The 130,778-nt window shown below is 55.1% G+C and overlaps 2 protein-coding genes across 2 annotated transcripts; both read right to left on the minus strand.

The window, feature by feature from the left end:
- Positions 1–7,456: 7,456 nt before the first annotated feature.
- Positions 7,457–61,126, minus strand: LOC137143300 (cullin-9-like). The gene is made up of 43 exons (XM_067533027.1): positions 61,078–61,126; positions 56,870–57,476; positions 53,284–53,438; positions 52,478–53,011; positions 47,986–48,124; positions 44,433–44,617; positions 42,906–43,272; positions 42,460–42,652; positions 40,991–41,198; positions 40,602–40,795; positions 40,234–40,460; positions 39,661–39,895; positions 39,339–39,441; positions 38,663–38,890; positions 38,140–38,230; positions 37,868–38,039; positions 37,308–37,413; positions 35,571–35,666; positions 35,230–35,405; positions 34,973–35,106; positions 34,727–34,887; positions 34,651–34,664; positions 34,283–34,311; positions 34,062–34,168; positions 33,515–33,697; positions 32,983–33,131; positions 32,491–32,704; positions 32,020–32,188; positions 31,346–31,494; positions 30,844–30,961; positions 30,379–30,575; positions 30,018–30,292; positions 29,568–29,931; positions 29,088–29,228; positions 23,125–23,289; positions 22,867–23,030; positions 15,508–15,601; positions 15,215–15,289; positions 14,304–14,414; positions 11,338–11,455; positions 10,608–10,741; positions 10,318–10,409; positions 7,457–8,893 (listed from the first exon to the last, which is right to left on the minus strand). The coding sequence occupies exons 2-43, from the start codon at positions 57,462–57,464 to the stop codon at positions 8,680–8,682; spliced, it is 7,575 nt and encodes a 2,524-aa protein (XP_067389128.1). The 5' UTR covers positions 57,465–57,476; positions 61,078–61,126; the 3' UTR covers positions 7,457–8,679.
- Positions 61,127–78,014: 16,888 nt separating this feature from the next.
- Positions 78,015–111,314, minus strand: SRF (serum response factor). Its single transcript, XM_067532816.1, has 8 exons — positions 110,644–111,314; positions 103,429–103,695; positions 91,547–91,808; positions 91,160–91,339; positions 87,781–87,900; positions 82,803–82,994; positions 82,083–82,159; positions 78,015–81,348 (listed from the first exon to the last, which is right to left on the minus strand). The coding sequence occupies exons 1-8, from the start codon at positions 111,169–111,171 to the stop codon at positions 81,253–81,255; spliced, it is 1,722 nt and encodes a 573-aa protein (XP_067388917.1). The 5' UTR covers positions 111,172–111,314; the 3' UTR covers positions 78,015–81,252.
- Positions 111,315–130,778: the final 19,464 nt, after the last annotated feature.

Raw genomic sequence — 130,778 nt, forward strand, 5'->3', positions numbered from 1 at the left:
TCCAGGCAGGAGAGAGATCTTAGCAGCCCAAGACCTTTCTTCCTCCAGGCTCTGCCAGCCTACCCCTGCTGTACTGCTTTCCTGTGCTTTTCACTAGCCCCCCAGCTGAGCGCTTTACTCAACAACCCCCCCTGTCTGCTTAAGTACTCTCCTCCCCCAGCAGCCCTCTCCCGATGGAGCTAGTTAAGGCTGAAGTGATCAGAGTGCTGGGTCTGCTACCGGCTCTCCGCGCTGTCACGGGCACAGGCACAAAACTTCAAAATATTCCTCTTTGCCAAGGCATTCATCCAGCTATTAGAACCTCTCTCTCGAGTCGGGCCCTTCATTACAGCACTAGGGGAGCTGCAGTCACAGAGGAGCACATCAGTCACATCGGACATAGCGGGAAGCACGGAAACAAGAACAGATGGATATAAACTGGCCATCAGGAAGTTTAGACTTGAAATTAGATGCAGGTTTCTAACCACCAGAGAAGTGAAGTTCTGGAACAGCCTGCCAAGGGGAGCAGTGGGGGCAAAAAACCTAGCCGGCTTCAAAACTGAGCTTGATAAATTTCTGAAGGGGATGGTGTGATAGGACAGCCTAGTTTGGCAACTGACTGATCTTTGACTACTAGCAGTAAATATGCCAATGGTCTGTGAAGGGATGTTAGATGAGGTGGGTTCTGTGTTATTACAGAGAATTATTTCTGGGTGTCTGGCTGGTGAGTCTTGCCCACATGGTCAAGGTTTAACTGATCACCATATTTGGGGTTGTGAAGGAATTTTCCCCCAGGGCAGATTGGCAGAGGCCCTAGGGCGTTTTTCGCCTTCCTCTGCAGCATGGGGCACAGCTCTCTTGCTGGTAGATTCTCTCTACCTTGATCTTAAAAGACCTTGGTCTTTAAACCACGATTTGAGGACTTCAGTAACTCAGACAGAGGTGAGGGGTCTATTAGAGCAGGTGGGTGAGGTTCTGTGGCCTGCGTTGTGCAGGGGGTCAGACTGGGTGATCATAGTGGTCTCTTCTGACCTTGGAGTGTGTGAGTCGAGTTCTGGAAAACGAGAGACATATCTGTGCCCAGAACTGTGTTGTTTCTCCTTTCAGCAATGATGAAAGAGCCCAGCTACAAAGGGAAATGTGGTGATCTAAGAGTGCAGGACCCGCCTCTCTAAGGCTGCGTCTCCACATGGAACAGCAAGGTACCAATTCCAGCTCCAGGAGACGTCCCCACACTAGCTCTGCCTCAATGCAGCTCACTAAAGAAAGCAGTGGAGTTGTGGCCGTGCAAGTTGTGGAAGGGGCCGGCCCACCCACATCCATCCCTAGGATCTCGGGTGGGATCGGATTCAGGGCAGCTAGGCCCTGCTGCCGCTCGCAGCCACGCTTCCCATTGTCATGAGCTAGTTCAATCAGCTACGGTTGGTAGGTCTCCTCATGCTGGGAATCGCAATCCCCGCTCCACGTGCAGACGCACCCGTGGTCAGTAGGACTATTTCCCTTGAATGATACAAGCAAAATGTGCTACCCCAATCACAGGAAGGAGACCAGCCTGAAAAGGGACAAAGATAATCCTTCAGTCCTCCTGGCAAGAACACAAACTGGAGGGGGAGCGGAAGGGGACCTGCTTCAGCAGTGTGCCAGTCCAGACCAATGAGCTGCTAGGGCACCCCTGCCCTGCACCCTTGGGTGCCTTACAATGCCTTGCTGGAGTAGCTCCCATCTAGGCCACTCACAAAGAACCTTCCAGCATGCAAGCAGCACGCGGAGCGTCCATTTGTAACTGCAGCTCACCAGCCACCCTGGGGTTACACTCGGGCTCTCGCCAGTGCAGGGTGACCCCAACACACCCCCAGTGATGCCCAGGCCTCTCCTGGACAAGACTAATTTATATAAAGTCCATTATTCCTTTAGGAGAATCACATGCACATAGTTCGTCACCCCCAGTGGAGTTACCCAGACACTTCCATTTAAAAAACACCCTGGATTAGATAAAACAATAAAATGAGTTTCTCAGCTACCAAGAGCTAGATTTGAAGTGAGTACAAGTAATGGGACATAAAAGTCAGAAATGGCTGCAAGAAAAATAAAGGTAAGATGTGTACTAGTCCTTAACTTAAACTGTATCAGATTCAGGCAAAGTTTCTCACCACGTTTTCAGGAGCCTTGCTGATCAAACCCCTCCCTCAGAGTCCAATGAATGCTTTCTTCATCACTTTAGGTGCAGTGAATGCGATTTTGGGGGTGGGGACGACACGGACGACAGGATGCCTTGGGTGTTTGTCCCTCATTTTTAGAGTTTCAGTCCCTCTCTTGAAAAACATTTGCAGCTGAGCAGTAGGAGCCAAAGGGTCTAGGTGGAAGGATGCTCCCTGCAGGCTTTTTGTCACCTGTTTGAGCATCCTTCGTTTCCCTTCCTGCTTGATGACTGTGTTTACTGCTTAAATGCAAATTAAGCAGAGCACACATTCCTTTGCTTAGGACAGACCTGTTTGCCACCCTCCTTTTGGGCAGGGCTGTGGGGTTTGGAACATGTGTTTATAATCAATGTTGCCACATATTTTATCAGGACCAACGAATTGTGAGTTTTCTAATGGTACCTTCCAAGACATGCTTTGTACAAAAATTATTACAAAAGTGTGTAGGGTGGGAATGCCAGGGTCCAGTCTGTCACAGGAAGCAACATCTCAATCGCTTTCAGCTGAAACTGAAACACGCATCCACTTTCCGTTTCAGATCCAACGGTGGGACACTATTGTTCGTACCAGATAAAAGCTGCTTCTCATGAGTTAGCAGCGGATAAGTCTTGGAGAGACGTATTCTACATGCCTGAAAAGGATTCTTTTCTAATCCCCTGGTTGCTTCTGCATGAGTGTGTACCACAAAGGAGCAAGCTATTATAAAAGACAGAGGTAATCAGTATTTTCATCTTCAGCTATTCAGGCTGTTGTACAATCAATACATCATCCTTAGGGTTCCATTAACTCACATGCACCGTGTTGACTATTGCTTTCAATTACAGAGATGTGTTAATAGGTCATTTTGCCAGATAATGCCTTCAGAGCTGATGACTAGATGTCTGCCAATAATAGTATTAATGTTGGAAGCCAAAAGGAGGTAGACAGTTGATAAACATCAAGAAGAGTTGCCCTGCCAGCCAGCCATCTGTCATAGCTCACGTGTCTCTCCCTCTGAAATTGCTATTTTGTCATTGTAATGAATGAGCTTCTTCTACACAGTTATTTCTTCTGGATTTGAGAAATCTACCGCCCTGGGTGACAGGATTTGTCTGTACAACTGTTCTGCTCACAAATCTGATTTAAGGGGCATTGTCTGTTTCCTCCTGAATTTCCAGCGTTTGTTCTGCTAAGCCCGCAGCAGGTATTTCCCTCTCCTTCCCCCCCCCCATTCAGAACAGCGAGTTATTTTGAGTTCTGCAGAACAACTTCAGTATTTCTCAGCTTCACTATTCCAGCGCCATCATAGCCGTCCAATGCACGTGGGGAGGGAGGAGTGACAGAAGTCAGTCTCTACATGAAGGCAGAGGGGAACGCAATCAAAGATGCCGTCCATGCCAACTGAAAGCTGAAAGCACCAGGAACAGGGGAGACTGGTGTCACTTGATTGTGCCTGCTGGGAGCGCAAGGATTCGACTCTGTACTTCTTGAGAACCAAGGAAGTGGGGTGCTCCTCCAAGCAGCCAGGCGTCTGAGCTGCATTTGACCGGAGATTGAAAAACTGGCAGTGGGGTGGGGGTGCAGAAGCAGGCTACAAAGTTGGCCTACATCCCCGTCCCCTACGCTAGCAGGCCTGCCACCCAGCACTCCGGAGATATAGCCCATCAGATGCCAGCCTGACACAAGTCCCATCACCAATCCTGCATGCAGCGCCTCTTCCCAACGGCTAGGGGCATGGTCAGCCAAGAGGGAGCAGGAAGCTCTGAACAGACAGCTTCCTAGAGTCGCTGCTAAGCCAGGGCACCAGCACATCTCTGAGAAAGCCCACTAGGCCCAGCCCCTGGCTCCCCTATGCAGCCCTGGGGGAGGCAGGTACAAGCCCTAGCCAGGTCCAGACAAACCCTTCATCATTACAAGGGGTGCCAAGGGGGTGGGAGTGTCACATGGTCCCTTCTCCAACCACAGCCTGATGCACTGAGCCCCCAGCACCTGGACGCACACTCTCTGCCCCAACGACAGCTCCCCCCACCCAGCCCCGCCAGGCTCTCCGTCCCCGGACACCTCCTGCTCTGGTGTTGGCGTCTGGAGGGGGCACAGGCTCGAGGGTCAGGGCCAGGCTAGGCTGCGCTGGCTGGCGTCTCTCGCTAGGGGCCCCGAGCAGGCCAGAGCTCCCCTGCTGGTCTGGGCTGTTCTCCCAGCCTGGATGGAACTGAGCCCCTGAGACCAGGGCCGGGCTGCGTTCCAGCAGCACCTAGGCAGGGCTCAGCTGCCCAGGTGTGTCCCTCCCCAGCCCCGCCCCCTGGCAGAGCAGCTGGGCTGCAGCCAATCTCCCTGGCCCCACCTGGTCAGGGCTGAGCCCCTGCATGGAATGACAGCCCCCTCCCTCCAGGGTAGGGCAGGTGGGCAGCAGGCAGGTGGGAGTGCGGGGGGGATTTTCCCTCTGCTGAGTGCCCCACCTACAACCCCCAGCCAACAAGGGCGTTGGGGCCAGCTCCCCTCTGCGACCCACCTACTCAAACCAACCAGGGTGCTGGGACCAGCTCAGGGCTAGGGTTGAACCCAGGCAGACAGAGAACAGAGATGCGCACAGAAATAAACACTGGCCCGGAGGAATCACACCAAGATCTAGAAGAGGAAGATGTCACAAGAAGACTCAGAGCAGCCTCTGAAGGTTTCCCAAAAGCCGAGAGCCAACTTACACCCCAGTGGAGCTGGGAGCCCGGCTGGAGCAGATAAAATGACCTGTTTGATCTGTAAAACAAGGGACTTTAGCACTAGGACCAAGATTAATGGCAGCAATTCAGTTACATGCTGGTTCTGGGGAAAAATGGGCCCTAAAAAGAGGGACTGTTATAAATGAGGCTGGCCTGGACAGAGCGAATGACAATGTCAAATGAAAACCCCTCACCCCTGCTGGATAAGAGGGCGACCCCCAGCAGGCGGGGCCGAGCGTGACAGCACAAGGATCAGCCCTGCATTTGTGTGTTTCAATCTGGGCCATTAAACAACAGTGGGAGCTTGGTCGTAGAATGAGGAAGGGGCGCCGTGAAATGCGTGGGAACAGTCGACACGGACTCTCACGCCACAGATCAACCATGCTAAAAAGCCCGGAAAGAGGGGATCCTGGGTGACTGCCTGGGGCCCGGGCCCCCACCCCGAACGTGGGCTTGGCTGGAACTGGAGCGAGATGCATGGGAGACCAACATAGCAGAGGAACAAGTTTAATTGACTAACAACTGCGATCCATGCCGAGAACAGCACCTGACAAACCAGCCCGTGGAAACGCCCGTTAAAGACGTGGCCCAGCCAAAATGATTTTTTCCCCTGCCGCTCAGCTTCTGTTTGGTGTTATGCTGTGGCGGGGGGAATAGGTACAAGCAGTGGGGGGGAGGGCAAGAGGAGTGGTCGCTGGGTGGACGTGGTGTTGCCAGGACACACCGTGCCTTGTCTCTCTGTACACTCAACAAGCTTCTGATGAGAAGCAGTGATTGGTGCCACGTTTCCCCCTGCAACTTGGTTGGCATTCCGCGCAGTGGGTGGGGAGTAGCTGAAATAGAAAAGGAGCACTGGTCCCACCTGTCGTGGGACTGGGTGCCATGCAATGGGTGACGGGTGCAGGGGTGGGGGAGGGACAGAAATATCATGGAGGAGAGGAATGAGCGAGGAAAACGGCAACTGAGTGGGGCAGCAAAGTCACTGCCCAGAGACAGACACTTCCACCCTCACCTTTCCCCACATCTGCCACACGCACCCCTCCTCGGCCATTCGCTCTCAGCCAGCCCCGCTGGGTGCACGGGGCAGAGGGCAGCCACGTCATTGTGACAGGCCCAGGAGAACTCAGTCAGTCTTTGGAGGAGCCAAGCCACGCAGTGAAAAGTGGCCAGGGCTCTCCTCTTCCCCAGGAGACCAGGACATTCATGTCTAGCCTGCCTATGCACATGCTTTTCAGAGCACTCCATAGACCACCATCTTTCAGCAGAAATTGCAATGCCACCTTAACCGGGCTATGGCGACTTCTGCCCCAGATTCAGCTGCGTGAGGGCCCGTGGAGTCTTGTGCTGCTTCCAGGGTGGTGAGGGAGCCACAAGCATGCCCGTTGCTAGCTGTTAGCACAGCTGGCCCCCTCGTTAGTTTGTCACACGCCTGTTCCAGATTGTTTTCAGTAGCCTGAAAACTCTTCCACGCCTGACTGGGAGCGCTGGCCCCCGTCACTAAGTGTGGGCCTCATTCTCTCTGCTGGAAAATCCCTCCCAAAAAAAACTCTCCGTTGTTTCTTGTGCTCCTGGCTCTTGCTTTGGCTTGGTTACTTGCTCTTCAGACCAGTCATTAACCCAGCATCTGCTTGTTGTTGGGCTCACCCACCAAGCCTGGCATTGAGGAAGCCGCAGCAGTTGTTCCCATGCAACCACCTCTCAGGTAAGCACCAGCAGCTGCCTCGCCCCTGCTGGAGCAGCAAGAGACTCTGGGCACTGGGAGTGCCCTTCCCGCAGGGGACACTGGCCCTCAGGGCCTCTGCACAGTCCACGCTTCCTAGCAGCTGCCTCGCTCAGGTGGGATGTCCACGCCCCTCGCAGCCTGGTGAAACGAGCAGCAGCAAAGCTCGCATGCTCCACCTAGAACTCAGTTAGAAACACTGCCCAGGGGAGGATGGGCAGGGCCAGTGTTGACAGCTCGCTCGCTCGCTCGCACGCACGCACGAGAACAAGGCGGCAGGGCTCTAGGGTCTCTGTTCCCAGAACAACTAGAGTGCAGAGCAGAGAGTGGGACTGGCACTGACCGCTCTAACCAGGGCAGGCCTCTGGCCCCACGGGAAGAGATCATGGCCCCAGACCCATGGCCCAGACAGACTGAAGAGTGCAGTAGGCTTGACAGGGAGATCAGCTAGAGCACAAGCCAAAGGACCAGGGATACCTAGAGCGAGCTGGTGCATTTCATGGGCCAAGGAGCAGATCCCTACAGAGAAGTGGTTTCTTTTCCACAAAGGCCAGGGGCAGGTGGGGATCCTTTACCACACCCTGACAAATCCCCAACCGGCCAGAGGCCAGCTCTGATCCTGTACGGCCCAGCACCACTGCAGAGCAGGCAGTGTGGTCCAGGTCATGGAGACAAGACAGAGTCAGGAGAGCTGGGATCTCTTATCAGCTCCTCCTCTGACTCCCTAGATGGCTGCGGCCAGCCCACTGCCTCTTCATAAAATGGGGCACCTTTGTGAAGTATCAGCTTATTCTGAGTGACGCACAGGACTCTTCCGGAGTTCCCAACCACCCCCTGGCCCCAGAGGAGGACACGGAGGCCGGTGCTAGAAGAAAAGCCGTTTATTTCATAAACGGAAGTTATATGTCTCGGGTTTTTCTTTTTCAGAAAGATAAAGCATAATCTGTGAACAACTGCGTCTGCATATATATATATATATTTATACTATATATACGTCCCAGCTAGCTGCCTGCTTTCGTGCAGGCCCCCCCCTCACATGAGAGACGGAGACAGCTCCAATGGCAAACGAGCAAAGATGCAGTTACAGACAATGCGCTCCTCCGTGCCAAGACACACGAGCCATGTCCAGTCCCAGAACCGGGGTGTCCACACCCAGTCCCCAGGCAGCTCCAGGCAGGCACTTTGGCTCAAGTTTGGACATTTAGTTTGAGAATCATCTCCACACATGCCTGCCACAGTGTGCACTGCCCTGCCTGCCAGGCTCCCACCGTTCTGAAAGACGCTCCTACGTGCCGCCGGAGAGCACCTGACACCCGTCTGCAGGCACTGCAGTAGGGTGAGAGTAGCCCTGAATTCTGAAACGTGGATTGCAGGTTTCTAACTCACCAAGTGTGAACGAGGAGTTCACTGAGGGACAGAGGCAACAGGACAGGTCTCTGGCAGACACTTTACTTCCAGAGTCACTGCTGGAACCAGGAGTTGGTGTTGGGGAACTGGTGGCCCCAGTAGATGCCATTTCCCAGCGTGCCATCCCGTCAAGTCAAAGCAGATAATCCCCGAGCAACACTCTCTCTGCCAGGGCTGAGACTGCAGGAGCATGGCAGGTGGGAAGACGCCATTACTGGGAAAGGGATAGGGTGCTGCACAAAGCACATCCCTTCACAAGACCTCGTTGGGTCTGTCCACCCTCCCCAGGGGCCGTGCGCCTTCAAGGAAGAACCGCCCCCATTTCCAGGCTGCCAGGCACTGCTCTGCTCAGACCCACTGGGGCCTGCCTTATGCCTTGAGGGTAGGCGTTGGAAAAGGAGCATAGGTAACTGGTAACCCCTTCTTGCCAGGGCTGGTGAGGTCATGGTGGGACCTGGACCCAGGGACAGTGCCCACGTTCAAGAGAGTCATGGAGCAACCAACCCTAAAAGGAAAATTTCCTTTTATTGGAAACGAACAAACAGCCCTTCCCGGCCTTTGAGGGGGGCATGGACATGGCTGGGGCAGAGCAGGGAGCGGTGGTGCATGTCAGTGCTGGTTGGCTGGGTGCCGGATGAGGAGGTGTCACTTTGGGCTCTCAGATGGGGGCAGGGGCCCACCTCTAGTCATAAGCTTCATCCTCGTCATCGAAGAAGAAGGAATCTAGCTCTAGATTCTCCGACTCGTCGTCGTAGGAAAAGTTGTCATCATCCAGGTCTTCATCATCATACTCCTCCTGCCACTCAGGGACATACTCTTCATCTTCATCCTCATCCTCCTCATCTTTGCCACCCTCGTCTGTGTCAGGGGAGTCCGATGCCCCATCAAATTTCAGCCTGTGCAGGAGCAATGAAGAGTCAGCACCCATCAAACGCTTCCTGCCCGAGGCAGCTCTCAGCCCAGCAGGTAGGTCCGGGATGCAGAATTTAACTTGGTGACAGACCACACATCTTCCTCCTCCCCCGCACTCACAGGCCGTAGGGGTTGTCGTCTGGTTCCCCAGCCACGGCCCGAATAGCGAGCCTGGCAGAGAAGCGCTCTGGTCAGAGGCTGCAATGATTAGTCAGTCCCCTAGGAGACAGTGAGCAGGGCCCTCTGCGTCAGCTCAGTGCAGACGGTCAGATACACGGACAGGAGCTGCTCCAGTCAGGCCCTGGTTTGCCCCCTCCTGAGACATCCTGGCCCCTCCTAGTCCTAATCAGGCCAAGTCACAAAGTCTGACGCTCTAGCTCTGGCCTCTGAGGAAAGAATTCAAAATCCTGCCCTCGGGAAGTGGGGTGACCCCCCCTTTTGGTTACCTTTTCACTTAGCCCAGAGATCCTACAAGCCACCAGCTTGGTTCGGCTCCCTAGGATCATAGCAATGACCAGACTGGATCAGACCTGTGTTCCAGTTTCCTGTCTCTGATATCGGGGCCAGCCTCAGATGCCCCAGGAAAAAGGGATAAAACCCTTGCAGTAGACAGATGTGGGATAACTGGCCCCCTGTATCTGGTGATCTCCTAATCCCTACAGGTTAGACACAGTCTTAAACCCTGAAGCAGGAGGTTTACTATCCCTTTCAAATGTTGTTACCTTCAGCTACTACAGCTCAAGATATTCTTATCAGCCATATAAAATGTCCAGTCCCTTGCTGAATCTTGCTGTATTTTTGGCCTTACACCCCGATGGCAGTAAGTTCTGCAGTCTAATCACAGATCTGAAGAAGTATTTCCTTTGCTCACTTTTGAAGGATCTGAATTTCCCTTGTCATGTAATGAGACAGGGAGAACAGAAGTGCTCGATCTCCCTTCTCTGTCCCAGTCACCCTTTTATCATCTCCCCTCTTCTTATTGGTCTCTTCTCTAAAGTGAACAATCCCCAAACCTTCAATCTCTTCTTTCCAGGCCCCCGGAACCCCTCTACTTCTGCCATTTCCAGTCTGAGATGGGGTGACCGGTACTGCACACGGTATCCAGGGCAGGCCACCCCAGGGATTTATACAGTGGCATTATCAGAGCTTTGTGTTATTCTCCACCCCATTCTTTATGCATCTGAACATCTTACTTGCTTTTGATCACAGCTGTGCACTGACTGGAGGTGCATGGCACGGTCTGCTGGGATGGCCAGGTCACTCTCCCAGGCTGATAGTTTAGACCCCAGCAAGGTGTGGCAGTGCTAGGCCGTCATCACTGACACGTCTGCCCCTCGCCGACCACAGTAAGGAAACTGCTCCTCCCCTTCCTTCCCAGCTCAGGGCCCCCACCAAGAAGGAAACTCACTCTTTATAAGGAGGGGCGGAATTAGGCACATTTGACAACTTCATCTCCCTCTGGTCAGAGTCTGGCCGGGCCTGGAACCCCACGCGGAAATCCTGCCGGATGGAAGAGCAGTTAGAACGAGAGATGGAGGTGGGGCACTTCTCTGCTCCATGCACACCCCCATCCCTCCACACACCCCCTCCAAGGCACAGCCTATGGGGACAAAACCTGCCCTTGGCCTTCGTAGTGTCCTTCCCCCATCCCACCCACTGCAGCCTGCGATGGAAACAAGCTGGCAAGGCTCCCGGTACCTGAGTGGAGTGCTGCAGAATTGCTAGGAGCCGCTCTTGGATCCTGCGCACCAGCTCCAGGCCAGTGCTAAAATGCTCGGCTTTAAGCAACCGAATAGTGGAGGCCAGGTCTTGACACTGCAACAGAGTCTCCTCTGGAACACAAGAACGGCAGCATTACACAGCATCCTGAGTCGGGGACCCGTCACTGGCAGCGAGAGAGGATGCCAGCCAAATCAGCTGGTCCATCCTCCCAAATTGCAGTCCCAGCACATTCGCCAGGAGGCCTGTTCGCAGGGGCGGGGAGGAGGGAGTGGGGGAGGCTCCCTCTTGCTCTGCCTTAATCTAATCTGGCTGCAGGCAAGCTATCCGATTCCAAGGCTTGAAGGACCCGCTGTGATCCAGGGAACTTCCCTGAACTAATTCCTGTTGGAACTAGCACAGATCTCTCAGGAGCACAGCCAACCATGGTTTGAAGCTCCCCAGTGATGGAGAATCCACGGCAATGCTTGGTAAATTGTCCCAATGGTTAATGAGCCTCACGGTTAAAATTTTTTGACTGGATCCAGTCCGATACGCTAAGCAGAACCAGGCCAGATCAGCTCTGTGATGGGAGTCCTCCAACACATCACCAGGCTAGAGCTAATGAGCAGGTGGGAACTTTTCCCTCACTGTGTAGCTGCCCCCTGTCCCCAGACAACAGTGGCTCCCTCTCCAGGCAGTGACTGCCATCCTCTCACTCACAACTCACCCAGAAGGATTTGCAGAGTGCTGGTGTGGAGCTCCAGGTTCTCAGTCTGCTGCTCCATGACATCCATCTTCTCGGTGTCCTGGTTATAGTAGCTGTACACAGCGGAGTAAGCCAGCACCTGGAACGGCACAGACCCTGCTGTCAGCACCCAGAGCCACGCTGGCAGAACAGCCAGGGGCTCTGAGCTGGAACTGCATTTCTAGTTTCAAATGGCAGGAAGGGGAACAGCTGCAGCAGCGTGCTGGCTGGTCTCTGCAGGTCACAGCTCTGACCTGGGGTAACTAGCCAATGTCAAAGTGCAGACAGATCATCATCTGGCCTCAGAGGGTGAGTAAACAGCGACCGGCCGACAAAACAAGGGATGGCACAAATGGTGCAGAACAAGGCCTGTGTACAGGCAGGAAGTCCAAACAAGAAGTGAGCACAATCATGATATTCATGGACGCACCAAATTACAGCAAAGTAGGACTTAGCTGGGGTGCGAGTGTAAAGAAGACTCGGCCTAGCAGCAAACAGCAGATAGCAAGTAGGGTTTCGTAGGGCTGCAGAGCATCTCAGCACAAACATGTTCCCACAGGCGATGGCATCTTCCTGTCACAAACGCCTCCGGCAGGTTCCCCAGCCATCCCCAGGGGAACCCGATCAGTGCTCCTCCTTAAGAACGGAGGCCAGGAGGGCTACATGTGTGTGAAAGGCAGAGACTGGTTTCTATGGTGATTGCAAAGACTACAGTGATGGCAGAGGGACAGGCACTGGAAATAGAACAGAACGATGAAGGGGCTTGAATGGCAGCAGATATGTCGGACCCAAAGGTAGCCAAGCCAGATGGAGAGCAACAGCTGCAGAAGCACTCAGATTCCATCACACGAGGAAGGGCAGCTTGCCAGACAAAGACCAGTCCAGACGCCCACACAGCTCACACCATCTAGAAATAGTTCTCCAACGGCGGACGTGCTCTCCTCACTGAGGGCTGGCTGCATGTACCATCAAGGCAGCGAGCTGCTTAGCCCCAGACTCTGGCCATGTCTAGCTAAGAATGGCAGGAACACTATAGAACTCCTCTATCCATGGAAGACGTTGGATCAAAGTGGTAGCTCTTGCAGGGAGTTTGTGGTTTACTAGGACTGTCAGGCAGCCAGGTTTCCAATCCACTTGCTGCAGCATTCAGCTGCCCTTTGTGAACTTTATTGCTTAGCGTTGTGGGTGTTTCCCAGGGCCGAGGGCGGGGTATTGCCCACATGCTGGGCTCTGTTCAGAAGCCCAGGGGAGGCCAGTTTCCAACCACTAACCAAGAGGCAGGGCCAGAAGAAGCCACTCTCCAATTGTTACGCACAGATAAATGACAGCGTGAAGCAAGATTCAATACACTCAAGGGAGAGGTTAGGAACTTGAGAAAAAACTGAAGACAGGCACAGCAGTAGAGAGAGGACTAAGAGGACCATTAATAACAAAGGAGGGGGACAATCCATTGCAACTAAAATGACAGATACACTCAGCTGACATTTACACGTGACAGACCAGTATACAAGTGCTCAGATGCCAAGCAAAAACTCCAGGTAGATAGAGACGGCAATTAGGAAAATAGAACACAGACATAGCAGCCAGTTTAGATCGAACTATTTTTGGAGCAGGGAAGAAAATAGCTAACAAACCTAACCAACCACTGAAATATTTCTGAAAAATCATGGGGATCCTGGGTGGCCCCAGGAGAGTGGAGAAAACACATAAGGTACTGACTTTTAAAAGAGAAACAAAAGTGAATGGAAGACACGCACAGAAGAGCTGCCACTGGGCCTATGACCTTTCCTAAGAGCTCAGGGCAGGGATGCACAGAAATGTTCTGGTGGCAGCAGACTAGGGTTGTGACACTTCCCAGACTGCCACAGGGTGAGCAAGCTGGCACCAAGAGCTTTGACAATCAGCTGCCGCTGGACTTGTGGGCATGGCTCACCTGGAAGTTACTCCCCCAAATAGAGAGAATTCTCTCTGAGGAATCGCAGCTAACCTCTAGGGAAAGTATCCAAAACCCAGACACTCCACGGAACAGGAAACCTGGGGAGCATGAAAAGCTGAGAAACACCCAAGGGTGATGGAGGAAAGCCTATTACATACAAATGTGCAGGCTGATGTGACAGCAAGACGGGGCATCACATCATGGAGCAGGGAAGAAAGTGTCCTGCTCTTGGCAGCTCGGGGTAACCACATCTGGAATGCTGCATTTTCCTGGGCACATTACCTGGAGGACAGAGACTAGCTGGAGGCAGTTCAGAGGGAGCAACGGAAATGATCTGGGGGCTACAGAGATTACATGGCGAAATTAAAAGGGCTCCAAATGTCTGGCATAGCAAAACAATGCCTAACTGGAGAACATGGCACCAGTCTACAAATATTGGAGAGGTGGAAATAGCCAGGAGGGAGTGGATTTAGGCTGCAGCATCTAGGAGATGAGAGACGGAATGAAGCAAGGAAAACGATAAGACTAAACGTCAGGAGAAATGTCCTGACAGCAAGGTGTTAGCCTCTAGAAAGGTCTCCCAAGGGAGGCTGGGCAAGTCCTGGTGAAGACTGCACTGGCTCCAGGGGATGGGCTGAGTAATTCAACAGGATTTTTCTCCATCTCCAATGTCTATGGTTCAATTACAGGTGAGACTGAAGAGGCAGCATTGTCTAGTGGTCAAGGCACCAACCGAGACTCAGGACACCTGGGTTCTAGTCCCAGGCCTGCCACTGATTGCCGCGTGATCCTGGATCAATCGCTCCCTTCTCTGTGTCTCTGCTCCCTCTCCAATCCTTTGTGCATTTTCTCTATTTAGCCTACAAGCTCTTCGGGGCAGGGACTGTCTCTTAGTATGTGCTTGGACGGTGCCCAGCAACGCTGGGCCATCCTCCCTTCTGGGGTCAATGAACACTGCTGTAACACCACAAAAGAAAACAACAGCTCACCCTCCCGTTCCTCATGCACTTACCTTCCGGGCCTGTTCCAGGACTTTGCAGGCATCAACGACAAAGGTCAAGGTCCGAATCTGCGGCATCTCGCTGATGGCAGAAACTCTGTTTCTCAGATTCATGGCAAATTCCTACAACCACCAAGAGCAAAGTCATCTCCCGGCTTCACACTCCCTCTGCTTCCAGATCAGTCCCCTCGCCAGATGGGGTCAACCTCTCCTCCTCCCCACCTCTTTATGAAGGACTGAGATCCCCCACTCAGGGAGGTTTCTGCCCTGGTCCTGTGTGGCGATCACACTACCAGCCCAGCTGGTCTGTTCAATGAGCTGGCTGAACAATCCCGCATCTTCTGCCCAGCACACAGAGCTTGTGACTGACTGTGCCTTGCTGAGATGGAGGTGCCTCGAGCAGCATGAGCGACATCACCCAGCTGCCTCTCACCTGCCACGATGGAATCTGCACCTAGAAGCAAGCAGCAGCCCGGCCAATCCTGCGGACAGCACGGACCCTGCCCTGCCCTATTTCTTACCTCCTTTTTCTTGGCAAGGCTTTGAGAAGCAGTGGCAGTAAAGCTCCAGTGACTTCTATCCCCTGCCAGTGACCTGGGTCCTTCACAAGTTTCACACTAGGACACAGCACAGACATCTACAAGTCCTTATAGGACCTGACTTGCTCACCACCCTCAGTGTGGGAAATGCAGAAGCCTACGCTATGCTCCCAAACAGCATCAGCAGAGAGGCACATACGGAGAGAGAATTTTATGACAGGCCATGGGCGAGGGTGACACGATCATCTCCACCACACAGATCTGCTGCCCAGTTCTCAGCGCCAGCCACTCTGGATGCTAAGAGGGCAGAACCACCCTGCCCTGGGAGCCTGGGGTAGGAGGTAGGGCCTGCGCCAAGGAGACCCAAGGAGGAGGAGTTCTTACCCTTGCCTGATGGTGAAAAGTGCACCTCTCGTTGTAGTCCTGGAAACGCTTCTCCTGCCGAGCTGCTTTGCTCACCTGAGAGGAAAGGCGGCAGTTACCTGGTGTGTGAGATCTCTCCATGTGGCTCAACACAAGCCACAACGTCGTGTGGCACAATGACGTCTGACCCACAGCCACCAAATGCCCCGGCCCGCTCCCCGACAAGGCCTAGCACGAGAGGAGATCCCCAGAATCCCCAAGTTTGTCCTGAACTAAGTGAGTACCCGAACCGCAGGTGCACAGCAAACACTCACCATGGCAGAGCAATTGTAATAATCCTTGTGTGTTGGCTTCCAGGGTTTGAGACAACGCCAGCAAAATCCATGGTTGCATTTGGCACAGGTCATACTGCACAGGAAGAAGAGAGACGGGGAGCTGGAGTGGGTCTGACACACGGAGAAGTAGCGAACAGTCGCACCCACCCCAGTCCTTGGGGATGGGAATGTGACTGCAGTGCTGGTGCATGAGAGCTGCTGAGTCTCCTGTGCTCAGTGCGGCAAGCTTCCCACACGCCCTGCTATAATTTTTATTCTATCACGGTTGATCAGAGCCCCCCCCAATTAAGATCAGGGGACACAGGGTGCTGTACAAAACCAGAGGCAGACCCCGTCCCAAAGAGCGTGCAGTTTAGGCTAAGACGAGTGAATGAGTGTAACAAATAAGTGCATGCTGAGGAGGGAAAGGAGGACGAGGAATTGGAAGATTTCTTAACGACAGTTTCCTTTCTGCTAGCCAAGTGTCTCACAACTCTAAGACACTTCGGCTGCTCCTTTCCACAATGCCGTTCACAGAGGCAGTCCAAAGTTGCAGCATCACAAGCACTGGCCACCCCACTGCTCTTGCTTGCTGCCAGATGAGTCGCTCCAAAGCAGTACAGAACTCGTAGAAAGAGACCAGTAACTTCAATGGGAACACAACTGCTCTGCCTAATCGGCATATGGCCTGCATTATGATGATCCAGTACAAAGAAAATACCTGACCCCTTGGCATAACGCCATCCAGGGTGGGTGGAACTGTGGGAGACGCTGCCGGCAGAAAGGACATGATCAGTAAATAAAAGAAAATTTTCCATTCTGCAGCCCACCATTTCCCACAATTCTGAGGGGTCTGGGAAATAGCAAGCAGTGATCAGAGGTTGGGAGGGTAAGGAAAGAAATCCAGCAATAAGAGAGAAAAGGAAAAAAAGGGGACCACCCTTTTTCGTAAGAATCGCTCAAAGGGCAACATCATTTTTGGGCCATCACCTGCAGTACTTGTTCGCCAAAGGGGGCCTCCTGCTGATGACAGAAATACCACCTTATAGTGATTGAGGAAGGTGTTGGCTCCCAATCAGGTGGCTGCTCTGCAGATCTTTGCTGTGGAAGCTCTTGCTCATTCCACCCATGAGTCAGCTAAAGATCTAATGGGGTGCACCTGGATACCCTCCAGAACAGGGTCTCTGACGCCTGGTAGGCCTCAATAATTCAGAACCTAATCCTTCTCGGGATGGACAACTTGGAGACTGAGTCCTTGACCATTTAGGCGGGAAGGACACGAACAGGGCACATGACTTCGCTGTGGATTCTGTGAGCTGGATGTAGATTTTCAATACTCTCGACATCTAAGATGTGCCGCTTCTATGCCAGATGTTGCGACTTCGGACAGAACGAAGGATGGATAACTTCTTGGGAAGTATGGATGGGAGAATTTACTTTCTGAAGGAAGGACTCTAGTTCTCAGTGCCACCCTGCCATCATGGAACACACAATCAAATTCCTGCACAGACAGTAACACCAGCTCCGATACCCATTGAGCAGGGGTGATAGCAACCAGAAATTAGGTTTTTACGAACATTGAAGTCAGGAGCTCAAAGGGATGATCTGTCAAAGACTTCAAAACCGGCAGTAGATCACACGGTGGAAAGACTGGCCTGACCGCTCTGAGGAACCTGGAGGCTAGGAGGTTCTCTGCCAATGATCCCGCAGACTCCACACAAAAAAGATGCTCCTAAGAACAGAAACTTGGCAAGCAACGTTGCTGGATTGAAGGCCCTTGTCTACACCTTCCTGGAGAATGTCCAAATGGCTGGAATCCCCCGTTTCCTGGAGTCCAATACCATGCTCTTGGCATCAAACACCGAGCCTGGGCCAGATAAAAGAGTATGCCTTTTGAATTGAGGCTCTCCTGGGAGACTCTGGAAGATGGACCACGTGGTGCTGAGGCTTTCCTTTCAGTAACCCGGCTGTCAGCTGAAGCCAGCCTGCACCCGGATGAAGAAATTGGCCTTGGGGCAACATCCAGTCTCCACAGTAACTGTAGTAGAAGTTCCACTGTCAGGTCAGAAAACCAGGGTCTCCTTGGCCAATAGAGTGTTGTCAATATGACTTTCACTTGTTCCCTTTTGATTTTCTGAATTGCCTTCCCCAAGAGAAAAAAAGCAGGAACACATGACGCAGGCCCTGTGGTGAACGGGGCGAAAGAGTGTCTGTTCCCATGGATTCAGCATCTGTCTGAAGTACCTTGGCTCTTCCTGTTCTTGTGGCTCGCAAACAAATGGGCTGATGGAAGACCGATCGTCCTCTAGATCAGACTGAAGACCTCTTAATTCACTGCCAAGCTGCTGAAATTTGACCCAGGGAGGAAGAGAAAGGGTTAGGCAGAAGATCCTGCTTGCTGCTGCTGAAATAACAGGAGAGAAAACCAAAGAAAGCAAGAGCAGCTAAAACCACTACCTGACAGCATTCACGGAGGCAGAGAATCTGGCAGCAAGCAGAAGCAGGGGGACACGGCCAGCACATGTGGGGCTGCAACTTCGGACTGTCTCCAGGAGCTGCAGTGTGGTGAGGAATAGCCCGGATGTCTAAGAACTGTGGGATGTGCCAGGCTGCAGAAAGGAACATGTGGTTGTGTAAATGGGCCACATGTACCATTTGCAAGGTGTTTTAAAGTACAATCAGCCGACATTAACAATATGAGTAACACACTGAGGGAACCACCTCTAGGTTTGTGTCCACAGCCCTCTGAATCCTCCGCCTCTCTGCTGAGCCTGCTAATGAGGGGCCACAGTTCAAACAAACAGATAATTACATAAAAAAACCTACAGTTAAAAGCATTCTTGAGGTGGCAGAGCCAAGCACTTGTTTTCTCCTCTTGTGCATCAGCTGTGCACCTAGTCAGGAAGGGGCCCAAGGCTAAATTAATTCTGGCATTTCCTAGTCTTGGAGGGCTTGACTTCGCAAACTTAATGTCTTTAAGGTGGTTCTTGTGCCCCTTATGCATGATACTGGTGAGGAGCAGATGCCTCTGTGCGGTAGGCTGCCCTCAGAACCAGCGACAAGCCCACTGGAGTCAGGCCATAGGCACTGAGAAGCCACAGCCCCACGTCTATCCCTGTCTGATGCCGGGAGTGAAGGATGGCAACCACACGAGGTTACTGAACGGGTCCCCCATGGTGCAGATGGCACCTGACGTGAGTGCCAGTCTCCGATAGATCACTGGGCAAAAGGCACAGTCCAATTTCCTCTGATTCTCAAGGCAGACAAGTGTGCTTGTGAGCTCCTGAGGCAAGCACGTCCAGCTAGGAAGCAGTGATGGCACGCTAATGACGCACCCCTTGGGGTGCGATTGCTCCTGTCTTGGACCCTGCTCCTGGGGACCTGAGCCAAGCAGCTGAGGTCTAGCAGCTGAAGGCAAGATCACAGCTCAGCGCTCTGCGTGCAGCATTCACTCCTCCCCCAGACCCACAGCTACATGGACAATTTTAGCAGTATTTCTGATCTCGTTCTTCCAGCCTCCCATCTGAACCATGCGTGCCTAACACAGGTTACCCTTTGAAGGCCATGACCCTTTTATAGGAAAGACTGATGGGACCATGGAGAATTAAAAGCAACTGGGTTACAGTCCACACTGGCTCTTTCTGTGTCTCTGTTCAGCTTCCCTGCTGAGAGGTGGGAGGGAAACCTCCTTCCTCTGGGTCCCTGTTTGCTAGGTGGCAAGGTTTTGGTCACTAAGGCTTTTGTTTTCTGCACTGATTGGGGTTGCTTTCAGCGGGTTCCAGTCAGTTCCTTAACAACCCTATTCACTGCAGCCCAGACAGCAAGGTGACACCCACACCTCATGTCCTGCACTGAGCCCCCGCCATGCCCCGAGAGCAGACAACAGTTCTTCCCTCCACTGGCAAACATATGGAGGGAAACTGAGGCAGGCATAAGAGTCAAAAAAGAATACAGAAAATTCCCATGCCATCACACCATTGAACGGGAACTCCTGTTCTGGAGGACTCAGTGAGGGCTCTGGGCTAAAGGCCAACAGATGAACTAGAAAAGCAAGACTGCTATATGAAGGCTGAGTTCTGGGCTTAGCCCAGCTGACCGTATATACAGACTGCAAGCCGGTGAAACCATTAACAATTGTGGTGCCAGAGAGGACTGTGGAACTGGTTCTGAGCTTCCCAGCACAGGTCCAGATGGCTCTTCCAGAGATCAGTACTGGTGTTTCTTCTTAGTTTTGGGAACTTCGTCACAAATGGGAAAACGCTCCCTCTTTTCCTGCCTCTTCAAAAGCAGTACTAAAGTTCCTCTAATGCTAGAGCCCGGTTCTCATGCAGTATGATGTCGGAGCCGAGGAAGTTTGATGGTGCTGGCTGGTGCTGACTGAGTTGAGGAGCTAGAAAATCCCACACTGGACTCTCCCCCCCGCTTTATAGACTCAGACTATAAGGTCAGAAGGGACCATTATGATCAGGTAGTCTTCTGAGTACAGAGGCAATGTCAGAGGTGATAGCTTTGCCTAACTTGGTCACTGGGGCTTCGGCCTTATTGTACTAACAAGGTACTGAAAGGTCTGGGCTCTGAACAATACCTGGAACAACCCTCATCAACTCCTAGACCCACTAGGACTATCTCCCGGAGCTCCGGGAGCGAATGCTCAGCAGACAGAGCATGCCAGAGAGTGCACTTCCCTCAGGCATATCAGGCACCGAACACATGTGTCCGGCTCCAAGTGCTCGACAAATAGCTTGCCCTCTGGCTCCCCTACAGGGCTCAGTTCTGGCTCTTCAGTGTGGAACCACAGCAAAGCCACTGAAAGCTACCCTCTGGCCAGGGGCCTGGCAGATTTATTTATTTTAAACTAACTAAAACGAAGGGGCTAATCTGGTACGGGAGTTCTGAGCTCTCTGCAGCAGCTGCCAATGAACTGAGGCAGCTGAGGGCAGCAGATGCTCAAGTAATCTTGAGCGTTGAATGTTCAGTGCCACTGAAGAGAGCGTGCAGCCAATGGACAGTTTGAAATGGGTTCTGCAAACTCAAGGAACCAGGGCACCATTCTTGTAATTCTTGAGGCTCAAAGAACAGCTTCACCCACTGACTCATGACAGAGCTAGAGCAGGTCTTCTCGAAAACATCAGATCCTGATTTAATGCTGCCAAGTGACGGGGAATCCATCCCTTGGTCCCAAAAATTAATTGCCTACTACAAAAAAAAAAAAAAAAAAGCTTTATTTCCCAATTGAATTTTTTGCTTTGAACCTCAATGTCCAGCCACCAAATCCTTGTGCCTTTTTCGGCTGAACTAAAGAACCTCTATCATTAGAAATCTTCTCCGCAGGTGGGTGCTTGTAGACTATGATCACGGTTCCTTAATTTCCTGTCCAATAAACCACCACACACACATCGAGCTGCTTTAGTCTCTCACCGTGAGGCAAGTTTTCCAGACCTTCCAGAAACTGTTCTTTCAGCTCTTTTCCAATTTGCCAACATCCTTTTCAAGTATGGACACCAGAAATGGGCAATGGACAGTTTCCAGTAACGGTCTCATCAGCACCTAATTCCTGGGTGACACCACCTCCGTATTCCTTCTCGGCGTTCCCATTTATACATGAAAGGGTCTTGCAGACTTTTTGTCACAGCATCACTCTGGGGGCTTGTGTACAGTTGGTTTCCTCCATGACCCTCCAGTCCTTTCCAGACTCACTACTTTACAGCAGACAGGCCCCCATGCTGTAAGGGGATCCACATTCTTTGTTCATAGACCTATGGTCTTGCATTAAACTCTATGGGTTTATTATGGACGTTTTGTCCCCACAAGAAAAACGGTCCTTAAACCGGGATTCTTCCTTCTTTGTCACAAGAGCAAAAAAACCCAGAACTACCTCAAAGAGGCTAGAGAGGGCGGTTGAGTCCAAATCAAGGAACACTGAACTCCAAAAAACATACACAACACACACACTAGTTCTAACTATCACTGTGCTAACATAACTGTTTACACTACAGCCAGCTCCTAATTGAGGAGCAAATATAAGAAGTGTCCAACGAGTAGCAAGTTGAAGCACCAGAGGAAGTTTCAATTTGCTGGTTTACTGTCAGGAAGGAATGGTGGGGGGGGGCAGGAACAAACCCCTTTCCATAGCTTACTCTGATGCATTCCACAGCTCACAGCAAAGTCCACATGGCGCCCAACGGTCAAAGCTCTGCAAAGGGCTCCACGCATGGGGTGGCAGGGAGCACCAAGCAGGGATCTGCACTGACAGTACTTGAAGGAGAACTACTGTCACCCCTGTGCCTAGCAGTGCAGATTTCCGTCTGTTTCCCATTTGGAGCAGAAACTGGCAACGTGAAGTTGAGTGTTTTCATTGAGTAATTTCTTCGTTCACAGGACGCAGATGAACACAGAGCTTTGGACGGGACGGTAAAAAAAGTCACAAGTCAGCATCCTACAGCACCGCAAAGCACTGCCCTGTCCACAGAGGCAGCTCTCATGGGCCTTTGTCTCTCACACATCTCACAGAACAGTCTCTTCGTACTCCCATAACACTCTGCCTTGCAAACCCCTCTTCCAAGGCTGCTCGCGCGAGACTGCCTGGCCTGGAAAGGCGAGTCGGGGCATCTACTTTCCTTTCGGGCAGTTGGTCTGCAGCATAAAAACGCTCAGAACATCAGCTGTCAGACAGAGCGCTTTAGCCCCTCAACACCTTCCATGGGTGCAGTTACTGCATTGCATCTTTAGCACTCTCCAGGGGAAGTCTCACCCTCTCTGCTCCTACACCAATGACCCTACCATATAAGCCACTTGCACCTCTTGCCACAACACTAGTCTACCATTCAGAGGACAAGCAAGCACAGGCAACTGGGGTGATTTGGGGCAAGTCACTTGAACAGAACAGTGGCAGAGTTGAGAATCTCGTGTGCCACTTTGCAGACCAGGCCCTCTCCCAGTTGTAGTGGTGATGTGGGCCACTGTCCACTGAAAAACGGACCAAGATCCACCAACTTATTTCACATACGCCACTGCAGAGCCATTTGGGGGATTTAATCTGGACATTACGGACTGGGGGATCAGCAAAGGCTTCCACGAACCAGCCAGACCCTGGTTCGCCTAGACGCGTAGGCTGACCTGGCACCCTCCACGCCTGTGATCCCACGCCAGCTCCCAGCAGATGAGGACAGCATAGTCAGGCTACAACGGACAGTCTTACAGAAAGACAGGGCAGAGCAGCTCCAACAGGGTAACAAGACAACAGCACAGAAGCTCATCGCCTGGAAGTCAAGCCAGGACGAGAAGAACAGACTCAAGAAACCTGCCTGCAACCCTCCCCTCTCCTCATGTCCCAGCTGTGAAATGCAGATGGATACTCACTGTAGACAACCCTCGTTTTTCTCTATCTGAGCCTGGCAGCTTGGGCAGCGCTTGGAAATGAGTTTGGCCAGGTGTTTGCTTTGGGCTTCCACGGTCATCCCTTCATAGTACCCACCGTCATCCATCCACTGGGACATGTGGCTGCAGCTGGCTGGGTAATGAGCCTGCAAGAGACAGCGCCTGAGTCAGAGGGGAGCGGGAAGACGGTAGCAAGCTGGCATGAAGACAGGCCCACTGCTGAGTGCACCTCAGCCGTACCTCTGGGAAGTTGCAGTTGAAGCAGGATATCCAGCTGCACTTAGAGCAGGCCTCTCCGCAGCCGAGCCCCTCCTTGCAAAGGATCTGATCACAGCCCTGGGGATTGGTGCACCAGGTCAGGTTGGCACAGCACTCCACGTAGCCTCGGAGGAGAGCTTTCTCATACTGCAGAGAGAGAAATGAAGGCAGTGATTCACAATGAGGAAGGATGAACACATGGTTAGGGCACTGGACTGGGACTCAGGAGCTCTGGCTTCAATCCCCACCTTTGCCACCAATTCACTGTGACACCACGGGCACATCACTCCCCTCCTCTGCGGCTCAGCTCCCATGTGTAAAACAGGAACAATTCCTTCCTTTCTCCCACCCTGCGTGCCTGTCAGGTCTATTTAGATAGTTGGAAGCTCTTCAGGACATTCCTGCCTCACAGTAGGCTCAGCACAACGGGGCCCAATTTTGGCTGACACTCCCATTGGACAAATAGAAAGCAACGAGTTGCCTGATAAAGGCCCTAGGACTGCTGGCTGGGCAGCCATGGAGCACACAGCAGTTCTGTTCTCATTCTGCATCTATAGGTCAGTTTCCCTGGCCATGGGGAGGACTAGGTTAACCAGGGTGGGAAATGAGATAGCCCCAAGGGATCTTGCCACATTCACAAACCTACTACAGATACATCAGGAGGATTAAACATATGTAGCGACACTGCCTGAGAGTCAGCTGTAGAGGAAAGGGCAACGGGTCCGAGTGGAGGATGGAGTGTAACAATGGCAGTGAGCAAAAGGCTTTGACGTAACTGAACAGGCAAGTCAAACCGGGAGAAAAACAAGCAAAAGATTCCAGAAGAGCCACTAAGGGTGGGCTGGCTCAGGAGAAAGGGCCAGGGGGTTTCCCCTCTAGGGCAGCCCAGTGTAGAAGGAACTGGCTCAATATTGCCATCAGTTAGTGCCCTATGAGACAGGCACGGGAGTTTCAGGGCACATCACCAAAACCATCTGCCCAGCTGATGCAGCCTGGCCATCTGAGCGGAGGAGCCAAGGGTTGAATGAGCCATGCTCTCGCTGCTAAGGGCAAGTGGAGGCACAGTGGTGAAGAGCAGAGCGTGCAGAAAACTTGGCATGTCACCATCCATGCTTTTGGGAACAGAAGACTTGATTCTCTAGAGCTTTTAAGCCAGTACCTTTCCCCAGCACCAAAGATTTTTTAATGATACCCTCATAGAAAGAAGCCGTCTGACTTGAGAACAGGGATGGCCTTGTCAAATTCTCACAATTACAGGGGAAAGAAAAAAAATGGAGCTGGCAAGCTGGAGAGGAGACTGGGCAAAGGCTGAGGGGCTTATTGAGCTTTTGACTTTGCAAAGCAGGCACAGCAGGTTGCAGTGCAGAGAAGACAGTCACAGGAATGCAGAGCCAACACAACCCAAAGCACCAAGATATAGGACAGATGAAATAGACATTCATCAGCAGCCATTCTTTACCCACAGGCTAAGGATGGGACAGACGCATTGGCCTGGGGAATTGGTTCAATGCCCAGGCAGAGAGGAATCTGGATACAAAAGCTGAAAGCTAGTGGCACTTATTCCTGGACTGTGTTCTGCTTCTATAAATGAGGAGAGACCTCTTTGTGCATTGACAGGCCTAGAGTGAATCAAGTTCATGAAGGAATGTTATTTCCCTTACGGTAACAGAGTAATCTTCGGCCAGCAGTGTTTGCTGGACCTCGCGTCCTCTCACCCAAGGGCATAAAGAGGTGAGTTGGCCTTCGGTTCCTTCGCCCATACAGAATCCTAGAGGAGTGCAACTTAGTTTAGGAGGGAGTCTATTTCCTGCTTCAGAAGGTGTTCGTGAAAGGGTCCCTGAAGAGGGACAGGGAAGGGAAGTAAAGCAGATGAAGCAGCCTGCTATAATCTCCAAAACCCACTTGTTAGCAGCGATATGCTCCCGAGTGTGTCATAAGTGAGAAAGGCATATCCCCCAAGTAAGGAAGGCACGTGAACTGCTGGCACTGGTATGAAGAAAGGGAGAGGTGTTTTGATGATGAGGGTGGCCAGGGTGAGGTCTGTGTAGCCAACGATCTCTTCTTCTGTGACCTCTGCCTCTTTCAGTGGGGTTCACACCATCTCTGGGAGCCAGAGAATTAAACAGGATGAGATCTCTGCACTGCCTGCGACTTACTCAACTTCCTTTTTTGCGCAGGTATGTAAAATCTCAGAGAATACAGAGTGGTCCCAGAATCTTTTAAAATATGCAAAGACTCATTGGTATTCTCCACAAACAATTTTAAGCCATCTAAGGGAAAGTCCAACTGTATTGTGGGCCTCCCCCAGAAATCCTGAGAACTGAAGCCAGGGCATCCTTCTCACAACTACCACCATAAAAACAGAGCAAGTAGCTGTGTCAGTAGCATCCAAAAAGGCCTGCAGAAATGTTGTGGCAAGAAGCTGACTCTCTGTAATTGGTCCCTCTGCTCTGGTGGTAAATGCTTAATAAATTTGAGTAGTTATTATGATTATATTTCGCCATCTACCCACCTGATAGTTGTGATCCTAAACTGCAGAGAGAGATGATGTGCAGTCAAATAAATCCTGTTCAAAGTCACTTTATAGAAGCACAGCACTGGTAGAAAAAGGTGGTGACTTTTTTGGGACCGGCTGAATGTCCAGGGACCTAGAGGCCCTCAGTACAGAGAACAGAATGGTGCTAAGCAAAGGAGAGTCAGACATCTGTGTTACCACAAAGTCTCAGGAATATCCAAACTCCTGCGGTACCAGCTTGGTGATTGTTACTCAGGTGGCAGCCTGGGCAGATGTTACGGTGCAGAGGGAGCAGACGTTGCCGTAGGCTTTGGTGCTCTGAGGAGTGTCTGTTAGATAACAGTCTGGTCTACAGTGGTACTGAAATGGTACGTACCGCAGGTTTGGCTGATTCTACTGGTACCAACTTAGAAGTAGTCTGCTACTTGTCACCTCAATCCCTGATGGTACCTATCATCTTCCAGAGGTGGAACCCTTCCATTCTTTGGGTATAATGGTGTTTGCAGTACCTGAGAAACATGCAGCCTTGTGGCTATCGAGTCAGGAACCAGTGGGTGCTGAAGTCGTTGTCTCAGTTGGTGATCAGGGTTTCTTTGAGGTCGATTCCCTACCTGGGAAACCCCAGCTCCCTTTCTTAGAGTCTTTTTGAAAGGATTCCTGAGCCTTCCTCTTAGAAGCTCTAGGGGATTGTTGCACTGAAGTGGTTGAGGTGGCTGACTTGCTTGGACGTAGCCTGGGTCAGAAGCTGGACAGAGGAGGCACTCCATCGTGAGGCAGTGCAATTTAATCTCCTGGTTCTTTCTGTCTCTCAGTTTTACGGCCAAGCCAAAGTGATATGGGGAGAGAGGGTGACTCCCCAATGCAACAAACACACCAGGAGTGCCTGTCGCTCACCGGGATAGCATCCTGGCACCAAAGGCAGCATTTAAAACCTGGAAAGCCAGGCATACCTCCCTGCAATCTAAAGATCCCCTCAGGGAAAAAACTGAAAGGACGATGGGCCTTACAACAAACGTTTTGGTTTTTGTAATGATTTAACTACTACTGCTGTAGCTAACTACACCAAGTAAAACTATGAGGACAAAAAACTACAGTTGAGGTAAACAACTTGGACACTGCTGAGGCTCAGTCTCAGGCTGGGGTGACTGAGAAGGAACTGAGGGTGATTCGCCCGGGCAGTTCTACATAGCCCTGCTGCAGAGCACGAGGTGGAGCAGAGCATCTGTGTGGACCAAACAGCACTGCTACTGAAAATCTCATGTGTGATTGCATGTGCACCTGAAATGGAGCACCCCTTGGGACACTACTTGAGGAAGAAGGTATAGCTGCTTCTAGAACCACTGTGCCAAGACATGAGCTGAGGAGACTTGGACCAAGGTGTAACATCTCATGAATGTGTTGGAGGAGGAGCATGCAGCTTTGGGAAAATCACAGGTAAGCAAAGTGACAAGTTCACATGAAACTCTGAAATTAGCTCAGGAGTTAATTTTGGTGTAGTCGTAGCGAGATTTTGTCCTTATGAAATACTGTGTATGGCGGGTTCCGGCAGCAGGAATGGAACGCTGCCACATACTTTCTGATGATCTATCCACCACTTTCGAGACTGAAGCAGGTACGCAAACCAGCATGTCCAGGGAATGTCAGCCTGGGTGATATACTGAGTTAAGGCAGGTTTGCAGACATCTCAAGTGAAGCAAGGCATACCAAGTGATGTACGTGCATGAGGCCATGTGTCCCAATAGCTGCAGACTTACACACACTGTTGTTCACAGAGAGGACATGAGACTCTCGGACAGACAGACTATGCCCTGGAACCTGTCTACTGGAAGGTAAGCCAGGGCAGACGTGTTGTCAAGGTCTATCCCTATGAAATTTATTCTCTGTGTAGGTTGTAAAAGTGAATTTTCTACATTCAGTTTTAGACCCGACCAGAGAAGAGATATCTGATGACAAGACAGCTGTTCTGGATACGTGACCTCGATCTCCCTTGAACTAGCCAATCATCCAGGTAAGGAAATATCTGAATTCCATAACCACCTTCATGCACTTTGTGAATACCCCTGGGGCTGATGATAGGCCAAAGGGCAGGATTGTATACTAGTAGTACATACCGTGTACTATGAATTGAAGAAACTTTCTGCGGGCAGGCTGTATTGCCACATGAAAGTTGGTACACTGCCCCCAACCTGAAGGATGCCTAACTCCCATCTCCAGGCCAGGGTTAATAGAAGCAAGGCTGATCATCCTGCACTTCATTTTCTTGACAAATCTGTTGAACACTCACGGCCAGAATGGGTCAAAGACCCACCTCTCTTTTTGGGAATCGGGAAGCAGCAGGAACAGAAGCCCCTCCCTCTGTGTAGATAAGACACTTCCTCTACTGCTCCCAATCACAAAGACAGTATTCACACTCACAGAGAGCCAGCCAGCCAGCATGGAGGGCAACATCTGGGCACCAGTTGGGCCACCAACAGCAGCTGCCTGGATGGCAAAGGAAATCTGAGCAAGAAATGCCTCCCCAAGGGCTGAGTTAGCAGATCCCACATTTCTCCAGCCAAGGCTCAAACAGCCAGCATTACCTTAGTCACCCCTCTCCGCTCCAGGTCCAGTGATTGTTGCCGCCAGGAACTCCCACAGAAATGAAAATAGCTCCCCAGAAATCTAGCCATGTCATACTGCCTGTGGCAAGAGGGACACTGCCAAGTGTTTTATAATTCCATAGATGGGGAGGGGGAGAGGGGTCCCCCCCAGCCCAGTTCCGAGGAGATGCTAGCCTCGCCATTGCTAATATTGAGACAAGCCTTCCTTTGGGGAGTCTGACCGTGACTCCTTCCTCTTTGCCAGTCAGAAGCCAGCCCGCACTGGTATTGCCTGTTGACGGCCTCGTCCCAGGGGGGAATGACTCTCTGAGGTAGGGTGGAGGAAACTGGGCAGATGGCACCTGAGAATTAGGGGCTCATGTTCATAACACAGGAACATGCTAGCCACTTACAGCTGGACGGATGTGCCTTGGGGAAAAGGAGAGCTCTTTTCATTCCTGCAGAGGGGGCTGCAGATGGCCTGTCAGTGCCATCGTTCTCTCTTGGTTGGTTTGTTTTGGGATTAGATACATGGAGAGGCAGGGACAGAGAGGGTGGGGTGCAGAAGGAGGGAGGAGAGCAGCTGGAGCAAGGCTAATGTGAAGAGCATGAGGGAGGGCACAGGAGCAAAGCCAGTTGGCACAGGGGACAGAATCACTGCAGGAGAGACTTCACCCATCCAAAGGCACAAGGCCTCTCATGGGCTGCTCACCACGGCAGCTTTCAGCAGTGCTGGTCTCCAAGGCAGGCAGGGAGAAAGGTGGTGGCCTAGAAACAAAGTGCATCCCACCTGGCACACACCCTCAGGGCAGACTAGACATGGCCGCACGCCCGGGCATGACCTCACCCACCTTGGCAATGACCTCCTTGGAGGAGATGATGGAACGGATGAAGTCTGTGGTGGGCTGCGCAGGACAGTCGGAGATGGGACAGGTGCAGTTCAGAACCAGGTTCTGCTCGATGCGAGTCGTCAGATATTCATTCCAGCAGGACTGGGGAGAGGGACAAGATCAGATCTAGAGAGTACATCTGACACCCGCCCCAGGGGACAGACCCCTCCCGAGGAACCCTCCCTTAGTCAGGGGCAGTGGCCATCTCCCGGCTCCAGACAAACTCATGAAATTGTCTGAGTGGCTCGAGGACCACTCCCACACCTGAAAACGGGGAGTGAACAGACCCCAGGAATATGAGGAAGCAGGGAAAGAGGGGCGATGAGGTATGCCCCCAAGACCCTCCCCTGACAGCTGTGCAGGGATGGAAGCTGCCCACCCTGCTGGGACCAGGGCCCATCCCTCTCAGCTGTAGAAGCTGCCAGCCCCCAGGCCTCTCACCTTGCAGCAGTAGTGCATGCAGCATAGGGTGGGAGGTTTGTCATCCAGGCATAGCTGGCCCACGCACACCGGACAGTGGGTGATGGGGCTCGGTGGTGGCTGGGGGTTCTGTACTTGCAGCCCTGAGGAAATAAGCAGCAGCTCCGGGTCCTCGGTGTAGTGCTGGATCAGCAGGTCTGCGTTCCACTTGCAGTGAATGAGCAGGTGCTGGGCTACATCAGCTGAGACACTCAGGGTGTCCAGGACCTGCTGCACGGTCTGATTCATGAGCACCTCCACCTCCTCCTGACTCATGGTGCGCCCCACAGGCAGCAGCAGGGTCTCCATCAGGACCTCCTCAGCGCCGACTCCACCAGCGTCCAACCTGGCAGAGAGCAAATGCCCATCACCTACCTGGAGAGAAACCCTGGTGACAGCCCCCTTCCAGACCCACCTGGGAGGCTGCCTTACCTGAATGGGGAGAACTTGCTGCCCTCGTCCTGTCCCTTGGCAAGCTGCTGCCTCCTGCACTCCGTGCTCTTGAAAACTATCTGGGCCTGGCCCCGGAGAGGCGTCGTGGGCTCCGTGGAGACATACTCCAGAAGCTGGGGGCTGTCCTCCTGGCGCCGGACGTAGCCCTGGGTCAGCAGGTGCAGGACGCAGGAGAGCACATCTGTGCTGCTGCAGAAGAAGCTCAGGAACTTGCGGGCAGGGCCAGACTCACACTTTTGACAGGCATCCATCACCTGGGAGGGGTGGAGAGGGCAGAGTTAACCCTTATGCTGCCAGGGAACCGAGCAGCGGGGCTGGGCACCTGCTGGGACCCCCGTACCCTGAACACCAGGTTATCGATGTGCAGCGCCTTCTCCCCTTTCAGGATCCGGATGATGAGGCAGCAGATGATGTTTCTCTTCCTCTCCAGGGTGCTGCCCTCGTCATCCTCCACGTTCAGGTACGTCTGTTTGGGGAGCAGCCACAGGCGCTGGCCAGCCACCCGTGACAGGGCTGCCTCGTTCAGCCGCAGGATGCCTGGGACCAACACACAGCCCCAGATCAATGGTGCTCAGGGACCAGCCCCTTCCCCCAAGTCCCCCCACACCAGCCTGCTGGGGGACTGGCCGCTCCATACACAAACCCCCTTCCAGCTCAGAGCCCAGCCCCATGGACCCGCCCTGGCACCTGCTCTGGGCCCAGCCCTCCCCTGATCTCCCTCCACCCCATCCCACACCCCAGACCCAGCTCAGGGTCTCCATCTCCATCTGTGCTCCCCCACACCCTCCAGTCCTCCCATACCCACCCGCCTGAGGCAGGCTCTGGGTCAGGATCCCGTCCTCTCCCGTGAGAGGTTTCAGCGCATGGCTCAGCAGGACCATAGGCAGCCCCGTGGCCTGGGACAGCATCTCCACAGCAACTTCCTGGGGAGAAAGGAGACAGGACGTGACCGTGCAGGGCAGGGCCATGGCGACGCTGGGGTGGGGAGGGGATGTGGCGATGGGCCGGGGGCGTGAGGGGCAAAGGGGAGAGACAACAAACACCCATTCCTCTGGCATGAGCCACACAGGGAGAGCCTGGGGCCCAAGCTGGGGTCTCTGCCTCTTGGGGGGAGGGGCAGAGGGGTGTCTGCCCCATACAGACCAGGCAGGGGGAGGATTCTCCCTGCCCTGTTAGGACAGGAGGGGTCTGTGCTCACACACGCCTGGTGGGGGTCTCCCCCCCCCGGGAGGGAGCAGAGAAGCTCCTGCGAGGACAGGAGAGGTCTGCACGCCAGGTGAGGGTCTCTCCTGGGTGAGGGGCCCCACCTGGGCGCTGTTGAAGCAGAGCAGGATGTACATCTGCAGGGTGGAGACATGCAGCACAGTGCTGCCCGCGAACCAGAGCTCAGCATGGCCCAGCCATGTCCACTGCAAGCGCCGCGGCTTCGAGTGCTCCAGGCCAAAGTGGCTCTGACCTGCAAGAGACAGGGCCAGTCCAGAAACGCCAGAGCCATGGGACCCCCACGCCTGCCCCAGCCACGTGCCCCCAGGTAGGGCTGGAGCTCACCCTTGGCTCGCCCGCCTGGCCCCCCACCTGCCAGAACAGCACAGGAGCCGCGGCCAGCGCCAGGGCTGGGAGCTGATGAGTCTGAGGCCCCTATGCCCAGCCCAGCAACCCAACCCACCCCGCCCCTGCCCTGGCGACCCCACCACCTCGGCCCCGCCCCGGCGACCTCTCCCATCAGACTCCGCCCCAGCCCCGCAACCCAACCACCCCTCCCTGGCCCAATGACTGCTCCTGATACACAATGCACCCCACCCCCGCCCCGCCCAGCAACCCTACCCCACCCCGGCGACGCGACCCCCACCCCACCCCCGGCCAAGCGACCCCTCCCCTGCCACACTGCTCCCCACCCACACACAGTGCACGGAGATCCTAGCAGCCCCCGAGCCCCTCCCCCGGCTCAGCCCAGACACCCCGCCCCTGCACCCGGACTCACTCTTGGTGTAGAAGTCGGCGAACCGAGCCGTGTAGCCCCCGAGGGGCTCCGGGAAACACCTGCCGGGGTCCTCCAGGTAGCAGAGTGGGGAGATGGTCCAGCAGCGCGGGGACAGGGCCAGCACCTTCACCTCCGGCTCCTCCAGCGCAGCCGGTGCCTCCTCCATTGCCTGGGGACAGGCAAGGTGCACCGGGCTCAGCCTCCCACCGGGGGCTCCTCTGTGGCCCCTGGCCGGAATGGGGGGCACTGCGCAGACGCTGCCCCACCCAAGGTGTTCACAGCATCCACCCAGGGAACAGAGGGGACCCCACACAGACCCTGCCCTGCCCGGGGGCTCACCATATCTGTCCCAACCTACCCGGGAACAGAGGGGGCCCTCCCCAGATCCAGCCCTGCCCAGGGGAAAGGGGGGGCTTAAAGCATCCCCCCCAGCCTTTCCGGGAACAAAGGGGGCCCTGCCAGGGGGCTCACCTCATCCTCCTGGCCTGCGTCCAGCTCCAGCAGACGCTCGTCAAGTTGCTGCAGCTGGAAGAGCTGGAATTGCTGCTGCAGCTCCTCTGACTCGCTCAGGTTCTTCAGCATCTGCTGGGGGAAGCGATTGGGGAAGCAGAGCCCGATCTGCTCAATGACAGCCCCTTCCAGCCACACGTTCCCCTGGGCCAGGAGCCGGTCGCCCAGGTAATACCTGCAACAGCAGCCAGCGTCAGGCACCCCCCCCACCAGCCCCACCTGCCCCCAGACCTGGAACCCCTCCCCCCTGGCGCCCTCCACTTCTTCGCTATGGTCTGGAACAGGGCATCCCGGGCGGCTGGCACCAGGCACGCACTAGCCCACGGCCCTGAGCTGAGCCGCTCTCCCTGCAGCCGCCAGAGCCCCCCATCATAAGCCAGGCACCAGCCCCCATTGACACGAGCGACCCCAGGCCGGGCGTGGGGCTCAGCCCCCGTGTGGGGTCCCTCTCACCGGTAGAAGTGTTCGAAGGTGTTGGCGAGCTCCAGGCCGGAGAGGAAGAGGATGGGCTCCAGGCTGCGCTGCAGCGTCTCCACATTGGCCACGTCCGTCTGGCTCTCCTGGATCTGCTGGTCAATGTAGCGAGCGAACCTCTCGCTCACCTGCGGGGCAGAGCGCCAGCTGCCAGGGGCCTTCTCGGGCAGCTCCCCATGGCAGGGAGTCCCCAAGGCAGCAGCTGTGACACGGGGATGGAGGGGGACGCTCCCCTGGGGGGCTCTGTGGGAAGGGAACAGAGGAGGAGGCACCCACGAGCTACACGGCCAGGGTGCTGCAGGGTTAACAGCAGAGACCCCACACAGCTGGGACTCGTAGACCCCCGCCCCCCAGGGCAGCCAGGAGGGGGGGGGGGGAGAGACCCACACAAAGGGGTGAGGCCTCAGGCAGCCTCTGTCACCTTCAGCCCAGGGGGTTGGCCCCAGGCCGATCAGCTGGAGGCCCCAGGTAGGGCCAGCCCCCCCTCGCCCCGGAGACGACCCCCACTCACGTGTGTGGCCGTCAGGAAGGAGAGCTGCAGCAGCGCCCCCGAGAAGCCCTGCCGCAGGGCCAGCGCGAAGGCCGTCTGCTGCCCGAACAGCTCCTCCATGGCGCCGCGCAGGCCCCGGTAGACGCAGCAGTATCGCTCCACGAAGTCCGGCCCCTGCCACGCTGACTCCAGGAACCGCTGCACCTGGGCAGGGGCAGGCAGCGCAGGGTTATGGGGGGCACCAGGGGCACGGGGCAGGTGAGGGGAGGACCTAAGGGAGGCAGGTGTGGGATGAGAGGCATGGGGCAGGCTCTGGGGGAACAGGACAGGACCCAGTAGGCATGGGGAGGGCCCTGGGACGATGGACTGGGGGCGGGACAGGCCAGAGGAAGGCATGGCGGGGGCTGGGCTCCCCATCTGGCATCCCATGGGCTTGAGGCAGAAGGCCCAGGGATACGGGGGGATGGGGGCTTGCTACCCCACGGAGCAAGGGGAGGAGGAACAGGGAGAAAAAAAATACACTGGCACAAACACCGCGCCCCCATCCCCCCCCCCCCCACACACACACCTGCTGCTGCACGACATCCCTCCAGCACTGGGCGATCCCCGTCATGCCGCTGGGCTTCTTCCCCGACACCTTGGCAGCCCCGGAGCTCTGCTCCTTGTTCTTCCCACCTGCCAAGGGGGGGCCAGCGTGAGAGCAGCGCCAGGGGGCCAGGATTGGGGGCGTCACGGGCTCCAGCAGCCTCCAGGCCCCAAAGCCGCCTGTGGGACGAGGGCTGGGGCCACCCCTCCCAGCGCTCCTACTGGGAGGGCGGCTCACTGGCAACTGCAGGGGTGGGCGAGAGCCACAGTCCGACACCCCCTGCCCGGCTGGGACCAGGCTCAGCCCCACACACTCACCAGGGAGTGCAGGGGCCAAGCCTGGAGGCCGCGGCGCATTGGAGCCAGCCCCAGCAATCCCTCCTGCGACCTCTGCACCAGGCCCACGATCCCAAGTGCAGGGCAAGGCCTTCATGTCTCCACTTCCTACAGCCTGTGCCAGCTGCACACAGTCAGCCTCTGCCGTGCCAGGGGCGGCTCCATCCCCGCACAGCGTGCTGCCCACTGCCCCCGCCCGCGGCTGTCAGGGGTGCAGAGGGGTCACGTCCATCTGCAGCTCAACGGGCTCCTTACCCCAGCTCAGCCCTGGGACCCGTCCCACTCCCTGCCCTGCCCCAGGGAAGCCCTCACTGGCTCTGACGGGGGTCTCAGCTCCACGTGCACCAGCAGGCGGCTCAGACGACGCACGCGGGAGTTGAAGATGGTGGCGCGGCTCTTGGTGCGTCGGGCCGGCTCCAGGTTCTGCAGATACTCGCTCAGCAGCCAGGCCAGGGAGCTGACGCCGCTGGGATCTGAAAGGCCGGAGGGAGAGGATGAGCCGGGGCCAGGCGGGCTGGCGGCAGCTGGGAACCGGGCAGGGGAGGAGCCGGGCAGCACCTGGGCTGGTGATGCTCTGCACCAAGGGATTGATCAGCGCCTCCCAGCAGGTCCTGCCCAGAGCCTGGGCCGCATCGTCATCAGGCAGGAAGCGATCGGCGAACAGCTGCTCATGGCGCAGGGCGCTGTTCAGCCTGCAAGAGCGGAGATGCCAGTGCCAGTCACTGCCCGTGGCCTGGGGGCCCTGGCCAGTGCTGGGCGGGGAGGAGACCCGGGTGCAGACACACGGGGCAGGGCCCTGCCAGGGGAGGCCTCACCTGCTGAAGAGCTGCAGCAGCTGCATCCGATCGTCTGCGATCTCCTGGCACCACGCCTGCGCCTTGGTGGTGTAGAAGAGGCACGTGCGCCGGCACAGCTGCTCCTTGAAGACCGGCCAGAAGGTGGGCTGGGGGCCCAGGATCTCGATGCCTCGCACACGCGTGTCAATGCCACCCTGCAACAGGACACCACCCGCCACGCTCAGACACGGGCCGGCCAGGCTGCTCCCCGCGGGGCGCTCCTGGCCCAGGCCAATCGCTGCCAGCACAGCCCCGGGGGGTGAGGGAGGCCAGGGATCGGCCTGGCCACACATGGGGACGGGGCCCCCCCGCGCACCTACCTGCTGGCAGCGCTTGATCTTGATCTGTATGATGGGCCAGAAGCGGGTCAGGTTCTCCAGGAGGAGCACTCTGCTGGCCGAGGGCAGGACGTTCACCTGGGGGAGCCACAAAGCCACCGTGATACTGGGATGGCGAGGCCCCGAGCGACGCCACCTGCAGCGGCAGGTCCCGCCCCTACCCCGCTTGACTGTCGTGCCAGGGCCCAGCCCCAGAGCTACGCCAGCGGGAACACGGGTCCTGGCGGGGCAGGGAGAGGAGAGCAGCAGCAGCAGGGATGTAAGTGGGGACTGGCCAGCGAAGCCTCTGCCTGTCCAGCAGCCCCAGGGTGCCTACCAGCCAACACCAGGGAGATGAGAGAACCAAGCACCCAGCCGGCAGGGCCACTGAGAGCAGCCCCCGGGGAGATGCACCCTCGCTCAGGAGCTGCCGTCAGCCCAGCAGGAGCGGCCGAGACCATAACTGGCCGGGATGCAGGGTGCCGCCAGGCCACGGGGACTGGCCTTGAGACACTCAACAAGCCCTGTGTGCCCCCAGCACCTAGTGAGACGCAATCTCCTATCGCACCCTCGGGTGCCAAGCCCTGCTGACGCTGCTGAGCCAGCATCAAGCCCCAGCTCCCGGCCAGCGCACAGGGCTGTACCTCTGCTCCTGCTCCCCCAGCACCTGACGTCCCAGCGGATTCCCAGCCCCCAGCTCAGATCAGAACAATCCCCAGGAGCTCTTTGCCCCCCGGCTTTGGAGTCGTGGGGGGCCCAGTGTCAAGCTCGGGGGTGGGCACCTCACTCAGCCGGTGACAGCTGTGATGCTGACAGATTCCCCTGCCTCCAGGAGCCGGGGCTTTAAAGACCAGCCCAAACACACGGGAGCTGGCGCCAGCGCTGTTCACGCAGGATCAGGGCCAGGCCCGGCAGACCCGGATGCCGCCTGCCCAGATGTAGGTGCTGCTCCGATAGGAATGTGCAGGGCTGCCTGTGCACCGCCTGCCCCTCTGCCCGCTCCAGCGACGTCCTGAGGATGGGCGCTGCCCAGTGGGGCAGAAGGCGACTCCCTGGCTCATCTTAGTCCATCTTCCACCCTCAGGCCTGGGTGCAGCGGAGACCCTGGCATGCCCAAGGGCAGGCAGACGGTCCAGCTCAGACAGCACCGGTAGCAGCGTGGGTTGCAGCGGCCAGACTGGTTCTTGTCTAAAGCTTTGCCAGGGCAGCTCGCTCACTCCGGCTGGGCTAGGGGCAGCCGAGGGTGGGGGCGGGTGGCAGAGCCCAGCAGCAGAAAGGGGAGCAGCCTAGGACAGGGCCTGCAGGGGGAGGACGAGGGGCAGGACAGGAGGGGAAGCCGGGACGGGCTCTTCTGGAATTGTCCAAGGGGGTTGCTTGTCCCTCCCTCTGGAGCACGGGTCCTGGCAAGCGGTGGAGACGGTGCCCCTGCCTGCTCTGGCGGGGCGAGTGCTGGTGATGTGCCCCACCCGCACAGGGACTGCAGGTCTGGGGCTGGAGACTCCGAGGTCCGGCTGCCCCCCAATTGCACGTCAGTCGTGCCCCACAGGCTCCTCCCAACGCCAGCCTGGACCGGGCTGCCCCAGTTCCACACTGAACAGCAGAGGTGGGCGCTGGCAGGGGCCAAGCTCTCACCCTGCCGCCCGCCATGCAGGGCAGCCCCCATGGCCCAGGACCCCCACGCCTGGCCACATCCCCTCTCGGCGCCAGGGCTCCTCTCTGGGGCAGCTGGGTCAGACTCACCGTATTGAGCTCAGTGCTGATGCTGGCCGGGTTCTCTCCTCCCATGACCACGATCCGGGCTGGCATGTAGCTGGAATCCTCGCTGGCCACCAGCAGGCTCATCTGCCTGCCGCCGGGGAGAGCCGCAGTGTTGGCACCACGCCATCCCAGGGCTCTGCTCCAGTGCCAGCCGGGCCCAGCGCCAGCCCTGAGTGGGGGGCACCTGGTGCTGCACTGCTCTGAGCCCCAGTTCCTACAGCCACCCCAGCAGGGCACCTGGCACCAAGGGGCACAGCCGAGGCCCCTGCATGGCTGGTGACTGGCAAGGGAACCCATCCCAGCCTGGGGCAGGGAACCAGCATGTGCAGCCCAAGCGCCCCAGGACTCCCTGTCACCCCCACCCAACCCTCACCCACCCAACCCCCCACGATCCCTCCCCCACCCCCGGAAACACCCTCTCTGCCACCCAGGGCTTCCTGTCACCCCGCCCAATCCTCAGCCCCCAGCCCTCCCCATGCCCACCTGTCCCCCCCAACCGGGAACACACCCAGGGCACCAGGCGCACACGGCCCCCGCCCCACCTGACCACCACGCCGCGGTGCATGAAGACATTGATGTAGTGGGAGCCGGTGCTGCCGTTGGACTCCCAGTAGCTCTTGGGGTTCCTGTCCGTCAGCTTACTGGCGCGGTGCGGGTTCGAGGAAACCTCCAGCTTCTTCCAGCACTTGTCCTCCCTCACCTCCACGCTACAGCCTGCAGGGAGACAGGACAGAGCTGCAGGGAGTTGGACGGCCACTGGGGAAAGCAGCCCAGCCCCGCCCCGCCCCCCCACCGGCGACCCCCGCACACTGACCCTGGCAGAAGTGACGCAGCAAGACGTCGAAGAAGGGGATGTTGATGGGCTGGTGGCTGCGTCTGTGCTCCTCGATCTGCCCCAGCACCATCTGCAAGAGAGGGGCACAAAGCATCACTTGGGGGAGCTACCCGGCGCTGCCCCCGGCGCCAGCTGGCCCCCGAGCAACGCAGCCCCACAGGTGGGGGGGAGCGACCTCCCCGTGAGCAAACTGTGCCCAGAGAGAGCCTCTGCCCCACGGCCACTGCCCCGCTACACACAGCCCCCCTGCAGAAACCACCAGCCCGTTTCCCCCGCTCCCTGCCCCCCCAGAGACTACCAGCCCCTCTCCCACCTGAGATGCCCCAGGTCAGTGCCTAGCAGGCGTCAGAGGTTCCACCCACCCAGTGCACAGCCCACCCGCCCGCCCGCAGGCAGTGGGGGGAGTCTCCCCCACGGGCAGAGTGCCTGTTTCCCTGGGCAGGATATGGGACTCTCCCGGGGGGTGGGGGGCACCCCACACCGCACACGGGCCCTGGCTCACCTGGATGCAGCCGGCCAGGACGCTGGTCGTCAGCTTCTTATAAAGGCTGGCGTATTTCTTACAGTCGGTCACCAGGTCCCGCAGCTCCGGCACCAGCAGCAGGTTAGAGCTGTGCTTGTCCAGGGCTTTGGCCAGGGCCTCTTTGGTGCCCACGCGGCACATCACCACGGCACAGTCCTTGTGGGCGGTGGCCAGGCGGTGGAGGAAGCGAATGAACTCCTGCACCACCTGCACAGGGGCAGCGCGGCCTGGGGGTTAGGGCACCAGCCTGGGAGCCGGGAGACCCGCTTCTCGTCCTGGCTCTGCCACGTGGCTAGGGCGAGTCCCCCTTCCCCCCAATGCCTGTCGCCCTTGGCCCCACGCCCACCTCGTCTCTGGGGAGCACAGCTCTGTGGGGCGCCTGGCTGAAGCCTCCAGACATGGTCCTACCAGCGCAGAGAGGCCCCAGGCCTGGCTGGGGGCACTGGGGAAAGGCATAACCAACAGCTGTGGGGATGGGGCCTGGGGGGGATAGGCCCAGCCCCCCAAGGACAGACTGGCTTCCATCAGGGCTATAAAGGCACTGGCCAGAGACTTCACCAGCAATTCCTGCTGCAGCCCATATCACGGGCTGGGCCAGGAGCCCCCCCCTACCCCACCCAGTGAGCGGGGACCACCCCCCCCAAGACTGCCTCACCTCCCGTTCGTTGATGTGGGCGCTCATGGAGGACAGACAAGGCTCGACGCACTCGTGCCAGGGCAGCGCCTCCTGGCACCCGTCCAGAAGCTTGTTCAAAATCCTGAACAAGAGACGGAGCACAGGGCCTGAGGGCAGAGACCAGCGGCTGCCAGTGCCCCGAACCCCCTGGGTGCCAGCCCTCCCAGCCGCATGGGCCACTCTCACTGCCAGGCTGGCTCATATCTCCACAGCTTCCCTGCCCCCAACCTCCCCCAGCCTTACCTGAGGCTCCCCGGCCGCACCCCCCAGACTCCCCAGCCGACCTGTCCCGCCGCCTCACCTGAGGATCCCCAGCTGCGCGGCCTTCTCGGCCCCCAGCTGCTCCAGGCTGCGCAGCAGCAGCAGGAAGCGCTGAGGGTCCCGCAGGGCGTCAGCCACCTCGCTCTCCGGGCCGGCCCCATCGCAGAGGCAGCGCTCCAGGGCCAGCACCACCTCCGGAGACAGACTGCTCTCCTGCAGACTGCCCAGCAGCTTCTGCACGTCCACGTCCTTCAGATCCAGGGGGGCGCCCGCGTCTGCCACAGGGAGAGAGGTTGTGGGATGGGGACGGGGCACAACCTCCCCCAGGACCTCCGGAATCCCCCTGGGGGGCGCTGGGGCAGAGCATGGCATGGCCGCCAGCTCCACGCTCGCAGCTAGTGTCCGTCTCTGGGCTCATGGGGGCGGGATTGTGTGTGGGGGGAAGGGACCCGTACTTGCCATCCCCAGGGCTCATAGCAGCGGCTGGGGGGTCACGTGCGGGGCCCTGTACCTGCCGTCCCCAGGCTCACAGCAGTGGCTGTGGAGGGAATGCAGGGGACCCTGTACCTGCCGTCCCAGGCTCACAGCAACAGTTATGCGGGGGGCTCCGTACCTGCCATCTCCAGGCTCGTGAGGAGCTTGTGCTCCGCCAGGCGGTTGAGCACGACCCGGGCCAGCGGCTCGTTGGCGTGGCTGGGGGCGGCGGAGCACTGGCCCTCCTGGCAGCAGCTCTGCAGGGCCGAGTGGAGGTCACAGCTCACCAGCTGCTCGGCCAGGCCCCGGTGGTTGTCGATCAGCACACTGGCCACGAGCAACCCATTCTGCACGGCCGACGAGGCCCTGTGGGACAGAGCGCCAGGGTGAGCGCCTGCAGACGCCAGACGCTGCTCCTACTGCCAGCCAGGGCCCCCCGCCAGGCATCCCCCAGAGCCACCCCCCTGCAGGGTTCCCCCTGGAAATGAGCCCTCAGCCCCCCTGTACCCAGCAGTGCCCTGCATGGTGCGGATGGCGGCAGGGATAGCGCAGAGCAGGCTGTCCGAGTCCTTGCTGGAGGCAGAGCCGATGCTGGCGAAGATCTCCCGCATCATCTGGGCATCGGCGTGGTTCAAGGAACAGGGCTTCTCGCTGGCACCCAGCAGCTCGCAGTTCCCGGCGCCCACCAGCACCTTCAGAGCCTGGAGGCCGAGGAAGCTGCTTAGCGAGGAGAGCCGGCAGCGCAGCCCCAGACAGAGAACCTGAGGCTGCCCCCGGGATTCCAGCACGTCCCCGCCCCTCAGCCCCCTACAGCCACCACCTCCCCCATGAGCCGAACTTCTCACCCCGCCTGCTGGCCCCAGCCTGGGCCCACGGCTGACAGCGCACGCACTCACCGCCAGGCCAGCCTGCTGGACCAGCGCCGAGGGGGCGTACTGCTGCATGCAGGCTAGCACAGCACGCACCCCGCCCTCCGTGGCGAAGAGCACGCGCCAGTCGTACTTGGCCATGAGCGCACAGAGCAGGTGCAGCGCCAGCACCACCAGCAGCTTCTCCTTCACCTGGTTGGTCAGCAGCTCCACCAGCATCTTCACCAGCTTCTCCCTGCGGGGCCCAACGGCAGCTCAGGAGCTGGGCTTAGGAACCGGGGACCCAACTGGCTGCCTGGCTCCAGGTCCAGATCAGCTCTGCCCCAGAAACCAGATTCACCAGCCCCAAACGGGCCTCCCCATCCCCTCCTGGCCCCACAGGGTCCCCATCCCCCTAACGCTGGCAGGTGAGTCCCGGAAGGGCACCTGCCCAGTTCTGATTTCAAGCCAGCAAGATGTGGAGAATCCACCACTGCCCTCGGGAGTTTGTTCCAATGGGTCGTCGCCCTCCCTGGCCAACATTTGCGCCTTATTTCTCACTTGGCCTGCCTTCCATTTCCAGCCACTGGTTCTTGTCCTGTCCGTCTCTGCGAGACTAAAGGGCACTTTAGTGCCTAGCAATTTCTCCCCTGAAAGGGCCTTACCCTTGATCTTCTGGTGTCCACGCTTGGTGCAAGATGTTCAGAAACTGGAAAAGGTTCAGAAATGAGCTACAAGAATCATGGTCTGGAAAACCTGCCACGCAGCACACTACTAAAGCATCCGGATCCATGTTTCTGAGAAGCTACAAGGCTGAGGAGACCTGCTCCAGTCTGCAGGTACCTGCCTGGGGAGAACGTTTCTGACACGAGGGGGCTCTTAGATCCAGCAGACAGAGACGGATGAGATCCAGTGGCAAAGTTCAAACTGAGAATCAGAGACCTTTGTAACTGGGAGAGTGACCGGCCATTGGAACAGCTTCCCAGGGATGGGGCAAATCTTCCATTGCTTGTGGTGGTTACACCAAGAGGGGCCGTCCGCCCCAAGCGCACACTGCAGCTCAACCACAACTTACTGGGCTCGACGGTGTCACTTACACGGAAGATTTCAGTCCCGTGCAGGCATCACGGGGTGAAGTTCTCTGGCCTGTGCTGGGCACAGGATCCCGCTAGACGGTCACAATGGTCCTTCTGGCCGTAAAATCTGTTAAATGTATCTGTGCCATCTCCCCCGTTCCTTTAGCTAGACGCTACACTTCCAGAGCCAGGATGGCACGCACAGCCCCACAGTGCCAAGTTCTGACTGGCATCCCTTGGCATGGGTCTAACAAACATCACACACGGGTAACACCCAGGCCAGAGATAGATGCCTGCCAGCAGCTGGGCCCTGGAGCCAGGAACGGCTGGTTCTCCTGCCCCGTCTCTCTGGGAGGCACCCGCAGGCCATCTCCAGCTGCTGCAGGGAAGGGGCTGCACCACCTGATCTGGGCGAACCCAGACGACCCCCCGAGAACTTACCTGATGGTGAGTCCGCCCTCCGGTTTGATGACCTGCCGCTCTCGCCCGACCTCCTCCTCCAGGGTCTTGATAATGAGCCTGAGCCCAGCTACCTGCATCCCAACCTGGGAGCTGGACCGCTGGATCATCTCCACCATGTCGGCAATCCTCTCCAAGGAGCTCTTCTTGCCCGACCCCTTTGCGCTGCACAACACTGGCCAGGCCAAAACACCCGTCAACCCGGCAGCAGGACAAGGCCTCCCGGGTCTCGCCGAGCCCTCTGGGCACCCTCCCCGCAGCGCTTCCCCACGGATCACCCTTCTCCCTCCCTGGGAAGTCCCCTCCCCTCCCTGACCCAGTCTCCCCTGTCCAGACTCGCACCTTGGCAGCAGGGACCCGCTTTAGCTAGAGACCAGAGCCTCCCGCAGCGACTGCAATGCGCAGCTCCCTCCCCGGCTGGCACGTACCCTCGACTTTCTCCTCCAGCACCTCTGGGCAGGGCAGCCCCTCTGCACAAAGCAGTTCGCTGAACAGCTGGGAGTCGGTTTTCTCCAGAGGGGCTGTGGCGGGGGGACACATCTTGGCAGTTGGAGAGTCTCTCTTAGGTTTCTTGGACACCAGAGATTCGGCGCACTGGGAGGGGGCTGCGTCCACCCCCAGGCAGGCCGGCCGCGCCTCCCCTGTGCTCAGGAAGTACTTGATGTAGACGTGGGAGCTGTGCAGGTCGCTCAGGGTGCAGCCCTGGCACTGCTCGCTCAGCATCTGCAGCACTTTCTGAGCCAGCTCCACCGGTACTGACAGCTGGATCAGGGCTTCTTCATCCAGCTCCAGCAGCTGAAATGCAGAGCCCCGGTTAATCCTCAGGGATCCTCGGCAGACCCGATAACCCCAGGCCAGCCAGAACTGAACCAGCACTGGACAAGCCCAACCCTGATACCACCAGGGCCAACCAGAACCGAACCAGCACCGCACAAGCCTTCTTCTCGTCTCACAATCAAGGTCCCAACAGCTGCTGACAGCATCTCCCTAGGCCTGTGACTTGCCCATCCAGAGTCTGTTGGACACAGTTTCTCTGCCTGGGCCTGGGCCTGGGCCAAACTGGTCTCCTCTTGTTCCTCTCTCTCTCTCTCTCTCTCTGTTCCAGCCACTCTCCTTGGTCCTCCCGCACCCTCCCCACCTGCTCCCCCACTTCAGCCTCCCCTCCCGTTCTGCTCTGCTCTTCTCACAGCTCCCCAGTTACCTGTTCCACTCCATCCTTGTCTCCATCCCATTCCCAATACGTCAGCCCCCAATTACCTGATCCCCTCAGCTCCTTCCCTTTTCTGTTCACACTCCTGCACCAGGCTTGACTCTGTGGCCTATGAAAGCCTTCCCGAATAACGGAGCTAGAGGAGGATGATGGCCAGGAAACACTAGCCATCTAGGACCCAGGACAGGTCAGAGAGTGGCCAGGTCAGACGTTCTCAAGGCTCCAGGCCAGGGCAGCGCAAGTTAACCGGCAGCACCATGTAACAGCTGTAGCCCATTAGCTGGGCAGAACCCAGCTGGGAGCAGTAATAGGAAGTGCAAGCTCAAAGCAAGGGTCTGGGAAGGGCTGAGCAGCCAGCGGCTGGACTGCAGAAGGGCTACTCCTCACAGACAACACTGCTAGCCCCAGGGCAAGTCAGTGTGTTCGCTGCCTGCTTCATGCCACAGACAGACAGAAGCCAGCAGAGACTTTCTTTACCAGAGTAGGCGAGTTTGGGGAGCAAATCTGGACTGTGGCCTTGAATGCAGGGCCTGAGAGTGGGACGGGGGTACCCAGCAGCTCTGACAAATAACTAATGTACCAAGAGGGATTTCCTCTGCAGCCTGTCCCATCCCGAGATACACTGCACACGTAGCTCTGTTCAGAAACGTGCTCGGTCGTGTTCTTTGATGAGGCAGGCTAACGGGGTACCCTGCAGGCTGGGGCTAGATGCTGCCTGATCTCCCCCATTCCCTTCTCCCTTCACCTCCTGCTGCTGCTGGATGAGGTGGGTGATCTCCTGCTGCTCGTGTGGTTCTAGCTTCTTAACGAAGAAGAGCAGCTCCCACCACTCGGCTCGGCTCAGGGCCTCGCAGTCCTCGCTCAGCCGGTCCGTCAGGTAGGGCAGGGAATAGAGCCCCCCCAGGGGCTTGCAGTAAAACGTCTGGGTCACTGCAGGGGGACACAACAACATGGAGAGAGCCTGTAACTCCCCCGGAGGTGGACAGACAAACCCTGAGCGCCTCAGCAGGACGGTTACCCCGCTGCAGAGCCATCTGACTCAGGAGGGGAGAGCTGGCCTGGGCCATTCAGGCAGCCAAAAGCCAGGATTCAAAGGAAATGCCTTCCTGATTCCAAGGCTGCATCTACTGGCAATCAGACCAAGCAGAAAACACCAGGCGGCTGTCAGGAAAACCACCTTCTTGCTTATAGACGCAAAGCAATGGAAAGGGGGAGATACATCAGTGTTTTTAAAGAAAAGGATTTCAATTTAAACCGGTTTAAAACTGAGATCCAAATGGACTGTTCTCTCCAATCAGAGCCATCTGTCCTGTCCACTCCACGGATGCCAGGCAGCAGGCATAGCATAGCGAGGGGAGAACTAGAACAGTGACAGGCGTCATTCACAGTTCCAGTCTGTTTGTAAGTTTTTGGGACATGACACCATCACAAAAACTGACCGGCTGCAGGACTGTAAAGGGGGTAGGAAACGGGGCACATCTAGCAGGAGACATCTGTGGAGATCAGGGGGCAAGTCTTACTTAATAGCCTCATTAACCTCTGCAAGAAGGAAGTAAGCAGCATCTTAACTGAAGCTGCAGACTATGCTCGGCTTAGGGGAGCCGAGCACGCCAGTGAGGGCTGAAAAATAAAGAGGGACCTGAAGAGAACAAATTAGTTCAGCAGAAGCACACACTTTAGATGCTCAGACACTACGGTGAGGAGGCCATACCTAGGTAAAGAGATTTCATGCATACCAAACCTGCTAGCACAAAAGACCCAATGGTATCAGTGTATTAACTGGGGTAAGGCTCCTGGGCTCAGAGAGTTACAGTATAAAACAATTGTAGCTTCGGATATGAGTACACAGAGATCTTAGTTTTGTGTAGGCCTAAGCTATGCAGATTTTATACTGGTGGGGAGAAGGGGGTGTGTGATTTTCTACCAGTATAGTTAGACTGATACAACCCCTAGTGAGGATGCAGTCATACTGGTAAACATGTGCTTTATAGTGGTATCACTTCTTCCTCTTCCCATGCAGGAATAAGCTATATTGGTATAAACAAGTTTATCCCGGTATAAATGCATCCACACCAGGGATCGTATCTATTTAATTATGTCAGCACACTTAATGCAGTACAACTTGTGTGTATAGACAGGGCCGTAGTCCCTGTGGCAATCATCATGAAATACATGGTCCCTGGCACTACAACACTACAGATAATTATTAATTATGTAAATCTTCTATTAAGCACCTAAAAGTCAAAACAATTCCCTTTTAAAATTTTGAATACTGCTGGAGACTGAATAGCATTTGCAACTTGCCTTTCAATCTAGGTTCAAAAACCTAGCATTTTACACACAACAAGAAAGAACATTATTGCAAAGTCAAGCACTCAGAAGTTAGGAAATGCCAGCGTTAAGGCTGCCTGCGCAATCTTAACTCAGCCCCTGTTGCATCTGCATTATGTTACAGTCCTTTAATTAGATGATCACATGCTATTTTTTCTGAAGTGCCTCCTTGAAAAGGATTTAGAGGTCACTGGGGACCAGCAACTCATCAGGAGCAAACAGTGCAACACTGTGCCAAAAGGGAGGTATAAGCTGGGGAGAGGTGAATAGGATCAAAGAGGTGATTTTCCTCCATATACAGCATAGTGCTGCTGCTGGAATACGGCACCGAGTTCTGCATTTGAAAAAGAATATTGAAAAATTGGAGAGGGGGCAGAGTTGAACCATAAAAATTATCTGAGGCTTGGAAAAAATGTCTCTCAGTGAGCAACAGAAAGATTGCAAGGTGACTTGATTGTGGTGTGTAAGTATCTTCTTAGGGAAAAAATACAGTGTCCTGAAGGGCTCTTTAATCTAGCCAAGACAGGCAGAACAAGAACCCGTCTGGCCTTACATGCTACGAATCATTACAAGAATACCATGTCCAGTTCCAGCATCCACACGTTAAGAAAGATGTTGCAAAAATAGAGAGGTCAGAGAAGAGCTATAAGAATGATCAATAGTCTGGAAAACATGCAAAACTCTTAAAGAGCTTAGTCTATTTAGCTTACTGAAAGGAAGGTTAAAAGGGGACCTGATCACAGTCTGTAAATACCCACACAGGGAATGGTATCAGCACTAGAGAGCACTGTAATATAAGGGAATGTCTACACACAGAGTTGCACAGGATAAAGGTGTGATTTTAAACAAATGTATTTAAACCATTGCCAAAGCTGTGGGGACACACTTATTCCAGTTTAAATCAGGTTTGTTTTAGCTTAAATCTGTTCCTAGTCAGGTTAGCTTAAGCTAAAATGAATTAAACCATGCTTAAGTGGAAATAAAAGCGTCCATACAAGGGTTTTCAGCCTTTTAACTAAACCAGTTTGTAATTAAGTCAATGTGAGCTGGTGTTCAGGGAAAGCTTAACACACAGATGCATAACAAGATCCAATGGCTGGAGGTCAGTGATGGAAAAATACAACCTGGAAAAAGCAGCACATTTTTCTAACAGCAAGCGTGCTTGGCCACTGAAACAGCTTACTGTAGTGTCTGGTGAATTCTCTGTCACTTGGGAGACTTTAAATCAAGATTGGATGACTGTCTAAAAGATACATGCTAGTTCAACAACAAGTTGTTGGGTTTAACGCAGGAATTACTGGGTAAATTCTCTGGCCTGTATTATGAAGGAGGTCAGATTAGATGATCTCTGAAAAAGATTTTCAAAAGTGACTAATAATTTTGGGTCCTTCAATTTTGGGGTGTTCAACTTAAGATACCTTCCAATTTTCAGACATCGTTGAGCACCCTCCCATTCAAAACAGGGCCTTTTAAAATGTTTCAAAATGGACCCCCAAAAATGGAGATCCCCAAAATTACTACAGATTTTAAATCTGAGTTTATCAAACTACCAAAAAAAGCACACTAGCACTTTAAAAACTTATAAACCTACATTGTTTTAGTCATTCCTCTTTATTTTATATGCACCAAGTTTCAGGTGGTTTCATTTTCAGCAAGTGCCAAAATAGTATAACATGCTGTTTAATTCCAAGGTAAATGTCTCCCTAAGTGACACTTTACACCTATTGTTAGCAGGACACAAAACCACAGGATCTGAACAGGTGGCCCACCCAGTCCCAAGCCCTATCACTTACTGACAAGCCCCTCAAACAAAACAAACGGAACGACTTTTCTCGTTGGGAAAATCACTAGAAGAGATTTGAGTCACGCAACACTGGAAAGGAAATACAACTAGCCCCAAAGCTTACCACTCCAAAGCATGCAAAAGTGCAACCGGAAGAGAACGCACACAGCGCACATAACCTCACCTGTGGTTAGTTTCAAGTTCTCTGTCAGACTGGATATCTTTTCCTGGGCAGCAGCTTCTTCCGGCTGCTCCCTAGCACCAATAATCTCCACATTGTGCCAGGGAACCCAGTAAGTCCGGCCTGTAGATTGCCACAAAACCTGTAGGTGAAACAGACCTGTGTGATCAGACCTGCCACTTCCCCTGTGCCCACGTTATATAAATAGAGAAGGGAAAACACCACCCTCTCACCTGTATATATATGGGCACGTTCTGTGGTATCTAGGGGACACAGTGTGGCTTAGACTGTATTGATATTGGAACTGTTGCATTTCCTGGTTTTAAAGGGACAACCTTAATAGTGCATTAACAAGTTCTCATTAGCATCGGTCTCCTAGGTTCTTGTTAAAAAACAAAACATAAGTTCTACCAGCTTCACTTGTGCTGCTTGGGAATGCCTTGCTCTTGAGTTATTCATGGTACATCTACACTACAGCTGGGAACAACCTTCCCCCAGGACAGGCCAACAGACTCAGAGCCAGGGCACCAAAGACAACAGCGCAGCCAGGAAGAGCAGGGCAGCAGCTCATGCCCGAGTACAAAGCCACCCAAGCTCTAAGGTACCGACTCAGAAGCTAGCCTAAGCCACTGTACCCATGCCATCCTGCTATTTTTAACAAGCTAGTTCGAGCAGAGCCAGCACATTTGTCTACTGGTGCCAGGAAGCATGCTCCCAGCTCCCATCGTAGTAGAGGCAAAAACAATTTCTTTTAAACCAAGCAAAGGCCTTAGCTCTCAACACAGTTATGTACCAGCCAAATTTCCAAGTAAAGGTTAGTGCTTGGACAAAGCTGGCATCATGTATACAAATCTAAACATGGTTCTGCAAAGCCAGTGCCTTCTTCGCACTTACAATTTCTGCTCCTTTAGGCCACAGGCTTTTTAAAACCCTTATGAAAAACGATGACAAAGGGAGGATGAATCAGAGTCTAGGAACTTCTTAAAGTCCTTAGAAAAAAAAATCCCTCTTCACTAAAGCACGGGCATGGGCCTACAAGAAAAGGTTTTCATGATCAGCAATAAAAGGAACTTGCTGAAAGCGAAGGGAGAACTCTTAAATTGCTAGCTGCCCTGTCCTCCAAGCCGGGGGACAGTGAAATTGCTGGTGTGCCAGCAATCCTCCAGTTTTAACTTAAGGACTCAGTCTGTTGTACTGGTGGAGACAAGAGAAGTAGGCAGTAACAACCAGAGAGTTGCAGACACAACGGGATTATAGATTTTTATGCAGAGTAAAAGGGCTGGAACAAAAAGGGGACGTTCAGTGACCGAATGTTGTTGTGGAGGATGGAAACTGAATGGATGGGGGGTAAAGAAGGAATACGAGCAGGGAGGAGCAAGTCCATGAGGTGAAAGCTCTAAGCCTGGAGACTGAGCTCTGCTCTGGACAGCATACAGCAACTGATCGAATGAGGCTCGGCCATGGAATGGAGATGGGAGGGTGTCAAGAAGGAAGGAGAAACGGCAAGGGAGAGGATTGTTTGTTTGTTTGTTGAAGGAGATTATAAAATGGCTGGCAGGGCCTCCTCTGAGGGCCCAGACTCTGGAATTTGCTTCCTGTCTTGATCCAAAATAGCTCAGATTTGGTGAATTCCTGGCCATGCTACAAAGACACCTTTTTGACATGGCGTTTAGAGAGGGCAGAGAACATGCGTCCCATAGCAAGGGTCGGAAGTAAGCATCTCCTCTTCTGGGCGTCACAATCCCACCCAGTCTGGTCTCTAGCCAACCATCTCTTCACCTCACCTCCTCCTCTGACCACAGCCTTAGATCAACTCTCCCACCTACCAAAACGGGCACCCGTCTGCTCTACTCTTGATCAAGCGCTGCTCCCCTCTGGTCCTCCCCTCGCGGAGGTCCCTGTGCCTGGCCATCATCTCATCTGCCAACACAGCCTGCTGCGCCCCTCTCCTTGTCCCACTACTCAGCTGTCAGACTTCCAGCCCAGCACTACCAGGACTTCTCTGCTCTCAGCCCTGACCCCTCTTCTCCCATGGCATAGTCAATGATTCTCCACACTCCCCCAGTGCACCCAGCCCTACCATCCACTTCCTCCTCTGCTTCTGCGGCGGCACAGTGGAGCGCCTTTCGCAGACATCCCAGCAGGACTTGCTCACTGCAAATCCCATTTCCCCCTATGGCTCTGCCTTGTCCCTAGCCAGCAGCACCACAGCTGCACCATGCTCCCCACCGGGCCACCTTTGACTCCCTTCTTAACCCCTCCCTCACATCCCCCTCTGTCCAGGATCCTCCTAACTTCTGCAGGAAGAAAATCGACAAGATCCAAGTATAACTCCATCCTCCTGCCCCATACGCCCCACTTACCTTTCCCCCTCCACCCCTCGGCCCCACCCCCTCTCCTGGCCCCAACCGCTGAACCCGAAATCTCATCTTCTGTCTTCCTGTGATCCCTCTGCCCTGTCCCAGTGACCCTGTGATTCCTCTCCCTGCTGGCTCATTGCCCCCACAGGACAAGCATGCTTTAGTCCCTCCTACTTTAAAAAAACGATCCTTGCTTTTGCCCCCTTTGCCTCCACCACTGTCTCCCTTAGGCATCATCAAATAAACTGAATTTACCATCAAATGAAGCAAGGCGGATACTCTGAATTGGTTATAAACCTTCATTCAATAAAACCTTCATGATTTAATTTAGCTGTAGCCTCCGCAGAACATCCAATGGGCTGCACTGAAGCACCACACAACGCAGACCAAGTGTCCCTCTTGCACCAGAGTGCACAGAGCCTTGCTTATAGTTACGAAAGGGGTGCCAGAACCCACGGCGGATTTCAGAATGGGACACATTTCGGGAGCACCCTTCGCAAAGCCTCACACCAACACAACACCCCTGCCATGCAACAGTGCGGAATCCACTAAGGACCCCAAGTGTCCAAATCAGACTGCAAACTCCCTTAGGAAAGGGATCAGGACTTTACAGCACAACCAAGTCTTGGGAACTGCACCAGCTCCTGTGGAACAGGCTCCAAGACCTTCTAAGGCCTTAACCTGATCCTCCTGGCAGCAGGCTTCGAAGCGCTAAACCTTCAACCACCTGTGCACGACAACAGATTCCTTTGGATGAAAAGAGGCAGGACAGCAAGCGAGAAGGTTTTGTCCTTAACCGGTATAAGTTTCCAGAGCATAGGGGCCAGACAAGCATGCAGAAGGAAAACCAACTTTGATGCTGATGACAGTTTTCAGGAGAAACTGCAAGGGCAGATGAGGTGCCATTTTATCCTTATGAAAAAGCAGGACGTGATGGAGAAGCCGCTGGCACCTCGAACTCACTCATTCAGTCCATAGGATCGCAAAAGAGGGGGCCATAGTTATTGACAGACAAGGAAATTAATTCTTAAAGCCTCCAGACGAGGCTTACAGAAAATCTAAGTCAGATCCCAGGAGGCCAGTGGAATTGGAACTAGAGGAAGAGGAAAACAGGGATGCTTCAGGAGACATTTCAGTAACAGATGAGCAAAGACAAGTGCCCTGGCCACTAAAACATGACACAGTAACAGATAAAAGGGCATTTACCAAAAGCTGTAGACTCAGTGTGACCAGAGCAAGCAAGAGGCCTCTACGTTTACAGAAGTGAGCCTCATGCTGGCAAGGCCTCCATGTTTCCACCCAGACCAGAGACACAATTCAAACCTATAGTGACTAAATCGGCCCCACGATTCCATATCCGCATCTGATTCCAGGATCAACTGTGCGCAGTTTGTTAAGGGGGGGGGGCGCGGGCGGGCGGCGGCTTGCTGCTCTCACACTACCCTGGTTCTGCTGAGGCGGCATCAACAGCCGCAAAGACTCAGCCGCAACTGGATAGGGACAAATCCTCCCTTCGGAACCCAACCCACATGAAGACAAAGAGGAGAGGTGGCAGGCCCAACCCAGCCCAGCCGAGTGACCCTTTGTGGTCATAGGTCTCTTCTATCAACCTATACCAAGGGACCTGGGGCAAACCCATTGTCTTCAAACTACGCCCTCAGTAATGGATGCCTGTGCTACACGATTAGCCTAACTGGGCTTGCACAGGTGTCAGGGCATGATCTGCAGCCAGCGAGGCTATTCAAGTGTAAGTCATTGGAATTTAGTGGGCAACTCTGGTGATGCAGAAGGTAAACCAGAGCGTAGGACTCCCTCTCCCAAGTGGCTTTTCCCTGCAGGTCTGACCTTGCAGTAAGCACAAGCAACTCTGCACACGCACAACACGAAGGGATAGCTCCAGACCAGATTCTCACTTGAGGCCAGCTCTCCTAAATGGGAAGCGTGCGTGGATGAAGATGCTGCTCACCCTGGCCCAGGGAGCACTGTCTGATTGTGGATCAAAGGAAGCCAGCTCCAGAGTTCAAGCCAAGCACACCAGGGGCCTGAGCTGGCATGCGCAGCGAGGTTTTACCAGGAAGGACTGGAAGCAATCCCAGTTGCAGAATATCACCCTCCTCCCTCTCTCGATCACTCGCCTGCAAGGGGGGCATCCCATTATTTCTCTGCAGGAACTCGCCCTCGTCCCCAGCGCTGATCTCCTCATAGTCCTCCAGCATGCGCACCATCATTCCTGGCTTCAGGTTCTCCTGCATGTACTCCACGTAGCTGTCATGACTGAAGAAGTCTGATGGAGGCAACAACTCCTGGGCCTGCTCTTTATGTGGCAAGGGCTTTGGAGCAACCAAAGGCACCTGGATGGTGGCGCAGGCGGGAGCCTTGGGCTGGAAGATGGAGCGGACACCCCGCAGCTGCCTCTCCTGCAGGGACAGCAGCTCCATTCTCTGGCTGCGGTCCCAGCCCATCACCCGCACCAGCTCGGAGATGAGACTGGCCATGGCCATGCTGAACTCGAACTCCCGCTGCACGCGGCTCCGCTCCCTGACACGAGCGCAGGGCGCAGCACAGTCCTGGCGCTCCCCACTCAGCTCCGTGCCGCTGTTCAGCTTGTCCACGAGAGAGGTGACACAAAGATAGCGCTTCACCAGAGAGAACAGCAGCTTCCCAGGGATCTGCAACAGACACGGGCGTCAGAGCCATGGCGACGAGAGCTCCCCAGCCAGACCCCCCAGCTCTGAGTCGCCCCCACCCACCCCCCTGCCCTTGATAGGTCGCCTGCCCATCCTGGGCCACCACCACCCACCCCAACAGGCCTCCACCATCCTGCCCACCCTGTGCCACCTCCTGTCCCTAACAGACCTCTGAGCTCCATCCATCTCCGTACCAGACAGGCCTCCAAGCCCCACCACCCCTTCACCCCCGAGCCAGCCAGTCCTGCTGGTACCTGGGGCAGGTGAATCCCCTCAAAGGACATGCAGTGCTCTTCGGAGGACGTGGTCTCCGCAAACAGCTCCAGAAGGGTGTAGCAACTGTCGAAGTCCATGTGCTGCTCAATGCCGTCCTGCTGGCTCAGGGACAGGAGAACGTAGGCCCGACTCCCTGCAGCCGTGACAGACGCCAGCTAAGTGCTTTCCCTCACCCAGCCCTGCAGCAGTGACTCTGCCCCAGAAAGGGGAATCAGACACACAGAGCCACGCGACACCCCCATGACCTCCTATCCCACTTTGATGACACAAACCTGACAATCCCCAAGGACCCTTCAAACCACCACCAGGCAACTGAACCAACCAACCAAAATTTGGGGATATCACTGCCCTTGTGAGATTCCAAGGCCTACAGCATCCCAGGCTTTTCGCACTGCAGGAGGCCAAGTAACTGTCCAGAGAGAAGAGTGCATGAGAGCAAGAGAGTTCACCGCTCCCCCAGAACAGCGTAACAACGAATGAAACAAAAAGAAACAACAAAAGCTAACTTGCTGACAACACAGGTGACCCTGCAAAGCAAAATAAGAAGCTTGTGCCTTTGTTTTGTTGCTTTCTGATGGAGAAAGAAGCCTGACCACCCCATTCCTCTCTCCCAAAACAGCCTGTCCGTCTCATGTTTGGCATTTGGAAGCCGGGCCCTCTCCGGCCTGCAGGGCTGAGTGGAGAATGAATAAAGCAGGGACATCACAGGAGCCTCGGGCGTGAAAACTGCCCCAGTTGAGAGAAGGGAAACAGCATGGCTATTTAAAACTGATAACATCTCGCTTTAATGACTGATGAACATTTTGGAGAAGGATGCCTGTTAAAGATCCTATACTCATGCCTCTCAGTTAAGAAAGAGCTCACCACACACACAAGCTCTCAGACATGCAGCAGGCCCTCTGGAAAAAAAACAAACATATACTCCTCCTATCGTCAGGTTAAAATAAAACAAGCAAGAGAAAAACCTTTTGTTTTGGAAAGAGCCCTTTCAGGCCTCTTCTTACATTAGAGGAAACCAAAAAAGGCACAAGCACAGTTTTTTTAAAACTCTTTGTAGGTCACCTTGCAGATATTTTATCCCCCTGTATCAACCTGCTCATAACTTTCTGAACAGTCTCCTTTGAGGATGCCACTTACCACGCTTAGTGCTTCCCGAGGGTGTGTGTGAAGTCTGAGCACAGCCCTCTCAGCTGGTTATAAGTCACTGGACAACGAGGAAGGGCTCAGCACATGAAGAATGCTTTTGCTCACTAACCACCCAAGACAACAAAGCCAAATTACCAGCATTACCTGGACATGCTGCAACTTCTTTCAGATAAACCAGAGCTCATCTATTTAAACCCCTGCCCTGCATGTGGAATTTCCATTCACCCGGCTCCATCTAAGAGTCTCTGAGGAAATACTTGTCTTTTGGCCTAACAGATTCCACCTGCTCAGCAGAGCATTCAGTGCAAAGCCTTCGTGTGAAAACAGCCTCCCCAGGTCTCCTTCTCAGAACTGACGCACTCAGAACCAGACTTCTCTCTCCTCTTTGGAGATCACTCAGAACTAGGAGAAGGAGCTTGTTTTGCTGCTGTGCAGCTTCTTACCCTTGGATTTCTTAGGCCCTTATCTCCTCCGAGCCCTGTGTGAGAGGGGCAATAGTGCTTCTCCACCTGCCTGATCAGTACGATTACCCTCGCCAGATCACACTGCACAGGCTCAGACAGCATCTTCCACTTGGCTGGAGGGGTCTCACACACACCCCCACCCCAGTAGGGGGCGGGAGGAAGGAGGGACAAGAAGAGCGCAGAGACTATAAAAGAATGTTGTCACTTCAGGATCTGGGGGACTACGCCTGCTTCCCACCTCTGAGCTCGGAATGCCCATCTGGTCTTAAGAGGAACGGGAGAGACTGTGACGGGATGGCTGTGGCTACAAAAACTTGCTGAGGCAGGGTCCACATGCCTGGGCTGAGTTCTTGAGGCCTCTGGCAGCTCAGGTGCTAAGGCGGCAGCTGGACACATGGTGACACACTGCAGCATAAGCAAGCCACTGAGAGGACATAGGGATGGATAGAAGGGGAGGCTCTGCCATTTCCTGACAAAACAGGGGTGCCTGCAAGTGACCTGAAGGGCAGAGGAGGGGAGGACTGCTGGAAAAAGGGCACAGAACTCCCTCCAGCCAGGACTGCAAGATCTCCTGGCACGAAGGATGCCTCCTTCCTCACCCCTTCTGGAGCTAAGTCAGACCCATTAGCTGCTAAGTGGGTGAAACAGATCTCTCATTGGACCAGCTTATTAGCTGTTCTCATGGCCAGAGAACCCAAACGTACCACAGAGACTACAGAAAGAAGGGGAAGGAGGAACAAGAAGTAAGGAACTCCATAGGGTGGGAACTCCCCAGCTGCTTGATACTTTGGTAGGCACACCAGAGCTCTTACGACACTGCCCGGGCTGGGTATGAAGGAAGCTCTGCTCCTTGGTTAGCAGCTCCACGTAACCTGAGGGCAGGTCTACCTTCAAAGCACTACTGTAGTGCTTAAGTGAAGATGCTCCTATGCCAATGGGAGAGAGCTCTCCTGCTGGCAGTTAATCCAACTCCTCAAAAGGCGGTAGCTATGTCAGCAGGCGCTCTCCCATCACCATAACGTTATCTACCCGGGGTTGGGTCAGTATAACATTATCACACCCTGGAGAGACGCAGTTATACTGACGTAGATCTGTAGTGTAGACCTGGCCTTTGTCACTGCCCAGCAGAAACCACTGTCCCTGGGGAAAGGGAGGCAGGATGAATCAAAACAATCCCTCAGAGGAAGAGGATAAACAGGGAAACACCAGGCACTTCCAAGGAGCATGTTGTAAATCCACTGCCTTGAGCCATGTGCTAACAAGAGGCTTGGAAATGTTTTTAGCATCAAGCTCTCTCTTATAAAACACAAACCCCCCCCCGCCCCCCCGCAAGCGGGAAATGAAGGTTCAATGGATACTCCCAATGTCGGTGGGATTCTCCGAGGAGCACCAGATAACACCGCAACACGGCTTCTGAGTCCAAAACGTTGCTCTAGCCTGCACAGGCAGTACCTCATACAGGCACGAGGCCTGCTCTCTTCAGGAGCTCCAGCAGACAGAAAAGGGCGGGAAACTAATGCCAGGCCTCACAAAGCAGTGCAGTGCCCGTGCCTTGTCCTCAACATCTCACTCTGCACACTGCTCCACCTCACTGCTCCCAAGAAATTCTGCTGAGTTTGCCAGCCTCGGAAGTGTTTGGAGGACAATTATGGGACTTTTTCCTCCCTCTCATTTCTACATTCTGCTGAGCAACCTTGAGATCAGCAAGTCAGGCCCTCACCAGCCAGTCAGATCCCAACATGCAGGCTCCAGTACACCAAGAATCAGGACCCAGCCCCGCTCCCCTCCTGATACCCAGAAGAACAGGTCCCTGATAAGATCCTGCTGCCTGAGCGAGCCCCGCTCCAATCTTTTCCCCTTCCCAGAGAGCTCCAGGCTCCCCGCAGAGTGCCAATGTTCAGCAGCCTGGGCCCAGCCCAGACCTTCTCTGGGGCTCCTGGCCAGGAGATCTCACCTGCATCGTGTGAGGCCAGGGCCCTCAGCATCTTGCCGGCGCTGCGGCGGATTTCCTTCTCTTCATTACACAGCATCTCCATCAGCAGGTCCAGGGCCCCAGTCTCCTTGAAGATGCCGGTCAGAGAACCAATGCTGGCATAGGCGCTCAGCACGTGGATGGTGTTGAGGATGAAGGACTCTGGGCCCGAGGGCCTGGCCATCTGCTGGCTGGCCCGCCGCACCAGGGTCCTGACGTCAGCCTTCATCTCCAGCAGCGAGGCCTCGTCCAGCGTGACATCCTGAGGGAACGTGCTAGGCGCCTTCTCCTCCGTCACCCGCTGCCCCTCGGGTTTCCTCTTGCCCAGCAGCGTCGGGCAGCTGGCATAAGCCTCCTTTGCCGACATCCACATCAGGATGTTCTCTGCTTTGCTCTCTGCAGAAGAGGCACTGGTGCTGCTCTCCGTGCCCTCCTCCGAGTTGAGGATGCTCCAGCGAATCAGGTACTCGGTGTGGCCATCGTGGCCCCGGCGCTGCCGGATTAGCTCCTTGGGGTAGGCCTGCAGCTTGGGCCGCAGGTGCACTAGCAGGTTTCCGTTCTTCCTCTCGCCCACCATGATGGAGAATGTCTGTGCAGAGAGAGATGGAGAGAGTCAGGAGCAGGTTACGATCCCCCTAGAAACCCCAGTCAAGAGCTCTGGGAGAGAGCTCTCCAGGTGAAGAGCCTCTGGGACCCATCTGGTAGGGGAGGGGGCTAGAGATGGAGAGCTCTGTGCGTCAGGCCTCCTGGCGTTCTGCACCCCAGGCCAGACCTCTGTAGGCAACGCCCCAGTCAAGAGCCCCAGCCCTCCGAGGAAGGTGAGCGAGAGCTCTACTTGCAAACCTAAAGCTCCCTATGAGCCTGAGGTCCAGCCCTGAGTTAGTGGGGGAGCCAAACAGAGCAAGAGCCCTGGCAAAGCCATCCCAGCAGATGGAAGAGACCCAGGCAGGCCATCCCACAGGAAGCAACACAGTCAAATGGACAGGGCACTGGCCTGAGACTCAGGAGACCCGGGTTCTGCCCCCAGCCCTGCCACCTTAGGCAAGTCACTTCCCCTCTGTTTCCCCTCCCATGCTTTATCTGTCATATGTGTCTGCATTGCGAATTTTTCAGGGCAGAGACTCTCCCTCACTGTGTGTTTGTACAGCAAACAGCTCAACATCCATCACCACCTCCGAAGAGGAAAAGTCATTAACAGCATGTCTTAGGTTCAATATACATATAGTAAATTAATCTCACTGTATAAATCAATTCCTGCTGCCCTTACCTGAACTGTACACAAACAGTCTGAATTTCCCTAGTACTGAATAGGCAGGCTCACCAGAGCCAGACTGAGGAACTGTCACCTCACATCGAGGCAAGTAACATGGACATGATACCTTGGCACATGCAGACCAAGAAACTGTATTCACTTTCTGTTGTCGTCTCTGCATTTCAAGTTCCTCTCTGGCTTGCAGCCTATGGCTGGGAGCCAATGGCCAGCCTGTCAGCAGGAAACTTCCTATCAGTATGAGCAAAGATCCTAATTACATGCCCTGTGCGTAGCACTGCTCTCAGAGAGACGGGATTCCATCCTGGTGACTAGGCTGCACGTAAAATGCTGGGTTAGATTAATTTACACTGAGAGAGTGACTAATGGAGCCCACATGGCAGACAGCAGGGAGAAATGAATACATGCTGCCTGGATCATTTACCCACATGGCCAACAGAGTTGGTAATAAGGAGAGACATTGTTCAATTTAAGGCCGCTCTGGATCAGTTCTTTGAGTCACTGTCAACAAGCAGACATCACACAAGGAAATGAACATCCTTTTTATAACTAGAGGAAGGCATCTGCATGCAAACGAGGGCTATCCCGAGATACGAATGCTCTCTAGACGCAGAGGAAGGGAGCACATGCTGCACAGAAATCCAGACCTAAATCATGTAGCAAGGTCCCTGGACTCAACAGCACTCTGGTACAGCAGATCTGGGATTCTGTGGGAGCTTCCTCCAAATTAAAAAAAAAGGATTACAACATTTATTATACACATGTATTGCGATAGTGACCAGGACCCCATTGCACCAAATACTGTATAAACGCGGAACAAAAATAAGGTCCTTGCCCCAAACAGCTTACATAGAATAGAAACTGAACTAAACAAGAAAAAAATATAATGCACATAACAGCTCCCAGGTCATTATGATGGGACAGTCCAGTAATGTGACTGGACTGTAACCACATTTTCAATGTTCATGATGTGCCACAGTTTTGTGCTGGCAATGAATAACTGCCTCACAAAAGGTGTCAGGGGAAGCTGGAAGTTTTGGCAGCTGGGGTTTTAAGCACCCAGACAGCCATTTTAGGATTGTGTGATAAGTTCAACAGCTGACGGTTTTTTGCTAAAGTTCTCAGCAGCAAAATAGTGAATGCCATCAGGCTTCAGAGTAATGTCCCAGTGAGATGAATGGGGTAGTTCACACTTCTCAGGCTGTCTATGGACTCAAAACACTGCATTGGTTACACTCAGTTCACATTTGCATGGAAGTCTTCACAAACACATGGGGACTCATTTTAATGAATGCTTAGATTCTGAAGCACAGCTCTCAGACCAGGCGTGGGCTCTGTGGCTGTGGAATAGCAGAACTCCATCCACACTGCTGCACCATTCAAGAAGCAAGGCTGACTCACCACTCTTCCAAGCAACCCTGGCTCAGTGGACTCTCCAACCAATTTGTTGCAATCCAAGGTGATACCTTCACTGACAGCTTCCCCTCCCGCCCCCACTGCTAATGCTATCAATCCATTCCCACCTGCTGCTTTAGCCACCTGTCCCTATTAAAACGCAACTCCCCACATCTGATGTAACCTTAGACCCATAGAAGATTAGGGTTAGAAGGGACTTCAGGAGGTCATCTAGTCCAACCCCCTGCTCAAAGCAGAACCAACCCCAATAAATCATCCCAGCCAGGGCTCTGTCAAGCCAAGCCTTAAAGATCTCTAAGGATGGAGATTCCACCACCTCCCTGGGTAACCCATTCCAGTGCTTCACACCCACCTAGTGAAAACGTTTTTCCTACTATCCAACCTAGACCTCCCCAACTGCAACTTGAGACTATTGCTCCTTGATCTGTCATCTGCCACCACTGAGAACAGCCTAGTTCCATCCTCCCTGCAACCCCCTTTCAGGTAGTTAAAGGCTGCTATCACATCCCCCCTCACTCTTCTCTTCTGCAGAAGAAATAAGCCCAGTTCCCTCAGCCTCTCCTCATAAGTCATATGCCCCTGTTCATTGATCATGTACCTTAGTTCATTGATCAGCGACAGACTTTCCAGTGTGTGTCACATACGACACTCCGGCACCTCAGAGAAACACCCAGGACTTGCAGGAGACAGAAGTTCAAAGAACCAGCCTGCCCCTCTCCCCCCAAGCTGTGAATCTCAACAGTGACCCGCCTGAGCTGCAGGGTCCAAGGGCGTATCTAGCCGGGGAAATGGACCCGAATAGCCATTGCACACCCAATTACTCGGCAAGAGCGATCGTAGTCAATTTCCCCATGTAGATAAACCCTAAATCCTCCTCCGCGCCAGCGGGGCGGGCTGGCAATCCTACCTCGCTCCCTCCTCCAGGCCGCTCATTCTCGTCCCGCCCCAGCGGCCCCACCCAGCCTGCGTGGCCAGAGGCGAGTAACTCACTCACTCACCACTTCCCGACCGCACCGCCGGCCGCCCGCGCCCTGCATCAGCCAGGCAACGGCCCCAGAACCGAGAACCGAGACCCCGCCCCGCGCTTCCCTCTGGGCTGCGCTACCAGCCCGGGGCCCTGCCGGGAAAGGCTCCAAGCCACCGCCAGCCGCTGAGCCCCGGCCCCCTGCGCCCACCGCCGCTCGCCATCGCTCCGCCCCGGCCCCGAGTCTCCGCCCGGCCCAGCCCGCGACCCACGGCAGGGAAACGAGCTAGTCGCGGCGGCAGCCGCCACGCTCCTGCTCCTCCCCGCTCAGCAGGCAGCGCCCTGGCTCCGGGCCCGGCTCCTGCCCCCGGGGGCCCCGGGCCTCGCCCGCGGCTGCCCCGCTGAAGGGCTTCTCGGGCGGGGCCGGGCCGGGCCGGCCCTGCGCTGGGGGGTGAGCAGGGCCCGGGGTCTCCCTCCCCGCCCTGGGGCCGCGCCCCGGCCGCCCCTCCCCCTTCGCGGCGCCCCGAGCCCGGCCGGCACCTGCTCAGTCCGCGCCGCCCCTCTCCAGCCTCCGCTACACACACGCCACGCTTCCGGGTACTGCGACGCATGCGCGCGTGCTTAGCCCGGGCCCGCTTACGGGTCGGTGTGAGGGACAGACAGCGCGAGCGCATACGCCGCCTGCTGCTGGCCTAGCTCTGCAGAGCCGCGGCGCGCTAGGGAAGGTGAAGGCGGGGGCCGCTGCGGGCAGGGGCTGGTCCCCTCTGCCCCCCAGGGGGCGCTGCACGACAGCTCTGCGGGGCTGTGATCTGCAAGGGGCTGGGATGCCCCAAGCTGCCCTTGCCTGGCTGGCTGCATTCAGCTGTAGCCGGAGACTGGATCCCATGCAGTCCCCTCCCCCCCACCTTGCCCCTGCAGGACCCCCAATTTCCCATTCAGCTTCCCCCCATCTTGCCCATGCAGAACCCCACAATTTCCCATTCAGTCCCCCCCTCCCAAATCACCATAGCCATACATCTTTGTAGTGTCTGGAAGAATCTGTCAGCTGGAAAGCCCGTCTCTCTGCAGCAGAAGCTGGTCCCATAAAAGATATTCCCTTGCCCACCCTGTCTCTCTAATAGCCCAGGCCATAAGAACAGCCATCCTGGGTCAGACCAATGGCCAGGTGCTTCAGAAGGAATGAACAGAACTGGTAATCATCAAGTGATCTATCCCGTTGCCCATTCCCAGCTTCCGGCAAACAGAGGCTAGGGACACTTCAGAGCATGGTTTTGCATCCCTGCCCACCCTAGCTAATAGCCATTGATGGACCTATCCTCCAGGAACTTATCTAGTTCTTTTTTGAACCCTCTTATAGTCCTGGCCTTCACAATATCCTCTGGCAATAAGTTCCACAGGTTGACTGTGTGTTACGTGAACAAACATTTCCTTTTCATTTTAAACCTCCTGCCTATTCATTTCATATGGTGACCCCCTAATTCTTATGGTATGTGAAGGAGTAAAGAACCCTCATTTACTTTCTCCCCACCACTCATGATTTTATAGTCCTTTCTCATATCCTCCTCTCCCCCCTTCTTCGTCTCTTTTCCAAGCAGAAAAGCTCCAGTCTTATTAATCTTGTCTTGTATGGAAGTTGTTCCATACCCCTCAATTTTTTAGGCTTTTTTCTGTACCTTTTCCAATTCCAATACATCTTTTTTGAGATGGGGTGACCAGATCTGCATGCAGTATTCAAGACCGAGCTGGCTACAACAACACCGCATGCAAAGAATCCCTCGTCAGTTTGTACATTTGCATAAAGCCTCATAGCAATCCATCCTTCCTCTTGAAGAAAAAGGCCCAATTAGGAACCATCAAATTGTAGAAGTAAATGAGTAGTTACACAGGTGGTGTCAGAGAGAGGGATTTGGATTCGTCGTCGACCAGGGCACATCGTTCCAGGAAGAAGAATTGCTAGAAGGAGATGGGATCCACCTAACAGAGAGGGAAGAGCATCTTCGCAGGCAAGCTTACTAACTTAGTGAGGATGGCTTTAAACTAGGTTTGCCCAGGGATGGGGACCTAAGCCTCGAGGTAAGTGGGGAAGTGGGACACCATGAGGAAGCATAAGTAGGAGGATGCAACAGGAGAGGCCTCCTGATTTATACGGAGAAAGTAGGATAATCAGTTTTTGTTCAACATCTTCATTAAGGATCTGGAGGATGGATTGGACTGCACTCTTAGCAAGTTTGCAGATGACACTAAGCTTGGGGGAGTGGTAGATACAGTGGAGGCAAGGATAGGATACAGAATGACCTAGACAAATTAGAGGATTGGGCCAAAAGAAATCTGATCAGGTTCAACAAGAACAAGTGCAGAGTCCTGCACTTAGGATGGAAGAATCCCATGTGCTGCTACAGATTGGGGACTGATGGGCTTGGCAGCAGTTGTGCAGAAAAGGGCCTGGGGGTTACAGTGGACAAGAAGCTGGATCTGAGTTAACAGTGTGCCCTTATTGCAAGAAGACTAATGGCATGTTGAGCTGCATTAGTAGGAGCAATGACAGCAGATCGAGGGAAATGATTATTCCCCTCTATTCGGCACTGGTGAGGCCACATTTAGAGTATTGTGTCCAGTTTTGGGCCCCCCACTACAGGAAGGATGTGAACAAATTGGAGAGAGTCCAGTAGAGGGCAATAAACATTATTAGGGGGCTGGAGCACAAGACTTATGAGGAGAGGCTGAGAGAACTGGATTTGTTAAGTCTGCAGCAGAGAAGAGTGAGGGGGGATTTGATAGCAACCTTTAACTACCTAAAAGGGGGTTCCAGGGAGGATGGAGCTAGGCTGTTCTCAATGGTAGTAGATGACAGAACAAGGAGCAATGGTCTCAAGTTGCAGTGTGGGAGGTCTAGGTTGAATATTAGGAAAAACTTTTTCACTAGGCTGGTAGTGAAGCACTGGAATGGGTTATGTAGGGAGGTGGTGGAATCTCCATCTTTAGAGGTTTTTAAGGTGCGGCTAGAGAAAGCTCCAGGTGGGATGATTTAGTTTGGGTTGATCCTGATTTAGGTTGGTTTAGATAGATAACCTTCTAAGATCCCTTCCAAACTCTAATCTTCTATAGCAGTGCACTGATGTCTTAGTTGCCTGCCCCTTTTTGGAGGGTAGGGGGAGCAACCCTCTGTAAATGTGGTTTCAGGCCTTTAAATTGTTTTCTTTTAAAACTATTTTTATTACTTTTGGCACTTCCATCATTGACCTGTGTTAACACTGTGCAGCTGGATGACATGGTGCTGTTTCATTTATTGTTTAATAGCACCTAATCACTGAAACTATTAATGGTTGCTAAGAACTTCAAGAGACAAGATCGGACTTTGGTCCAATCCAGCTACACCTACCCTGCATACAAGCTAGGTACTTCAGCAATCACCCCTCTAGTGTAACAGTTCCTGGTTGTTTTACAATATGGCAACTTAGTTTTGAATTATAAATTATTGTTCTTTGTTATAACAAAAAGAAAAAAGTTTAGTCTTTGGGCTCACATGACTTGAAGGTTGAATCCAACTCGAGGTTTATGAAAAGCCCACTAAATTCCTTTAAAAAACTGGCCCTCAGGGCACTGTATGATCTTGTATGAAATCATTGTCACAGACAAAGTTGTACTGTAATTTTCACTATCCATAGTGTGGCTGATGGCCGGCTTCCCTCCAGTGGGTCTCGCACCTTCCTGCTTGTAGTGGGCCAGGAAGTTGCCCGTCACCCTGTCTTCCGGGGGGCGGGTAGGGACCCAGGCCCACCTGCTCCTCCGGGTCCCAGCCCAGGGGCCCTATGAGGAGCAGCTATGTGCTGCTGGTACTGCTTTCCAGACGGCACACTCTTCCCCTGGGCTAATTCTCCCCCTCCTTCAGTCTTTCTGGCCCCTTGAGCCAGTACCTTCCTCCTCACTGTTCGACCCCTGGGCTCTGCTCTTCACTCCACTCTGCTCTGCTCCACAGCACAGCACTCCTGCTTCCTCCAGCTTGTGCCCTGTGAGTTTGGGGCGGAGCCCTTTTATGGAGCACCTGGCTGAACTTTAATCAGCCTCAGCTGCTCCTAATTGCCCCCAGTGGCTCTGAGTTAGTCAGCAGGGAACAAGGCCCGGAGCATTCTGGTGCTCACATATCTTCCATCCACCACTCTCCTGCTGCCTTCGCCCTATCACAATAGATATACAACTCCCCAATAGATTGATAAGCACAACGATTAAAAAATCATGACCGATACACCTAAAAGTCATTGAAATAAACCACCCCCCACCACCATTTTAGGTTCTTTTTATTTGCTTTTTTTAGTTTCTAAGCCTTTGGGACAGGGGTGGACAAACTATAGTCCGTGGGCCGCATACAGCCCTTCTAAGCTTTTCATCAGGTCCTCTAGCTCAACCAGTGGTCCACAAGCTCCATTCAGGTGGTGCAAGGAAAGGTTGCGGAACAAGTTGTGCAGCCTGGTGGCAGCCTCTCTCTCTCTCTCTCTCCCAGCCCCACACCTTCTCTCCACCCCTCTCCCACCATGTGGGCCCAGCAGCGCCCTGACTCACTACAGATTACAGTTAACTGACCAGTATCTTAGCTCTATATTGCGGATTTTCACAACAAGAATGACACCGGATTTTGATACCATTGTAAAGAAGGGTGACCAGCTACATTGAGAAGGGGTAAGTTTGGTTTAATTATTGTACCAGGTTGTTAGGCTGGTATATTTGTAATAGTGATTAGATTTTATGTTTATTTCCACAAAATATCTTCATTTTTACATCTTCTTCACAGTTAAATTGATTAACAACTAATGAATAACCATTGGTGTTGGCTTACTTTTAAGGTAAAATACTTTGAATAGTCTATATTTGGTCATTTCCACAGTCATATGGAGAAACACCTATGATTCAGCAAACCAGTTATAGATCGTGTAAAGATGACCACAATACACGGAGACACTACCCAACATCCATAGCTAGCTAGGGCATACGTTAGCTGCAATACAGTGTGTTCAGACAGGAGCAAAATTGTTGCAAATTGTGCAACAAACAGCTCAATAATGTAATTTGTTAACAGCAAAATAATTATTTGAATAGTGTTGATTTGAAAACAAGATTGTGTTGTCCGTTTGAACATGAATTGTTCATTTCTGGAGCATTAATGACCCGCCCTACAATTTCTATACCTAGATGTGGCCCTCAGACCAAAAAGTTTGCCCACCCCCACTTTAGGATATACCAGTGTCCTACGTTGGCTATTCTGTCTCCCAAAGAATCTATATTCCCAGAACGATTGTACATTCTTCTAACATTCAAGACCATTTTGGACTTCCAGTAACATGCGATTTCCCCCCTGCCTTTCCTCTTTTTGTAATTGAAAATTTATAAAAAATTCTTATTTCTGTAAATCATGCCCCAGCCTGCAAACACTGAAGTGTACACGTCACGCTTCTAGTACTGCATTTGTTGCATACATAGATGTTGATTTCCTGCTGAATAGTTTATGCTTCTAATTGTGTATTTTAATGTCAGAGGCCTTTTACAATTGCTATGCTCACAGATCCACAGGATCACTGCTACAGCCCCAGCTTTGGAATAGTGAACCACCAGTGGGCCTCCGTGTCACAGATTTCCCTCCCTTCCCCCACAGGGAATCTTCTGAGGCTCAAAAGTGGAGGGGGCTCTACCCAGCCTGCCGCAGGGAACTCCAGCTCTGCTCCTCAGCCCACATTTTGCATGTCTCCCTGGAGCCTGAGGTCATCCCCAGCCCTGTCCTCCACAAGAGAACCCCAGATGCACACACTTAGCCTCCCCCTGCCCCAGCTCACACCCTGCATTTACCTCCCTGGCATTACTGAATGTATCTGCACACCACCGTGTTATGAGCAAATTTTGATTTGGGAGCCTATTGTAGGATTAGGGAGAGAACCCAGCTGGCCTGGATCGCAGACAATTGCCTCAATCACAGCCCTTTCCCATCCTGCGGGTTCCCCTCCTGATTCCTGACACACAAATTCCATCCCGTGCTGGATTATTCCGCTGTGGGCAGAAGGTACGCACAGGTAGCCCCATCGCACAGCCAAGCATGTAGATTTCGCCTAACGCTATAGAGAGACAGCGTGGAGAAGAAGTGAAGAATGGGGTAATGCTCTTTCTAGCAGTGCCGCGAGTAACTTCATGGAAACTCTTTCAGGCCCTCAGTTACTAGGTGGAACTGACTTTTTAGAGGAGGCAAAAACTAAACAGAAATGCCACCCCAGGAAACCATCTCTACAGCCACATGAGTCAATAGCTAGTTTGTACATGGCCTCCCTGAGTACGAAGGCCTAGGTTTTCTCCCTGCTTCTAGAAGGGGAGTGGAGCCGAGCAGTGGTTACAGACATGATATCCAGGCCCAGAGATTTGGTACATGCTTTTCGAGAGACAGTGCCGCTAAAGGAATGAGAGTTGTGTGCCTGGCGTATTGGAGCTGTTGTGTATTTTGTGTCTTGCCTAGGTTGCCGTAGCAACAGAGCTTAGCTTGTTGCCATAGAAATAGAGTTAGACTATTAGGAGATAGCTCAGCCAGTCTTGGCTGATTTTAGCGTTAGTTCAATGAAGACGTTCCCTGTGTTTGTTGCATCTCTCTGTGCTCCTGTGCTGGTTTCTCTCTCTGAATACAAGCACTTACAAGGATTCAACAGAACAAAAGTGGCGATGGAGGATGGGATCGACCTGTGCTGCAATGGCAAAGCAGTAAAAGTCAATGTAAGAAAAAAACCTTTTGGTTGCTTTGGGGGCTGGGCTGTTTACACTGACGGTTCAAACTGAAACTAAAACAGGCTCTGCTTTGTTCTGACGGAAGTGAAGCAGACCGACTGGGAACCGGGAAGAAACAAAAGCAGTGCTAGTGAATGGAAATCACCAGCAATTGTGTGTGAACGACCCCAACACACATGAATAAAAGATGCTAAAAGACAAAAGAAAAGAAAAAAGGGGGGGGGAGGGCAGCAATGGCTACACTTACAGGGCCCTGAGACCTTTTGATGAGACTCTAGAAGAATGGAACTCATATATTGAGCATTTTCAGCTTTTTGTTATTGCAAGTGAAATTACAGATGCAAAGAAGGTGCCCATTTCTTAAGTGTTGTAGGAGCTAAAACCTATACTTTATTGTGCAGCTTAGTGCACCCTGATAAGCCAGAGACAAAATCTTACAGTGACATTGTGAAAATCCCGGAGTCACATTTTTTCTCCAAAACTGTTGGTAATTGCAGAGATTTAGGTTCCACAAAAGGAATCAAGAAGAAGATGAAACAATTGTGCAATCTGTAGCAGCTCTGAAGAAGCTTGCTGAACACTGTGAATTTAAAGATGTGTTAAATGACACCCTCTGTGATAGGTTAGTGTGTGGTTTGCATAATGAAGCAATACAGAAGTGCCTATTGACAGAGGCACAGCTCACCTGGCAGAAGGCCATTGAAATGGCAATCTCTATGGAGCTGGCCGCAAAGGAAACCTAACAGCCCAGTGCATCAACCAGAGTGCATAAGGTGTTACAAGAACCTACCCACAAGACAGTGAGGAGCTGGGAATGTTACCGATGTGGAAAGCCAGGTCGCTATGCATCAGAATGCTGGTGTAAAGACCTAGTGTGTCAACAGTGTGGCAAAAAGGGACACATTGAGCATGTCTGCAAACAAAAGAAAAAAGAAGCCTGCTGCCTGGTGGAACAAAAAAGGAAAATCTGCATGCGGTAGGGCAAACTCAAGATGATCAAAATGACACCCAATCAGAAGAAGAAGTGCCATTCCATGTCGTGTCCATGGCAGTTGGCTCACATGAATACTGGGTAACCCCGCTGTTGGAAGATAAACCTGTACGCATGGAACTGGACACCGGCGCAGCAGTTTCATTGGTCTCAGACACTGTGATAAAGAGAAGCTAAAGCATCTCCCACTTAAGCCAACAAAAATTATTCTGAAGACATACACTGGAGAAGCTGTACCCATGCTGGGCACTACTGATGTTAAAGTGGAGTTCAATGGACAGACTGCTACATTCCCACTGTTTGTGGTGGAAGGCAATTACCCAGCCTTAATGGGAAGGTCATGGATTAGGAAGATCCAGCTGAACTGGGCAGAAATGCACAGGATGGCTAAAGAAGAAACTGGTCTGACAGCTGTATTAAAGAAACATGCTGCTGTTTTTGGAGTGGACCTGGGAAGTATGAAGGGAATCACTGTGAAATTGAACATTAAGCCTAACAGCCAACCAAAATGTCTGAAAGCCAGAACTGTGCCATCTGCCATCAGGCCAAAAGTTGAAGCGGACCTGGAGCGCCTGGTCAAAAATGGAGTCCTAGTACCAGTTACCCACAGCCAATGGACAACCCCAATCATTCCAGTATTGAAGAAAGATGGCTTCATTCGGATTTGTGGGGATTTTAAGGTCAGTTAACCCAGTGTTGTGTGCAGAGCAATACCATGTTCTCTGCATCGATGACCTCTTTGCTAGCTTGGCTGGTGGACAAAAGTTCAGCAAGATTGATCTGAGTCAGGCGTATTTACAGATGCACATCGATGAGAAGTCCCAAGAGCTGTTGACTATTGTGACACATAAAGGGCTGTACCGATACTGTCGCTTGCCCTTCGGAATAACGTCTGCTTCCAGCTTTGTTCCAGAGGGCTATGGACCAGATCTTGAGTGGCTTGCCAGGAGTCCAGTGCTATCTTGACGACATCCTGGTCGCTGGCAAGAATGAGGGGGATCACCTTAAGAACTTGGAGGCTGCCCTACAAAGACTGGAAGAGTATGGCCTACTAGTCCGCAAAGACAAATGTGAATTCTTCCAGCCCTCTGTTGTATATTTGGGACATATCTCAGATGCCACTGGCCTTTGTAAGGCTCCTGGAAAAGTCAAGGCTATTGTGGAAGCTCCACTTCCTCAAAACGTAAGCCAACTTCACTCTTTTTTAGGGCTATTGAACCATTATGGAAAGTTTATTCCACAGTTAGCAACACTGCTAAAACCACTACATGAACTCCTTGGCCAGAACAAGGTCTGGAAGTGGACTGAAGCCTGTGATGTTGCATTTAACAAGGCTAAATGTGCATTCCTAAATTCAGAGGTTAAACACATTTTGATCCGTCCTTACCTCTACGCTTATGGAGTGGGAGTGGTCGTGTCACACATTATGCCTTCGGGAGAGGAGAGATCCATTGCTTTTGCCTCACGCACCTTAAGCAAAGCAGAAACTAACTATGTCCAAATCAAATGTGAAGCACTGGGAATCATTTTCAGAATTTGGAAATTTCACTAGTACCTGTTTGGATGGAAGGACGGCCATCAACCTCTAACATCAATTTTTGGACCACGCACAGGCATTCCACCATTAGCTGCTAGTCGTATGCAACGATGGGCATTGTTGCTTTCTGCACACACATCTGAGATCAAATATCGGAAATCCACTCTGCACTGCAATGCAGATGGTCTCTCAAGTCTGCCTTTACCAGTTAAGCATCAACTTATTGGCCGGAAAGAAATCTTCTACTTTGAACAGGTAGAGAACACACGCATCACTGCTACTCAAGTAAAGAAGACAACTCGCCTTGACCCAGTACTGTTTCAAGTTATGGACCTAGTGATACATGGAACATCTCTACAGGACTCTCAGGTCTCACCGAACCTTCTTCCCTACATGTCCAGTAGGATGGAGTTATCAATCCATTCTGGTTGCTTGTTGTGGGGGATGTGCGTCATTATTCCACCACTACTAAGATCACAGATGTTAGAACAGCTACATTCAGGTCACTGTGGAATAGTGCACATGAAAGAACTTGCACAAAGCAATGTTTGGTGGCCTGGCCTGGACAGTGCCATTGAAGAGAAGGCAAGAGCTTGTACTTCATGTCAGAGTGTGAGGAACGCGCCTCAGTTGGCACCCCTACACCCGTGGGACTGGCCTGAAAACCTGTGTCAGTGTACTCATGTTCATTTTGCTGGCCCATTTGAAGGAAGCATGTTCCTGATTGGTGTAGATACCCACTCTAAATGGCCAGAAGTCTCTGTAATGCTGTCCACTACTGCTGAAAGTACTGTCCAGAGACTGTGTGAAATCTTTAGTTTTTTCAGTCTGCCAGAATAACTTGAGAGCAACAACGAACTGCAGTTCGTCTCTCAGGAGTTGGAAAATTTAATGAAAGCAAATGGGATACAGCACATCACTTCAGCACCATATCATCCATCCACCAATGGATTAGCTGAAAGGTTTGTGCAGACAATGAAACAAGCTTTAAGATCTGCAAGGAGACATTCATCCATTCAAAAGCATCTGGACACCTTCTTACTATCCTACAGAAACACACCTCATGCTATGGCCAAAGCGTCCCCAGCCTTTCTAATGATGGGATGACAGCTGTGCACTCGTTTTGATCTGCTGAAACCCACCAAAGCACGACAAGTTGTGCAACGTCAACAGCAAAACCAAGTCATCAGATGTTCACACAGAGCAAAAGACCGAACCTGTAGTCCTGGACAGCCTGTCCTAGCTCAGAACTCTGCTTCTGGAGCTAAATGGTCCCTGCTACAGTCATCGCCCAAACAGGACCTGTTTCCTACACTGTCCAGACTGCAGATGATCTCACCTGGCAGCAGCATGTAGATCAGTTGTTGCCAGCTCACACATGTCCCAAGGACACATCTCCAGTTCAACCGCCTGACCTCACCATTGCAGGTGAGATATCACCGAGTCAAGAGTCAACCGTTCCTGACTCCCCTTCTCCATCCACCTCTGCAGCAGATACAGCCCCCTCCCCTGTTCGAGCAGAAACAACATCCTCACCTGTTCGAGCTACGAGTCCTGAGCCCATTGTTAGACCCGCACCAACAACACCTTCCGGTGCAAGAACACCAGAAGTTTGCTGTAATCCACCTAGAGAGAGGGAAGGCCTCCTCAATGGCTGGATCTTTAGCTAGGGCAACCCTACGTTACGGAGCAGAATAATCCCTGGGGTTAGCCGGGAAATGAGGAAGTCTACCCTCATTCCCTAGTTTAGTGATTGTTCTGTTAAATGGGCATTTTCATTAAGGAGGGAGGAATATGTTGTGTATTTTGTGTCTTGCCTAGGTTGCTGTAGCAACAGAGGTTAGCTTGTTGCCATAGCAATAGAGTTAGACTATTAGGGGATAGCTCAGCCAGTCCTGGTTGGTTTTAGTGTTAGTTCAATAAAAACGCTTCATGGGTTTGCATCTGTGTTCCTGTGCCGATTTCTCTCTGCGAATACAAGCAATTAAAAAGAATCGACGTAACAGGAGCCCTGGCTTCTCATTTTAGTTCCTTGAGCAGCTTCTTAGTTACCTTATTTGTAAAATGGGGATGTTGTCTGCCTCCAGTGGAGGGATATGAGGCTTTGATCAATAATAAGGGTTGCCAAATGCACAGAAATACCAACAGCAGCCAGTGACTAGGGGACTTGAATTCATAGCCTCCTGGCTCCTGGCCAGCTCACGCCCTCCCAGGCTCCAGAGTATCCACAGGGCAATCACTGCAGTGTTCACACCACTCAGGGAAATCAGAACAAAAGCCTAAGATTTAGTATTGATTTGGCTTCAGAGCTTGTTCTGGCTGCTGGACACGAGATCACAGCAAGGGGTTCCAGTGACCTCAGCTCCAGGGGATCCTGTCCCGTGTCCCTGCACAAAACCAGCATCAGAATAGTTGCATTTGAAGATCAGGTAATTGGGAGGGGGAGGCAAACTGTATCTGGGGAAATCCTAATCCGATTCCACTAGATTTGTTCCACAAGGTCTACCCCAGCCCTGCCGGGAGAGGATACAAAATTCAGCTCTGGACAGAAGCCGGGCTTCATTGGGGAGGGGAGGGAGGGTCCTTTGGGTGCTATTGCAATACAAATACAAACAGCTCCTGCCCCCACAGACATCTCAGCACCCCTTGGCCTGGATGGGGGCTGAACTGAGCTTCTCAGGTTACCTGATTCAGTGCAGTGTAAACGCAAAAGTCAACAGAGAACAGGTGCCGGTTTGTCGGACAACAGCTTCTGAAGGCATTGTGCTGTGGGCGCCCTTGCTGTTTGAGAGGCTATTTCTGAGATGTGATGTGCCCGCCCCTTCTCCCAGCCACCGATATAGGTTACAGACCTATTTTCCTCTTCCCATCCTTCACCTGCTCCTCTCACTAACGCCCCTCCTGGGTCCTGACCTGTGAGCTCCTTCCCTTCTGTCTCCCCCCATCTTGAAAAACCTGCCCTTAACGCGGCTTCTCTCTCTACCTACCCCCCTCCCCCTCTCATCTCACAGAGGGCTGGTCATTGACTTCCTCCCCCCCCCCCTCCCCATTTACACTTGGACCCAGCCAACACGGTCTCCACCTTCACTCCCCTGGAACTGCTCTCCCCAAAATCTCCAGTGACTCATTCAAATCCCAGGCCCAGCACTTTGTCCTCACCCTCCTTGACTTCTCCACCACCTTTGACTGCTCCTTAGTCTCAGAGGGGTAGCCGTGTTAGTCTGTACACAGCAAAAACAAGAGTCCTGTAGCACCTTAAAGACTAACAAATTCCTGTGGGCATAAGCTTTCGTGGGCTGCAACTCACTTCGTCAGATGCATGAAGTGGAAATCACAGATAGGAGGTATATATATATATACATCCAAGGGTAAGAAACATAACAATGGGGAGGGCAAGTGCTAACAAAGTCAATTCAGTTAGGGTAGATGAGGCCTATTCACAACCATTGATTAGAAGGTGAGAATGTGTGAACAGTGACAATTACTTACAAATCTTTACAAAAAGAAGACGGGCCATTTACAACACTCACTTCGCTTTTCTACAGAGGAAAACTATCTAAAACTCCTACATGCCACAAGAGACCACGACTGTGATACCCTTGACTCATCCAACAATATTGTAGATTTACAATCCAGCTATACATTTAACCCAGCAGAAGAGTCTGTCTTGTCTTGGGGACTCTCTTTCTGCCCCACCACCCCCACACACGATATAGTTCTACGGTGACCTGGAATCCTACTTTCGCCATCTGCGACTCAAGGAATATTTCCAGCACACCACTGAACAACACTAACCCACAGATACCTTCCTACCAATGCTACAAGAAGAAGAATTCTGCATGGATTCCTCCTGCCAGTCGAAACAACAGACTAGACTTTTACATAGAGTGTTTCCACCGACATGCACAAGCTGAGACTGTAGACAAGCAACATCGCTTGCCCCATAACCTCAGCCGTGCAGAACGAAATGCCATCCACAGCCTCATCAACAACTCTGACATTATAATCAAAGAGGCAGACAAAGGAGGTACTGTAGTCATCACAAATAGGTCAGATTATGAACAGGAGGCTGCCAGACAGCTCTCCAACACCACATTCTACAAGTCACTACCGTCCGATCCCACTGAGGAATACCAAAAGAAACTACAACATCTACTTATGAAACTCCCTAAAGAAACACAGGAACAAATCTACACAGACACACCCCCTGAGCCCTGACCAAGGTTATTCTATCTGCTACCCAAGATCCACAAACCCAGGAATCCTGGACGCCCCATCATGTCAGGCATTGGCATTCTCACAGCAGGACTGTCAGGCTATGTGGACTCTCTCCTCAGGCCCTATGCCACCAGCACTCCCAACTATCTTCATGATACCACAGACTTCCTGAGAAAACTACAATCCATCGGTGATCTCCCAGAAAACACCATCCTAGCCACTATGGATGTAGACGCTCTCTACATCAACATTCCACACAAAGATGGACTACAAGCCATCAGGAACATTTTCCCTGATGATGATATGGAACACCTGGTAGCTGAACTTTGTGACTTTGTCCTGACCCACAACTACGTCAGATTTGGAGACAATCTATACCTTCAAGTCAGTGGCACAGCTATGGGCACCCACATGGCCCCACAGTATGCCAACATTTTTATGGCTGACCTAGAACACAGCTTCCTCAAAACTCATCCCCATGCACCTCTTCTTTACCTACACTACATTGATGACATTTTCATCATCTGGACCCACGGGAAAGAGTCCCTCGAAGAATTCCATTGGGATTTCAATCATTTCCACCCCACCATCGACCTCAGCCTGGACCAGTCCACACAAGAAATCCACTTCCTGGACGCTACAATACAAATAGGGATGGTCACATTAATACCACCCTATACCGAAAACCAACTGACCGCAATACATACCTTCATGCCTCCAGCTTCCACCCTGGACACATTACACGATCCATTGTCTACAGCGAAGCCCTAAGATACAACCGGATTTGCTCCAATCCCTCAGACAGAGACAAACACCTACAGGACCTCCATAAAACATTCTTAAAACTACAGTACCCACCTGGGGAGGTGAAGAAACAAATTGACAAAGTCAGATGGATACCCAGAAGTCACCTACTACAGGACAGACCCAGTAAAGAAAACAACAGAACACCACTGGCCATCACCTACAGCCCCCAGCTAAAATCTCTCCAACACATCATTAAGGATCTACAACCTATCCTAGCAGATGTTCCCTCACTTGCTCAAGCCGTGGGAGGCAGACCTATCTTTGCTTACAGACAGCCCCCCAGTCTGAAACAAATACTTACCAGCAGCCATACACCATACAAGAAGAACACTAACCCAGGAACCTATCCCTGCAACAAAGCCGTTGCCAGCTCTGCCCACACATCGACTCTAGTGACACCATCACAGGTCCTAACCACATCAGCCACACCATCAGGAGCTCATTCACCTGCACATCTACTAATGTAATATATGCCATCATGTGCCAGCAATGCCCCTCTGCCATGTACATTGGCCAAACCGGACAGTCACTATGCACAAGAATAAATGGACACAAATCAGACATAAAAATGGTAACATCCATAAACCAGTCAGAGAGCACTTCAATCTCCCAGGACACTCTGTAGCTGACTTGAAAGTTGCCGTACTTCAACAAAAATACTTCAAAAACAGACTTCAGTGAGACTCTGCTGAGCTAGAAATCATCTGCAAACTTGACACAAACTGGGTCTGAATAGGGACTTGAAATGGTTCTCTCATTACAAGAAGTAATTGTCACTGTTCACACATTCTCACCTTCTAATCAACGGTTGTGAATAGGCCTCATCTACTCTAACTGCACTGACTTTGTTAGCACTTGCCCTCCCCATCATTGTGTTTCTTACCCTTGGATGTGTGTGTGTGTACACACACACACACACACACACACACACACACACACACACACACACACACACACACACACACACACACACCTCCTATCTGTAATTTCCACTTCATGCATCTGACAAAGTGGGTTGCAGCCCACAAAAGCTTATGCCTGCAGAAATGTGTTAGTCTTTAAGGTGCTACAGGACTGTCGTCGTTTTTCCTTGGTCTCTGCAATTCTACTACCCCTTGATTTTCATACCATCTTTCCTGGTTTTCATCTTACCTCTGTGACGAGTCCTCTTGTGTCTTTTGTTCACACTTCTTCGAGGGGCTCCTCAGGGCTCTAAATATCATCCTTCCCTTCCAGCTACCCAGGGAGCTGTGTCTCTTGCATCCATCACCGACATACCCAAGCACATCCCACTAGCAATCTTTTCCTAATGAGCAAAATAATTCTACATTCAAAATACAATTCTTCAGTTAGAAACAGAAGACCCAACAATCTAGTGCACGTCCCTAGTGTAACCCTTTCACATGAGAGCTCTGAGCCATGTTCTTTACAGGCAAGTAGCAGTTGTTAGCGCTGTAGCTCTAGCAGTGTATGGCAGCATGCTGAGAAAATGCATGTGTAATCGCTGCTCCACAAGCAGTGCTCAGGAATTAGTTTTAGCTCTCCATCTAGAAAACTGGAGGGAGGAGTGGGAGGCTACCTACCGCTTTCCATTGTAATTCTTCAGACTGTTTTTTGGAGATCAGCAAGGGGGTTGCAGTGGAGTCAGGGAAGCACCTGTTGCTGGCCCCATGTAAATCTGTTCAGAGTTGGACATTAGGAGCCGCTGGAAATTGCCATTTCCCATCCATGTTTTGCTGCCTGCTGTCAAAAACCCTGAACATTCGATGAGCATTGCATGTGCACCACCCCATTTGCTCCAGGACTCAGTCAAAATGGCTCCTCGGTCACTTGACCTTTGGGATTCAGGGAAGGTGCCCCAGACAGGGAACTAGGATTTCACAGCTCAGGTCTTTTGACTGCATCAATAGTTGCTCAGTAGTAAAGTTCACGAGTAAACAAGGCCTCGTTATACCCCACATCTGGCCATGCTGGGAACAGAACCCAGGGCTGTAATATGGGAGACTCATGCACTCAGATGGGCCAGCTTCTTTCTGAGAGGCACTATGGCTACGGACTCAGCTATGCTGCCTTTAGAACAGGGCAATTCCTGCAAATGCAACTCGCTGCTTCTGTGTGCTACACACTCCCCTGAGGCTGGGCCACAGAGAACAGCAGCCTACACCCACTGGCAACTAATCTTTCAACTCACACGGGCAAGGTCTGTGCAGCCATCCTGAAGGCCCTGGGTTCAATCCGGATGATGATGGGGTGAAGGCATTAGTTTCTTTTAAAAGACCCTAGAAAATTATACACACACAAAAAAAAACAAAAAACAAAACAAAAAAACACACCCCAAAAAACCCTCCTACTACATTCAAAATGTTCTCTCAGTAGAGCAAAGCCCAGCACTCAAAAGTCAGGAAATGCCAGATTTACAACTCTGCCCTGCAGTGACCCCATGGCAAGAAAAAAACCTAGTGTCTCCATAAAAATCAGTTTAGTCCAAGCTGGGACCTCGGACACTAAAAAGCTTAGTCATAATGGCATGGTTATCAAATGGGCTCACTCAAGGGCAGAGTCAAGGTTGTTTGAGTACTTTCCTGGTGCTTTTTCAGACCATTACACGTTTGGATTTCTTTCAACTGCAGCCTTATTGCTGAATGGCCTGGGTAACACTTGGGTTAGTAAAAATTGCAACATCCTAGTAAAGTGTTTGGGGTTGTTTTGGTTTTTTTTTCTTTTTTACTCTTAAGTTACTAATACTCCCAGTCCTAGCTCCATTTCAATGAGGTTTTTTGGTCTTGGCATTTCCGTCCTTTGTTAAAATCTGCACACACGAGCCTGAACCAAGAATCCCCAAAAGAACGCTCCTACGGGACATTTCCAAAGATCTGAAGATCTTCTGTATCAAGTCAGAACCTTTCCCCCCCCCAATGTTCACTTCTCAGGTCCAGTGCACCAGAGCACATGGGAGAATCTGGCATTTAATTGGCAATTGGCTGATTGGCTTTTAGAGGGCTGAGTTAGCAAGACAGCTCTTGCCAGCTGGCGTGGGCACCCAGTTTGTTTCTTTAATTCTTAAGCAAGCCATTTCTGTGCACGTGAAGTCAGTTACAACTGGGAGCGACATAGCCCTCCCCAGGGCTGTTCTTTCAGCATGGGCCTAGAAGCAGAGTCAAGACCACCAGATCTGTGCACAAATGATACATTTATTGAAAGAGTATTTTTTTTTTTTTAATACAAAAGAAAGCTCTGTACATAGTACTGTGATTACTTCCACGTCCTTCCAGAAACACAACCCTGGAAATGTTTAAAAAAAAAAAAAAAAAAAAAAAGTCACACACACACACACAGACGCGCGCGCAACACACACACAGTCACACACACGCTCGCACACACAAAACCCAAAACAACCCAATAAGGAACTAAAAGGTCACCACACAATAAATGCCATTTCATCCCTGATACACAAGTGTTCTGACAAGTCCGCACTTTAAATAAAATGAAACATTAGCATTTAACCTGCATTTCCTTTGGCGGGGGGGTGGGGGGGGAGTGCTTCGCATTGGGGCCTCGAATGGTTATTCCAGCTCTGGCCAGGGGGTCAGTTTCCCAGCGCCAGCCTGAGACAAGCAGGGAGAGGCCAGACAATGGCTCCAGACCCCCTCCCTGCCCTGGGCTGACTCCTGGTTAACAATGCAAGAGGGAAATGGCTGCTTGGAAAAGCGGCCCTGTTCCATGGACATCTCCTCCAGTGGCCTTGGCATATCACCCTGAGCCACAGCTGGGCATCCCCCGCCCTGCCCTTTGGCGATCTCACACCAGGTCAGCCGAGCTCCCAGACAGAGGGGCGTGGAGTCTGGCTCTGAGGGAAGGCTCCAGGGAGCCCCCCTGGCACCGAGGAATGTCGGGACCCAGCACGTCCACACTCCCATAGGGACCTGCCCAGCTCACCCAGGACAGCACAAGGCAAGGGCTGGCAAGAGGCCGATCATGAGGCATTTGTGCTTGAAGCAGGAGAGAGTGCGCCGCCTCTGCCAGGAGCGGTGCCACAGGCAAGCAGAGCCTGACACCCTGTGGGAGAATGGCCGTGGGGGGACAAGAGAGCCGGCAGCCTGAAACGCCAGCATCTCGCCTGCCCTGGGCCGGGTGCTGGCCTCTGGCCCAGCTCGGGGAGAATTAAGGCTTCGCGGGGACATTTGAAACTTCTCCCAAAGCTGCCTCAAAACACAATGCTGGAGGCACATGTTCGCTAGGTGCAGGATGGCCCTGTCCCCTCCTCGCTCGGAGGGTGCCATTCCAATTCCAGCCGCACAGCAACCTGGCCCTCGAGGGCTCGGGTCCACCTCATGCCAGCCTCTCCCCCAAACCTAGCACACAGCAGGCCAGTGCTATCCGCCCCGTGCTCCCCCACCTCCCAGCAGGAGTCAGCCCGGCAGCCCCTCCCTGCTCCCTGGGGGCTGGAAGCTCGACTGTTGCCTGCCCCGCGGGCCAATCCTGGCCAGCAGAGTGGCCCGACAAGAAGAGAAATCCCAGTGCAAAGGACACAGGCGCACTCAGCACCGGCAGGAAAGGCTGAGCTGGCCCCAGTTCAATCCCTAGCACCTGTGGGCACGCCAGGGCGGGCAGCTTAAACACTAATGCTGGAGGAACCACATCCAAGGTTACAATACAAAATAGAAAGCAAGGCCCCTTCCTGTCTCTTCTCCCCCACCCCCATCCCCCCCTGCCCCATGGTACAAACCCCATGAAAACTGTACAGGAGCCAGACTTAATTCCTTTGAGAATTACATAAATACTGAGTTTAACACTTAGAAAAATAAAGTCTTTTTTTTTTTTTCAAGGCTTCTTTTGTCTTTAATTTAAAAAAGTTACAGCAGCTGCTTCGTTCCCTAAGGAGCCTGCAGCCTCTTCTCTGGCTAAAGAGCCGCTCCTGCAACCTACGTTTACCTCTCTCCAGCAGGGATGGACAGACGGACGGACGGACGGACACTCCTTCCTAGCGGAGCCATCCTCCCCCTCCTGCGGCGTCAGACCCACCAAAGCCCCTCCGAGGACAGCACCAGCCCTCTGGGGTGCCCCAGCTCCCCCCGCGCTGCCCGAAGGAATCCAAACCGCACCCCTCTTGCCTCCCTGGCCAGGCTGCCCTGCAGTTTTTCCCTTTAACGTTTCAGTTGGCTTCTCCATCTCACGCTGAAATGGTTCTTTGGAAAACACGGCCCATGGCAGGAGCTGTGCCCGCCCTGCAGACAGTGCCCCCGGCAGGAGAGAGGCAGCACTGGAGAGCAAGGAGAGCAATCCTGCCACGACATACCCCGGTCTTCCCGGCCCCCAGCCCCACAGGAGCATGTGGCTGCACGGCCTCTGAGAAGGGCAGGGACCCATGCTCAGGTAACCTTGCTCCTGGGCAGCTGGCTGGCGTCCAGGTGGCACAAAAACAACGGCCTCAGACAAGCAGAACAAGAGACACCACAAACCACCATGTGCTTCCAGCTGGGCTCCTCAGCATGGAACCCAAGCAGCACCCCTGTGGCCCCCCGCTCCTCGGGGACGGTGCTGGGACCACCCCCACCAGGAGGCAACGCACAGGGCCGGTGGGGCCACAATGACTGGGCCAAGGGCTGACTTCCGTGTGTCCTAACAGGGCGAGGGCTGCGTGCCACTGGCTGGGGGGCTGCTTTCTATCACGCACACCAAGCCACTGGGCCTGGTGCCTGGGCTGCCACAGGGGCAGGAGCAGGAGCAGGAGCAGGGTCCCTTCCAGCAGGAGAGCAGACGGGGTCCCCACGGTCCCTCCCGGCTGGGGAGCAGGCTCGGGCTGGGATGCACACCCAGCACCCGCTGGCCCAGCTCGCTCTCTGCCACGAACCGCAGGGCATGGGGCCAGCTGGCTGCTGGGTCCAGGCTGGGTCACGCTGACTGAGGAAGGCACGTTGCTGGGGCCAGCGGGCACAGCCTGAACCCACCCTGCCCTTCCCTGGCACATGGGCAGAGGGGAACAAGAGCTGGACGCAGAAGAGAGCTCCTTCGGTGGCATCTGCTCCCCCCTCCCGTTGCTGGGCCCAGGCCCTGCTAATAGCCCTGGCCAGACGGCAAGGAGCTGGGGCTCCCGCCTGCTGGTGGACAGCAGCTGTTCACTGACCCGGCGCGGCGATCCCTCCCCGCGAGAGCCGAGAAAAGCCCAGGAAACGCTGCGCCCGCAGGCAGCCCAGCCCCCGCTCAGCTCCACCCCGCGCCCCACGTGTGCGTGCGTGTGTGTGTGAAGGAAACGTGAAAAGGCAACAATAAATAAGTGATGCAGTCTGTATGAAAGGGAATCGCTGGGGATCCCGGTGCCAGCAAGATGCGCTGCAGCCCACGGGCCAGGGACCGCACCCCAGCTGGCCACAGCTGCCGCGGCTCCGGAGCCAGGGGCAACACAGGCTTCTCAGTCACTCTTGGCGCCATGCGACGTGTCCAAGTTCACCACCTGCAGCTCTGTCAAGTTACTGCCGCTGCTGGACTGCTGGCCAATGACAGCCATCTAGGGAGAGAAGGGAGGAGAGAGCACCAGGGAGCGCTGCCAGGCCTGTGGCTCTAGGGCCACGCCGGGATCCCACAGGGCCACGCGCCAGCCCAGTCCACGGGCCATGGGGAACGGGCCCACCCGGACAGCCAGCCTGCCAGCTGCCTGGGGAACTGCCTGCCAGCTGCACCACTCCAAGCGCTTCTGGGCTGGGAGGGGAACCTGGCCTGAGGGCGGGCTCTGAACAGGGAGGGAGGAGCAGCTCCCCCTTCCGGGGCTGCTGACAAGCGGCCCAAGCTCCTGCCCTGTCCCATCTGCGACCTGGTGCTCAGGTTGCCGTCATCTCCTCCCCAGGCGGGCATGCTGCCTGTGTCCGCCTTCAGAGCCCCTCCACCCCAGGGCCGGAGCTCTCCGGATCCCCGGGCACTGCGCCTCCTTTCGTGTCCTCCCTCCAGCAGGGCAGGGCTGGGGAGCTGTTGCAGGCAAGAATCCCCCGTGACCAGTGAGCCCTGGGGCTCCCTGCGGCAGGGCAGGGGGAGAAGGGATAACTCCACGCTCGCCACCTCCCTACGGGGAAGCAGGCCAGGGGCTCGGTGATGGCCTGCCCCACATTCCCAGCCACTGCTGCCTGCCAGCTGCCAGCCCGAGGGGGCCCGCAGGACTGGTGCGGGGCAGACAGTGGGTGGCTCTGGGGAGAAGGGGGCAGTGCCACACCAGTGGGCGCGGGACCCACAGAAACGCTCTGTGCCTACCTGGTGAAGCTGGACGGCCGAGACCGGAATCTGAACAGTGCCCGATGGAGCCGTCAGGAACACCTGGGGGACTGCACCTGCCACAGAGAGTTGGCGCTTAGCTCATCCACCCCAGGCTAGCAACACGGGCCGGGCCGGCCGAAATGCCAGCCGTCAAGCCTTTGGGCTAGGCGCTTCGACCACACGCGCCCCGGCTGCGTCACCCTGTGCAAGCGGGCGCAACATGCAGGCCGACTCACCAGGGCTTACAGCTGCTTTCCATCGCCACGGCAGCACAGAGGAGACAGAGCGTCCACCCCAAGTCCCTCCTGCCCCCACATTCCCACCCACACCCAGTGCCCCCCCGGTAAGCAGGCCTGGAGCAAGGGGTCCTTTCTCACACCATTTCTTAGGGCAGATGGGCAGTTTTTGCCGTTGCTCTTCCTGCCGTAAATGCTGATGGGCCAAATCTTCACCCAACTCCTCCTCGACCGCTGCCCTCCCCCATCGCTCTCCATGGCCCAGAGGCCATGGGCTGCTCTTGGCACATCCAGCCCCTAGGGCTGGGGTAGATGCCAGCAGGCAGAGAGAAGCAGGGAAACGGAGCCAGAGGCCACCTTTGCTAAGGGCAGCCTGCTTCCCCGGAGGAAGGGGGCGGCCCCCGCTGGGCACGCGCGCAAGGGAATCCCAGTGGAAACCAAGCGCGGCAGGGGGAGCGGCTGGCGCCCCGGGTCCTCTTACCCTGATCCTGGACCTGCCCGTGGGAGACCTGCATGGCCGAGGGCGCTTGGGAGAAGGCGTTGAGGACGGCCAGCCCCCCGTCTGCCAGGCCGGAGGTGGGTGCATACATCACGGCGTGGGGGCTGGAGTACATCATGTGGCCGCCCACCGTGGTTGGCACAGACGAAGTCATGATCGTCGCTGGCAGGCTCACTGGCCGGAAACAAAGTGAGTGCTCGTCAGGAGGGGCTCCCCCAGGGAAAGCATGACTGCCCCACAGGGTCCTTTCCCTCTCCCCCAGCAGGGCCTGGACTGCACCTCTGAGCCCCTGGAGTGACAACTGCACAAGCCGTCCCGGGGGAATCCACAGGCCGGTGTGTTGCCTACATTGGATTAGGTGGCTTGATTTCCCGGAGACTTCCCATTCTGCTCCTGCTCATTGCAGAGCAGAGGGCAGGGCGGGCTGGTACATCGGCCGGGCGTTTCCAAGCCGGGTGACCCTAGCTTTGGGTTTGGGGATTCATGGATTGTTGCAAGGCCAGAGGGGACCATTGTGATCAGTAAGTCTGACCCTCGGACAGCACAGGCCAGAGAACTGCCCCTCCAGAACAGAGCTTTTAGAAACACAGCTAATCTTGATTGAAAAATCACCAGTGACAGAGAATCCACTACAGCCCTTGGTAAGTCATTCCAATGGTTAATGTCCCTGCCTGTTAAAAACGTGCGCCTTATTTCCAGTCTGAATTGGTCTAGTTTCAGCTTCCAGCCATTGAATGGAGTTAGACATTTCACTGCTGCACTGCAGAACCAAATATTAAATATTTGTTCCCCACATAGGTACCTAGACGGTAATCAAATCACCCCTTAACCTTCTCTATGCTAAGCTAAACAGATTGATCTCTGAGTCTATTACTGGAAGGCAGGTTTTCTAATCCTTTAATCATTCTCATGGCTCTTCTCTGACCCCTCTCCAATTTATCACCATCCTTCTTCAATTGTGGACCCCAGACCTGAAATGTGAAATTCCAACAGGGCCAAACACAGAGGTAAAATAACTGCTCTACCTCAGGTCAGGATTCCACTCTTTATGTACCCCAGCAGCTCTTTTGGCCACTGTGTCACACTGGGAGCTTATTAACCAACCACTCTGCAATGTTTGTGTTATCTGCATACTTTATCGGTGATAATTTTAGGTTTCATTCCAGGACATTGATAAAAATGTTAAATAGCGTAAGGCCAAGAACCAGTCGCTGTGGGACCCCATTGAAAACACACCTGCTTTATGATTCCCTGTTTACAGTTATTTCTGAGACCTATCAGTTAGCCAGTTTTTAATCTATTTCACGTGTGCCATGTTAATTTTAGATCATTCTAGCTTTTTAATGAAAATGTCATGTAGTACCAAGTCAAACCCCTAAGAGAAGTCTCTTACATCAACACTATTACCTCAATCAACCAAATTTGAAATCTCATCTAAAAAAGGTAGCAATTGAGTCTGACAGGATCTATTTTCCATAAACCTATGCTGATTTGCATTAATTACATTACTCTTCTTTAGTTCTTTATTAATCGAGTCCCATTTCAGCTGCTCCATTAGCTTGCTTGGGATTGATGTCAGGCTGGCAGGCCTATAGTTACTTGGGTCATCCCATTTACCCTTTTTTAAAAACTGGCACATTAGCTTTCTTCCAGTCTTTTGGAGATTGCCCAGTGCTCCAAGACTTATTGGAAATCAATATTAATGGTCCAGCAAGCTTCTCAGCCAACATTTTTAAAACTCTTGAATGCAAGTTCTCTGGACCTGCTGATTTTAAAAATGTCTAACTGTTTAATATCTTCCAGAGATACTAGTGAAATGGAAAGAGTATCATCCATCATCATATGAGATTCTCTCAACAGTTTATTCCCCAAATACAGAAGAGAAATATTTACTGAGCACTTCTGACTTTTCTGTGGTTTTTTTGTTTTTTTTTTAAATAATTCTACCATTTCCAGCTAGTAATGAACCAATATCATTGTCAGGATTAATGTTGTTCCTAGTTTTTTGTTTTGTTTTGTAAACCTCCCTCTTATTGTCTTTATTTCTACTACTGATTTCTACTACTTCCCTTATCAATTTTCTACAATTCCTAATTTGATTTATATTCATTACTATCAACCTCCCCTTTCTTACATTTGTTCTTTGTATAAATAAATATATACATATATTTAATAGCTGCTTTCATTTCATCTAAGTCAGGCCAGTGGTTCTGTTTTTTAAAGAAACACGGTCCTCTTCCCCCATGGGAGGATTACAACTTTTTGGGCATGTAGTAATGTGTTTTTAAATGATTCCCCATCATCATTCACATTTATCTCATGATCTAAATCAGTTGGGAGGAAAAATTTTATAATTGTTTTCAGCTTTGTGAAACTGGCCCTTTTAAAGCACCCAGTATATATATTACTGGTCTGTATTTTATTCTGCTTGCACATTACACATATGATTGATGAGCACTTGTACTTGATTTTTAGTTCTGTGATGAGTATCTTGTTATCGGTCAGGACAAAGAATAATGAAGAACTCGCTCGTGTTGACTGCAACACTTTTTGAGTTAGGAAATTGTCATCTATAAAAATTCCAAGGAGGTTTTCGTGCTGACAGCATTAACCTCCACCATGTCACTCACATTGAACCCTCATGATCATGCAGCTTTTCCCCCTACCCTTTAGAGGCAGGTGCATAAGGAAGTGGTCATCCTGTCCCCTTTGGTGATTGGTGGTCTGTAACAGATGCCAACTAATATCCCATCTTGGGCTCTCTCTCTGTTAGGACACTGATCCATAAGAATTCAATATCCTTTTCTTCCAATAATTACAACAGCCCTGTAGCTGGGTTTTTAACGGTTACCTCACGGATACAGCCCCCACCTGTATCTCCAGTTTCCTGCTGTTTTGTGGCTAGGAATTTCCTTGCTTCTTTTCAATTACACACAAACACTAAAGGCAAATCCCAAAGAGAACGCTCTGAGCCTCTGAAGAGAGGCTCTTGGGCCATTTGCACTTCATAAGCGGCTGAAGTGTCACATCTATGGGGCACGCTGGCTGCCGCATGGTCTCACTGGGCCCTTTATCGGTAATCATCTGATTGGGGTCATGCTTTGGGGCACGATGGGGAGATTTGTGTTTTTATTCTTCAGCTAGTGTTGCGAGAACCACTAGGCAAACTTGCAGGGTAGGACCCTCGGAAGCGGCAGGTGGTCAATGACCTTCCATCTTGGGAGTGGGCTGGAGGGGGGATGAGAGCAGGGCTGGAGGGTGTAGGGGGAAAGCCTCCTGGGTGGGGCCAAGAGGGGTGAGTGGGCTCACAGGGATAGGGTATTCAGTAATAATGTTGAGGAACTGGGGAAGGCCACAGATGTCCATGGGGGCTGGGGGCGGGGTCCGTGTGCTGGACCCTGGGGAGGTGCCCCAGGGGTGGGGTGACTGACCCCTCCGTGGCCAGGCCCTGAAAAGCTCCACTGCGCCCTGAGACAGCACAGGCCAGGCGAGCTCTTAGAGTGCAGAGACATTGAGACCTAGCTCCCCCTCCAGCCAAGCACCCCCTTCGCTGAACTCCTGTTTCTTGCACATTTCCCTCTTTCCCCCCAGGGCCCTGACCCCCCCCCCCCGGGGGGAGCCCAAAGGATGGGGGAGCAGCTATGGGTGAGGAAGCCGGGGTAGCGAGCACAGCAGGTGGGGAGGTGGGCGGGGGGCAGAGGAGGGGGCTGCATGAGGGAGCCTGGCACTGCTTGTGATATCAGGGGAGAAGCCCCTGGGCAACAGCATTGGCCGCAAGGGCAGGAAAGACCAGACCTGAAGACACTGCGTAGAAAGCAGCACGATTTAGCGACAGCCTGGAGAGGGGAGTCCAGGGAGAGGGCTGAGCCACAAAGACACAGGCAGTGGTGCTATGCCTGAGACCCACTGAGCAGGGGAGGGGGCTCCAGGGAGACCAGCGGGACTCACTTCTGGCCCTGGGTGGCTGGATGTCCCCATGGAGCCGCTGTTGCAGGGGTCGAGGTGCAGGTGCGGATGGGCAGACAGACAAGCGAAGGCAGAGGGCTGGGCCTGCAGGCATGTTCAAACCCGCTCACTCCGTGACGGAGGCGAGAGGGGCTGGGGGAGCGGAGGGGTCCAGCAGGGACCGCTTTGGAACCACCTCCCACTCCCATTGTCTGGGGCAGGGATGCAGAGAACCCCCGCACTAGCGCGGAGATCTAGGAGAACCAGGAGAGGTCGGGTCACAGACACTGAGGCAGGACAAGATCTCAGGAAGGGGCGCGAGATCAGCCAGGCGAAAGGCAGCCCCTGGGGGGGCAGGAAGGAGCCGGCGCTGGCCCAGGGAAGCTGGTGAGAGCAGGAGCTGGGCTGGATCGTGACTCTTACGAAGAGGGCCAGGGGACCATCCCGGCCCTGCCAGCAGAGCAAAGCACGTCCACCCGAGCCCACGCTGCCGGAGTCCGACCCCTGCCAGGGAATCTTTCTCACCAGGAGCCACGCCATCAGGGCAGGGGATCCTGGACCATAATGTGGCACCTGCAGCCCCACTGCAGCCTGGCCCACGGCTCCCACTGGACGGCGCAGGACGCAAGCTTTCCTTCATGCAGGAGGCTCCCCAGCCTGCAGCACAGAGCTGGCGCTAGAGAACGTACGGCACCTAGCCTAGCTCGGCGCACGGCACCTAGCCCCCGACCCGGGCAACTGCCTCTTCCCGGCAACCCACTTCAGCCTTCCTGGAGCCGGGGGCTGCATCTCCCCCGCCAGGGCTAACCCAGTCAAAGGGAGCCAGCCCCACCGGCCCTGGGAACAAGATGCCGGGTCCCACATGCAACCGGGAGTTCTGAGGATGCAGGCTCCACCCCTCCCCGATCACCCAAAGCAGGAGGGGGGTGGGGGAGGACAAAGAGCTGAGACGTACTTCGTGCACCGGCCCTCCCCGCCCAAGTAGCCTGTGCCCGGCCCCGGGGCAGCAGCTTGCCTGTTCCGCTGGAGGAGGTCTGGGTGTGGTCGGTGCTGCTGTCGCTGGAGGGAGACGTTTGCTGGGGCGCCTGGTGCACCTGGATGGCCTGCACGGGAACCTGCTGGGCCATGGCACCGCCTGGGAGGAGAGAGAAGAGCCCATCACCACGCCGTGGAGCCGGCACCACCACAGGCCCGCGCCACGCACAGGGAGGGCCGCGACCTACCAGCCTGTGTCACACACACACACAGCCCCCTTGCTTCTGCAGGCCTGGGGAGGGATGAGAGGGGAGCAGAGTGCTTCGGCCCCATGCTTCGCCTCCCTCTGTGGGCCGGGTCACATTCCCAGGGTGGGGGAGGAGATGCCCCCCATCTCCCCACCAGTGGGGGAGTGGAGAGTCTGCCCTTCGCATGCACCTGATCTCAAAGGCCCACCCCCAGACCAGATTTCCCCGGCAGGGCTCAGCAGTGCTGGAGACGGAGGGCAGTAATGCCCTGGGGCATTACTGCCGGGAGCCAGTCGTGCAGAGCTCTGGGCCCCTGGCAGAACTGCCTGCCATCCCCAGCCAGAGGCCCGCTTCCTGCCTACCCCACGGATAGCAGAGTGGGGCTGGAGGACTAGGGGAATGGGGATTCCAGTCAGCAGCTGCTGACGGGGAGAGTCACAAAGTGGTTTGCCCCAACACCTACCCCCAGCAGGTACTCCACCCACTAGCCCCCAGGGCTACCCCCATGGCAGCTCCAACCCCTGCCTCAAAGAGGAAACAAGTGGGGGTGCAGCTGCCACAGTCTATAACCTGCCACTCCTGCGCAGCCCAGGGCGCGCTGAGCTGGAGCAGAAATCCAGCACCCAGCACCGACACACTAGCCAAACAATGGGCAATCTGCACAGACGCCACGTCCAGCACCAGCGTCTGATCGACGCCAGGTGGGGCCGCAGACCTGCCCCACACAGGCAGCCTCCTCCACACTGAGTGCGGCTCGGGCACCGAGCGTGGGGGACACGGCACAAGGGAGCTGGCTCCCTCCGGAGCTCGTGTCCGGGTGATGAAGATGGAACCTGCTGGCCCTGGGAGCAGCCATGTGACAGCACAAAGTCTCCAGCCCAACCCTGCTCCAAAAGGATACAAGGTGGAGCTGCGTGCGCTTTGCCATGCTGTGTGTGTATCTTGGGAAGTCACCCGGACACTCCGAGCAGCCCAGGGCCCTGTCTGACACCAGCCAGGACTAGCTGCTTCAGAGGGAGGTCAGTATGCCAAAAACGGGCCACTCTGGGCTACGAACCCTGCCAGTTAGTGTCCCGCTCCCCTCCGGGGTCACGAGGACCCATGTCCCTTGTTGTGCCCGCCACCCCTGTCTGACCGCCAGCTTGCAAAGTCAAGCCCGCAGAAGTTGGGCAATGCCAGCTTTGCGGCTGCCCAGGCAATCTTCACTCTGCCCCTGGGGTGCGTGCAACCGGTGGGCCAGGAGCGTTCTGGGAACGGGGGAATGGATTCACTGTTTCCTTTTGTTCTCCTGGCCCCACGCAGCACGCGAGCGTGCAATGGAGACCTGACCGGAGCGCCTGACTCTGCATCGCTCATGTTCTTTTAATGCCGGGTTTTATGTCATTTCCAATGTTTTTTTAAAAGCCCGTGCAGTGGAAATAACTAGCCTGCCACAATGGGGGGCCGCACTGAGCCGCGCACGGGTCCTCTACAGCGCGAGACCCTGTCGAGCCGCAGACCTCCGTCACGGGAGCTAGCTGAGTCACTGACGCAGTAGTAGGCTGCTATCTTCTCCCACAGGGAAGAGGCTCATGCTTTGCCAGTGGGACTGACAACGGAGGAACGCTGGGACTCGGGGATCTGGGCTCTTGTGGGCACAGACCTTTCTGTCCCTCTCCGCCCCTGGCCACTTCTAATAGCACGGCCCCTTCGCTCTGAGCCTGCTCTATTCCGGTCCTTCCACAGCTGCACTTGGGTCAATGCAACTGCTTCCTCTCCTCCCCTGCCCCACTGCCTCAGCAACAGAGAAGAGGGGGTGGGGGGGAAAGAGCACGGGAGCGACCGTCTTTGCTCTGCGTTTGGTGCCCAAAATGACCGCGACCCCCAGCAGCCAGGAAGAGCAATCGCAGTGAAAGCCCCGCTCAGCCCTGCCAACCACGGGCAGCAGCACGTCCAGAGCAGACAGGCTGTTGGGAGATTGTTGCTGGTGACCGCCTCTGACAAACCTCGATGGAGCAGGTGCAGAGAATTACAACGCCCCGGAGCGTGGACGAACGGGCACAGGGGCCACAAAAGGCACCTACCCTGCAGCCCCGGGGCTGCTTCCACGCCACCTGCCGGGTCCCCATTTCGAAGCACGGAGGCGCTGGAACTGCTTAAAGGACAGTGGTGCACACCCAGCACAGGCCAGAGGCTCCTGCATCCTGCCCAAGAATGCAGAGTGGCACTAGGGTGTGGCCGAGAGCCAGACATCCCACCTCCGCTCCCAATCACCTGGACTGGCCAACAGTACATCCCAGCGCCGGTTCGAACGCCTCAGCTCTAGCGCCCAGCCCCAGGATCCCAGCTTGCCAGGCCCCGGAGCCCGCTGCTATTGGCAGCTGGTTTTAAAGGAGATGGACCTTTTCGTCCACAGCTCGGCTGCTGCCCTCTCTAACTCCGGCAGCGTCCGCGGCGTGGTCAGTGCACTCTGGGGACTTGCTGCTCTGTAACCCCTCAGCACATTCCTGCTCCGCTTGTCTCCCCTCAGCTTCGGACCCTGCCTCCCCGCTATTACCTGCCCCGGGGACCCCCCTGTAGCCTCTAGCCCTCGTAGCTAGAGTAACAAACGACACGAATGCAGCGCCACCACCAGGGCTGCAGAGAGGTGTCCGGGGGCCAGCAAGCCGGCGAGACGCCCTGCCTTCCACTCCAACGGCCAGGACCCTCAAAAGCCTCTCCTCTCTCCACGGCCCAACGCAGCCTGCCACGCTCATGTGACGCACCCGCGCCTCTGCCGGCAGCGCGGTTCTCCCACCGCTCTCCTCACCGCCCAGCGCTCCCTTGGGCCGCGGTGCCCGGCCCCATGCGACCTGCTGCCCCCCCCCCCCCCCCCGAGAGGTGCCAGCCTACAGAGAGCGACAGCGGGAGCTGTCACGTGCCGACCAACGAGAGGGAACTGACAGCTGGGGACCCGCGACTGCTGATGCCCCCCTCCAGCTCCACAGCTGGGCCCGGCCCTCTGCCGGGGGAGGCCTCTAAGAGCATGGTGAGCACAGCTGGACGGGTCCATTCAGCACGGACCACGCCATACCTCTTTAGGGCACCGCCCCCCTGCCAGCCCGCGGACGAGCGCTGCCCTCCAGGCACCCTGGGCTCACCCCCCCCTCCCCGCCCACGCCATAAGCAAGCGGAGGAGAAGCGAGCGCTGACCTGTCAAAGACACGATCTGCCCTCCGGCTGTGGTGGGGAAGCGGAAGACTGTCTGCTGCCCCTGCTGCAGCTGGCCTGCTGTGCCCGCGACGGCCTGGCCCTGCTGGCTGGAAAGGGCCAGCGAGTGGGGCTGCAGCGGAGTGAGAGGAATGGTGGGGGTCCCGGGAGGGAGCGGGGCGCCTGCCGAAAAGAGGGAGAGAGAAAAGCTTAGTTAAGAGCAGCTCATTTTTGCTTCCTCCAGCCCCGAGCTCCCTCCTAGGGGCTGCCCTAGACACAGCAGCACGGCCCAGCTTGGCCCCTTGCAATTCCCAGCTCGGGGCACAGGCCTGGCCCAGAGGGGTTTCTCCAGACAGGCCTGCAGGCCCCCTCACCCCGGAGTGCACTGACCTGGCATGAGAGTGAAGCCGGTGGGGATCTGCATGAGCCCTCCTGAGGCCACGGCGCTGGTGCCGCTGGTTTTGAGCACGGTCCCGTTGGCGCTGGTGACGGTGTTGGGGCTGACGCTGGCGGAGACTGGTGCTAGGTAATTGGTGATGGGGAAGGAGGGGCCGCTGCTGACCTGCATGGACGTGGAGGTGGTGGGCACGGTCTGGATGGTCGACGTCGTCCCAGGCAAGTTGGTAACTGTAAACGCTGGCTTCAGCGAGTCCTGCGGGAGACGGGCAGGTGAGGGAGAGCCAAGCTGGACTGAGAGCCCCATCTGCGCCCCACACCCCCAACCTGACCAGGCCACAGGGCTCGGCCAAACCCCTGAACCGAGCCTGGGACCCATCCGTGCCTCCCCCCAAAGCAGGCCTCTGTCACTCTGCCAGCCCCGCTGGGGAGATGCCACCGAATCCCAGAAACAGCTGATGTGCTGGCTGGGGTGGCAGGGCCTGAGCCAGGCTGACACTAGGAAGCTGCCTACAGGGCAGAGATCCCGCCCCACGGCCTAGCACTGGGTGTGTCCCCAATGGAGGGACCGGGCTCCGAGAGACCCGGCAGGATTTCCTTTACCATAGCCAGCTGTCCCGGCCAGCACACGGATAGCACTTCTCTGGGGAGCAGGGGGGAAACAAGGCCACCGTGCCCTTCTGCACCCCACCCACCCCTGCAGTGCCTAGGGCGGTCAGGAGCTATGTCTGCAAAGTCCTCAGGAGCATGCAAACTACCACAGAGGTGCCCCCAGGCCAGATCAGGCCCCGGCAGCAGGACCCCCCTCCCTAGGAACAAGTGCCACGAGGTGAGTTGTTTGCACCGCTCTCAGCTAGCCAGAGGGTCCCAGCTCCCCAGCCCAGAGCAGAGGGGATCCCTCCAACCAGGACTCAGCCCCTACCGCCCGTTCTTCCCCAGCCTTTCAAGCCAGTGAATTCACCCGCCAGCCAAGCAGCACCAGCCCCCAGAGCGTTTGCGTTCTACCCCCATGGGGCTGGACTGCCCACAGAGGGGCAGGGTTTGGGAGGGAAGGGTGGCCTTGCAAGACCCGTGGGGCAATGGTCACTGGGGAAGGTCGAGCAAAACAGGACGCAACTGGACCTCTTGTACAGAGGTCCAGGCTGGGGCTGTGCTTCCTGGCTGGGCACTTCAGTCATGCAGCATGGGGGCGAGAAGGAAGGCAGCAACCTCAGGCTCCAGAAGGCAAAGATGCCAGCCCGAGAGGAAGCCACCCCGGAGAGACGGGGTGGATATCGGGACCCAGGAAGGCCGAGAGCGAGCAGCAATACAAGGGGTTACACACCAGGGAAGCAGTCTGGTGGCAGGGTGGGAAATTTGGGCAGTACGCTGGAATGGGAGGAAGCTACAGATCCAGCCAGACAAAGCAGCCGGGGAATCCAGCCAGCAACAAGCTGGAACTCCCCCTGAAAGGAGAAGGCAAAGAACAAGAGTGTCAAGTTTGGCTACACAAGAGACCGAAGCCAGAAACCTGCACTGAAAAGAGGAGGGACGTCTCCAGGCGGAAAGCATCCGGCATCCCCAGAAACACCAGGGCAGGAACCTGGCCTGAGGCAGCGAAGCCCAGGGGCACAGGGAAGCAGTGGGCTTTTCCAAACCCAGCTGGCTGAGGGGCCATGCCGACTAGCCGGCAGCAGGGGCTACGGGAACTGGCCCTCACGAGAGGGGTCAGAACACGTGGAGAAGAAATCCACACTGATCTGGTGCAGCCTGCCCCAGCATGCACCTAGCACTGGGGCGCGCCCTGGCAGGCACAGGGTTCTCCTCGCACACCCTGCTTGGTTCTCTCTTATCTGAGGCCTCAATGCCTGTTTATTGGCTGCTAATTACTCAAGGGCGAGGCAGGCAGAGAGGGAACCAATCAGTCCAGCTAAACCAACCTCAAAGGAAACACAAATTGTCCTGTTCTCACTCCAGAGAAGTGTGATCACTCAGCACAAGGGACAGACAGGAGGGGGGACAGGAGGGCAGAAATAGATCCTGTCTGATGAACTGCCACGGCCCCCAGTCAGTCCAGAGCACTGCCAACAGCTCAAGCATGGGTCCCAATTTGCCCTGGAGCAAACACACACAGGCGGGGCAGCTGGAGCCACACACCAGCAGAGCTCTGGGGCTCCAGCCCTCAGGACACCCAGGGTCACAACGCCTCCCAGCTGCACAGGCTCTCCGGCACGCTGCACACCAAGGGCGGGCGGGCCCAGAGCTCCCACGTGCTGCTGCGGGCCTGTCCTGCTGCCAAGAGTCAGGAATCCACAGCCTGCCTAACGTCTAAAAAAGGGAAGGCAGCCCATTTTGGACAGGCACAGCCAATCCCAAGCGCCCTTCCTGGGCTCCCACAGGGGAGGGGCCGGCGGGGCAACCCTGGCACCAAGATTCCCTGCAGTCGGAATTAGAACAAGCATGTGATAATGGAGCAGAGCCGGGCAAATTAACTTTCCATTATCTCAGCAGCCGTCTCCTGTCCATGCCACCCTCCTCGCCGGCCCCCTCCCCCCCCCCCCCCGCAGCTGGGACTGGGGGGAACGAGCTGCACTCAAGGAAAGTCACCAGCCCCTGAGCCTCGCTGGGAGGACAAGAGAGAGGTCGACCGCAGCCCATGATGCGCACAGGGGATCAGCCAAAGCTTCAACAGCAGCTGGCTGGCCGAGCAGTCCCCATGGCTTCATCCTCCCACCGAGCAGAGCCCGCTGGGTATCACGCCCCCGGGTGCTCACAACTCCCCGCCAGCCTCACCACCTGGCAGGTTTCTTAACGCCCCAGATGCCAGCCATGCGGGAGGACCAGCCCCCTTCTGGGCCTGGCTGCGGAGAACAGCCTGAAACCGGGACACACACATGGGTGCACCAAGGCGCCGAGCACCGGTCAGAAAATCCTTAACCTAGGGTAAAATGCAGCGCAGGCGCTCCCAGCCAGGCTTCCCGGACGCGAGTCCCACGACCCCCATCCCCACAGAGACTGGCCAAGCTCCAACCCTTCTGCGAGGGGGCACACACACACGTGCAGAGGTGCCAGGCTCCTACCCTCACTCACGTGGGCCCAGAAAACAAATGGAAAGAACTTAGCGTTTATTATTTGACGCCTCGTCCTGGCAAGAGAGACACTTGCCCTGCGCTGCACAGGAAGACGGCACTTTGTCCTCGCGCCTCCAGGAAGGCTCACACAGCTGCGTGCTAGGCCCGGCCTGGCTGCCACCTGCCAGCGGCGGTGGGAGGGCGCTGAAGAAGGGGCATGTCCTGCACACAGCCCCTCACCCACCCGGACAGCAGAGTCGGGGCCAAAAACGGGAGCCCCGGGAACAGCGCTGGTTTCATGGCACTGCTGCTGGACTGACACCTGCGTCCTCGTGCGTGCACCCCCCACCCCCACTGCGCTGCAGGTGAGACACATGGGCCCCGGGAAAGGTGCAAGGCTGGGGACGAGGCCCAGCCACATTCCAACCTCTCTGCCCACCCAGGAGCTGCTGCAGCTGTTCCCTTTGTCAGCGCACAAGTGGCGCTTGCCGGAGCAGGGGCGCCCTGGCCTGTCCCAGAGGAGGGGGAAGGGGCACGGGTCAGGCCCAGCTCACCCCCTCTGCAGGGAGCCGACCTTCCCCCAGGGCGACAGAGAAGCAGGAAACCAGCAGCTCCCGGCCACTGTTCCCCACTCCCCGGCCACTGTTCCCCACTCCTCATGCTCAGCCAGCAGCCCCTTCTTCTGCCCCTGCCCAGCCCCCTCGCTCACCAGGGCCCCAAAACAGCCATGGGCAACAGAACAGCTCCTGGGGGGAAGCCAGTCACGCAGCAGTCCTGCCAGCTGCTGGCACAGAGCCTGGCACAAGGACGAACCAAGCGCTTAGGCCCCCCCGGGAGCTGAATGGAGAGTACAGGGGGGAGAACTCCCGGCTGGAGCACGCCCGCCCGCCCTGCTCTGCGGCAGGGTGCCCGGGAAGCAGCTCCAGCTCTGGAGCAAGCAGGGAGAGCGGGGCAGCCTGGGTCACATCCCCACAGCCACTCACAGCTGGCTCAGCACCTCACAGGGCCCACGCCCGGCCTCCTCCTGCCCCAGGTGGGGGGAAGGAGAGACAGAGCTAGTAGGTGTTTTATCAGGCCCTCCCCCACCCCCACACAGCTGAGTCCTTCACACCCATTACCCTATTCCTCCCCTCACCCCTGGGGGGCAGGACATTGGACTGAGGCCTGGAGACCCTATGTGGTACTGGCCGCCTGCACCTCCCACCATGCCGGCCTGGGCAGACACGAGATGGCTAGCCTGCCCCTGCCAGGCCCAAGACGGATCTGCGCCCGCCCCGCGCACTAGGGCCCAGCACTCAGCCCGCCCGTCCTCTCCCCAAAACGGGCAGGCCCATGAGCAGGGCCGGCAGACCCAGCCCCCAGCACAAATGACCAGGGGCTTTCTGTCCCCCACATACCCTCAACTGCTTCGTGCCAGGCAGCAGGAGGGGCACAGGAGCCTGGGCGTGTCCTGGCTGGGGGACCCGGTGGGCAATGGACGCGGGGCTGAGTGGTGAGGCCCACCGTCTTGCAGCTAAAGGCCCCCGTTTCCTCCATGCTGTCTGAAAAGAGCTGGACTCTGGCCTGCCTCGCCAGGGCTAGTCTGTACCCAGCTGGCATCTACAGGGATCAAGACGTGTGTGCAGGGGGAGTTCTCCGGGGTGGGCGAGTGGGGAGCAAGAAGGGGGCCAGCGCGTGCCGTGTGCCCTGGCCGGTGTGCACCCACACTCCGGCAACATGACAGGCTGGGCGAGGCCAAGCACAACCAGCAAGGCGACCACAGGCTGCGGCAGGCCACGGGAGTTGGCAATTCCTTCCAACTAATGGGCAATAAAGGCTTCATACGGCCCCAGCCCCTCGGGCCAGCTGAAGGGACACACCCACCGGAGGTTAAACTGACAGGGTGGGACTGTTTGGAGCCTCAGGCATCCTGTAGCAGCAGGCAGCTCATTGGCTTTTTACTGGCTTTCTGCAGCCACGTCACCCTCAGCCCTGTAACGTCCTGGGAGGGGAATGTGGGGGGGGGTGTGGCTCCCCCCTGCCCAGGGGAGAACAGGCCTGTGCTTTGCCACAAGGGCAGGGAAGGGTTCAGGACTCTCTGTCCTGGCCTACTGCTCCCTGCTGAGGACCGGCCTGTGGTCCTTCGCTGTGCAGATGGGGCTACGTGCAAGCCCCCCAGCGTGGGGAAGGGAGGGAGAATTTCAGAGGCTGCAGCTCAGAGGCTGGCCCGTCAGAGAGTGGCAGGCGCTGGGGTTCAAGTGGGGCCTGCCCCCCCCACTGCAATACTCCCAGCTGGACTGTCCTTGAGAGGCGCTTGGAGCCACAGGCCATCCTCAGCCCTCCAGCCTCCCTGGGTGCAGGAGCCTGAGAAATACAGGACACCCCACAGTCCCTGAACGAGCCATGCAGGATCTTTTGCCACCCCCCGCCTTCTTAGAAAAATGACTCCGACCCCAACTGAAAAGTGGCTCAAAGATCCCAAAGCCAGGGCCCCGTGGCAGCGCTGTCACTCAGGGGAGGGGGCAGGTAAGGGCACTACCGCCCTGTAAGAGACCAGCTGCCCTGGGAAGGGGCACCCGCTGGTGGAGCAGAGCTGGTGGGAGCCCTGCTTAGACGGCAGGGAGCCAGCGAGAGCAGGGAACTATGGGGCACCTAGCGCTGCTCAGTGCATGACCAGGCCACAGGCCCTTCCGCCTAGAACCGCCGCGCAGGCGGAGGGGAGACAGCGAGCAGCCGGCCAGACAGCAGGGAACATGCGGAGACAGGGGGCCCGTGGGGCAAGACAGCAGTGCCTGAGACAAGGGCCCACACTCCACCCACGGGCCCAGAGAGGCTGGCGGCCTGCAGGGGCTGGATGGAAGCAGAGCCAAGCTGCGCAGCCCAGAGCTGTGGGGACACCGAGATGGGCCAATGCAGAGCACAGCGCCTGGCCCCTGGCCCCTGCCCCGTGGGGGTGCAGACATCAGGTCAGATTGGCTAGTGCCAAATCTCCTGCCCCTGAGTTGCCTCCAGCCCCAATGGGGGGAGGGGGAAACCCCGTCATCACCTGGGACTTAAAGCCAGCCCAGCTAAGTGGGGCACAGAGTGGGCACCTGCAAACATGGCAGCTTGTACCCCAGGCAGCGACAGGCCAGGCCCAGAAGTTGGGGGGGAAGGTCTCAATCTTGGGGGGCTGCAGTATTCCTCCCAGGGCAGGGCAGGGCAGGCCATGACCTAGGCAAGGCCTGCTGCATCAGTACCCCTGGACACAGGCAGCTCCCTGCCAGGGGCGGGGGGCACCCCAGCTGGGCCCCTTCCACACCAGCGAGGAGCAGGCCCCACCCTGTGGGTCTCACAGCAGCGTCAGGCCCTGCTCCATTCACCCCCACCCCCTCCCCAGCCAGTTGCTGGGGCCAAATGCTGGTCATGGAGCACACTGCTTCTGGCGCGCCCCTCACAGCCCAGGCCCTCACCGCCATGGGGCTGCGGCCGTACTGTGGAAGCTGCATTTCTTACAGGTGAGAGGGCAGCAGCCCCCCAGATGGCTCGGCGCTGGCACAGCCCCCCGTCCCCTCCCGCAGTGTCCCTTCAGTTGCAGGGACATCCAGCCTGAACCTGCAGCACACCGTGCGCTGTGTGACAGCCGACTAGCCCCCACAGCCAGCCAATTAGGGCTGCGTGGAGGGGTGGGCAAGGAGCCTGCCGGCTGTTGGGGCAGAAAACCAGGCCCTTCCTTCCCGTCTCCCCCTCACGGAAAGGCTGTCCAGGCTTAGTCCTACCCAGGAAGGAAGATGGATGTCCCCCCACCAAAACCAGAGTCATCCTGTGCTTCCTACTCTCTCTCTCTCTCCTCCTCATCACAAGCCCCTGCATGCACCCCACATTGGGCGGCACCCCCAGGCACGGGCTGCACGCTAGCACAGAGCTTGCCGGAGAGCGAGCCCATTTCTTACAGCTTCCCGGCCCAGCAGCGGCAAGGGATTCCCCCACTCAACAATGCACGGCTCCCTCACAGGTGTGGGTGGAGCACAGGACACAGGGCGAGGGTCCCTGGCCTGCACGAGTCCCCCCCACCGGACAGCCACCAGGGTCCTTTCTGGCCTTCACGTTTAGGAATCGCAGATCCAGCATCCAGACCCCAGGACACTGCGTGTCTCCAGCACCGGCAACTGCTGTGGATTTGCAAATGGAGTGGTGCCTACCACAGCCCCCTCACCCTGCATCCAGGGTCTCACCGACACCGCCCCAGAAAAAGCACGGGGGCACGCTGTTCCCCTCCAGACCGCAGCAGCCATGGCAGCACGTCAGATACCGAGGCCAGGACCTCAAATGCCACGGGAGCTCCTCCGCCCGGGCTGGCCGCCGCAGCCTGCTCCACACAGCTCGGGCGCTGGGTGTGGGACTGCCCTCCTCCCCGGGGGAGTGAAGCTACAACATACAACACTGGCTCCCACTCGCGGACGCCTGCAGGGCTGGGAGTAGCTGCCTGTGGTAGAACAGAGCCGCGGGGCCTTCCTACTCCCAGGCACCACATCGCACCCATGGATTCACCGAGGCTGCCCTGCCTACAGTGGGACTGGCTGTTACACAGGGGGGTAACATGCACCAGGACCTTGTCTTCCACCTCAGTTGTGCCTCTCTGAAAAAAGGAACTGCACAAGAGCTTGGCCTTGGGGGGAGGAGGGGAGGGAGGATGGCCTCATTGCTGGGACACTCCTCCGCTAATCTAGGTCGCCCTACCAGCTTCTGGGCTGCTCCGAGCTGCCAAGGACACCAGCCCCCTGCTCTGACCCAGGGCTCGGCAACATGGCATCCCTCCTCCAGGGGCTGCTCCCAGCTGGCGCACGCAGCCGAGCACGCGTCCAAGCAGCGGGCGGCATGGCCAGTGGGCCGTGAAAGGCTGCAGTGGGCCAGGCGCGGGCCCCCACGTACAGAAGACGCGCCAGACTCCCCCCGCTCCCCAGCCGAGCGTGGACCAGCCCCATCAGCCTTAATTTAGGAGATCTAAGGAGAACATAACCCACAGCCCAAGCTCGTACGTGCTGCACGGCCAGCAGCGCCGGGAAGGGGGGCGAGGGACATGGGCCGGGAGCAAACCCAGGCTTCCCACCGACACACGAGCAGACCACACTGGGGTGGTCCCCGCCAGCACACGGGGCTTGGAGACCTGTCCAGGCACACAGCTCTGCTGGGCCAGACCCTCACCAGGGGAGGGGAGAAGAGGACGCTCCTCGTGGTACGGCAGGGGGAGGGGAACTCATGGCACAGTGGGGGGGGGCCGACCTCGCTGGGTGGGGGGGGGGGGGGTGGCAGTACTTGGCCTGCCCCACGTACTCCTTTCCTTCCCACGCACAGTTTCTCTAGCCCTCCGGCATGTGCAGATGGGCAACGCCCCCGCGCCCACGAGCAGCCCACTAAAGCAGCCGTAGGCCAGCCACCAGGCTACCATGGCAGCTGGGGACACCGCTTGCCCATGGCACATGCTGCTAGGGGAACTGGGAGCAGGCTTAGCCTCAGAGGAGGGTGGGAAGGCATCTCCAGTGGTCATCACATCCAGCCCTCTGCACCAAGGCAGGACCAAGTAAACCCAGACCATCCCGGCAGGAGTTTGTCCCCCCTGGTCTGAAACACCCCCAGGGCTGGGGAGTCCACAACCTCCCTGGCACACCTGTTCCAGAGCGGAACAGGCCAGAGAGTTAGAAAGCTTTTCCTAATAGCCAACTTAACCCTCCCAGCTGCACCTTCAGCCCAGGACTGCTTTTGCCGCAGCCAGCAGACATGGAGAAGCCTGAAGATTTATCAGGTCCCCGCCTCAGCAGTCTTTCCTCAAGACTAAACCTGCCCAGTTTTGTAGCCGTCCCTCATGGGTCAGGGTTTCTAACCCCCAGTTATTCCTGTCGCTCTCCTCCGGACTCCCACCGGTTTGCCCGCCGCCTGAGGCGAAGGCGGCAAGAACGGAGGCTGTGGAAAGGGGACAGCTGCAGGGATCCACTGCCCCTTAATGCAGGCAGGCAGGCAGGGGAGAGAGCGGGCGGTCAGCCGACAGCCAGAGACTCCCGAAATCCCCTCACCTTCCCCGTGCTCACAGCCGGAGCAATCAAAGAATTGAAGAGTGGCAGTAGAACGAATGCCAGTCAACACGATCATACAGGAAAGAAGCCTGTGATCTCATCCCAAATGAGAACAAGACTGGCTGATGAAGATTACGGCGAGACATCTTGGACTTAGACTCAGTGCCACCTGACAGACAGAAGTTCACACTCCACAACCCCTGTACAGCCCGTATTAAGTGAATCAGAATTGGCTTACTGAGAGATCTCAGCCAACAATGGCAAATAGGACTGTTTTAGGGCTTGTCTACACTTACCTCCGAGATTCAACAGCAGTTGACGGGAGTTATGCAAGGTTTTTTGCGTAGCTTGCATAACTCCCGTCAACTTCTCTGCTCGCCGTCTTCACTGCGCCGACGGGAAACCATGTTCCTGTCAACGCAGCGCTACACCACTTGAGAAGGTGGTCTTAATATGTCTATTGCTGGATCGACTGAGCGGGTCTGCACTGACTGCTCAGTCGATCCAGATAAGACGATCTGACGCCGCCGTCAGTGAAGACGTAGCCAAAGTGGGGTCCCAGAGGGCTCTGATCCCAATTCAGAGCTATTAATGTTTTTAATCAGTGAGCTGGAGGAAATCCAACGTCCTCGGTGGTAAAACATGCAGATGACAGAACTTGGGGGGTGGGGGTGGGGGGGTGGTAAATAACCATAGGACTCTCAAGGATTGCTTGGTAAAGAGAAATCAACTGACAGGGATTTTAACACAGCCAAATGCCAAGAACAACGGTCGCCCTCCCAGGATGGAGGCTGTTCTTATGGAACGCAGTGATTCTGCAAAGTACGTAGGCAGGGGTCGTGGCTGATCATCAGTGCAAAGAGGCTGTAGGAAAGAAGGTGGATGCCATCTTTGGCTGTAAAGCAGGGGAATGACAGGCAGAAGCAGGAAGCCCGGGGGCTCTCACTGTATCCAGCACTGGCGAGACTGTTACTGGAGCGTGGGTCCACACTTCAAAAAAAGAAATGTGGACAGGGGACGGCTCTGCAAGAAGGCACGGTACGCTAGAGATCTGAACAACTCCTCTTACAGCAAGGGACTGAAGAAGGCCCAGCTATTCAGCTCATCCAAGAGGTGACTTGATCACAATCTCAAAGCACTGACAGGGGGAAGAGATTACTGGCAGCCGGGTGCTCTGACTAAGCAAACAGAACAAGACCCAATGGCCGGAAGCTGAAGCGAGATGAATTCAGATGGGAAATAAGATGTAAACTTTTCACAGTGATGAGAATTAACTATGGGAACGCAGCTTCTCTGACACTTGGGGACTTTATATCCAGACTGGATCTCTGGCAGAGATTGGCTCTAGCTCATTGGTTCTCACACTGAGGCGAGCGGTGACAGATACTGGTCACCTGCCCCCCGTGGGGGCTGTGAGGAGCCATGCCAGGACTCCCTGCATCCAGGTCACTTTCCTGGATGACACACGCACAGGCCCAATGCAGCTGACACAGTTCAGGAATCTCTGCAGCCCACAGAAGTTTTAACAGGGTCCCCCTTGCAGTCCCTGCTTCCGCTGCCTTGCCAGGCTGCTGCCTTTGTGGCCATGAGGGGTGTGCCAAACGAGGAAGCCCCTGACTCCAGGGGAGCAGCCTGGACAGCAGGAAATGGGGCAGCTGCAGCTCAGACCAGCACCAAAGCCCCAGCCCAGTGGATGATGCACGAGGCTCTGGTACCAGCAAGCCCTGTATCCTGCCTCCAACCCCTGCTGCCACAGAGGCGGGCAGGAGTTTCCCCAGGCACCCCAAGCTGGCTGTACAATGCTGTGTCCCCAGACAGCGCAGGGCAGGAGGCGCGTCTCCCAGCATCTCCCCAGGCTGCAACTCCCCACAGCGAAGCCTTTTCCAGCAGGAAGATGGGGACGGCACTCGGGGCTCACGGACCCAGAAGAGTCACAGCTAGCAGCCAGGCCCCGCCGAGCCCCCGGGAGAAAGAAAGCAACAAGGGTCCCAGCCAGCAGAGAAGCTGGGTGGGGAGAGAAGGAACAGCCCAGCCAGCCGAATGTTTCCATTCCCCATGTCCTCCCAGCCCCCTTCCAAATCGGCACCAAAGCAGGAGACAGCTGCAGCTTATAAGGAATGCGAGGGGCCCTGCCAGGGACTCTGGCGAGGGAAACCAGGCCTTATATGGCCACGGAGGTAGAATCAAATTTTTATCAATGAGAGTGAGAGCATGGAGACACCAGAGGAGAGATAACAGGCCAAGGGGCTGCGGGTGGGGGGAGCAGCGACACCTGTCACTCACCCACCCCCGCTCTCTCCGAACTGCCCCCACCCACCACAGCTCTGCAGCTCCTAGCCAGTTGTCCCCAGGGTGGGCAGGGGGCTGCAGCACTGAGCTTATCACAGCCTAGGCTGGGGAAATGGTCCTGTGGAGCCTGATGCTCCTGCCCCCATCTGTCACCCCAGGGAAACTGAGGCATAGCCCCACCAGGGGAGGGGGACCCAGCTCACAGGGGCAGGGCCAGAAGCAGGCCAGGGAGTGCTGAAGGCAAGGGGGGGGGGGGGGGGGGGGGGGAGTCCAGCTCACAGGCCAGCAGACTAGACTCCTAAGACATTGGGCCAGGGCACAGCAGGGGAGAGCCCCCCCCCCCCCCCCCCATGATCTAGGGGGCACGGCTGGCAGGGGAGGAGACTTAGAGGTCATCTCTGCAGCAGGGGGGCCCCCGCAATGGGCAGCGGACAGGCAGGCGGCGTGGAGGGAGAGGCTGCAGTGCCAGGGCCGAGCCGGCTCTGCCCGTGGGCCCAGAGAAGGTTACCTTTGTCTCGCCGCTGCTGTCCGACTCCGACACCTGGTAGGTGAGGTCTGTCTCCTCAAAGCCGGTGGCACTCATGCGCTGGTCGGTGGTGGGGTCCGACCGGGGGGGCGAGTCCGGGGAGTTCAGGCAGGTCTGGATCAGTGCCTTCCCTGTCTCGCTGGTGATCATGGGCTGCAGCTTCCGGGTGGCAAACGTGTAGACGTGGCCTGTCTCGCTGGCGACCAGCAGCAGCACCTGAGTGCCCGTCAAGGTGGAGAGCTCATAGGCCTACAGGGCAGCAGAGAGCACGCCGGTCAGTCACACACAGCAGCACCCAGCACCTGACGCAGGGCAGGGCCACCCCTGCCGGAGATCCCAGCGTGCCTCGCCGCTGCCTTTCCCCAGCTCCCTGCAGAACAGGCTGGACGCGCGCACACCCTGGTCTCCTCTGCCCCTTCCGACAACCTCACCCTCTCCCAGGGCTGTCCCAGCCCACAGAGGCAGCATGGCACGGGACCAAGACCCGGCTCTGCCACGGGCCTGCTGGGTGACTCCAGCAAGTCGCTTCCCCTCTGTGCGCCTTGGGGCACGGGGCACCATGGGGCTCACATCTGTAGGTACCACTGGAACGCCAGGAGTCGTCCTGAGCCCTCTGCTTGGACTCCCTGCTGGCCACTCAACCTTGCCATGCTCCCTTGCCCGGGGCCGTCACCGCCACACCCAGACCTCATCCCATGCCAGCCCCCTCACGCTGGCAAGCCCTGAAGCCCGCCGAGACCTGGGCAGAGGGCAACAGCTGCTGCCTCGCCTGCCCCCCACCTCATCCCCCTCCAGGCCTGTCACATGGATATCGGCGCTGGCTGTTCCGCCCCAGCCACCCCACTGGCTTCCTCTGCATCAAGGCCCTTTCCAGCACACCGGGCCCCACTTATCTGCTCTTGTCACAGCTGCAGCGTCCCCAGCCAGCCTTGATTGCCTGCCAACGCCTTCGTGTTCTCTGTCACGCCCAGAGCGCCAGCCTGCCCCGGCTCCCAGCAAATCCCTCCTGGCCAGGAACTTCCCCTGTGACACAGGCAGAGCTTGCCCAAACTCAACCCCCTGCTCAGAGCTACGCCAGCCATTTCTCCCCCATCGCCAGATTTGCTGCTGGGCTCTTGGGTTGCACCCATCTCTGCCCAGGTCTGCGCAGTACCAGCCCCACAGGGTCTCTGGGCTCTCCCACACAGCCTGTCCCAGCAATGAGCCAATGCCCCCAGCCCATTGCCAAGCAGGGCCCCTGCAGTGGAGAGCTGGGCTCCACCAGGAAAGCCTGGCTTCAGATCCTCCACCCACAGCACGAGAGCCAGCCGGATCCCCCAGGCCCCAAGCACCCCCCCGGCAGATCCCCTTCCGCAAGGATCCGCCCCACCCAGCAAAGCCTTTTGCTTTGGTCTAAGCCACAGCTCCGGCATTCCTCAGAGAGGGTGCTGGACAGCCAGCCCTGGCCCATGGCCCTGGCCAACACACCCAGGAGAGACAGCCCCAACACTGCCTGGGCACCAGGCAGGACCCCAGTGGGTGCCCTGTCATACTTTCAGCACAGCGTGGGACAGGCTCCCTCTGCTTCCCCCAGGAAACCCCCAGAGGCCAACACCACAGGCCCAGAGCTTCCAGGACATCTGCCATCCACGTTCTTTCCGCATCGCCTCCCCAGAGACAGAGGTGATCTAGCTCCTGCCTCTCCTGTGCAGCGACTCGCAGACCTACATCCTGCCATCACTCCAGCCTTGCCACCGCTTCCCGGTCCAGAGGGGCCCAGAGGTGAGGCGGGATGCAATCACACCACCGCAGCGCAGAGAGAATGCGCACACCTCTCCCAGCCATCTTGGCACTGCCCTCCATGCCATCCCGTGCGCAGGCAGGGCCCTGGACCCAGCCCATCCCCTCTCACCTCCCGCCACAGCTGAGAAGTCAGCCAGCGGGCACGGGCCAAGCGGAGGCACTAGCGGGACACAGCAACACTTGGTCACATTGCCCCGACAGCCAGCGCATCAGCGTACACGCCAACACTCACCAGACGTTCATCCCGGATGGTGAGTGCTTGCGGCAGGGACGGGCTTACCCTGCACCCTCCAGGTTGGGAGGCGTGCACAGAAACAGGAAGAGCTCCATGTAGTTGGCTGACACCCTGGTGCCCCCAAAACACTGCCGTCCAGGTTGCTCTCTATGGCCCTCAGCCCCTCCGTCCCACAGAGGAGCCAAGAAAAGACGTCCTCGTGCATTAGCCGCATCACCCCGTGCCCAGTCACACTGCCAAGCGCCTGTGTTACTTCCCCGGCCTAGCCGCTGTTCACAGGTCCCCCAGTTGACCACCCTGCGAGGGCACAGAGGCGCAAAGCCAGGCCCAACACTGACCTGCCCCGTTGCCCAGCCATTTGGCCCTCTGAACCAGCTGAAGGGAGCGGGCAAGGACACCAGACAGCTCAACTCACCACCCCGCATGCACAGCAAGGGCCAGGCTGCCACTCCCTGCCGCCAGACGGCCTGCATCATCTGGTGGGCACACCGACCGCCCCGGTCAGGCTGGCAAACTGCAGTTCCTGGTGCTTTGGCAACACACTGGGGCAGGCAGAGCTTTCCCCAGAGGGCCCACGGCAGCAGGCGCCCCGCTCTGCATACACTCGCATTTGCACTGGCACGGACCCAGCCCCGCAGATTGGAGCAATGGGGGCAGCCTCTGCCCAGGCTGACCACCAGCCTTCCCCACCACACTCACCGCAGCAGCTCTCAGTGGCCAGTCTGCATTAGGGCAACAGGGGGAACCGTGACAAAAAGCGCTAGCGCAGCCACAGGAACAAGGCCTGCCCGAGCCCCAGCACCAACCGCATCCACAGCCCCCTGCGGAGCAGGCCCTGCCCTACCACTCCCCAGCCAGAGCCCCCCGCAGGGCAGCAGTGCTGTTGCCCCTGACAGAAAGCCAGATGTGCAAGCACACAAGGATCCTGGGAGCAGCCCAGCCCTTCTGAGTGGGCTTAGTCAAACCAGTGCAATCCCTGGGGAGGGCACTCAGGGATTGGTGGCAAATCAGTTGCTGACAGGTCAGTTACGAGTGCCACACCAGACCTGCCGTACAGCGTTTCTCCCCTTTCCCTGCCAAAGGTAGCTGCCCCCCCCCCGCCCCGGGACGCTACCAAGCGCTGCAGACCCGGCCACGCAGAGCAGTCCCAGCTGGAGGGAGCTAAGCCAGGCACGGGCCCAGGCAAGGCACCCACCGAGGCAAAGCAGCATCCAGCAGCATTTCCACGAGGGCACGTCAGCAGACTGGCTCTGCTTCCACAGACACACTGCACACCCTGCAGACTCCCCCCTCCCCGCCCCTCAGATGGCATCCCCTGCCCCCATTTACCCCGCATGTTACCATGCAGGAAGGAGCACCTACTGGCACACGCCACAGCCAGGGAGCAGGGAATGCCCTCAGAGTCAGGAGTACGAACCAGACTGACCACAGCAACACCATCACATGCATCAGTGCTACAGAACGAAAGTGGCTGGCTCCCGGAGGGAGGGCTCCCAGCCGCCCTCTTCACCCAGCAAGATCTGGGCCCCAGAGCCCTGGCCCTCTGCCCTGCTCTCAAGGGCAGCCTGCCACGGCTCCAGATTCTTCCCCATTTGTTACAGGCCCAGCAGAGATTCTCGGTGAGGCCTAGTGCGCCCTGATGCCCTTGGCACAGCACAGCAGCCACTCACAGGCAGCTCTCTGCCCCCATCAGCTTCCGGGGGAAGCTTCTGCAAGTTGCTTTGAGGCTCCCCAGAGGAGTCAGATGGGACTTGCCCAGAGGCACCCTGTACAGACAGCATTTGTCAGGACACAGCACACGGTAGGGAACCGCCACGTTCCACCACGCTTGCCGGTGTCTCCTCCGGGGCACAGGAATAAAGGGGGCCAGGACAGCAGACAGGCAGGGAAGCCAGCAACGTTCTCCACTCTCAGACACCGAGGGCCCTGGCCCCAGACCTGTCCGCACAGGGCAGGCAGCAGCATTTGCCCAGCAGCTGCATACAGGTCAGATGGCCCGCAGATTGCTGGTGGCTGAGTCACCTGGACCTGCACAGCCATCCCATTGCCTGATTTGAAACACATGCACTCCCTGAACTACGGAGCTGCCAGACAGGATCAGACCCGAGGTCCGGCTAGCCCAGCATCCCCTCTCTGACAGTACCCAGCACCAGAAGCTTCAGAGGGAGGTGTCGGAGCCCCGGGGGAGGGGGGGGCGGCGGCCCGGGGGCATGGAGGGTAGAGGCTCCTGATCTCTAATCAGAGATTGGCGTAAGCCCTGAAGCAGAAGGTTTAAAGTTCTGGAAGGGAGAGCTCATGACAACCCTGGAGATTCACGATACCCAGATAGATGTCCAATCCCTTGTTGAACCTGGGTAAGCAAAATGAACTCCTGACCTCCCTTCTCTGCCCCACTCATTGTTCACAGACTTATGTCCTCTCTTATCCATCTCCTTCCTAAGGCAACAATCACCATCTTTCCAATCACTCTTCAGAGACGAGTTGGCCTGGCCCTCTAAGGGCCTTGTCACCGTTCCCTAAACCACCCTCACGCTGTAACATCCTGTGTGAGATGTGGTTGACAGAACAGCACATGGTGTTACATGAGGCTGCACCACTGATGTGTATAATGATACTACCCTCCAGCCCATTCCTTAGGTATCTGAATGTCTTGTCAAGTTTAGTTTTTGGTTTTTTGTTTGTTCGTTTGTTTTTTTTGGGGGGGGAGGGGGAGGAGGCGAGGGGTTTGTGATTTCCACAGCGCTCTGTACAACAATGCCCAGGTCCCTTTCATCACTTGATACTTTAGAGCCCAGCAACACATAAGACCAACTCAAATTTTCCCCTCTAATGTCCACTGCTTTACATTTACTGATGCTGGAATTCATGCTGCCCATTCTCCTAGCCTAGCTAAGGTTCTCCAAAGTGTCTTGGGTCCCAACTAGCCTAAATAACTACATGCCCACTGCAAATTTGCTACATCACTGCTTGGAAAAGCTACAGAAAAGGGCAACAAAAGTGATTAGAAGTATGGAACAGCTTCCATATGAAGGCAGATTGATCAGCTTGGGACTTATCAATGGCTATTAGCCAGGATGGACAGGGATTGCTGTTTGCCAGAGGCTGGGATGGATCACTTGATGATTAACTGTTCTGTTCATTCCCTCTGAAGCACCTGACACTGGCCACTGTCGGAAGACAAGACACTGGGCTAGATGGACCATTGGTCTGACCCAGTGTGGCCGTTCTTATGTATGCACCCAATCTTCCCAAGCCTGACCTATGCCACGCCAAGTGAGGCTGGCCCACCGACTTAGTACCAGCTACCACATTTTCAGTGCTGTTCTCTAGCTTCTTGTTACAGTCAAGATCTCTAGATGCCAGGAAGCAAGTCTGCTGAGTCGGACAGTTCATACGTAAAAGCATCAATTGAAAGCAGGAAGATAACAGAGCTCTGGTAGAAACACATCGGGAACAACACATTCAGCTCCAGGCTTCAGTACCAGAAACTGGTCAACAAGAGTTTGGAAAAGAGCAAAAGGATTTATGGGCAGAAGGACTGACTTCCAAGGAAGGTCGTTAGAGACGCGCCCGGTGTGGCTTAGCGAACACTTTGGGGGGCAGCAAAACATAAGTGAGTTCGGGGATGTAAACACCAGAGGGAGGGAACCTATTAGGGCAGTACAAAACTCCATCCTATCACCCCTAGGGACATAGGTTCTCAACCTATTTACCCTTGTGGGCTGCATATACAGCTCTCCCTGTGTTACATGGGCCGCACCCACACAACATAGACACTACCTGTAGGGCCCTAAGGATGTCACATGGGCCACAGCTGGGTGCTGACCGGGTTACAAGTGGCCCTCAGGCCTAGCACCACTGCTCTAAGGGGAACATTTATGCCAAATATTGAGATGAGCTCAACAGTCAGGACTCAGACTCTAGATCCAGCTCCTCAGGGAAATGGGGACAGCCTCCCTGGCTGGGTCATTCAGAGTTTAGACTGGATACAGCACTAGAAAGGGTATGGCAAGAAACCCTCCCCCCCACAATGGAACTAGAGGCCCCCCCTTCTTGAAAGGTTGTAGTTAACACTGAACCCAGTGCCTACAGCTAGCTTAAAAAGCCTGGTCTAGAATAGGAAGAGAGATGGCAGGTTACTGCATGCTCTTGAATACTTTTTAGACAGTGTTTTTAATACTACTTAGTCCCTCCTGTAAACAGGATTCAGACACCTTTGAAACCACATGCCCCTCCTGATGATCCAGGGGGAGCCTTGACATTTCCCCAACACTTAACAGGCTCATTCCCCTAGGCCCTGCTCCGTGTCAGTTGCCTGTCTGGCCAGCATGCAGCCCAGCTGTGATAAAACCAAGGAGGCAAAGCCTAAGGGCCTGACAGACAAAGGGATGGATCCAAAGAGACTCTCTTATCATCAATCATGTTGATTACAGTAGGGCTTAAGGACCACCCAAGAGTTGGCTCAGCAGCATAGTTGGTCACCTGGGCAGCTCTCTAAGTATTTTTAGCGTGTCCCTCTCAGCCAGCTAAATTCACCCCCCTCCTGCTAAGCGACCACTGGTCCTAGCCTTCACCCCGCAAGGGCGCACCCTTCGCCTCCTTCCACCCACCCCGAGAACTAGCCAGCCCACCCCAGAGCGCAGCCTAGCTACCAGGCAAGTTTAAAGCCCTGCCAGGACCTTATCTTGCCCGGCAGATCCCACCCTCAGTACAGGCCTGGAGGGGAAGGGCTCCGCGCCCCGCTTGAGAAGGAGGAAGAGGTGACAAGTCCCAGCTGCGGCCGAAGGAAGGCGCCCCGGGGTCCCTTTCCCACTCCTCCCCAGCCAGGCCCTCCCTCACCTGGGAGCCGGCCTGACCCGCGGGAGGGGAGCTCCCCCCTTCAGTCCTTTCTCCAGCGGCAGGTACCAGGCGGCTCCAGGCCGGGCCAGCGACCACGGGGCTGGCCGCGCGGTTTCCTCCGGGCCCCCTTTTGCGCCTAACTCTCCATCGCATCCCGCTAGGGGCTCACAGCCATTGCCCCCCCGCGAGCTGCCCCCCTCCTCTGTCCGACCCCACGACTCCGAGGAAAAGTCCCTCCTGCCCCACAGGGGCCTGTTCCCACCCCCTCGCCGCCGGCTGCCCCCTCTTCCGCATAGGCCTTCCCCCCGCCAGCCCAGCCCCCCAGCGTCCCCCCCCGGTACCTTCTTCATGATGCCCGTCTTCCGCTTGCTGAACGTGGTGTAGCGCCGCAGCTTGTTATCGATAAATTCCATCTTGATCTTCACCCGGCCCCGGGTCTTCTTGCCGGGCTTGGCCCCGCTCACGGCCCCGCTCACCCCGCCGTAGCCCGCCGCCGCCGCCGCCTCCGGCCCCACCACCACCCCCAGCTCCACGTCCCCCAGGCTCCGCTTCAAGCCGCGCCGCTCGCCGCTGCCCAGCTCGTCCTCTTCCGCCGACTCCGAGTCGCCCTCGCTGCCGCTGTAGAGCGGCCCGGCCGTCGCCGCCGCCGCCGCGGCCCGGTCCCGATCCCGCTCGAAGCGGGCCCCCGCCAGCCCCGCGCCGTTGCCAGGCCCGCGGCCCCCCGCGCCGCCGCCGCCGTTCGCGCCGCGGGGCGTCCCGCCGCCGCCGGGCCGGCCGGAGGACGCCCGGGCCATCCCCATGACGGAGCCCCGGGCCAGGGCGGCGGCGGCGGCAGCGCCGTTCCCGGCCCCGGCCTGGCTGGGTAACATGGTGCCGCGGAGTGCGAGCCGCGCAGGGAGAGCGAGGGCGGGTCAGGCCGGCGCTGCCATGGGCCCCGCGCCGGCTGCTGCGGCCCGGCCCCGGCCCCCGCCTCCGAGTCCGTCCTGTCCCCTCCCGGCCTGGCCTGCCTGCCTCGCTCGCTCGCTCGCTCCCGCTACAGAGGGATCAGCTCCGGCCCGCCGCCCGCGCGCCACTTTCCCCCCATATAAAGCGATACAATGTTGCCTTTTATGGCGAAGCCGCTCCTTATATGGTGCGAGCCGGCGCCTCCCGCCCATTGGCCGCCCTCTGGCGGGCCTCGCTCCGCATTGGCCGAGGGGGGCACGAGCGGCGCTTCCCGTTGGCCGAGGGGCGGGGCTTGATTTGCATACATTCCTGGGAAGCGGCGCGCTCAGGCTCTGTCTCTCCGACGTCAGCCGGAGAGGAGGGAGCCGGGGAAAGAGAGAGGCTCTTAAAGGCGCAGCGCCACGTGAATTGGGTGCGGGGCGCTTAGTGCGGGCCTGGCCTGGGACGGAGGGGGGCGGCGCGCGGGGCAGAGCGGGGACAAGCCAGAAATAGAAGGAGAGGCGGGGGTCGAGCAGGGACAGCTGGGGAAGGCAGGGTGCGGGAGGGGAGAGACTGTGCAGGGGCAGCAGAGGCAATGGGGCTGGGCTGTAGGGCTGGAGAGCAGGGGGCCAGCAGAGCCGGACTCTCCCCTGGGTTAGTCCTGTCCTGAGGCAGGGATCAGGCCGAAGGGGACTGGCCCAGTTTATTTCCCACAGGTTGGGGAAGGCGTCCGGCCAGTTGCTGCCCCCGACCCTCTCCAGGGCTTGCCTGGGGAGCCACCCGGCTCACACCCCTCGCCTGCGGGTTTGGCCTCTGCTTTCCTCTGTTAAAGGCCTAACAGAGTCTCTGTTGGGGGAGGGGGGCACCCAGGCTGCCCGAAGCCTCCAGCCGCCTGCCGGGGCTTACCCCATCAGATATAAGGGGCTGGGTTTATACCCTCACTAGAGCGCGCTGCGGAGCTGGAACCCTCTGTCCTGGCTAAGTTGTAGACGGCCCTTCAGGGGTCACCCTACAACCAGCTAAAGACAGCACAAAGAAGGGGCCCAGTTCCCCTTCCCCCAGCACCCTCAACTACAGCAGCATCCCAAGGGTGGGAAGTAGGGGCTCCAGCCTTCTGTCTCTTTCCTCTCTCCCCTCCCCTCCCCCCCTCCCCCCCCCCCCCCCAGTCAGCCAAAGCACCCCATTGCTTCCTTTTTCTCCCACACAAAAGGGAAGAACAGGAGAGACAGCTTCCCACCTCTAGTCATGGGGGGGCCAGGGAGAAGTGCTATAGGATGGGAAGCGCCATTGCAGAACCTAAGCTAGAGTCCCCAGCAGGAGGGGACAGCCGGTGTACGGATCATTCGTGCTAGGAGCTGGAGCAGGATAACTGACAGATGCTGTAGGGACAAGGGCTGGGAATGCAGAGGGTACAGCGAGACCAGAGGAAGGGGAACAAGCCAGCCCCACCCGAGGGAAGAGGGAGGGCACAGAAAACAGGGCAGATACAGGAGAGATGCTGCTTTCCAAAGCAAAGACCACCCTTTACCCCTCAGAGGTGAAAGTGAAGGCACAGCCCAATTCCCTTGTTTGAGCTTGTAACAGGGTCCTGCCTCCTCCTTGCCCCAGCCCAAGAACTTCAAAGGGGACTGTGTCAACCACCACTCTTGGTTTTTGTTTTTGTTTTTGTTTTTTTGGGGGGGGGAGGGGGAAGGGGCTGGTTTCGTACCAACTCACACACCCGGAGACACACTTTCCCCAGACAGCGTAGCTGGCTCCTGTCCTCTGCAGGGTTGCATTCTCCAGGCTCTCTGCCCGCCAGGAGCTTAGGAGAGCCTCTGTACAAACAGTAACTCATCCATCCCTCCTGCCCTGCACTCAGGCTGCCCTTTATAGCTCCCAGCAGGACTGGTTCTTGGCCATATGCTCCCATCACAGGAGCCCTGCACTCCTTCCCTTCACCTGGGGATGCGGGCTGCCCTTGCACAGGTGAGGCTGAAATCAACCCTCTCAAAAGGCCTGCTCACCCTGGGACAGAGCCCTCATCGTATCCCCGCAGAGGCTCCGCTCCCGTCTATAGCGCAGTGCCCAGGGAAAGAGTCACCGTTATTGGCAAGGCTCCCCTGGGCCTGGCTAAGCATCCAACCGAGGTTGAGGGTTTTTCGAAGCATGAATCTCATCTTAAGGCTAGTTCTTTCCCCCCATGCCAACTGTCGTCTCCCCAGTGCACGAGACAGGGAGCGAGCAGCCTCGGAGAGATGCTGGGAAAGGGGATCTTTTCTGATCACCAGGAGAGGCAGGTAGCAATGGCCTTATCTGAGACCCAAAACGGGGAGCCCATCTTGGTCCCCAGAGAGAGAAGGAGCCCTCTGCCTTGTTTGGGAATTAGAGCAAACTGCAGCGAGCTGGGGAGCGCCACACTCTCACCCAAGAGAGCTCTTTATAGGGCCTCACAGAGGGAGGGGGAAGGGGGAGATGCCCGAAAGGCTGAGCCCCACTATTTGGGCTGGACCTTCTCGTGGGGGTGTCCCTGGCGTTAGATGGAACACTGCAGACCCTGGGGTCTCACAATCACTGTGCTGGGTGGGAAAAGGGGCTAGGTGGCAGCATTCACGTCCTAGCAGAGATCCTGACTCAGCGCCATGGCCTGCAGAGGACTATGAAAGGCCCAGAGTGGGCAGGGTTGTTGGAAAGCCCATGGATCTCACGGCTCAGCCCGTCCCCTGGCTCCACGCTGCTCTCTACCACCCAGGGAGACCTAGCAGGGCAGCGTGGGACAAATCATCCTGGGCTTGGAAGGGAGTGACCCGCCCACCACCTTGCCCCCTTCAAACTCAGACACTTGCCACGGCACTGAGCCCTGCACGCCCCTTCCCTAGCTGAGCACCAGCCTTTCTGTGCGGCAGACAGGCTCAGAGCAAGGGTAGAGTCGCTCCTGCTTTCCTCGGGGGCGGCCCAAGAATGTTCAGCGGCTCCCACAGACTGCGACCCCCACCCCCTGAGCCATGGGCAGGATCTTTGCCCATTGTGGCATGTGCAAGCTGTTCCTTTGCACCAGGGAGGGCAGGCAGGTGGAAGGACAGACCCTGCCACTGCCGTGTGTCCAGGCCTCATTCCCTGTCCCCACCTCCTGGCATGCAGGAGCTGATTGAGAGGCAGAGAGGGCTGAACCATTCCCAGGATGCCTGGACAGGATGGGGTGGTTTGGTACCTTCCTGCCAGGCACTGGCTTTGCCAGCCCAACAAGAGCATGAACAAAACCTAGTGGGAGCCTTGCTCTGTGCAATACATTAGCTATTCTGAGGGAGGAACATAACACAGCTTCCTGGGCTGGGAACATGGCTGGCCCAGGGCTGGAAATCACAGTCCCAGGGATGGCGCACGGGCCAGCTGGCACTGGACAGAAAGCACTGTTTCATGTACTCAGTACATGCACCAGCCATTTTCAATGCCACGGGGCACAAGGTGCTGCCGTCCCCTCTGCAGACTCAAGAGGGCAGGATTTCTGGGGAGAGGATCTCTTCCTTTCTACTGCCAGGGAAGATGTGTGCTTGGCGCAGCGGGGTCTGATACAGAGAGATTTCATGTCGACTCTGCCTCACCTGCGGCTCAGGCAGCAGGGAGAAGCTAAGCCCAAGGAAGGTGGAGGAATCATTATTGTTACTATTTTATCACGGTCGCTCCTGGGAGCCCTTGCGGGCGGGGTGCAGATTCACATCTGGAGTGAGGTTGACGTAAGCTGCCTTGTGTTGACCTAGTTGTGTGTGGGTCTGCACTTGGTGTGTCTCCCAGCGAGGTACGTGCCCCTTTGCAGCAACACAGTAACATCACCTCTCCGAGCAGCATTGAGCTGTGGTCCATGTGTTGCGGTCGACACAGCACAAATGTAGCCACTGCATGACCTGTGTCAACCCTCACAGTCTTCCAACAGCTGTCCCCCAGTGCCTGACTGTGGCCACTCTGGCCACTGTTGTGAACTCCGCTGCCCAGGGTCACGGAGATCAGAAGGCCCCCCTCTTAAAGCCCCATACATTTTTTAAATGTCCAGCATGGCGAGCACAGCTAGCAGCTCTCCACTGCTGTGTGTGACTGCTCCGCTGCCCACGCTGGCTACACGCTCCGGCTGCACTCCAGCTGGGAGGAGACAGGAGATATTGGATCTCCTGGGCTGGTGGGAAGAAGAGGTTGTGCGGGCACAGCCATGAACCAGACACAGAAATGTGGGCGTCTACACGGGGGGATGCAGGAGAAGGGGTACAACAAGGACCTGTAGCAATGCTACATGAAAGCAAAGGAACTGTGGCAGGCATCTCAGTAGGCCAAGGAGGCCACTGGTCAGCGTGGTGCTGAGCTACAACCCTGCCGCTTTTACAAAGCTGCACGCCGACACCATCCTTGGCGGACACCCCGCTGCCACCCCATCCACCACGCTGGATTCCTCCAAGGAAGCTGAGTCAGAGTCCCCTGGCATGAACAGTAAGGACACGGAGGAGGAGGGGGAATATATGATGGGGACAGCTATGCTGGGAGCCAGGATTTGCTTAAGACTCCACCCCAGTCCTGTCAGTCCTGGCCGTGGAGCACAGGTGAGGTCCGTGTAGAGCAGCTGGTTTCCGTGCACAGGGATATGCCTTGAATCCTCCTGAGAGATCTCAGTGACACTTTCATGCAGGTTTGTTTGAGGTACTCTGCAAGTCTCTCCCAAAGGGCAGCCTTATTTCTTCCTCTGCGGTAAGAGACTTTCCAACACCAGGCAGAGATAACGTCAGCAGGCGCCATTGCAGTGCATGGTCTAGCAGCATCCAGGCCTGGGCAGCTTCAGGACTTCAGGACCCACAGCTTCAGCTGTGCTCTCTGCCTTTGTTACCCTCAGGAGTAAAATATCAGCCCAGAGCTCCACTGCCTGTGGGAAATGGGGTCGGTGTTCAGTACCCTTGCCTTCTACTTGTAGCTTCATGTAACTGAGCAATTCCCTCCGCATTTCCCTCATTCCTGGCAGGCCATGCTCACCATGGTTGAAGCTGTGAATGGCATGGGACACAAGTACTCCAAAGCAGAAGTACCCAGAAGCGTGTCTTGTTTAAAACTTCAGGGGCGCAAGGGCAGAGAGTTCTGGATCTTAACTTTCATTTTCCATTGTGACTACACTGGCTATGGTACTTCTGTGTATTTTACTTGCAGCTGCTGCCATTGTGGCCTTGAGGATGTCCCCCTACAGTCCCATGGAACTCCTGAGCCAGAGGAGGAGGAGAAAGAAGAGGACTCGGGATGACAAGTTCAATGAGATCCTGCAAGCCAGGGCTGCATCAGACTGTAAGCACAGGGCCTGGAGGATGAAAACTGCAGACAGCCTGGAGAAGGAGAGAGCAGACAAGAGGCAGGCCCAGGAGTCCCAGCAGGAAGAGGAGAGGAAGATGCACCACCAGGACATAATGGGGTTCTCCGGCAGCAAACACAGATGCTGCAAACTCTTGTGCACCCACAGGTCCAACAATCCCAGGCTCACCTCCTTCTGCAGTCCATGGAGAACTGCATTGCAGCACCTCTTTACATGCCCCTTCAATGTTCCACATGGCTATCAGGGGCCACTTTCCTATTCCTGCCACTCCAACTCCAGGGCGTGTTAAGGACAACCAGAGCTTACCTACAGTGACTCCTGAAAGACACGGTTGCTGTATGTGTAGCTAAAATGGACGTGAATGTTCTTTCCTCTTGTTAAGTTGTGTTCCATTAAATTTACTACGTTTTTAATGTATTTGCTTTTAAATTGCACAGATTTTTCTTTGCACTGGTTTTATTATTCAAAATTCTAGAGTTTGGAAATTAATTCATCTTTATTCATTCACAACAAATACTGCAGAGTGCCTAGCGGTACTGAAAGCACCCACTTACTTGTTATTGTTATAGGATTAGTGACAAACACTGTGTGATAGTCATAGATGTACAATAAGCACCTCAAAAATGAATAGGTGCATTGGCAGTGTTACATTCCTACATGTCCAGCAATCACCACACAATTCCTTAAAGGCCCTAATACAGCCTGGCCAGGGAGAGCACAGTCCACCAGAACACATTACTGTGGCTCACGGTTAAAGTGTGCCTTCAAATCTTCCCTGAGCCACATAGCTCTGGGCCAAGCTCCACTAACAGACCTTTTGTCTGGCTGTTCAAATGCAGGAGACAGCCGCTCCACCTTCACGCCAGCAGCAACTTTTCCCCTTGTGCTGCAGAGATGTTATGCAGGACACAGTAGGCAGCTATAACCATTGGGATGCTTTTTCACTAAGATCCAGTCTTGTGATAAACAACGTCAGCGTCCTTTCAACCTACCAAAAGCGCATTCAGCTGTCTTTTGGCACCTGCTGATCTGGCAGCTGAATCTTTCCTTGGTGCTGTCAAGGTGCAGGTGTACAGCTTCATAAGCAAGGGGTAGGCTGGGTCCCACAGAATCACTCCTGGCACTACAGCATTGCCAATGGTAATCTGCTGGTTGGGAAAGAAAGTCCCTGCTTGCAGCTTTCTGAACAGTCCTGTGTTCATGCACCATCCCTGACCAGCTCAGATTGATGTTGGTGAAGCATCCCCAGCTATCACCAACACTTGCATCACCATAGAAAAGTAGCCCTGTCTGTTGATGTACCCTGTGGATTTTCCAATTCCAAAATGATTTCCCCCTGACCAGCAGCAATCCGGCATTGCAGGTTCCCCCAGTGCACTCACCACTCGCTTCTCCACGGACAGTGCAGCTCTCACACTGGTGTCCCTCCGCTGGAAGGTTGGCATGAGTGCAGCACACAGTGCCCGGAAGGTGGGTTTGTGCAGTGGCAAGTTCTGCAGCCTCTGTTCGTCATCCCAAACCTGCATTACGATACAATCCCACCAGTCAGTGCTTGTTTCTCAGGCCCAGATGTAGTGCACCACCAGCTGCAGCTGCTCCATGAATGCCACCAGCAACCTTAAACTGGTTCTTGCTGTGTCCCACAACAATTTGTTCTCTAAACAATCATCATGTTCCCCACTCATTTGGTTCTTCTTGCGGCTCTCCAAATACCAGAGGATTTTGTGTCATAGAATCATAGGGCTGGGAAAGATCGCATGGGTCTTCCAATCCAACCCCCCATGCATGCAGTTCTCATTATAATAGTGCAGCTGTGCCAGTTCCAAGCTTCTGGCGGAGATGGCAGATATTGAGGAGGGTCCAGTGATTTTTTTAAAAGGTGCAAAAATTATGGATATAGCTGACATTATAGCTGAAGACAGTTGCATGCTGGGACGTTGACCGCTGGCTCCAAGTGCAACTCATTTTTGCCCCAGCATGCATTGCCAAAACTTCCCATAAGAGGGCACTGAAGGGTGGTGGGTTGCATGCTGGGATACCTATCCATGGTGCACCACACTGCGCATCGACACAAGTGCTCCTGGTGCACATACGCAGCACTGACCCAAGGTGCCAAATATGCATGTGCACAAGCGCTATACTAACCTCGACAGCTTTATGCTGATGTTACTTGCATTGGCAAAAGTTTGTGGTGTAGACATGGCCTGAGAAAAGCATCTGAGTGGAAGAGTGGAGCAGGTAAAAGCTGCACTTGAGCTGCAACTCTGAACAACAACTGGAGACGATTTAACCGGCGCTTCACTCGCGATCTAAAAGTGACAGGGGCCTGGAAAAATGAAGGCAATAGCTGGTGCGGCTGCGCTTGATGTGTTTAATAGTTTGGTTAACTATTAAATCATATTACAGAAATGTGAGAGGTGTTTTCCAGGTAAAAATTAAACATACGCGTGAGATATTTTTACACGGAGAGTACAAAAAGAAGGCAAAACAATAGGAGAGTTTCTCTGATCTAAGGCTGAAGAGCGAATCTTGCAATTCTGGAGGAGCTAACTGAATCCCTGATGATAGCCCATATTGTGACTGGGATGTAGTAGAAAAAGCTCCGAGATAGGCTTCCGGAGGGTGGACAGGGCTCTGACACTGCCGACCCGATTGGGGAATGAAACACCAGGTAATGCAAATAAAACAAAAAAACAAAACCAACCTTGTGTGTGTGGGTGCAAGGCAGGTTAGGCTGAAAAAATGAACGTTAATCTGCAAACATCTGGGCGTTTGGTTGTGGAGACTCCCTCAAAGAGCCTCACGCTGACTGTGATCCTACCAAGAGAGCACGGTTCCACAGAGCATCTAGAGTGACTCTCAAACTGAAGAAGGAACGAATCTGACCAGCTGTGCTGTATATTGGACGTCTTGTAGCAGCAGAAAGCTTGAACCCAGCCTCTGAGAAGGCTCAAGCAATTCTGGATGTGTAATTTTGGACGTGCCATTTTGGAAATGCACAAGACATACATCGCTTCAGGGGACTTGCTAATTATCTGTCCAAGTTCCTGCCACACCTCTTCTGGGTCAGCGAGCCCTGAGGAGCCTGACAAAAGGGGACACTGGACGGTGTTGGGAATTCCAACAGCAAGATGCTTTCAAACAGATCCTAAGCGAGTCCTAAGGGCTGATGTAAAGGAACCTGTAACTATTCAGTGTGAATGCGGATTGGGGGCAGCATTACCACCAAATGGTCAGCCTGAAGGATTTGCTTCAGGACACTGTCTCCAGCAGAGCAAACCTAGACTCAACCAGAGCAGGAACGTCTAGTCATTATTTTCGCATGCGCCAGGTCTAACCAGGCTGTATATCCCAGGATGTGATCGTATCCATATGGACACAGATCACAAAGCCTTGGAACTGTCTTCCAAAAGCCTTCGTTACCATCTCTAAAACATCTGCAAAGAAAAAGTTAGTGCAAATTCACAAATATCGCTTGGATGCACAATACAAGAGCAGATGACAGAACAAGGAGCAATGGTCTCAAGTTGCAGTGGGGGAGATCCAGGTAGGATATTAGGAAAAAGTTTTTCACTGGGAGGGTGGTGAAGCACTGGAATGGGTTACCTAGGGAGGTGGTAGAATCTCCATCTGCAGAGGTTTTTAAGGCCCGGCTTGACAAAGCCCTGGCTGGGATGATTTAGTCGGGGTTGGTCCTGCTTTGAGCAGGAGGTGGGACTAGATGACCTCCTGAGGTCCCTTCCAACCCTAATCTTCTATGATTCTAAGAAGGTCTCTATCTAACATTGATTTCCAGATCTATAGAGTTACAAAGGACGGTGACTTCTGAGCCCCTTAATTTTAAAATCCTCATCGTGCTCCCAGAGGTGTTTCATTAGGAACGTGATCCCATCACCCAAGCAGAACCCCTCTGTGTGATAGATAAATGGCTTCTACAGAGCCAGAGAACTACCCCAAGCAACACAGTGCTCCCAGCACTCAGGGCAGCCATCGGGTCAGGATGGCCAGACAAGAAAGACGAGGAGCCACTTAGCAGGCATGACTATAGACATGCAAAGAAGAACTGACTGCACAAAATGGCATTCTCCATAAAGGCAGTAGGGTCACAGTAAATACAGCCATGTGGGCTGAAATGTTCACCAACATCCACTCTAGCCATCCTGCAGCTAGAGCGAGTCTATGCAAGGCCCAATGGGTCGTGCACTGACTAGACATGAACAGGCACGTGAAAGATTTCACAAGGCAGAGCAGCGTCTGCAAGGAACTCTTGGCAATCAAGAAAGGAACCACTCATGAACCATGAAATACCAGATCAACCATGGAGCAAGCAAGGTGAGGATGGATGTATATTGGGGCATCACAAATCCAATCAGTGCTGGACCCGGACAGCCGGTGTGCCCTGGTCAGCTGCGAAGTTGCCATCGGGAGACAAAGTTGCGGGGTCGGGAGAAATCCAGGTCAGAATGCCAGGAAGTCAGGCTCAGTTTCCCAGTTTATATGCGGGTATTGGCCAATCAGTGGGATGGGAGGGGCCGCCACTCAGGCTCTGTAGGGTGGTACTTCCTTTCAAGCCAAGCTTTGCAGGATCTTCCTGTGGATACTCCCTCTAACCCGCTAGGGGTGATATGGAGGCATCAGAGGCTCCAATGGTCCCAGGTTCTAGCTCTGTAGGTTCTTACAGTTCCCTTGTGATGGTTGATTAATGTTCCGAGTATTGGGAAATAGATGCCCTCCCAGGCAAGAGCAACCGCTGTCACTTAGTGCTGGGGGGAGTTTGCACAGTTTGCAGGACCAGCACCACGTGAACACATCCCAGCCAGCCTAATGGAAGAGCAGAAGCAACAGTCAAGAATGCCAAGAATTAGAAGGAAGAGCCATGGGTGCTCGAAACTGAAGGACAGCACTACTGGACTGGAGGAATACACCAGCAGAGCCCCTGCTGTGTCTCATCGTCACACGGGGCGCAGACTCTCCCGCCTAGAGCACACACATCTTTTGAAGCCAGCTGGAGCGGAACTGGTGGCAGAACAAATTAAACAGCCATGACAGCAAATCAAGTTCTCCTGCAAGAGCAGAATCCAAGAGCTCCCTGAATGCCAGAGAGGACGCACGGCATGGAAGGGCAAAGGCAGGAGAGAGGGCAGAGCCGGGTTTGCGAAGAGTAGCACCCAGTACCAGGGCAACTGTACAGCACCCATCCTCATGCCTCATGGCAATCCAGGGACAGGCGCCCTCCTGGATGAACTGAGATGTTGCACCGTTGTTTGAAAGACAATGTCATTCATTGAAATGACTCAGTCTCTGTAACAGCCGTCAGTCTATATCTAAGTAGTTAACAGAGAAGGTGCCAGTAGATGGGGCCCAGGAACAGGTGCCCGGGTTTGGGAGGACATAAGAATGGCCATCCTGGGTCAGCCCAAGGGTCCATCTAGCCCAGGATCCTGTCCTCTGCCAGTGGCCGGCGCCAGGTGCTTCTCAGGGAATGAACAGACCAGGCCGTCTTCCTGTGAGCCAGTCCCTGTCGTCCACTCCCAGCATCTGGCAGTCAGAGGCCTAGGGCCACGCAGAGCCTAGGGCCACACTAGCAGCCACAGATGGACCATGACCCGTCCTCCAGGCACTTCGCTTGTTCTGTGTCCAAACCTGGCGTCTGTACGTCTGGCTTTTGCAGCACTCCCTGGCAAGGAGTTCCCCAGGCTGACCGTGTATCCCACTAACGCTTGTTGTGCACTGCAAATGGCTTCCTCTGGCTGCTCCATCCAGCCGCTCCCAGTGGTTTTGGGGCTACTCCGGGCCCAGCTTCCTTGTCAGAGAAAAGGCCTCCCCCCACAGCTCCACTCAACCTGGGCAAGTTCCCCCCCCCGGCACAGTCCTGCAGAGCAGCGTTTTCAAGCTCTGCTCTTACCCATTTTTGTATGTAAAGGCTGAAGTAGCAAAGGGCCGATCGATCTAGGCAGAGGTGCTTGGATGGCACAAGCATGGCACAGTATGTTCCTGCCAGGACTGCGTGCAGGGCTCCTCCCTCCCCCCAACCCCAACATGCTGGGGCAGCGTCACGTGTTTCCCGTGCACTGACCTGACTGCAGCACTTGGAGGCTGGGCCAGCAGCTTTAGGGCTGCTTTATTAAGCCCTTGCTGTGGGGTTCATTTAAGGTTTGGAGGTTTTTCTGGGTGGGGTCCGAGGCCTTTCCCTGGCAGAGCGCCCTCTCAGTGACATCCTGTTATCTCTGGGCAAAGGCCTTTCCTTGGAGCTCTCAGGCAACGCTCCTGGAGCCAGCTGCGGTTTGGGCTGAGTGAGGACATCAGAATCTGGCCCCAAAGGGTCCAGTCTTGAGCGTTTTCCCTGACCTCGGCCACCCAAAGACGCTGCGCAGTGTCTGCGGCACCAGGCTGCACTTGGCTTCGCTCGGTTTCACGCTCTCCCTGTGGCCCAGTGACTAGTGGAGTATTTAGCCACAGTGGACCGGTCGTTGGGAGAGAATGACTACGTAGCCCAGGGGGTCGGGCCCCCCACTGCGAGCTCTCAAACCCCTTTTCCAGTCACTCACGTTACTTGTTCACAATGCAGCAGCGTCAGCTGGAGAGCCTGGGGGAGTCCCATCAGCACATCCCATAGCTCTGGCGTTACAGTGCTCTCCTGATGGGTGGGAGACCCCCTGTGCTGGGTAACCCCCCAAGTCCTCACCAGACCCTGATCTGAGCTGCTTACAGCAGCTGTCCCCTGTTTGTGGCACACAAGGGATTCTCCAAGCACACAGAAAGGCCCTTTTCATGCCGCGTCCCCTGAGAGAGGGAGAATTAGAGGCAAAGGAAAAGCCGGAGCAGGGCTGGCTCTTGGGTGCCCCTCTGGGGTTCAGCTGATCTGCATCGCCCAGGGGCATGGTCCACTTCGGGTCACCGCCTTGTCACACCTGGGCCGTGCAATCCCAAGAGTGGCAGGGCCTGTGACAGTCTTCCTCTTTGCTGAGCTAGCCTGGTAGCCACCCTCTCTGTGGTGCTGCAGCTTGCCCCCTGCTTGCCTCCCCTTCCTGCGGGGAGCTTTCCTTTTGTAAGCTTCCTGAAGCCTGACAGGTGCATCTGGTTCATGGCCGGCCCCTCTCCACCGGTGGGAGGGTCTCCCCCCTCGCACCTCTGGTCAGGCCCTTTCTCTCTGGCAGAGAGGGGGAGAATCGAACCTGGGTCTTCCCCCCTCCCAGGCAAGTGCACTAACCAACCACTGGTCTAAAAGCTAGCAGCTGCCCCCACCTGACAAACCGGCACAGGTGAATTGCAAGCAAGGCAGATATTGTCCTGCACCCTGGCTTGGCGCACCTATCTCTGGGGGAGGGGCAGGCCTTGGCACACACCCCCTCGTTGGCATCTCCCATTGGCCAGCTGAGGTGGCTACCTGCCCAGCATGCTGGCTTTGGGGAATTGCAGCCTCGGGTGTCTGTCCATCAAGGTGCCTCACTCAAGCTTTGCCAATCACAGTGACTTTCGAGGCTCTTCGTTCCTTCTGTGCAGCCAGGCCACGCCGTCGCCTGTCAGCCAAGTGCTTGGCCCAGCAAGTGCAGCTCTACGGCGCCGGTCGCCAGCGCTCTGGGTTTCTCTTTGGCACGCCAGTGTGTCATTCGATTTGTGGCAGATGGGGCAAGGGTCGTTTCCCTGCAGGGGTGCCCGCAGCAGGACGCGTGGTGGCCGGAAACCTGCCCTGAGATTGCATTGTGTAAAGGACATTGGGACTGCTAAATTGCAGGGCTAAGGCTGTAGGTCATCTCCCCTGCATATTCCCTGGCGCCCCCATGCCTCTGCCTACCAATAAATATTGGAGAATAGGGCAGAGTTTGATAGTTCTTGGCTTCATTTCTCCACTGACCCTATGGAACCCATGCCAGATTCTAATCCCGGCATTTGTCACAGCCCATCGGCTCAGGCTGGCCGGGGGAGACTGCAGATACTGCTCTTTCTCCTACACTGTGTCCCGTGGGCTGCTGAGCTTTGTCCGTGGATGGGTTCCATGTCCTGTTGATAGTTTCAATTTGATGCAAAAGTTACAAAGGGATCTCGCTAAACTGAGTGACTGGGTGACCGAGTGGCAGATGAAATTCAAAAGCGGTAAGTGCAAAGTAATGCACTTTGGGAAACGTAATCCCAACTAGCCACACAGAATGATGGGGTCTAAATTAGCTGTTACCATTCAAGAAAGAAATCTTGGCGTTATTGTAGAAAGTTCTCTGAAAACATCCGCTCAAAGTGCAATGGCAATCAAAAAAGTGAACAGAATGTGAGGAAACATTAGGAAAGGAATAGATAATAAAATAGAAACCAACGTAATGCCACTATATCAATCCATGATGCACCCACCTGTTGAATATTGCTTGCAGTTCTGGTCACCCAGTTTCAAAACAGATATATTAGACTTGGAAAAGGTGCAACGAAAATGCTTAGGGAGATGGATCAGCTCCTATATGAGGAGAAATGAAAAAGACTGGGACAGTTCAGCTTAGAAAAGTGACAGCTAAGGGGGGATATGACAGAGGGTTATAAAATCAAGAATGGAGTGGAGAAAGCGAATAGGGAAGTGCTATTTACCCCTTCACATAACACAAGAACCCGGGGATCACCTGATGAAATTAATAGGCAGCAGGTTTAAAAAGTACTTTTTCACACAACACAGTCAACCTGTGGAACTCATTGCCAGGGGATGCTGTGAAGGCCAAAAGTATAACGGGGTTCAAAAAAGAACTAGATAAGCTCGTGGAGGTTAGGTCCATCAGTGGTTATTAGCCAGGGTGGGCAGGGACACAACCCCCTGCTCTTGGTGTCCCTAAGCTTCTGACGGCCAGAAGTTGGGAGTGGACGATGGGGGATGGATCACTTGATGCTTACCTGATCTGTTCATTCCCGCTGAAGCACCTGGCACATGTCATAGACAGGACACTGGGCTAGCTGGCCAATTGGGCTGACCCAGCGTGGCTGTTCCTTCACCTCTTCACATTTGCTCTGTCAGCCGCACTTGCTGGACTGGTGTATTTGCTTCCCGAAGCCTGTGTGTATGCTTCGTGAACTGTCACAGCTGAGCAATGGACGTGGCTTCAGGCAGCCCCCATCCCTCCTACTCCCCAGGAACCTTGCTCGGGGTTTCCAACAAGAGAACTGAACTCAGAAAAATCCCCTTCCTCCATGGATTTTATTAAGAATGAATCCAGCATGTGGGGCCCCTGAACCTAGGTCTGTGCAGGCCCAGTGCCTGGGCTTCCTTGCCAGGCCCAGCCCCACCTCTGCTACAGACAAACAGCAGCTTGAGAGGTCCAGGCCTGGCTCAGTGAGGGTAACGTTCACTGGATGCCCTCTTCACTGGCTCCCTGCGCAGACACTGCGCCCCAGGGAGTCACAGTCTCTAACTCTGGATCGGCTGCACCCAGCCTGCATATGGCTCCTGGCATTTTCCTCTGCACCCAGCGTCCCTTCTGCTCCAACTTTCCACGTAGCCTGCCCCTTTCCCCCACAGCAGGATTACTTCTTGGGTCAGGGTCTGTCTCCTCAGCCTTCGGCCCTCTGCCCCTCCCGGCCCAGGGAAGGGGCTGCCTGCATGTTTTCCCCAGAGGTCATGGGTAATGAGGAGTGGATAGGAAGGGTAGTTCCCAGCTCAGCAGATTCGTTGCAGTTCTCAGCCCCTTTCTTGGAGTGTTTTCAGTGGTCAGGCGCCTGGTTCCTGGCCTGATACACCCAGGCTAAACTCCAGCCTGAGAAACCTGAACGGCAGCCCAAGAGGCCACAGACACCAATGCCTGGCTGCATGCCCCAACGCCTCTCTGGGCAGTTGGCTTCGCCGCTGCACATGCCCTGCAGTTGGGTCTCATCTCCTGGCGGAGGGGACAGCGATTTATCAAGCATCGCACAAGAAGCTGCAGCAGAGCCCCGGTGCAGGCCTGTCCCCCACTGGCCCATCTGCAGTGCCCCAAGCAGCCGGGCTCCCCCCAGTCCTGCAGCTCTCACCCAGCTCAGCTAAGAAATACAAGCGACGGGAAGCCCCCGCTGGGAGTCATGGGCTGGGCCCGCCAACCCCTCTGCCCCCAGCATGAGCGCTGGCACTCCCGGAGGGCAAACAGGCCTAGGAGGCTGCTCTAATGTGTGGAGGAGACACAAAATCATCAGCCGCTGCCATTGGGGTAGGACTTGGAGAGCTGGGGTCTAGTCCCAGCTCTGCCACTGGCCTGCTGGGCGATCCTAGGCAAGCCACAGCCCACTCTGTGCCTCAGTTTCTCCATCTGTAAAATGGCGTTACCCTGGAGGGGGCAGAGTGGGGCCACCACCCCCTCGAGGGGAAATCCCCTCCCCCCCCTCCCCCCGAGGCAACCCATTCCCTTGGCTTTTCTTGCTCTACTTCTGAGCAAAAATAGGAGACTGGACGTTCTAGTTCCTACAGCAACAGCTGCGAGCCGAGGGGGGCAGAATTTTGTTCTTTTAGCAGGTGCTAAATTTATGCTTTAATCTTAGCTCCTGAAGCCGCCTATGACGTGGTTGCCATGGAAACAAGTGCCGACCATGCCTCCTGCCCAGGGGCCCTGGCAAAGGCCCACCCTCCTCATCCCTCCCCGCCACACCGCCCTGGTGCCCAGCGGCCCCTGAGGCCTGGCAGAGACCAGCACTGGGCCTGTGGAGGACAGGCCAGGGGAGAGAGAACAGAAGCCACAGTCGCGGTGGCTGGGCCACCTGGCCCCGGGAGGTCACCGAATGAACCAGTGCAGTGCCCAGCTTCCCCCTGCGCTGGACGAGAAGCTCTGCAGCCCAGCCAGGTCCAGCCGCAGCTTGCGATGCTGCTGTGCAATGTGGGGCCGCTGCTGGGTGCGATGCCAGGAATCGGGCCCTCACCACTGCCCCAGCAGGAGCCACAGGGGTGCCATTGTATCCTGGGGCTTGTGTGGCGAGTCTCCCTAGCCTGGCTGCCTGGGGACGAAAGCTGACACCACGGCCCAAGAGTGAACCTTGGGCCCAGGTGGTGAAGGAGAAGCCCCACCTTTATTAGGGTTTGAAAACTGTGGGATTTTTTAAGCCAATCTCATGCTTGTTCGAGGCCTGACCTGTGGTGTGTGATGAGCTGGGGTTGGAGACACTAGCACTGTCCCCTGCCCAGGGGCAATTCAGGGTGTTTACCGTCTCACCTCCAACTCTGCAAGACCAGTCTTGGGAAGTTACACGGAAATACTGCAGAGGCAGGCTCTTGCACTCGCTGATTTTTCCAGCTGCCCACACCTGGGCTCCTAATGAAACCCAGCCCCTCCCAGTCGCTCGCCAGCCAGCAGCCACCTTCCCCATGCATCCCCAGAATAATACCTCTCTCTTCCTAATAACTGGAGTTCCCTGTTCCAGCGAGATATCCTTAGGGTGAGAGGACACCATGACATCATCTGGAAGAGGGGTCCCAACCATGGGATCGTTTCCCTGTGCTCCAGTTTGATGTTCTCCTTCCCTGAGACTTTCATCCTCCTCAACTGTCAGACCGGGGGTGGGACCGTTCTACCGTGTCCCAGAAAGTCTGTGAAATGCTCAGGGAGCTTAAAGAGGCTATAAAAATAAACTCAATAATAATAATAATACTGGGGGATTTCAACTAACCCCATATTGACTGGGTTCACGACACCTCAGGATGGGATGCAGAGATAAAGTTTCTTGACACCTTCAATGACAGCTTCTTGCTAGTCCTGGAACCCACGAGAGGCAATTCTTGATTTAGTCCTAAGTGGAGCAGAGGATTTGGTCCAAAAGATGAATATAGCTGAACCACTTGGTAATAGTAACCATAACATAATACAATTTAACATCCGGGGGAGGAGGAGAGACATCACAGTAGCATTTAATTTCAGAAAGGGGAACTACACAAAATGGGGATGTTAGTTAAACAGAAATTAAAAGGTACAGTGCCAAAAGTCCCTGCAAGTTTCATGGACACTTTATAAAGACATCATAATAAAGACTCAATTTAAATGTATACCCCAAATTAAAAAACATAATAAGAGGACCAAAAAAGTGCCACAAACAACAAAGTAAAAGAAACAGAGGCAAAAAGGCATCCTTTAAAAAGTGGAAGTTAAATCCTGTTGAGGAAAATAGAAAGGAGCATAAACTCTAGCAAGTGAAGTGTAAAAATATAATTAGGAAGGGCAAAAAAGAATTTGAAGAACAGCTAGCCAAAGACTCAAAAAGTAACAGCAAATTTTTTTTAAATACATCAGAAGCAGGAAGCCTGCTAAATAACCAGTGGGGCCACTGGACAATCAAGATGCTAAAGGAACTCTTGAGGAAGATAAGGTTATTGCAGAGAAACTAAATGAATTCTTTGCATCTATCTTCACAGCTGAGGATGTGAGGGAGATTTCCTGACCTGAGCCATTATTTTTAGGTGACAAATCTGAGGAACTGTCTCAGATTGAGGTGTCATTAGAGGAGGTTTTGGAACAAATTGATTAATTAAACGGTAATAAATTACCAGGACCAGATGGGATTCATCCAAGAGTTCTGAAGGAACTCAAATGTGAAATTGTAGCACTACAAACTGTGGTATATAACCTAGCATTTAAATCAGCTTCTGAACCAGATGACTGGAGGATAGATAATGTGATGCCAATTTTTTAAAAAGGCTTCAGAGACGATCCTGGCCAGTAAACCTAACTTCAGTACCTGGCAAACTGGCTGAAACTATAGTAAAGAATAGAATTATCAGACACATAGATTAACACGATTTGTTGGGGAAGAGTCAACCTGGCTTTTGTAAAGGGAAATCATGCCTCACCAATCTACTAGAATTCTTTGAAGGGGTCAACAAGCATGTGGACAAGGATGATTCAGTGGATGTAGTATATCTCAGAAAGCCTTTGCCTAGGTCCTTCACCAAAGGCTCTTAAGCAAAGAAAGAGGTCAGGGAAGGTCCTCTCTTGGATCAGTAACTGGTTAAAAGATAGGAAACAAAGGATAGGAATGAATGGCCAGGTTTCAGAATGGAGAGAAGTAAATAGTAGCATCCCCTAGGGGTCTGTAATGGGACCAGTACTGTTCAACATATTCATAAACGATCTGGAAAAAGGCGTAAACAGCGAGGTGGCAAAATTTGCAGATGATACAAAATTTCTCAAGATAGTTAAGTCCAAAGCAGACTGCAAAGAGTTACAAAGGGATCTCACAAACCTGGGTGACTGAGCAACAAAATGGCAGATGAAATTCAATGTTGATAAATGCAAAGTAAGGCACATTGGAAAACATAATCCCAACTATGTATATAAAATGATGGGGTCTAAATTAGCTGTTCCCACACAAGAAAGAGATCTTGGAGTCACTGTGGATAGTTCTCTGAAAATATCCACTCCATGTGCAGCAGCAGTCAAAAAAGCAAACAGAATGTTAGGAATCATTAGAAAAGGGATAGATAATAAGACAGAAAATACTATATTGCCTCTTTATAAATCCATGGTAGGCCCATATCTTGAATACTGCATGCAGATATGGTCATCCCATCTCAAAAAAGATATATTGGAATTGGAAAAGGTATAGAAAAGGGCAACTAAAATGTTTAGGGGTATGGAAAAGCTTCCAGATGAGGAGAGCTTAATAAAACTGGGACTTTTCAGCTTGGAAAAGAGACAATGGAAGGGGATATGATAGCAGTCTATACAATTGTGACTGCTGTGAAGAAAGTAAATAAGGAAGTATTATTTACTTTCTCAAAACATGAGAAATAGAGGTCCCTGAATGAAATTAACAGGCAGTAGGTTTAAAATGAACAAAAGAAAGTATTTCTGCACACAAAGCAGTCAACCTGTGGAACTCCTTGCCAGAGGCTGTTGTGAAGGCCAAGACTATAATGGGATTCAAAAAAGAACTAGATAAGTTCATGGAGGATAGGTCCATCAATGGCTATTAGCCAGGCTAGGCAGGGATTGCTGTTTGCCAGAGGCTGGGAATGGCCAATGGGATGGATCACTTGATGATTACCTGGTGTGTTCATTCCCTCTGTAGCATCCGCCATTGGCCACTATCGGAAGACAGGATACTGGGCTAGATAGACCGTTGATCTGATCCAGTATGGCCGTTCTTATGACTGATCAGGTTTCCCCCCTCAGCCTTCAAGTCTCTAGACAATTGTTTCAAACTTTCCTCACAGCTCAGGTTTTCTAAACCTTTTATCATTTTTGTTGCTCTTCTCTGGACGTTCTCCAATTTGCTCACGTTTCCTAAAGTTTGGCACTCAGAATAGGGCAC

This window comes from Emydura macquarii, unplaced genomic scaffold (genome assembly GCF_026122565.2).
Source record: "Emydura macquarii macquarii isolate MOO-44397 ecotype Brisbane River unplaced genomic scaffold, CSIRO-AGI_Emac_v2 contig_3305, whole genome shotgun sequence".
NCBI classification, from domain to species: domain Eukaryota; kingdom Metazoa; phylum Chordata; order Testudines; family Chelidae; genus Emydura; species Emydura macquarii.

Bases quoted from the DNA above. Each gene is read 5' to 3' on its own strand.
- SRF (XM_067532816.1), bottom strand. From the start codon at position 111,171: ATGTTACCCAGCCAGGCCGGGGCCGGGAACGGCGCTGCCGCCGCCGCC. The intron at 103,696-110,643 runs GTACCGGGGGGG...GCTGCCCTGTAG, and splicing joins AGACGGGCATCATGAAGAAG to GCCTATGAGCTCTCCACCTT. The intron at 82,995-87,780 runs GCAAGCTGCTGC...GTTTCCGGCCAG, and splicing joins GACCTCCTCCAGCGGAACAG to TGAGCCTGCCAGCGACGATC.
- LOC137143300 (XM_067533027.1), bottom strand. From the start codon at position 57,464: ATGGTGGGCGAGAGGAAGAACGGAAACCTGCTAGTGCACCTGCGGCCC. The intron at 34,169-34,282 runs GTGGCCCCAGCC...CCCCCTTGGCAG, and splicing joins CAGTAGGAGCGCTGGGAGGG to GTGGGAAGAACAAGGAGCAG. The intron at 32,189-32,490 runs GTGAGCCCCCTG...GCCTGTCCCCAG, and splicing joins ACGCAGGCCAGGAGGATGAG to GCAATGGAGGAGGCACCGGC.